Genomic DNA, 133,128 nt, shown 5'->3' with positions numbered 1-133,128 from the left:
GGACTTCGACGCAATCGGATAACACTACGACCACAGTAATCATACGTATGAGACATACACACACAGTAGATATATGTACGCATGCATGCACATGCACACACACAGGCACAGGTTTACCCTGTCCCTGCTGATGTCACCGTCTGTGCCAAGATTGTCACTCATGAAAAGCAGGCTTCATGCATATGGAAACAACATGTTTTTTTCCAAATTTGTATTTGACACATTTGATGAACATGTGTAGGGTATCTAGCTGTGCTCATCAGATGTGTTTTGACATGGGTACGTCAAAAGGTCAGGCGGCTATATTATAAAATTTGCCATCTGGAGGGACAGTGAAAGCCTTCCCGAGAGCAACATCGAAAGCCAAACTAACCAGTATTACCCCTGTTGCATATCTGACCTAGCCTAGAAATCTAGACGCGCCCCTAGCGGGTCTAGATTTCTAGGTTATTACATTTGCTGCCAGGGCTAGTCTAGCAACTCTCCGTTGGCTTGTGAGCTCCAGAAATCGAAACTTAATCAGGCCATTGAAATCGTGTATAGAGTCATTTGGTGGGCTTAACATAATGATTGATGGCAGAGTTGCAACGGTTTGGCTTGAATTCCCTGCTACTTGAAAACAAATATCCTAATGCGTCCTATTGCATGCAGAGGGAATTTGAAAGACAACTGATTATCCCGCCCCTCGGACTGAGCACTGCGAACGGTGAGTGCCCAGACCCTACATTTTAATGTGGGTCTGGCTCGCCAGGCTATATCTGACCTACTGTAGCCTGGAAAATCCAGACCCTGGTAATCTAGAAAAATTAAGGGTCTGGCTACGAACAATGTAATGGCCCAACTCAAGGGGAGGCAACAAGCATGCATTTAAAAATCTCACTGCACACAATTGGATAACACTAGACCATGTTTACTCTGAATGATTTCGGACTTCGATGCAATCGGATAACACTACGACCACAGTAATCATACGTATGAGACATACACACACAGTAGATATATGTACGCATGCATGCACATGCACACACACAGGCACACCCACACACACACACACACACACACACACACACACATAAACACGTACATGCACACATGCACACAATTCAACACATGCATGCACATGCACAAACACAGGCACATATTCAGGAAAACACACAAGCACGCACACACACACACACACACATAAACATAAACATGTACACGCACACATGCACACAATTCAAGAATTTCTCAGAATTATGGACAGGCAAGATGGGGGTGGGGTTGTATAAAATGAATTTTACATGTGAAATCTATGAACTAATCATGTTTTGGTACTTGTTGTCTAGCAGATACCAGTGAGACAGTTAGAATCATATATGCCTTTCAGCGTGATTTATTTTTGTGAAAAAAATGTGCTGGACTGGGCGACGGTCATATTTTGTACCGCTCTGCGGTACATCTAGTTAAGGTCATTTTTGCTAAAATTGTTGCATAGGGCTTCTTTAAAGGCACAACAGTGCTATTCAAACCCACTATATGTTTGGAGTGAGACTACAGACCAGTCTGCATGGTATCTGCATGTCTGACTGGGGAAGGGAATTGACTGAGGAAGTCTTGCAGCAGTTATTAAAGGAACCAACTATCATTTTCCCACATTCAATCATACATTGTTGTTAACTAACCAATAACTAACAATTCTGAGTGATGTGGCTACATGAAAGGGGGGGACCTGAGTGGTAGGGTAGCTATGTCACATGTTATATTGTGTCACCATGGCCTCTTTTGAGTAGGTGTCTTTAAAGTGTGTAATGATGTAAGTGTGGGCCTAATTGCTTTGTGTTCTGTGATGGTTTAGCCTACTTGTAATTAACTTTCAACATTTTGGGTAAAATTTCCCCTTTTTGTATATGTGTTGTTATATTATAATAATAATTATATTTTTGATAGAGCAGTCTCTAGTTCCAGTTTATCGGTGCATCAAGTCCTGCTTGTTTACACTATTGCCGAATACCTCTTGTCTGAAGGTGAAAGCGAAAGGATGGGTAAGAGATGGCATTTCATGTAAGTCACGTTGAGAGCAGAGTGGGACTTCCCTACCACCAAAAGCAGACACGGCAAGGTAAACAATGACAAGTGACTACATTGTTCACTTCCAGAATTGAACATCCACCTCTAACGCTAATCATATCCACCGACTGACTTGAACGATGGATAGAGAAGTAGTCCTAGAGGCTCTTTCTGCAGTCCTTGGAGTCTCAATCAGGCTTCTATCTGATGGTGACTCTGGAAATGCAGATGTTCTGACTGTGGAGAAATTTCTGTCTACGGCTTGGTTTGGATATGATATGTTGAAATCCTTAGACCCCGTCTCAGCCCTGATAATGTACTTGTTAAAATCATTTGTTATTGCTGAATCTCCAGCAACTCCAAAGGGAGAAGAACTGAGCAAAGAGGAAGAGGACAGTGCCAACTCGGCTATCCGAAAAGAGCTCTTCATAGATGAAAAGGAATTCTTTGACCCAGGATATGATTATGACTTCACCAACATATCTGACTCCTGTGTATTCAAGCGGGGTGGTGAGGAATAGAAGCTGGGTGGAACCGGATCGCTCTGAAAGTTTGGGGTAAATACAAAGATGGAAATGCCTGGCTGGGATGCAGTTCAGCACCAGGAGTGTGGCCTGTTTCTTATCATGGAACTGGCATCCATGAAGCAAAGGGCATCATCCAGTCCGGGTTTAAAGGAGAATTCCGGTGTGATATTGACCTAAAGTGTGTTGAAACATGATACCGAGTGTGAACGTATGTCTCATAGCTCACCTCGGCTTGTCCCCTGCACTCAGAAATCTGGCGCTAGTTAGCCAATGCTACCAACAGTGTTTCGTTGTGGTGCCTGTCTTAAGAAAGACTACTGGTTGGTTCCTGTCCCAAAGGGAACATCAGCCGAGAGAAGGAGATTGTGAGCAGTGCTATCCGTCCCTATGGTCTCTTGCTCAAAGAAATTAAGTAAGAGATTTTGTTGCCCCTGACATCAAATCTTTACTGGAGTCAAATCAATGCATCTCACTATGCATTAGTTTCAGTAAATTACTAAGTACCTACTTTTTACAAAAATGGCTGTAAATCTGCCATTTTTATCAATATAAATTCAATCATCAATCATTAACACAAAACTAATGTTATTAGGTTTTGTGTAATCATTTCCATTGATAAAATAACAGTTTTATGTGAGGGTGATTTTATTAAATATGACTGGTTTGTAAAATGCTTGATTTAAACAACTTTGTGCATTAAATTTGACATGGGTTAACTGAATACAGGGAGGCATGCTTGCTTGCGTTCATGCTGTATGTGTCTGTTGGTACTCCTACAGTTAATTACAGTTTTTGCCGATTGCTTACATGCTTTTGCAGAATGTGGCACATTGTGTCAAAACTCTGACACAAGCCAAATAAGATAGCACTTGTGTCTGTCAATACTTGTTCTAGAGGATAGGAGTGCCTACATATTAAGTAGAAGTGTGGAGGAGGAGAAGTAGAAGAGGAGATGGAGAGGAGAGGGAAGTGGAGTGGGAGGAGGGAAGAGAGGGGGTGAGTAAACAACTTACATCTACAGTATGTCGAAGTGAAATGCCTAACTTGAATTGACACTTAATAATTATTTTCCAATATGTAATTCTTTGTAACAAACTGATACACGTATGCATCATTTGAATTACTCTTTCAAGTTAGCAACAACACACTGATCTGCTCTGCTTTTTATAAAACACTGCAGTTTTCTCAGGCAAAAGGTATTTTACTTTCACAGGTATTTGTCTAATTTTTTAACAACATGTTTTTACACATTTCTTCAGTTATTTCAAAAGATACACAATGATTTTTTCTATTATTTAATTTAGTTTACTCTGGTAAAAGACAGATACTTTTCTCTCAATTGGGCTCTATTTTATGGGCTTTATATTGTATTTTTGGTTATGTTTTAAATTATCAACACCAGATGGTTTTCATGGGTTCATGGGTTTTCATGGGTTCACTCATGGGTTTTATCAACAGAGTCTCTGTTGATAAAAGTGTCAATAAATGTATACATTTATTCACTGCCTTTGTCTTTTTGCCTGTTCTGTTAAGATGCTTTTTTTAAGTATAAGTAAGTATACTCTTTTGATCCCGTGAGGGGAAATTTGGTCTCTGCATTTGTGTCCGTGAATTAGTGAAACACACACAACACACAGTGAACACACAGTGAGATAAAGCACACACTAACCCGGAGCAGTGAGCTGCCTGCTACAGCGGTAGTAAGTAATGAGGTATGAGGACTAAACTAAAATTTTTGGTGAAAGCAAGTCATCTGCAAAACACTGCACTGTGTACAGGGCTTACACGAGAGTAGACAATATTTCTTGATTTACCATTCAGATCAGAAATGGCTAGTTGTCCATTTCTGAACAAGAAATGTTTTTGCTGATAACATTTCTAATTGTTGCATTCATAACATTCAATTGTTGCATAATCTGACCACACAAAGGTTAACATGACAGGTGGTACGCAAATTACCTGGAAATGTAAACACTAAACTGTAAACAATCAAAAACTGCATGTTAAAATATGCTACTAGCAAGAATAATTCACTTTCAGAGGCTGCACCATGATTAATTTTTAAATTTAAATGAAGATCTGAATTGAAAAAAATAAGCCATAAGCTATTTTAAGGCAGAATAAAAAAAACTCAGCATGTTAGAATGATAAGAATGGACAAAGTAATGGTAAGTAAGCGTGAAAGCCAAAAATATTTTAGGTGTGCCAGACTGACGATTGGGATTCCCAGGCACACCCGTGGATACGTCACTGGGTGAGGTCCAAGGCCATATGGAAATATGTGTGTGCGGATTATATAAGTATAAGTATATATACTCTTTATAGAGTTATTACAAAGAATTTCAAGAAAGAACAACCCCTGTTTTACCAGTTGTATAACCTTGCATGTACTGTAAATGGAGTGTTAGTATTGGCATGGTGGTACAACAACATTGAACATTGCTCAATGCTCATGCTAAGTCATTCAGTGAGGGGGAAATTGTGATGTGTCTCAGATATTGTTGTTACTACTCACTCAGGAAAATTGTCATTTGTAGCATCTGCCAAGTGTCCCGCTTTAAATGAAAAAGAGAAGAACTAAACTGTAACAGTGTGACTGTAACCATTATAGGCCTACAGTATAAGTCACTGTTGCATAGTGTAGGCATCTTTATTGTTGTGTGACTCTTTTGAGTGTTGTGTCATTTGTTTTGGCTCTTCATGCTGTTTATCCACTCCTGGCCTATGCCTATATCGATGCACGAACACACAGAGTGCAGTCAAGTTGAAAGTGAAAGAGCCAGATGGAATGAATGTGTTAGCCTCTTCATTTAGTTGATTTGAATTTATAATTTCTGAATGAGGTGTGATGTTCAGGTGTAGATATCTCCACAGAGTTGCACAGAGTAGGTCTACTATACAATCTAAGAGAGTGCCTCGCTGTGAATTAGACAAGCATTTTTAACATTTGTAATTTGTATTTAAAAAAAAATCCATATAAAACACATTTTGTTTTTACAAAAAAAGCTTTGTGTCATATGGGCAGCACACATCAAAACAGGTTTGACACAAATTTGTCCCTTGTAGCCAATGCTAAATGGATTTTTCGAATGTGTCGAATCACTGCCACAAAGGAATAAAATGTTGGATACAACACCAGATGCGTAGCCCTTCCAGTATGCAAGATGATCTCTCAAAATAGGGATGGATTACTGCACGGGCCTACCGGGCCCAAGGGGTCAGAGGGCCCTGAGGCCCAAGCCTTTGCATGGAATCATTGCCTCAATATCAACCAATCAGGATGTAGGCTATGAATCTGATTGAATTAAAGTATTGGCCATCCCCAAAATGCACCAGAATACAGGAAATCACATCATCCAAATGTTCTGGGGGAGGACCCCAAACCCCCTTCCCACATATATGACAATTATGAGGGGGCCCTTACAGTTTTTTTCAACTGCTTACACACTAAATCTTTGCTTGTCACACAATTTTCTAAACATGTCCTCCAAACATCATAACCCCACACCAAATCTGCAAAACCATACACTAATTCTCAGTGTTTGACTCAGTTTTCAATTTACTAAAACACATTTTGCACAACGCACAAAAATCTAACAGGAAGTAACTTGATTTTGTTTCTCAAACACAACCCATCAAAATGCCACACTAAATCACCAGTGCTTCATTCTCTCTCTTCACATGTGTAAACACTTTACTCTTCACTTTACTGAACACCATCCAATCATTACCTTAGTATTTGCCTATAATTAGATATACTCTCTACATAGGTATAGACCATAGACACAGACACACACACACACACACACACATTGACATACACATACACACGCACACACTTGTCTTTGAAAAAAGCAAAGCAATTTGATAGTAGTCAGTCATTTTCATGCAAGTCTTATGCAAAGTCAGTGTTTTCAAAACTCCATGTACATCTGGTGGTCGCTGTATTCTTCTTTGCTTTTTTTCTTGTTAGCTGTAAAATACTGTATACGCAACAGCAAATTATTTGGGGAAAAATCACTATTTTTGGTTTCAATATTGCTTGCATTTTTACTGTGTATTTCAACTTCTCTTTGTAGATACCGTAACTTTCACTCTTGTATGGAAATACATATATAAAGCCTAAGACAGAAGATCTTTAGGTTTTGAGCAACAGTGTGTACATGATGTATCCAAAATGTCATATTATGAAAAAAGTGTTTGTAATGTGAGGCGAATGTTTGGTTTAAAGATGTGTTTTTGAATTTTGAATGTTGTGTGTCATTTTGCTGGAGATTTGAGGCATTTTGCATTTGGTGTGAGCAGTTGTGGGTTTTGTGTGTAGAGTTTTGAAAAATAGAGTTTGTGTGTAGAGTTTTGAAAACGTGTGTAAACAGTTGTAAAAAACTGTAGTACAACTGGGCCCAGGGGCCCGAAAGTTCATAATCCGTCCATGTCTCAAAACCGGTTGCCATCCGGAGGATCACTGCAAGAACAGGGAAAGCCTTCCCGAGAGCAACATCGAAAGCCAAACTAACCAGCATCACCCCTGCTTCATACCTGCGTGCCAACTTTTAAAGAAAACAAGTGACTGGAGCCGAATGGTCTTAAAGGCACGGCGCTAGACACACACACATGCACACAGAAACACATACACACACACACACACACACACAGACTCAGCCACCCCAAAGGAAAGGGCCAATAAAATCTCTCTGGCTAACCCTCTGCAGCAGCACAGACTAAACGATCACCAACCATGTATACTACTAACACAGCAACGTCATTTTTATCTCCTTCGATTCATGATCGCGCTTCGCTGGAACTTAATGTTTATTCCACTGACACAACATCAAGGCACACACTGAGAGCAGTACAAGTAAGGCGTGGCATTGCATACCCTCTCCCCGCTGATGTCACCATCTGTGCCAAGATTGTCACTCATGAGAAGCAGACTTCATTTATACAGTTATCGCCAGGAATACCATGAAATATTGTGATATAGTTCTCCAAAGTCCAAAGTCTATATTGCTCATCCCTAGTGGCATCTGGAAGAGGATATCACAGTGTCCAGTTGTTCGTGACGTATTGAGGTTAATGATACCTTAAAGGTGCTCTAAACAATGTTATGCGGTTTCTAAGCCAAAAAAAATTTTGGAGAAAATTTTGGTTTAGGAGAGTTTCCATTGCATGGGAGGGAGGGGGGAGTAGCGAGCTAGCTCTCTGTTTTGTTTGAACATCAACAGAAGTGACTTTACCCGCTTAGAGCGCCTTTAATTGGCAGGTAAAATGTCTTCCTGTCCCTGTCCTCACAGTGGACTGTGCTTTTATATGAGCATCCTCTATGACTCTGTTCACATGTTCTAACCTAAACCTTGGCAAACCTGGCAATGACATTTTGTCAATGAAACATTTGCATTTTTAATTAATCTGGTCGTTGACAGCAGACAGCCAGCAACAAGTAGTGATAGTTTTTAAATCCAAGAGGAAGTTGGTTTACATGGTGGTGACATCATGCTGTCATCATCATTTGAGACATTCCAAATCCGATGATTCATGAACAGGGTGAAAGCAGCCAAAGGTCAATAAGACGATTTGTTAGAGGAAGAGTCTGAGGTCACTGTTGTTTTAAGTCCAGCACAAAGCCATGAAAAAAATACTTTTTTTTTAATGTTATCGATGCTTCCAAACAAAACATTTCATCTGTTGACCGTGCTGCTTTATCATCTGTCATAATTAATCAACTATATGTTGATTTATCAACTGCTGTTGTACAAATGATAAACAATAGAGTTTTGGTTATCTTTGGTCTTGGTCTAAATCTTTGGTGATTTTGGTCTAAAAGGCCCCCTCCCCAAGTTGCAATTTATGAGACCCTGGAAATTTCTCAACTTGAAAATAGATTGTAGCCATGTAGCCGGCTAAGGTGCTCTGAAAATTTGTGTCATTAAATGTTGGATTTTTCCTCATTTTGTTAATTAAGGCATTAAAGTAGGCCTAATGGTCCGGGTTTTTCATAAATCACGACGTACCGGTAGCAGAGAGTAGAAGCCATCAGGCAAGTGTTATTTAAATAAACTCCTGGTGTATGCTACTTACAAACTTTCCAATGCCTCGTTTTATGAGTACAGACACTTTTTGTACTACTGTAGAAGTTTGGTAATATTCTGGACATTATTAGTGGGGTAATTTACGATAGGCCTACACTTGACCAATGTTCGACCAAGGGAAAAAAGCTTCTGGGAGTGTGTTTGGCTCGCGGTCATCGTGCAATAGGGTGAAATTCACTCCAAACCATTGAAGACATTGAAGAATGTATATTTTTTTATTCCTCTTTTTAGTCAACTTTAGCATGGGTGTCTTAACTTATGCACAGCACTGTAGATTATAGCCATGTAGGTATGTGCTCTGTCCTGTCTCTGGAGTGTCTATAGTATGGGAGCTGTAGAGTGGGTCGACTCTGTGGAGGGTGGGTGTGTACTAATAATAAGTAAGTATAAGTATATATACTCTTTTGATCCCGTGAGGGAAATTTGGTCTCTGCATTTATCCCAATCCATGAATTAGTGAAACACACTCAGCACACACTAATCCCGGCGCAGTGAGCTGCCTGCAACAACGGGGTTCGAACCAGCAACCCTCTGGTTACAAGTCCGAAACACTAACCAGCAGGCCACGGCTGCCCCCTAATGCCCTACATAATGTGGTCAGCAGGGGGAGATTCATCATGAACCAAGACCTTGGGGATCTACACTTCCCCAGTATTATGGCATAGTGAGACAGGAATTTAAATCTCTAAACACAGTGGTTCTCAATCCTTTTTTCAGTGATGTACCCCCTGTGAAATATTTTTTCAGCCAAGTACCCCCTAACCAGCACACAAGAATTACGCTTCAACCACGACTCCATCGTTTGAGTTTTGACAGTGATTGACAGGTGATGGCTGGTGGCATGTGACAGGTTGGGTCGAACCATCCTGGTATGGGGGGGACTCTGGGTTTTAGGATAATTAAATTTAAATTTAAATAATTGTTTTTAAAGTATTTTTGCATGGATTTTACTTTTTAAATATATGTATATATATATATACATATATTTTAAAAATATATGCATAATATATATATATATATATATATATATATATATATATATATATTATATGCATTAAATATGTATATATTTTATATATACATTATTGTTATATGTACATATAATATATGCATTAAATTTCATTCTTATGCAGACAATACACAACTATACCTTTCCATAAAACCTGACGAATTAACTCCGTTAGCCAAACTTTTTTTGCATGGATTCTACTTTTTAAATATATGTATATTTTAATTTTTTCATGGATTAGTACTAGCATTGATTTTATTTAGATTTTTAAAGAATTAAAATATAAAAAGCGTATTATAAAAATTCTTATATTTTGACATGTATCTCACCACAGCAAGCACATGAATCTACATGCATTTCATGTGTGTGTAGGGCAGACTGTCCTGAATCTGGCAATATCATTGCCATGGTGGAGGGATTCTCTGGGGCTGAGCAATTTACAGACATATGTGGTGCCTTACAGAAATAAATGCCATTTTTTTATTTTAGTGATTTATTTCTGTGCTCCATATCTGTGACAACTGATCTGACCTGACTTGACCCGAGTTTACGTGTTAGCCTGTGCCTATAGTGTTTGCACCTATGATTCTCTACAACTTTTTACTGCATTGCCATGAACAAAGTAAAGGCAAAAAATGTTTCTTTGTCGAACAAATTGGGATGCAATGTAAGCCTTGAATTGGATGCCATGCAGGAATTTGCTAGGATCTCAAAACCGGATTATGAACATTCTTTGCTATATAGAAACACACAATAGTGTTGGATTATAAACATGCTTTGCCACAAAAACAGACAAAAACGTGAGGTAAGTCGAGCTATATGAAGTTATTATTATGACCGCCGCGCAGCGAAGCACTTTGCGTCAATCGGGTTCTAAGGGTTAAAATCTCACGTACTCCCTGGCATGGGCGGATTATGAACTTTCGGGCCCCTGGGCCCAGATGTATTAAGGGCCCCCCACTAATTGTTATATATGTGGGAGGGGGGGTTTGGGGGTCCTCCCCCAGAATTTTTTTTTTATTTGTTTGATGTGATTTCCTGTATTCTGGTGCATTTTGGGGATGGCCAATACTAAATTCAATCAGATTCATGGCCTACATCCTGATTTGTTGATACTGAGGCAATGATTCCATGCAAAGGCTTGGGCTTCAGGGGCCCCTGACCCCTTGGGCCCCTGGGCCTGGGCCCGGTAGGCCCGTACAGTAATCCATCCCTGCTCCCTGGAGTGCCTTCACGTACCCCCAGGGGTACGCGTACCCCCATTTGAGAACCACTGCTTTAACACACCACACACACACACACACACAGATAGCAAGAGGACAAGATAGGTAAGACATATAAACAGGCCAAAGCATACAAAGCTCCACCACACTTCTGATAAATTGGTTGTTATAGGTCAACAAGGTTAGGTCATAGCTGCACTGTGCGATCAGTTCTAGGCCGATGTAGATGATCATTGAAATTCCTTAGGCATGCAGATGTGGGACAACTTGTTGTAATAGCCTACTATACTGCCATATTAGGCCTTTTGGCCTAGGTGTGTTGTCAGATTTGATTTTCTGCAGACTATGCGTTGACTTGGACTGCCACCTAGCGACAGATTTTTGCTGATCATTTGAGAATCCCCTCCACTATTCAGACTATTAATTTAGCAGACGCTTCTATCCAAAGCGACGTAGGCCTACTTACTACTGTGCGCAAAATATTACAGTTATTTAAGATATTAAATATCTGAGAGCCTGCGATATCTTTCAGAGAATGCATGTCAGGTTTCAGAAAAAGTAGCCTAGCAGCTCGCCAGATAAACTGGTTAATCCCTCTCTTTTCTCCCGAATATGAATTTAAAAACACAATAACCTAAAAATACAATTAGGCTAACTTGTTTATATCGTTCATTTAGACTACATTTCGTTTGTGAGAATTGAGTCGGTGTTATTTTTTCACACAAACATACAGGTTTGTGGGCGTTTAAGGGCATTTTGGGAGAAAACCAGGTACGCCATGCTGTTGGAGGTGCACACAAACGCTGCATTGACATTGAGATCAGAGAAGAAACTGGCTCAAGAGTTATAAAAGTATTTTCTCATGTTTAGTTGTAAAATGAAGTTTTTATAGTCATACATGCGTGTTCACTTCTGCCTCCTTGGCTTTCAATTTGGTAACGATAACGGGCTATTTGACGTCTTTAGAACATATCGGAGGTGTCAAATGTTGAGTTACTCCAGTCTAGATTTGTTGACGTTAATCACTCACTCCTATGATGTAGCCTTGCTATTGTCTATCTAAAGTAAAATGCCTGTTTTGAAGTTAACTGATGGTTAAATAACCAAAAATCCGATACGCTCAGTGTACAAAGTAGCCGATACGCTCAGTGTTACAAAGTAGCCTAACCTAGGAATTTACTAATCTCAAATATAGCTATCACTTTAAGGGACAGTTCAGGTCAGCAGCAGAACAGCACAGACAGACGAGAAAGAGGCTCTAGGCTACTCTAATGGTGTTGTGGTGGTAACTCAAGGGAAAATGTCAGGAAACCAAGAAAGTGGCTGTTTGACTTTCTATGTCAACGGGAAAAAGGTACGTTTTTTAAACACGTTTAACATGTTTCAGTGTAGGCCTAGGCTGCCTATATCTTCTGCGCTAGATACTTACGCTGTTATTTTTGAAAAGGGTTGATACAAATATAATTTGCCCCGTGATCTATTGGGCATTATTCCACTGCTTGGTTGAATTTCCCATTGTCCTACGTAATTTAGAACGACCATTAACCGTATGTTATCTGCACACCTATGAAGTAGATCCATTTTTTTGGCCGTATCACACATGTATATTAATTCGCCGAACTTGTTGTGAAGTTTAAATGAACTGTCACGTTGAAGCTGTAAATTGCAGACGTTCAGAACATTGCAACATTGTAGCATATGGCGGAGGTGGCTTTTTAGATGGATCAGGCTAAGTAAAAGCGGTGTTTCAAAGCTAAAGTTCATCAGAATCTTGGGATACGCCCGCTTGACAACGGGAGAGATATAACTAACGATAGCAACCATCCATTTAGAACTAGTAACGGCAGTTTGTCCTGTGAGTTGAGAAATTAGTTGATATGTGTCGGAAGAAATTAGTTCTACAAAACAAGACAGTTTTAGCTATTAAAACGTTTAAATTGTTTGAACACAACGCAAGTGGCAACAGTGGAATAAGCGGGATAATGGACTCCACGGTGGTCTGTTCACAGAAGTTAATGCACTACGCGTCGGGGCCGTTCAACAACTTCTGTGAACAGACCACCGTGTCGTCCATTATCCCTTACGTAGCCTAGCCTACGGTCTTTACTTAACACCTGCTGGTTTGTTTCGAATTGCTGTCTTTCCAAATACATATGTATCTTGTGGGCTGTCGTATTACATGAATGTGATTTAGGCTACAAACTTGTCTAATGTCTTAAATGTTATCTAGGTTACTGAGCGCGATGTTGACCCTGAAACAATGCTGTTGCCTTACCTACGTAAAAGGAGTATCCTTTAATCCACTTTAATATGACAGTTGCAGCATCGGACTTGTTCAATGAATGCGGACTTGTTCAAGTGTTATAGCTTAGGCTACTTCCCATGGCACAGTGGTCCTGGTCAGAAATCTCACTAGAAGTTCCCCCTTTCCTTTGAAATATGTTGAAAACATATGGATGTAGGCTGTTGCATGCATGCATATATGCATGATGGAGAGCACAGTAGTTATTATTGATCTCTCTCTCTGTGATCTATCTCTGTGAACCCAAAACCTTTGAAAAACAATTCAAATCTTTTTTTTTTTTTTATCAATCTGTTATTTTAATTGTATTGGTCTGTTTCCCAAATTGCCTATTACAGAGCATTCCTGCCAGCTACTCCACTGGAATCATACATTTAAAATCTCACAGCACATAGTTAGTCTACACTTTCAGTGTCAGTCAGTTGTCATGTCCTTGACCAATGTTTCAATTAATCATTTAAAAACATATTGTATTATTAACACTATTATATAAAAAAAACAAGGTGTACTATGTCCTTGACCATTCCTTGTGACAGTGAGGTTGACAGGTGCCAAGTATGGTTGTGGTGGAGGAGGATGTGGAGCCTGCACCGTCATGCTTTCCCGCTACCAGGTCCACTCCAGGAGCGTTGTGTATCTTTTTACAAGTGCTGAATTAAGAGGGCTTTATTTTAACAGAAATAATCTATGGGTAACTAGTCAGCCTCTCAGTGGTAACAAAACTCAACTTGGGTTATCACATTTGAGTGTAAAACAACTTGTTTGATTCAGAATTATTATTTTTATGGAGTAGGTGGCTCATGTAGCTAGCAGTAGGTTTTTATTTTTTTATTTGATTTTTTATATTTTTTTTTTGCGGTGGCTTACCCACTTAAATCAAAACACAGCTAGCGAAACTTTACACTCAAGTAGCAAAACATTAACCCAGACCAGCACAACCATGACAAAGCGCTTTTAGATAATGAGTTATAGTGCTCAACAAATAGTGCTTGAGCACTATATAAAAGAGTTAGAGGAGGGGAGGAGGACAAGGAGATGAGGAAGAAGAGGATGAGAAGGAGGAGGACAAGGAGGTGAAGAAGAGGAGGAGGAGAAAGGCTACAGCCTCTATGTTAGAATATCAAAAGAACCCCTAACAGGTTCTATAGAACCATTTGGTTTGGCTTCAAAGAACCCTCTAGAGTTCTTTCAATGGGCCCTTCAAAAAGGTTTTATAACAACAGTTGGTTCTGCCTGCCATCTATAGACATCAGTGATTGCATGGTGTCTAGCACAAGACCACATTGCATGTGATGTGGATGAAATCTTGCCCAATTTGTTCTGGGTTTTTTGTTTTCTTGCTAAGATTATTTCTGGTTTGTTTCTTGTTTTTTCCACTGTTTTCTTTTTCAAAGTCAAAGTCAAAGTCAAAGTCGGCTTTATTGTCAATTTCTTCACATGTTCCAGACATACAAAGAGATCGAAATTACGTTTCTCACTATCCCACGGTGAAGACAAGACATATTTTACCAATTTAAGTCCACAGTCAAACATAACATTCAAGTAAACAAAAAAGTAAGTAAATAAGTAAATAAGAGGGCACATATAATAATGAAAAAATAAGAGCAGCAAAATTTGGTTGAAATTGTGCATAGACAGTCAATAAAATACTAGTGCAAAGTCAGGCCAATAAAAGGCTTGGGTAGTTCTGTTTGACCTAAGTAATAAAGAAAGTGGCATAGTGGTGCAAGTTATGTAAGAGCAGCAGAAGTGTTGTGTTTTCAGGACAACAACACCAAGTTGTAAAGTGTACAAGTGTGCAAGTGGAGTAGTGCAGGTGCCATTGTGGGTCCAATGTCCAGGATGTTATGTAGCTGAGGGGGGAGAGGAGGGAGAGAGTTCAGCATCCTTACAGCTTGGTGTATGAAGCTGTTGGTGAGTCTGGTAGTGCGGGAGCGCAGGCTTCTGTACCTCTTCCCAGAGGGCAGTAGATCAAACAGATTGTGGCGGGGTGACTTGCATCACTCACAATTTGGGTCGCCTTGCGGGTGAGGTGGGTGGTGTAAATGTCCTTCAGGGAGGGAGTGAAGCACCAATGATCCTTCCAGCTGTGTTCACTATGCTGCAGGGCTTTCCTGTTGTATTCAGTGCAGCTTCCGCCCCACACAGCGAGACAGCTGGAGAGGATGCTCTCAATGGTGCCTCGGTAGAATGTGGTCATGATGGCTGGTGGAGCACTTGCTCGCCTGAGTTTCCCCAGGAAGTACAGGCGGCTGAGCTCTCTTAAGCCAGTGATGCAGTGTTGGTGGTCAGGAGAGGTCTTCACTGATGTGCACCCCCAGGAATTTGGTGCTGCTCGCTCTCTCCACCACAGCACCGTCGATGGTCAGTGGCAGGTGTTGGGTGTGACCTCTCCAGGAAGTCAACAACAATCTCTTTGGTCTTGCTGACGTTCAGCAGGAGGTTGTTGTCCCTGCACCACGTGGTCAGATGGTTGACCTCCAACCTGTATTGAGTCTCGTAAGCCCTTGGTGATGAGACCCACCAGAGTTGTGTCGTCTGCAAATTTCACTATGTGATTGTTGCTGTAGGTTGCAGTGCAGTCATCGTCAGCAGGGTGAAGAGCAGCCGGACTGAGCACGCAGCCTTGGGGGCCCCCTGTGCTCAGTGTGATGCTGCTTGAGGTATTGTTGCCAACCGCATTACTACTTGGGGCCCTCTGACAGAGGAAGTCCAGTAGCCAGTTGCAGAGGTAGGTACTGAGTCCCAGTTTGTCAAGTTTGCAGATGAGTTGTTGTGGTATTATGGTGTTGAATGCAGAACTGAAGTCTATAAACAGCAATCTCACATATGAGTCTCTTTTTCCAGGTGGGTGAGGGCTGGGTGGAGGGCAGAGCAGATTGCATCCTCTGTAGACCAGCTTGGCTCGGTATGCAAACTGGAAGGGGTCAGGGTGGGGGAGAATGGCTTTGATATGTGACATGACAACTGTGCATTTACTGTGCTTTTGTTGTTTGACACTCCTCCCTCCATTTCTATTGAAATAAACATCCATAAATAAGACATTTGAATGCGTGCATGTTTACATGTTTATATTGCAGACTGATAGTCCCAGCACATGGAGAAAGCAAAAGCCATGTGTTTTTATTTATACCATCAGGTGCTGGTTGTGTATGGAATCAATTTTGTGTCAAAAAAATTAAAGAATACTTATAAAATAGCAAGCAAAAAAATACAAATCAAAATACCAAATAGAAAAAATCAAACAAAAAAATAAACTCAATTAAAAAATACAAGATTGCAAAGAAATCATTTGGGTAACTGTGTAAAATATTTGTCTTTGCCTCTTTCTCAGTTTTGTTTGATGCTGTTTTCTTTGATTACGATTCCAGCTTTCTCGTTTGCGCTCCCTGACTTTTTGATTGAGGTTTTGACACAAACGTGTCTGGGGGTTGAGATTTCCTTGGGTGCATTCCCATTGGCTTATTTATTTTTGACGGACAGCTAAGCAAGCGTATTGCGAATGTCGTACTCTGCTTCTGATTGGTTGTAACAACGTCATCACCGGTGCGTCACAGTTTTGAACAAAAGTACAATCCGAGGTACGGCAGGACATAGGCAAGTTTACGATTCAGTTTATTATTAACAATTGTAACTATTACTGATTGTACATTGTTGTTTACAGGAACAAGTACGAACTGAGTTCTTACAAAGAATAGCCTACAACAAGCTCCAGGTTAAATAACACGTAGGTCGTCAGTACAATCCAACTTATCCGAGAGTGTAGTCTGAACAGCCCGTTAAGAGGAATCTTCATCTTGAGCCATGCTCGGTGACTGGCTAACGTTACTGTCCACAAGCACGGTAGCCTCGCCTGGAGCCCAGCTCAGCCACAGGCTAGCCTCTGTCAAACACAAACACGGAGCGGTTTACCTTGAGCCCAGCTCGGTAACCGCTAGTCCCAGTCAAGCACAATCACAACAGCCTTGCCTTGAGCCCCGCTCGGTAACCGGCTAGCTCACGTCAAGACACACCGCCTCGCCTTGAGCCCCGCTCGGTAGGCTAGCTAGTAGCTAACATTCCATTTCTGCTGGGCAACATCTAATAGATAGCCGAGGTCTAGTGCTTCATTTCTCAACATTAAGAGGAATCTTTGTTGTATTCTTTGTAAGAACTCAGTTCGTACTTGCTCCTGTAAACAACAATGTACAATCAGTAATAGTTACAATTGTTAATAATAAACTGAATCGTAAACTTGCTTAGCTGTCCGTCAAACATAAATAAGCCAATGGGAATGCACCCAAGGAAATTCCAACCACCAGACACGTTTGTGTCAAAACCGCAATCAAAAAGTCAGGGAGCGCAAACGAGAAAGCTGGAATCGTAATCAAAGAAAACAGCATCAAACAAAACTGAGAAAGAGGCAAAGACAAATATTTTACACAGTTACCCAAATGATTTCATTGCAATCTTGTATTTTTTAATTGAGTTTATTTTTTTTTGTTAGATTTTTTCTATTTGGTATTTTGATTTGTATTTTTTTGTTTGCTATTTTATAAGTATTCTTTAATTTTTTTGACACAAAATTGATTCCATAGTTGTGTGCACTGTTTTGACACAAAAGCAATTTTTTTTTAGTGTTTCGCAAGAATAGTGTGCTTTTGTAAGAAATGTATAATGTTTTACTGGTTTGGTGTAAGGTTTTGGGTTACACTTTACTTGACAGTATCGACATAAGAGTGACATGACACTGTCATGAACGTGTCATAAACAAGCCATAAATGTTTATGACATAACGCTTCTGTCATTAAGTGTCTTTCGGTTTTTGTCATAACAAGTTAGGGTTGGGGTTAGGGTTCATGTGTCATGACCGTGTCATGTGTTCATGACAGTGTCATGTAATTCTTATTTCGATACTGTCAAGTAAAGTGTTACCAGGTTTTGTAGTTAGTGCGTAGAGGTTTGCAAAAGGTGTTTTGCTACTTGGGTGTGTGGATTGTGTGTTGTGTTTTGACAAAATGAGCTCCGTTTTCAAAATAAATAATCATTTTTCACAGCAGGTAACTAGTGATTTAAGCCTAAAACACTATTTTGTTCAACATTCCCAGTTAAAGTTGCAATGAGAAATGCCCCACAGACAGTGTTGTTAGATAGCCATCAGAGGCATCACTTCTGACCTTATGCAAATGTGTGTGTGTGAGTTGTCCTTCACCCCTCAGCCACTGTGCGGTGAACGCCTGCCTGCTGCCCGTGTGCCAGCTGCATGGGGCAGCGGTGACCACCGTGGAGGGCATCGGCAGCACCAAGACCAAACTGCACCCCGTCCAGGTAAATATGTGCCAACCGCAGGGTGGGCATAGGGGTCCAGGGAAATATGTGCCAACCGCAAAGTGCTGTTACTGGTCCTCTTGTGAAAGCAACACAGTGCAGTTTGTTTTCCAAAAACTCATTTTGATGTCACACTGACTTACTATAAGGACAATACAGCCTCTGGCCTTGCCGATGCACACATGGAATGGCTGGTATTACGCTAGGTAATGCTGTAGTCGTGGGGGGAGCATGACCCTTTTAGTGCTAAATTGGTGCCATGTCAATGGTATGTTCCATTTTAGTTTACAGGATTGCAAGTGTGTTTGTGTGTGTGTTTCCATGCTCAGGAGCGCATAGCAAAGGCTCATGGTTCTCAGTGTGGCTTCTGCACCCCTGGTATGGTGATGTCCATGTACACTCTACTGAGGAACAAGCCCCAGCCCACCATGGAGGACATCACAGAGGCACTGGCTGGTACTTTCTACACACACATACTGTACACACACACACCACCCCTAAAAACACACATGCCCTATGGCTACACCCTATGGGGCAGCCGTGGCCAGCGTGGTTAGCGCTTCGGGCTTGTAACCGGAGGGTTGCTGGTTCGAACCCCGACCAGTAGGCACGGCTGAAGTGCCCTTGAGCAAGGCACCTAACCCCTCACTGCTCCCAGAGCGCCGCTGTTGTAGCAGGCAGCTCACTGCGCCGGGATTAGTGTGTGCTTCACCTCACTGTGTGTTCACTGTGTGCTGAGTGTGTTTCACTAATTCACGGATTGGGATAAATGCAGAGACCAAATTTCCCTCATGGGATCAAAAGAGTATATATACTTATACTTATATATATACTATGAACTGTAACATTGATTTGGGGTGTCTCTTTTTTTCTTCACCTGCTTTCCAGGTAATTTGTGTCGCTGCACTGGATACCGTCCCATTCTGGATGGATACAAGACCTTCTGTGAGGTACTAGTTTGGTTTGGGTAATATACCTTCTGTGAGGTACTAGTTTGGTTTGGGTACAAGACTTTCTGTGAGGTAGTGGTTTGGTTTGGGTACAATACCTTATGTGAGGTACGGGTTCGGTTTGGGTACAAGACTTTCTGTGAGGTAGTGGTTTGGTTTGGGTACAAGACCTTGAATACCTTCTGCGAGGTACTGGTTTGGATACAAGACCTTCTGTGAGGTACTGGTATTGGTTTGGGTACAAGTCTTTCTGTGAATTATTGGTTTGGATACAAGGCCATCTGTGAGGTACTGGTTTACTAGGGCAGCCAGCTTGTTTTCACAAACTGTAAACCTTGTTACCATCACCTCTGTTTTAGTGAGGGTAAAAACTAACAGAGTAATTAGTGTAGCTGTGCAGCCAGATTATATAATCAAGGGTAACTTCCAGGTCTATGCAAAAAAAGAAATATTTATTAGGTTGAGGTAGTGAGTGAGTAGTAGAATGACAGTTTTCTTGTAGACTACTCTTAATAGCAGAAAAAATGTTTCTTTTACTGTCTATGGAAAAATACGAGCCACGACTTAACAACTGGATTGGCCTTGGGACCGTGGGTGCTGTGCCAAGAGAGTGCTTGTTTAGATGCAGTTATCAGAGCCGCTGGTAGCGTGACCTTGTAGATCACAGGGTCAAAGGTCATGCTTTGCTTCTGATGCACATTTTCCATGCTGGCGTGTAGCCCAGCACTCATTTGAGCAGGTGGTCTGAGAGGAGAGTCAGCAGTGGCCATTGCTGACCCATTTGCATGGTACTTAGGGAGAGCACAGTTGGGTTTACTGTGAATGCAGATGCTTTTGCATGGTTTTTAGGGGCAGAACAGCACACACATCATCACATGACTGGAACTCATTGTCCATGATCGAGACAAAATGTCAGATTGACTTTGAGTTATAACATTTCAAAGACAAAGAAATCCTTTATATGTAGACTGGGTCATGTGTCATTTATACAATATGTAGCTATGATTTGATTATATGATGTAGCTATGAGTGTGTATGAGATATAAATATGTAGTACATTCACAAAGATCTGAACTGGAGGTCTTCAAACTGTGACTTAAATATTAATTAATTCTTTGTTGTTTCTTTACAGAGTTCAAACTGTTGCCAAAACAGTGGAGCCAAGTCCTGCTCCAGTGGAAACTCAATTTCAGAGAATGTAAGAGAAAATGAGATTGCATCTCAGTGAAGTCATGTAAAGATCATATGACTAAAACGTGTGATTTCACCCAAGATATAAACAAATATATACATTAACAAATATATACAGGCCCTCAGAAGTTTGGTGCTGTTAAAATGTGGAGTATACTGTAGGAATATCAGTGCGGATCATTCTAGAATGTGAGACATTCTCACATTCTCTCTGTGTTTGGAGCTTGGGAAGAAAGACTCTGTGGCATCACACTTCAGCTCCTGCCTGTGTGATTCTCTAAAGACTTTTTCTGTTCCAGCTCTCTCTTTATGATAAAGGCTTTTTTATGCTTCTGGAGAAGAGTTTGGTGAGGTCCAGCCCAAGTAGCCTTGTAGTGTCCAACTATTCAAACTGCTTTTCAGCTGTTGTTTGTGTCCGTTCGCAGAATTCAAACTGTTGCCAGCAGAATGGCAAAGAGCCTGGTCGAGCAAATGGAAACGAGGTTACAGATGACCTTGAGAATGTGAGTGATGAGGCTACAGATGACCTTGATTATGAGTGACTGTGAATGTTAAACACCTCCACACTGCCTGGTGTTGTACAAGGGAACAGCAGGCCTGTGCAATGCACCACTTACTATGTAACAATTTAAAGAGGTTTATGTTTGATACACTCACTGCCTGATGTTTCTCTCACACTCAGGGACATCTTAAGCTCTTCAACATAGACAATCTACTCCCGCTGGATCCAACCCAGGACCTCATCTTTCCCCCAGAGCTCATCGTAAGACTCTAGAGAAGCTCTAGATCATTAACTGATCATTAACTAACTAACAACAAAAGCACCGCTCCTGTGATCCCCCTGTCCAGGGATTGTACTATATGCAACTCTGGTGTTGGGCTCAACATAGCACTCTTCTTTATTGGTGTAGCCCTCTGGTCTACCTTAACTCAGCAGTTACGCCCCTGTTCTCCTGTGTTCCTGTAGAGGATGACCGAGAGCGGGCTTCAGGCGACCCAGACCTTCCGTGGAGAACGGATCACCTGGGTGTCCCCCGTCTCCCTGGACGAGGTCGTGGACCTGAAGTCTCGCCATCCCGAAGCACCCATTGTCATTGGCAACACCAACATCGGTCAGCCCTCCAGCTGATCACAAATGCAACGCTAGTGTTGTCTATCCTCAGCAGTCCCAAATGACATGGGTCATAGGTCACATTCAGCTAACTCCAGTCTTTAATCTGCTTCCCTCTGCCCCTGCAGGTCTGGACATTAAGTTTAAAGGGATCCTGCATCCATTCATAATTTCGCCGACCAGAGTGCCAGATCTGTTTGTGGTGAAGAACACTCCTCAGGGTAAGCAGATTTTCATGTTTACACTGTTACTAAGGCAAAAGAGACATTATTAAAGGTTAGTTTGTTTGTAATACAAGTGTGATGTTTGTCTGTCCTTGTGCGTGCATGCGTGTGTGTGTCTGTGCGTGTGTGTGTGTCCACCGCACAGGTGTGAGTGTAGGTGCAGGCTGCAGCATGTCTGTGGTGCGTGCAGCTCTGGAGGATCTGGTGCGGACGCTCCCGCTGGGCCAGACGGAGGTCCACCGTGCCTTGCTGCAGCAGCTGGGGAACCTGGCCGGACAGCAGATCCGTAACGTGGCCGTGAGTGGCACCAGCACACACACACGCACGCACACAACACACACACACAAACACACATACATACATACATACATACACACACACACACACATACAAATGCATATACACATACACATGCATAACGTCATAATTCCGCCACAAACAAGAAGAGACGTCTTTATGCTGCGCTTCCTTGGCTAAACAGAGGCGGCAGGATACTGCCCCAGTGCATACATTCAGGGGCGTGTTTCCCAAAACCATAGTTGCTAACGAAGAACTTCGTTGGTTGCAATGCAATTTCCTATTGCCAACCAACTAAGTTGCTAACAGGTTAGCAACTATTGTTTTGGGAAACGCACCCCAGATAACCTGCCGGCATTGCAGAACTGAAGACACATCGCGTTTAGTTTGATAAACAAAAGCACAATACCTTAGCAAGCTAGATACATCGCAATTGTAAGAGACTACAATGTCCAAACATCAGTTAACTGTTAACTAGCAGGGAAGTTTGATTTCAATTCTTGAAGTAGCCACTTCATGAGTTTTGAATGTCAGTTTTAACAACCATCATGCTAGTCACCATTTCAAAGAAACTGTACTTGTGCATTTACTTACAGTACCTTTGCTAGTTTAGCTAGCTTGCAACATGCACAGGCAGACAGCTGTAAGAGGCTGAAATCAGTATTCTCCAAATCACACTACTGACAAGTGAGCAATGTTCCGCAATAAAAAACCACTGTAAAAAGGATGACTGACTGTTGTTATTGTTGGTGTGTGTGTGTGTGTGTGTGGTGTGGTGTGTAGACCCTGGGTGGTAACATTGTCAGTGCCTATCCAAACTCGGATCTGAACCCTGTCCTGGCCGCTGGAAACTGCAGACTCACTGTAGTATCAAAGGGTGAGTGTGTGGGTGTGTGTGTACCCCTTCCACCTTTTCAAGTTCTACCTGCAGAATCTCACTGTGTGTGTGTGTATGTTTATATACTTACTTTTTCAGCTGTAAGTGCATGTTGTGCGGGATGTCTGTATGCTACTGAGACCTTGAATTTCCCCTTAGAGATCAATAAAGTATCTATCTATCTATCTATCTATCTATCTATCTATCTATTTCTACATGATAATAGCGCTAGTGTTTCTCTTGGCCCTAACACTGACTTTCCTCACAGCAGGGGGAAGGCGAGAGATCCCCATGAATAAAGATTTCTTTGTGGGCTTCGGGAAGACTCTCCTAAACCCAGACGAGATTGCTGTGTCTGTTTTCATTCCTATTTCCCGAAAGGTGATGCGTGATTCTTCACACGACCTTTTCTTTTTCTTAATCAGTCTCATCTTGCGCTGGCGAGCTCGAAGGGTGAGAAAGTACTTCACTTCAGTTAGGAGGAGTGATTGGAGCACTTAGTGTGAGAACAGAGTTGTGGAGCTGTGTTCACCTGGCGGAGGCCGACGAGTTCACTTCAGTCTTATTCCTCTTTAGCTCATTACACCTCAGGACCTCATCACAGAAGCATGATTGCATTCCACGCACAACATCCCTTAACCATTTTGGGTTGTGTGTGTGTGTGTGTGTGTGTTTGTGTGGGAGGGTACTTATTTTATTTACCTCATATATCACTTATTTAATTTAAAACATAAATTCTTTATTTAATTAACCACAGAAATTGAAAACTTTGGACACATAACAGTAAATAGCCCTGTATCCCTCCCTCCATATATCCATCCGTCCATCTCTCCATCCCTCCACCCTTCCATCCATCCCTCCATCTTTCTTTCACTCCATCCATCTATCCATCTGTAGGGAGAGTTTGTGCGGGCGTTCCGTCAGGCTCCGCGTAAGGAGAACGCTCTGGCCACTGTGAACGCAGGCATGCGAGTGCGGTTCCATGACGGTTCTAGTGTGGTGGACGAGCTCAGCATCTTTTACGGAGGTGTCGGACCCTGCACTGTCGGCGCCTCCAAGACATGCCAGCAGATCATTGGGAGGTACAAATATAACACACCATCCATATGGTGTCAATATGGTGTGTGTGTGTGTGTGTGTGTTCTGTAACTGTAACTCTTTGATATTTATTTTTAATAAATCATTAGCCATCAGTTTACAGTTACAGTTTACGCTAGATTTGCCAACAGACATCAAAGTAATCCAAAGTAATCAAAGGTCATTCCAATCAAAGGCAAACAAAGGTGTGTGTGTGTGTGTGTGTTTTTGTAGGCCATGGGGAGAGGAGGCATTGACCGCTGCCTACCCCGTACTCCTGGAGGAGATACTCCTGCCTCCATCTGCCCCGGGGGGCAAAGTGGCCTTCCGCCGGGCACTGACTCTCAACTTCCTCTTCAAGTTCTTCCTGCAGATGCAGCAGAAGCTTGCAGAGATGGTGTGTGTGTCTGTGTGTGTGTTTGTGTGTGTGGACAAATGTAAGATTATTGCCTTAATCTTTGGTAGTTGGGGCCGTGTGTATAAAGTGTGTGTGTGTGTGTGTGTTGGGAACGTAAACTCACACGTTTTTGGTCTGCGGTCAGGGCATCATTACAGACGACCTGGAGCAGGACATGAGGAGTAGCCTAGAGGCGTTACCTAATGACTTCTTGCCCAGCTATCAGGAGTTCCAGGTGACATTATATGCTTTTATTTACACTAGAATTATGTTTATATGAGAGGCTGCAGACATCAGTGTATTCAACTTCAATTCATGCATCCTGAGAATGTGTGTGATTATTTCAGGACGTGTTGGAAGGTCAGCCGGGTCAGGACCCCGTCGGCCGTCCCATGATGCATCGATCCGCCCTGAGCCAGGCCACAGGAGAAGCGGTCTACTGCGATGACATGCCCAAGACAGAGGGGGAGCTGTTTCTCTCCCTGGTCACCAGCACCAAGGCTCACGCCAAGATCCTGTAAGACTCCACAACCCTCAGTTTTATACGTATAAAATAATGGAGAAATCATAGACTGGTGTTTTCAGGCTTCACTAAAATGTTTAACTAGTGGGGCCAACAGAACCAAGGTCATGAGTTCAAATCCCAGGAAACGCACATAAGATAATAATGAACATGGAAGCCTGTACTGAAAAATATTTTTGATGAAAACCTCTGCTAAGTAAATACATGGGAATGTACTGATCATTTGTATGAAATAGATCCAACTCCACCTACTATATCTGTCTAATCCAGACCAGGCATTGATTTAATCCAGACTCTCTCTCTACTGGGCATGTGTGTCTTTATCAGATGGGCCCTCATGCTTTTGCTGCCAATGAATAAGTCCTCTAGCTTGTTTACTTATTCACCAACTGAAGCTGAAGTTTCATTTGGATGTCGATTCTCCTTACCCTGATGGGCACTAATTCAGCTCCATGAGAGAGGGTCGAGATCCATGATCTGCACAAATGCACTACGTTAGAGAGAGTGGTTACTAATGCAGACACAGGGTCAGGCAGCAGTCTAATTGGATCTACCAGTACTTGGCTGTTTGTTGCACATGCAGGCCTCTCCAGTACCTTCAGGCAAAGTTCAGCCAAAGTACACTCAGTATACTCTGACCGCTTGAATACACTCAGTACACTCTGACCGCTTGAATGAGCAAAAAGATAGGGTCTAAATGGGGCTCTTGTGTCCAGCCAGACGTGCATTTGGCTCACTACCAGGAAGCCATTTACAGGGAACCCCTCTGTGATTAGTTTGTCCGTCCTATTGACCTGCTGCCTTCCTCGACAGGAACATGGACGTTAGCGCCGCCCTCGCCCTGCCTGGTGTGGTCGATGTCATCACAGCCCGAGACATCCCCGGCAAGAAGTTCCGCATGTTCTGTGGCATGAACGAGGAGCTACTGGCTGAGAAGGAGGTGAAAAACCACTGGGATGCGATTTGATTTGACGGGTGTCGTCATCAGCATGACTTAGGTGGTGGGCAGCTGTTGTTGGTGCTGTGTGGATGGTCAGCATCCTCTTGTTCCTCTACATACTGTACAGTACTGTTTGCTCTCGCTCAACCATAGATCAATCATAGTTATAGGTGTTATATATTGTAGAGTCATAGGTTTCTATATCATAGATATAGGTTTTTCTTAAGCATGTTTTTGTCAAGTTTTCTTTTGTTAAGTGGTAGCCAATGCAAACAGAGAAAAAGCTTAGCCCTAGAGAAAAGTGTAATCTGGTGCAGTGGTAGCATAGTGTTTAAAGCAACACCAAAGAGTTTTTTGTACCTTTAAAATAATGTTTCCAAAATTGTTTCCGTGGTTCATCAACTCTTAACAGGGTGAACGGCATTCTGCAATTCGCTTCGCGGCCCTCTATCGGCTATAACCGCACTATGTAAGTTTGCCATATCGGGTAGCGGATCTGTAGTTCGATGGAATGAGACATAAGAAACTACAAATTTGACTTGCATGATGTCGCAATACATCGTACTTTCATAAAATCATGCAACATATTCTACCTTGTCTGTGGACATCGTTATTTGCAAAGCCGGTGCTGGATAAACAAATAGCGTGCGTGCGACAGAGGAAAAGTTCTTTGGTGTTGCTTTAAGGAGCTAGCATTGCAGTAGCCAGAAAATGTGTGGGTTCAATTCCCGGTTTTCACTGCAAGGCACTTACAGTAACTCTGAGTTGCTCAGGGGACAATGGCCCTTGTAATATAATTGCCATATGTATGTTGCTTGATAAAAATGTCTGCTGAATGTAAAATGTAAACTCATGTTGGAGCTGTGATTTTTACCAGGCTGATTGATGTCCTTCAATTCTTCATCTTTCCTTGGCGGTTTGTAATTTCACGTTTGGATTTTAATGATGTGATGTTTACTCTCTTCTGATCACTAGGTGACGTGCGTGGGACAGATGGTGTGTGCGGTTGTCGCGGACACCAAACCGCACGCCAAACGGGGAGCCGCGGCCGTGAAGATCACTTACGAGGACCAGCCCGAACTAGTGTTCACGGTGGAGGTCAGAACTCACAAACACACACACACACACACACACACACACACACACACACACACACACACACACACACACAGCACATACATTCGAATGAGTTGACGGTTATATTCAAAATTGAGAGACCAAATTATATGTGAATATGACCGTCAACTCATTCGAATGTCACTCAGACCAATCAGAAAAATGTGCAGTAGTCTCTTAATTTCTTCCAGAGCTATATTTATTCAGGTATGTATATATGAATTGTCCGTGGTTAACCAGCCATACCACCTTCTCCTTGTAGCCTGTTGTGATGTGTTGTGATTGAGACGTAGACTGTGAATACGAAATATCTAATATCACGTCTAACATTCATTTGATAATCCGTTGGCTGACAGCCCCCTCTGTTTGCAGGAGGCGATAGAGAAGAAGTCTTTCTTTGAGCCTCTGAGAGAAATAGAGAGAGGCAATGTGTCTGAAGGCTTTAAAATGGCCGACCACATTCATGAAGGTACAGTATGTACTGTGGATACATGTGGGTTAATGTTTCCAAGTTATTTTGTTGTTGTTAACTTGCTTCACCAGTGTGCTTATGTCGATTACTTAAAAACTTTTCAGGAGAGATCCGGATTGGTGGGCAGGAACATTTTTACATGGAGACGCAAAGCATGCTGGTCATCCCAGTGGGGGAGGAGGGGGAGATGAATGTTTATTTGTCCACGCAGCATCCAGCCATGGCTCAGGTGAACACATTAGCTTTCTATGTCAATTGTCCATTTCTTTTTAGTGACATACACATAATACATGCTACTACTACTACTACTACTAGGCCTACTACTAATGCTACTACTACTACTACTACTACTACTACTACTACTACTACTAATAATAATAATAATAATAATAATAATAATAATAATAAAAAAAGGTGGACCTCCTAGACCCTACGGTTCTCGAGATATTCACAGAAAACTGTCTCCGGCCACCTACAGGCCAGTTGGTGTATAGTAACATAAATTAATTTATTGTGTGGCCCCCCATGAGCTGAATTCCACCTAAACTTGGCGTGCATTCAGAGGGTGTCATAATGATCCTACACTTCCAATTTCGTGCAGTTTTGACTATGTTAGGTCACAGATACCTGCGATTACAACACCTCATTTTTACTTTTTTGTGTTTAACTAGGTGGCGCTATACATGAAATGAGTGGTTATGGAATGGGTTGACATGGCCCCTTGAGATCAACATACAAAAAAAATGGTCCTCCTAAACCCTATGGTTCTCGAGATATTCACAGAAACCTGTGTCTGCCCTACCCTCCTTTCGGGGGGTCCAGTCCAGCGGGGGGGGCTACAGATCAAAACGAAAAACGATGGTTCCATGCTATCCATGTGGGGTTACATGCCCACCAAGTTTTGTGTACCCCGGTCTTACAGTGTCCCGGGAATCCTTTTGACAGAAATTTGGACATGCGAAAAAGAAAAAAAAGAAAAAAAATCTGACTAAACCTTAGTCGCTGCGCGGCGGTCATAATAATAAGAATTCGCTGCTTGGCCCCCAATAATAATAATGCTACTACTACTACTACTTCTAGTACTAATGCTAGCCTACTACTACTACTATTGATATTATTACTACTACTACTTCTGCTACTGCTACTACTTCTACTAATGCTAATACTGCTTCTTCTAACAATGTGCTTCTCTTTCTCTTCTCGTAGGACTCTATAGCCGAGACCCTGGATATTCCCTCTAACAGGGTGACATGTCACATAAAACGCATCGGAGGTGCCTTTGGAGGGAAGGTCACCAAAACAACTATTCTGGCCTGCATCACTGCAGTAGCTGCATGGAAGTAGGGCTTTCAGCATGTTATCAATATAATATGACGGATAGCATTTTTATGACGTGTTTTCACCAACACGACCTCCTTTGGCCTCTCCCCTACAGGACAGAGCGGTCAGTGCGCTTGGTGTTGGAGAGGGGGGAGGACATGCTGATCACAGGGGCTCGTCACCCCGTCCTGGGACAGTACAAGGGTGTGTGTGTGTGTGTGTGTGTGTGTGTGTGTGTGTGTGTTGGGAGGGTAGGTGAAAGCTATGTTTGGATCACCCTTGTCTTCCTTCCTTACATTTGTTTTCATAGAGCCGTGTAATGTTTTATTAAACTCAGTTGAATGCAAGTTAATGGAGGTCCGGACCCATGTTCCTGTAGATTGGCTACATGAAAGACGGGCGCATAACTGCAGCCGATGTGAAGTACTACGCCAATGCAGGAAACACTGCAGATGAGTCTCCACTGGTAAGCTTAGCTCCGAGGAAGACCAGTTATCATCATAGACACAGTTCGGGGTCCGACAGCTTCCATGGACACTTTACATCCACTCTTCTTTCAGCCATTTTATTAAAATGTGTGTCTCATGCTAAAATGTGCTTTGGCCTATACACATAAAGGTGATGATGCATGGGACAACCATAACAAGTTCCATTTATTCTGCTCATGACGATTTGCCTACTGATTATTAAAGTTCTCCAGGAAATAAAGTGTTGCCCGATATCAATGGAAACATACCAGAACCACGATAATGTGGAACATTGCCCAGCATACCGGTAATTGCTCAAAAAGTTGCCCCATGTATCATCAGACTAACTTATCAACCAACAGACAATTATCATGTTTGAAGACCTCTAAGGCATCTTAACTCTACACACATACAGTCTCACCATAAATTACTATTACTTACAGATCTGTATAAAAGGTAAAAATATATGTACTATATTTTAGTATCTTTTAGTTTCATTTTAATTTTAACTACTACTTTTAATGAATTTGTTTGACTTCCCCAGATTGTTGCAAAAATCCTGCTCCATTTTGACAATGCCTACAACATTCCCAACATGCGTGGCAGGTCTGCCGCCTGCAAAACCAACCTTCCGTCCAACACGGCCTTCCGTGGCTTTGGGGTTCCGCAGTGCATGCTGGTCACGGAGAGCATCATCAACGACGTCGCCCTCAAACTCGGACGCCCTGCTGAAGAGGTCAGACGCACAAACCAGTCTGATTCCATGACTTCCAAGAAGGATCTCTTTTGGTGTTTCATAGAGAAATGCTGTACAAGTTACTGAATATGACATGAATATGTCAATAACATGTCATTACTGAATACACATATATACTTTTGTGCAAGATCAGTACACCAGCAATGTTAGTTAGTTAGTTTATTAGCTGTCCCCTTAGGGAAATTCTTTTTCACATTTTCTATACCGCTTTTCATCCCACATGGTCACAGGCACAGGCTGGCACATACATGGTCACAGACATAGGGATGACACATACAGACATACACATTTCATACACCATAGACATTTGACACAGACATTTCCATATAATATTGGGGGTTCATGGGAAAAACATCATGTGCATCATGCGCAGTGTGCAGTTTTGGGAGCAGCCAGTGTTTTGGTCCAATCCGAGTTGAGTCCCCCCACCTCCCCCCCCCACTGCCTCCTTCACCTGACCCTTTGACCCCAGCTGTGTCCTGTGTTGCAGATCCGTGAGTTGAACATGTACAGGGGCTCGTCTCTGACCCACTACAAGATGCCGTTCGACCCGGAGAACATGCTGCGCTGCTGGGAGGAGTGCAAGCGCCGGTCCTCCATACAGCGTCGCCGTGGCGACATTGCCCAGTTCAACCAGCACAACCGCTTCAAGAAGAGAGGCCTCGCCCTCGTCCCCATCAAATACGGCATCGGCTTCGACATTGCTTTCCTCAACCAGGTAACTACACCGGAGTAGCTATGGTGAGGGGTATTTACACAGAGGGCTTTCTCAACCAGGGAACCACACTGGGGTAATTATGGTGGGGGGTATTTACACCGAGGGCTTTCTCAAACAGGGGAGTCTTGGATGGCTTGAAGGAACTTAAAAACAAAATATATGAATTGATTGCCGTTGTAAGTTGCAAATGGTTATGAAGTGTGTGTGTGTGTGTGTGTGTGTGTGTGTGTGTGTGAGAAACGCAGGCTGCTGCTCTGGTACATATCTTCCAGGACGGCTCTGTACTGGTTAATCATGGAGGAGCGGAAATGGGCCAAGGCATCCACACAAAAATGCAACAGGTGCAGTGTACACACACACACACACACAGCCACAGCTGCCCCATATCAGATAATTTTAGTTCCATCTGTGACTGACACTGTGCTGATCTCAGACGCACACACACACACACACACACATACACACCACACACACACATACACACCACACATATTGTACACACACACACACACACACACACACACACACACACCACACACATATACACACACACACACATACACACATATACACGCAGTGCTGGTCTCACGTCTGCTCTGTGTGTCCCATCAGGTGGCCAGTCGTGAGCTGCGGATCCCCACCTCTCTGATCCACATCTCCGAGACCAACACCCACATGGTGCCCAACACCTGTCCCTCGGCCGCCTCCTTTGGCACCGATGCCAACGGCATGGCAGTCAAGGTACTAACTGACCCCTGTATTGACAATAGAGTCAATAGAGTGTTTGACTGGAGTATTCCTTCCTGTTGTGTTCTGTGTTTAGTGTTAAATCTCCACATTCTGCATGGTTAATGGTGAATCAGAATCAGAAGTATACATTGAATCACAGCTGAAGTATACGTAAAGTATAAGTAGTGGAGATTTAAGGGCCATTCACTCGCAGGAACACATATAAACACCTTGATCGGAATAAAACTGCCAATCCAAATGAAAGAGGTGGTGTATTCCCTTCTTATTCCGGTTGATTAGCCATGTATACGGTCAATCAGATTGCCCGCTACAGCTTCTCAAGCAAAAGCAAAGCAGCTATTCCGATCAAAGATTCTAAATCTGAAGAGCACATTATCGGAATAGAACGTACCCCATGTAAACAGATGACACGAAATGTGAGTTTGATTGTTTGGTGGTTTTGGCAGGATGCCTGTGAAACCCTTTATAAGAGACTGGAGCCCATCAGGAAGAGGAACCCAGAGGGCCCCTGGCAGAGCTGGGTAACTCACCTCTCAACTGTCACACTGGATAAGAGTTGCTTTAAATGCAGTGTTATAAGTACTGATCTGTCATATTCACTATCCAATCACACTGGATAAGAGTTGCTTTAAATGCAGTGTTATAAGTACTGATCTGTCATATTCACTATCCAATCACACTGGATAAGGGTTGCTTTAAATGTAATGTTTTAAGTAGGCCTACTGATCTATCGTAAATATACAATAGATCAGTAGTTGTAAGAATGATCAATGATTGTGAGTTTGGTGCGAATAGATGTATATGTGACTTTGTGACTTCCAGATCAAAGCTGCTTTTCTGGAGAAAATTAGTCTCTCGGCCACAGGATACTACAGGTAAGAGTAGCGTTACAGATGAAATTAGTTACCCACAGCAGCATTTGATGGACTGCATGCGAAATTATGTAATTTAGTGTGCAGTTAAGGCTTTAAGTGTAGTGTTAGGTTTTTGTAAGGTCAACTAAGGTCAGTGTCTTTGTCAGGGGTCATGACCTGTACATGGACTGGGAGAAGCAGGAGGGTCAGCCCTACGCCTACTTCACCTATGGAGTGTGCTGCTGTGAAGTAGAGCTTGACTGTCTAACTGGAGACTACAGGGTAATCTGTGTGTGTGTGTGTGTGGGTGTGTGTGTGTGTGTGTGCCTTTGTGTGCCTATGGGTGTCTGTGCATCCACATGCATTTGTGTCTGTTTGTGTATATTCATTCCAAATTATTTTACAAGGTGTGTGTGTGTGTGTGTATATGTGTTGTGTTTGCTTTTCAAATTGCTCTTAAAATGTACCCTTAAATGTAACATTTAAAAGTAACTTCATTTTACATTCTGCTTCCTTTCAGACCATAAGGACAGACATGGTGTTTGACATTGGCAGGAGTATTAATCCCTCTATTGACATCGGTCAGGTAATTATAGTCATTATATCCTCAGTGCTGAAGGACCTGTCGGTAAACCATCCGTCCACGCTGGTCCACTAGCAGATGACTAATACAAATACCCCAGTTTATGGTTATGGTTATGGAATTTAGCAAACGCTGTTGTCCAAAGTGAATTACAAAATGAAACAATACAATAGTTAAAAATTAACAGTAAACAGTTTTAAAAAATTGGTAAGTCTACATTAAGGAAAGTAGCCATAATGAACAATAATGTCAATGCAATATCAATAATCAATAATGAAAATAAACAATACCATAAATATGCAAACCATAACTCCTAAGAACCACGATAAGTTTGTCCCCTGAGTGGACAGTGAGGTCTGCATGTTGGTGTGTAGAATGGCGGCGTTCACACTGACACGCTTTTTTCACCTCTAGGTGCTCAAATTCAATTGTTTCCCTATGGAACAGTGCGTCTGACCGTTGCAACGCGCCTCGAGTTTATAAAAGCGGGGGCGCAAGCAGAAAAAAAAGTGTGGCTTCTAAAAACAAGAGGTGCTCAAAGTTAAAAATAGTTAAACTTTTGAGGTCGTGTTTTGGGTTGGGTGGGTTGTTGCTTAATTGCCTGCCTTAGCTAAGTCAGGGAGCTAGCAATTTAGCTAAATATAGCGTATCATAGCAACAACATATAGGCCTACGCAATCAATTTCTACCTCGCAAGTTTTTAACACTCACTACTTTGGAATACCTGCGTTCTGGAGGTGAAAAAAGTGTCAATGTGAACGCCAGCATAGAGGCGTTACAGAGACCAACCCATCATCTGACCAGACTATGTAGCACATTTCACTGCCACGCATGCTGAACATTACTGTAATAGATATGAGCACATAGAAATACAAACATATAAAGGAAAAATATGAATTGCTTGTTGCTTGCAGCATACTGAATTTTTGTATTGATGTTTGTGTGTGTATGTTTGTGTGTCTCTGTGTGTGTGTGTGTTCTATTCTATCAGATTGAGGGCGCGTTTACGCAGGGTGTGGGCCTTTACACCATGGAGGAGCTGAAGTTCTCCCCGTCTGGAGTGCTGTACACGCGTGGACCAGGCCAGTACAAGATCCCGGCCGTGTGTGATGTTCCGCTCCAGTTCAACATCTACCTGCTGCGCGGCACCCAGAACCCCCACGCCATCTACTCCTCCAAGGTGCAACAACACAAACGTTTACACACAACACAAACCTCCAGCGCATGGGTGTTAATGTGTAGGATGTGTTTGGTGCTGTTGCAGGGCTTTGGAGAGCCCGCACTGCACTGTGTGTTAATGGCGGGTGTGTTGTGTGCTGTGTGTTAATGTCTGGTGTGTTGTGTGCTGTTGTGGGCCATTAGAGAGTCCCTGCTGTGTATTAAAGTTGCGATTGGCAAGATTTTTTTGATCATATTCACTGAAACCGATACTATGCTCCGACAGAACAACATAAATCAGCCAGTTTTAGAAAAAAAACCTACCTCCACCTAGAGGCTGTTTGTTTTGCAGAAATCCACAGCTCCTTGTTCTTCTGGTCCAATCAGAGCAGGGCTGTGTGAGATCTGACTGTCAATCACAGTCTGGTGCGCACTGATGAGCACAAACTCGATGAGAGGGTGCTCGGTGGTAGTGGGGGAGGGGCATGAGAGTTGTAAACATTCAACATTTTCGCTAAGTCCCCTCAATCTGTCAGACTTGCCAACTGCAGCTTTAATGTCAGGTTTGTTTGATTCTGTTGCAGGGCATTGGAGAGCCGGCGCTGTTCCTGGGCAGCTCCGTGTTCTTCGCGCTGAAGGACGCGGTGGCGGCAGCGCGGAGCGACGCAGGACTCAGTGGGCCCTTTGAGTTCCACAGCCCGGCGACCCCAGAGACGGCCTGCCTGGCCTGTGCCTCCCACCTCACACAGATGGTACATACACATATAAAATATACATACAGTATATACGTCAAATTGGCTATTATTAAGTTAAAGGTGTACCGAATGTTGGAAAATAAATATTTGTTTTATTATCATTATTCTCACACTGTGAGATCCTGGATTTTGCTGTTTTAGGCACATCTGTTTTTCTCTCACACTTCTAGCAAATGTTGGAAATAAATGATGCACCAAAAAGACAGTTATAGTCTCTCAGGTGTAATGTCTCCTTTGGTTTTCTTTCTTTTCCTTTCTTCTTTCCCTCTTTCTCTCTTTCTTTCTGTCTTTTCCCTCCTATTCTCTTTTCTATTCCAGGTTCCAATCAGCAAGCCCGGGTCCTTCCAGCCATGGGCGATCGAGACTCCTTAAGTTCTCCCTGCACTGCAGCAATTATACTTGATTACACAGCTTGAAAATTATAGTCATATTTACATTACCACCGTCTATGTAAATCCTGCTGAGCTTTTGTATTGAAATAAGACTCAATGTTACACAATCCTTGTATTATATAATGTCAAAACATGTACTTTATCATCAGACAGACTGTTGTAATATGATTATTAAATACAGTATTGATTAAATATGGTACTGATTTTATCACACTTAGTGCTGCTGTCTAGTTTTCTAGTTTGTTCTGCTAACCGTGTGAAAATATATGTTTGCATTGACTGAGGAGAGTGTTATATTTTAATGTTGATGACAAGAATTAAAGGCATAAAAGCTAGAAAGCAAATTGTGCAGGATACAACAAATCTGTGTTTTAGCACAGCTGAGCTGAGTTCCCTGTTGAGTGGGGCCAGTCAGCCTCCTGACCTGTGCAATCTGCTGAGTCACTCACCTCACCCAGGCCAAGTCTAGGTCAGATTTCAGTCTCTATACAGGGCAGGCAGGCAACTCTGCTTATTATTGATCTTAAAGGAGAACTCTTTTTCACATAGATCTGTCTCTTGAGGTCACAGTACTGTCTGTACGAAAAGAAAAAAAGCTCAAAGTTGCTGCAGCCAGGCAGCTACACTACATTGCTACACTCTGGGGGCAACTCTGCTTATTATTGATCTTAAGGACACATCTTAAACACACATGCACACACACACACACACACAGCAGAGTACAGTTGCTGGGCAAATATTTCAAGGAAGAGTTTAATGTATAATCAGAGATGAGGCTAAAGAGCATTAAAACCCTGTTACACCGCATTATGTAACAACAGTGCATTATGTAACAACAGTGCATTATGTAACAACAGTGCATTATGTAACAGTGCATTATATTTAATAATAACACATTTTCTTGTTTTTTTTTTTCTTCTTTTCTTTTCCTTCAGTAATAAGTGAGTTACTTCTGGGGTCCTCATAGGGCCCAGACATGGATTTTCCATGGTCTGCAGGGTCCTTTCTGTGAAGAGGGCGCTTGAAAAGGGAAATTAGTTCCCTTTTTCTGATATTTATTTTAGGCTTAAACTATACTATTTCTGGAGGAGAGGATGTAGGAGCAAGCCTGGGAAGCAATAACACATACCAACTCAGAACTGTTTCAAACGTTTATTAGACGAATCACCCAGAATATAAATCAGAATGCTTGGTGTTTGTGTGTATCAGACTGGACACCACCCATGGACATGGCAAATCAAATCCACATGATCCCCATACCCCCAACCAAAAGAACAGTTAAGTATTGGTCATTCCAAGATCGTTGTATGAAGTTGTATACAATTCTTAGTTGAAGTGAGACATTTAAATGAGATCTTTCATAGCTAAAGAATTCAAGAATCAGGACAGCACATAGTCTCAGAAATGTTTTTGCATCACAGTGGAAGAGAACAACTTGTTAGTCACATGAAATGGAATGCGTACAAAGATGAAGATTTCTGCTAAATATGGAATGTTTGTATGTCAGCACTAGTCGCGATCATCTGAAGAACCCCAGAAATGGCCAATGAGAGGGAGAGAGAGGGAGAGAATGCAGGGACTCAGTGGGAAACGACGTGTCTGCTACAAGCTAGAAACAGAAAATCAGATATGTGTTCCAGTCCTATTGAAGGTGCTGTGGACTTCTATGTGGCTGGCCCTTGTTTTAAAGTTTCTGATACTGAATTGCACTGTGGTTATGCCATTGTCCAGCTCCTAAATGTGGTTTGGGAGGTGGGGTCCCTCGACATTTTCTCTGCACAGGGTGCTAAGGTGGTGGCTTTGACTCGTGTGTGACATTTATTTCTTTAACAACGTACAGACTCCAGGTATGCTTTTGGTGTAGGTCATGATTTTGGGCCTTTGTGGGAACAGAGAGGTTTTAAAAAACTGCTGAAGGTAAACCAATCTCTCATTATGGGTAAGGCAGTGGTGCTTCTCAAACAAATAGCCATTTTGTTGGCCACTCTGCTGGGAATGACAACCACACAGAAAGCAATGCCTTAGCTGATGAGGTTGGCAAACATGCAGCACAACATTTTGGTGTATTGGCTCAGAAGCATGGCTCTGGCTCCAGACCGGTAGGTAGTAAAGTGTTACCAAATGTCATGCAAGGCATGCCAGGCTGTCTTAGCTGTGGCAGATGCACCACAGAGAAGCCACTGAACCTATTAACTACATGACTGAAACCCTCTTCTTTTCTTTCAGTAGTAAGTGAGTTACTTCTGGGGTCCTCATGGGCTCAGACATTGATTTTCCACGGTCTGCGGGGTCCTTTCTGTGCAGAGGGAGCCTGAAAGGAATCCGACCATTTAAGGGTTAAAATATTGTCAAATCCAACACATCTATTATCTGAAAGACTAATGGGTCTACGTGCCCACGACAACCAAGGATTGATTTCGACCTGCGGTCATTTCCAGACCTCACTCCATCTCCCTCTGCCATTCACTTCCTGTCTCTATCTCCTGTAATATACATAAAAGACAAAAGCCCAAAAGAAAGTAACTGTCCGTACCATCTTGGTGAAATGGTCCTCACAGGCCATGCGTATCTTCTCTGCGCTGGCGGGGGAGCTCAGTGGGAAGCGGTCACTCAGGCCTCGCTCTCTACGGGCAGCCGCGATCGCCTCCTTTATGGCAAAGAAGAGGGTGCAGCCAAAGAACACGGGTGGCTCACCAATCCCCTGCAGACACCAGACACAGTGCAGGGACAACACTAGTGTGAAAGGAGAACTTCCGAGACAACATGGATGTAAAAATCAATCAGTCTTTATTTATAGCGCCTCGAACTCCAGTTTATATCAACCTGGGTCCCACTTTTTCCTCAATCATACATTTTACTAAGGACATAAACCAACAAAATTGGACCAGACCAGTTAGAACGATAAAACAGTCAACCTCGATGTTGTAAAAAGTGAGATCAGATAGAGTGGGGGTTCTGAGGAGAGTATGTGTGTGCCTTGGATGAGTAAATGGTGTGGGGGTCATCGTGTGTGTGTGTGTGTGTGTGTGTGTGTGTGTGTGTGTGTGTGTGTGTGTGTGTGTGTGTGTGTGTGTGTGTGTGTGTTGACCCTTGGATGATCATCAGATGGTGTGTGCGATCTCATCTTGGATGAGTAGTGTGTGTCTTGCCTTGGATGAGTAGATGGTGTGGTATGTAATCGTGGTTGTGTGTATGTGTTGTGTGTGTGTGTGTATGTGTTGTGCCTTAGATGGTAGTTGTGTAATCAGGATTGGTGTGTGTGTGTGTGTGTGTGTGTTGCCTTGCCTTGGATGAGTAGATGGTGTGGCAGTAATCAGGATTGTGTGTGTGTGTGTGTGTGTGTGTGTGTGTGTGTTTCCTTGCCTTGGATGAGTAGATGGTGTGGCAGTAATCAGGATTGTGTGTGTGTATGTGTGTGTGTGTGTTTGTGTGTGTGTGTGTGTGTGTGTGTGTGTGTGTGTGTGTGTGTGTGTGTGTGTGTGTGTTGCCTTGCCTTAGATGAGTAGATGGTGTGGCAGTAATCAGGATTGTGTGTGTGTATGTGTGTTTGTGTTTGTGTGTGTGTGTGTGTGTGTGTGTGTGTGTGTGTGTGTGTGTGTTGCCTTGCCTTAGATGAGTAGATGGTGTGGCAGTAATCAGGATTGTGTGTGTGTATGTGTGTATGTGTGTGTGTGTGTGTGTGTGTGTGTGTGTGTGTGTGTGTGTGTGTGTGTTGTCTTGCCTTAGATGAGTAGATGGTGTGGCAGTAATCAGGATTGTGTGAGTGTGTGTGTGTGTGTGTGTGTGTGTGTGTGTGTGTTTCCTTGCCTTGGATGAGTAGATGGCATGGGGGTTGTGAGAGTCGGGAAGCAGGTGGACGTTGAGCTGCGTGGGGACATCAGACAGTGCCGGGACTTTGTACTGCGACGGCCCGCGGGTCATCAGAACCCCCTCCGGGGAGAACTGCAGCTCCTCGATGGTGTAGAGGCCGACGCCCTGCACAAAGCCTCCCTCGGTCTGCTCAGGACACGTAAAACAACCACCACACTGCTGAGAGCCTTCAGGGATCAACTCATCATACACACACATGGCTACATACACTTTGGCATCATGTACTGTTTCTCTGCAGGACTATAGTGTAGTATTTGGTGGAAATAAACATTTTCACAATGCCAATACCTATCAGGAAGAAACTGACGTTGTTCTTTATTCAGATTTATATTTCTTCTAATACATTTCATTCATCACACAACATCCATCTACTTACCTGTCCGATATCTAGAGCTGGGTTCAGGCTCTGTCCAACATCCATTACTATATCAGTCCTGATGTTCTACAATATAAACAAATCATGGTCTTAATGAAACACATAAGGGGTAAGAGTTACAACACACACACACACACACACACACACACACACACACACACACACACACACACACACACACACACACACACAGCTTCATACTTTATGGTCTCCTGTAAGGCAGTCGATCTCCACCTCGGAGCAGCAGGCCCCAAAGGTGAAGTAGTAGTAGGCGTTCCCCTCACCCTTCTCCCAGTCCACATTAGTGTGGGCACCCCTGCACACAACCAGGGCATCATGGGATTTGTATTTCAATAAACAGTTTTATCAACTTTATTGAACAGAGGCCTAAAAACATTCTCTGCAGATGTAAAATTTCTGCATAATTATGCATGTTATATTTGTAATATTTTTCCGTATTTTCTGTAGACATATCTATGAATGTGTGTTGTACATTTATGAAGAATGCACTTTTTATCAGTCAACTACTGTAATGAATTGTTGTAAACAGTTTTGTGTCATCCCCTGTTTATAATAAATACACTTACATGAAGAAGCCAGTGGCAGAGAGACTAATCTTCTGGCAGTATGCTTCAACAATCTGTTAAAGACAAAACAATTGATGTTGTTGTCTTTAATAGAAACAAATTGTCATAATTCTCATTTATCTGTGAGGGTGAATTTATACCAGTTGAGGCCAAGAGTAGTTTGGATGTTTTTGCATCACTGGCTCCAGGCGATTCATTAATGTCTCACAAGCATCCTGTAACAGCATGTAGACAGGAGCATTCAGTTCTAGCACTCTAACCAAAAACACTCTGCTACAGGAATAACACTCTCCGCAGAAACATACACATGCTCCAGGAATAACACTCTCCACAGAAACACACACATGCTCCAGGAATAACACTCTCCACACAAACACACACTAGAGAAACAACACTGAGCATGGAAGCTATGTTGTTATCGTGACAGTATCCTATGACAGGCATGAGAATGAAATATAAATATAAATTATTATAAAATATAAATATTGTCTGATAGTGGTATGGGTGTAGCGGAGCACCTTTACAGCCATGCCCACTGCGTCGGTGCCAAAGGAGGCGGCTGAGGGGGCAGCGTTGGGCACATTGCCCGTACACGTCTCCTTTATGTGGACCAGTGACATGGGCACCTTCAAGATGCGGCTTGCAATCTGCAAGAACAATCATGAAATAGATGGTGGCTAATGTCATTTTCAGTTTTTAGTACTTAGCAAGTATTTTAGCAACAGGACAGCGTGTGTTCTTAAGACTCGGATCAATAGAGGCGTTTGATGTTTGGACTCGTATCGTCTACGTGTGTTCCAGACCTGAATGGCTTTGGTGTTGATGCCCTGCCCCATTTCCGTCCCTCCGTGAGACACCAGCACAGAGCCGTCTTTGTAGATGTTCACCAGGGCCGCGCCCTGAGGCGAAACACATCAGAGACAACCAATGCATAGATAAACAATTCATCCGGAATTGAGCACTCTGTGATGCAGTCTAACAGGTGTATCAGTAGTAGTAACACATCAAACAAAATGGGAACATGTTTTGAATGCTATTCCTAATTTGGATGAAAGCGTCTGCTAGAGGAATTACTGTAAATGTAACACATCAAAGGAAATGTCGACACAACCCTGTAGTCTTACTCCCACATTCATCACCTGGTTGTAGAAGCCCTTGGAGAAGCCGATGCCGAATTTGAGGGGCACAGCACAGATTCCTCTCTTCCTCCAGTAGTTGTGGGCGTTAAAGAGCTGGATGGCCTGCCTCCGGGTGTGGTACTGGGCCTTGTCCAGACACTCCTCCCAGCAGCGGAGCATGGTGCTGGGGCAGAAGAGCTGCCCGTGGTGGGTGAGGGACTCCTCATCTCTGTACATGTTCAGCTGCCGCACCTGGATATCAGAAGCCAATTATTCCTGGACATTAGGGGCCACTTATTTCTGGACATTAGGAGCTGTTTATTTCTGGACATTCTTGTTCTTTTAGTAAATCACATCAGTGTGAAGCCACACAGCACAAGAGTCTCTCTCTCCCTCTCTCTCTCTCTCTCCCCACAGAAGACTGGGAGGGATTACATATTTCATCACAGTACCTTTAAGGTAATTAATTGCATAATATCCAATGTTCAAAGTTGGCAAGTACATTTGTGCAGCACAGTACAAATTTTAAGTTTCATACACAAGGGCAATCCCAAGTATTGTACAGGCACATTAACCCATTTACTCCTGAAATGCCTGCTAAAAACCCTATAGAATCCTATGGCATTCTAGACTAAATAACCTTATTTCCTGAGGGTTTTCTGAAAAAATACTAAGAATTGTCAACGTCTACCAAAACCTTAATATCTAAGCCTCTTTACACCTAGAAACATGAAATAAAAAGCATGCTGCGCTACGCAGCAACCAGCGGGAAATTCAATGTTGCACTCTGCAGCAACCGGCGGGAGATAGAATGTTGCATCGTGCAGCATCCAGCACAAATGGGTTAAAACATAGAAATTCAAGTAATTCAGAAATAAAGTAATTTTAATGGAAAGACACCCAAAATCTCCCAAAATCACCCAAAATCTCTTTGATCTGATGAACAAAAAAACAAAATGGCGGCTTGAATCATTTCTGAGCCGTGTTGTCGTTCCTCACCCTCTCAGCGGGCTGACCACAGTGTGTGGCCACTTCCTGCAGGACGCTCTCGATCATGGTCAGGCCCTGCGGCCCCCCAAAGCCGCGGAAGGCCGTGTAGGAGGGCAGGTAGGTCCTACACACCAGGCCGCGCCCACGCATGTGGGGGATCCGGTAGCCGTTGTCCATGTGAAGGAGAGCTTTCTCCATGATCTGGACGCACGGTGGGGCAGATGCATTAATGTTCACAGATGGACTGACATACACATGCACACATGCTACAGAAAGTATGAAGCCATGTAAATGTAAATCATGTTTCTAGGCCAAGTATACTTGCGTATACAAGGAATTTGGTCTCTGCATTTATCCCATCCATGAATTAGTGAAACACACAGAGCACACAGTGAACACACAGTGAGGTGAAGCACACAATGAGCACAATGAGGTGAAGCAATGATAGATACAAAATACAGGACATATCATAGTCTGATTTTTGTTTGTTTGCTTCACCTTGCTTTTGTTTGGTTCTTTATCTTCATTTAATGAACTTACAAATGAGGACTCGTCCAGTGTACATCCACCGTTACTGTAGTATGTCATGTCCACTGCCAGAACTGTCCCATCTTTCATAAAGCCAACCTAATGAAAAACATCAGTATCAATCGGTTCCCTATGCCATGTTGCTGGAGGACAAAAACAAAATCCTGACGTATCCCAGAAGGCCACTGGATCACACCTTATACTTCCCCAGGAACGGATGTCTTCCACTGGTAATCAGCATGTCATCACTCCGATCTAAAACACATCTAACTGCACGGCCAGTCCTGCATGAACACAAAGCATACAATACAAGACCCAAAATATAAGCAACCATGAATGTGAGTGTGTGTGTGTGTGTGTGTTTGTGGGGGGCACTGAGGTGTGAACTCTTACTTGTGTGCAGCCGTAGCTGCGATGGCTGATAGGGAGGCGATCTTCATGACTTTCCCCCCAAAACCTCCTCCAAGCCTCTTCACATGACAGGTGATTTTATTGGCATCAATACCCAGGGTGGTGCCCACCACTTCCTGTTGGAGATTACGTTGACAGGTCACCGCTTCTGCATAATATTACATTATTACTCTCCTCATGCAAGGCCTGAATCCACATGTTGGATAGCTCTCAGTTTTCCTTACAGTTTTAAATAAAACAAAATTATTTAAGTCTGATCATCAGATAAAAACTAGCAATAGATGGCATTGTTGAAGAGGAGTGTTTTACGTCATGAATCATCTAGATGGTTCTCTGGGTTTTGCGCTTGTTTAGTGAAAAGCGATGGGGCATGAGGTGAGGTGAGGTGAACGCATCATTCACCTGAGTATACGCGGCATGCTGGCTGGCCACAAACAGCTCCATCTCGCCGGCCTCCGGGCGGGGCACAGCAATCACCCCCTGGGTCTCCAGGTAGAAGTGCTCCTGCCCGCCCATGTACATCTCCCCTGTGCAATCACGGTAGACGGTTACCACAGCAACACTCACAAACAAAACAGGACCACAGACACAGCAACACTCACAGAAATAATCAGCATCATACCACAGACACATTCAAAGACATAACAGCACCACAGTACCAACAGTTACGCTACAGTTATTCACAGCGCTGATGAAAATAAAACTGTGATAGAAAAAGCTCTAGAAAGATCTAAAGTGTTCCTCTGTGTCTGGTGTCACCTTCTAAGATGCAGTCCACTTCCTCAAAGGCCTTGTCCACATCGCCTCTCTCCAGTTTCCTCTTGGGGTTGAAGAAAGACTCATGCTCTATGGCCTCCTTTATAAACAACAACAGATGTTGTCTGTTGTTACAATCGTCAGTAACTGTATACAGTCATATTAAACTTGTTTTTGGTACATGGATTGAGACTAGTGCTCGACAAAAATATATTCTCAATGGAGATTTCCATTCAAGTTTTCATTTAGTCTAACAGTGAAGCTACACCAGGTGCGTAACTGAAGCGTTCCGTTCGCGACGCGTAAAATCCATTTTAAATGAATGGTCTATTTTTTGAACGTATGCGCCGCTATCACGTCTGGTGTAGCTACTTCTATTGATTATAGTAGAAGCTAATTGTTGCAGCAGACGCAACGCGAACGGAACGCTTCAGTTACTTGCCTGGTGTAGCTCAGCCCTAAGACTAGACATCATTAATTAATTTAGAGGAAACCAGACATTTCATGTATTGGGTTAATTCAATAACTAGGCAAAATGCATTTACTAATTTAACACCAGGGGGAAACACTGAGTCAACCCAATGCTCCCACATGCCACCTGATAGCTGGAGTTCACGCTTTGCTTGCTGACAGACTTTGCCCTTTGCACAGCATGTAAATCATTGTAAACCATTGTACTTCTATACAGTCTGAATCTTGTCTGATGTGTTTTACCTGTATGGTGAAGAACACAGGGAGCAGGTCCTCATATGTCAGTCTGACCCTTCCTGCTGCCCTCTTGGCCTGCTCGCGGGTCTCGGCCACCACGGCACCAATTATCTGACCCACACACACCACCTACACGACGACAACCATGCCAGGGCTGTAACACATACTGTATCACCTACTACACAACAACACACATGCACCGGTGAACAGCATGTTTGTATTTAAATGCTACGGCCCTGAATGCTGTTTATCTCAGTATCTGAATAGTATTATAATATACAAATCAGGATTAGGTCAATATCATCCCTGTGATTAACTGGAGTCAAATTCCTTGTTTGTGTACACAAACCTGGCCAATAAAGCTGATTCTGATTCTGATTCTGTGTTTAAGGGTGGTGAAAGTTTTATATTCAAAGGCACAGGCGGATAACTTCAACTCATTTAATCAAGCATGGTAGCAAGTAATACTTCACATCTGAACTCATACCTCTCCTTCTCCCCACCCCCTGTCAACCATATTACATAACATTACACCGACACCCAGTGGTGTGGCTAAGTGCTGACACAACAGAATGTATAGACAACTAATGACAACAATTACGTGGATACCTCTTCTTCAGCGAATAATTCTTCAACGTTGTTGAACCACAGCCGTCGGTTCTGACCAGGGACATCGGCGGCGCAGATGAAGGTCACGACCCCTGGAGTAGCAAGAGCATCTGAGGCGTCGATGGAACTGATTTGTGAAGGGAAAACAGTAGTTAACTCGCCAAACTTGAACTACTTTCTGTCAACCAGCATCTCTCTTGAACACATCCTTTATTACTTAAACGCTGCACGACCGCTACAAAAACAGTTTTATATTGTATGCAGTATGTATGGTTACACTAAGGTATCATATTGCACTGTAGCTTGAATATTATCCCTCATTGTAGGTCTCTTTGCAAAAAAGTGTCAGCTAAATGAATAAAATGTGAAATATAACATGTAGATTATCATCTACTATTCAAAACCAAAACTGCCATCATTCTAATGACAAATAAAAAAATATCAGCTTACAGAATCTTGGCATGAGCTTTCGTACTGGTCACCATAGAAACAAAAAGCTCTCCTCTGACAGGTGGTATGTCATCGTAGTACTGTGCTTCGCCCGTAGCCTGCTGGTAAGAAGCCTGGTGCATTCTGGGCCGTCCAACTGGGTCCTTGGAGGACTGGGCCTCAGCAACTAGCTGCATCCAAAATGAGAACTAACTCAATACTACCAGACATAACTAGCATCTGAAAACTGATATACAATGACTCCATGCCAAACCTGGTAAGAGTGCTTTCCCTGTGGAGCTTCATTGCTGAAGGACTTCAGAGCGCTGAGGTGATCCAGTGGTATGTCACTGATGCACACATCCTGCCAAAATAAAGTTTATTTTCATTCCGTTTGCCCTCCATTTGCAGCACATTACAGCCTAAAATGCAACACTCATCGTCGAGTTTGGATCATTTTCATCATTGAAACATTAACTAACATTATTCATTTATGAATTTATTTTCATCATTGGATAACAATAAAACAAATGTTTGGCTTGAAAAACTGGACAGGCAGTCAGGCACACTAATACCTTCTCCCTGAGCTCCTGCAGGACATGCATGTAGAACTTGAAGAAGAAGCTGAGCGCCAGGGTCTCGCGGTACGCCTCCCGCCCTCCATGGGCTCCCTGGGAGAGATCGATCTCCTCCCGCAGAAGCATGAGGGCATCCTCCAGCTGCTCCTCTCTCCAGGGCCTGAGGACAAGAAAACAAATGCCATCAACCCACAAACAAACAGCAGCTAACTGCAGAATGGACAAACAAACAGCAGCTAACTGCAGAATGGACGAACAAACAGCAGCTAACTGCAGAATGGATCTAACAAACAGCAGCTAACTGCAGAATGGATCTAACAAACAGCAGCTAACGGCAGAATGGATGAACAAACAGCAGCTAACTGCAGGATGGACCTAACAAACAGCAGCTACCTGCAGCTCCTATGTTCAGGGCCTGAGGACAACAAAATAACGCCATCAACCCCAAACACTCAGCAGCTAACTGCAGGACGGACCTGAACTGGGCTTGGTCCAGAGTAAGGCCAGAACGGCACAAGATAAGTACATCATGAAGCAGTGAAGCTAAAATGGGTTGGTTATACTGGCTATACTGGAGTTATTAAACATTGTGAAGTACTGTCCCAATCCCATTTATACCTATCTGAGTCCATGTGGTCCCACACACTCACTCACTTAGCACCTGAGACCAATTAAGTCTGTGAGTCTTCAGTCCTTAGTCCTCAGGGCTCACTTTGGGATTGGCCCAGTGAGCCTCACACCTAACGTCCTGTGAGCTCTGTGCAGGCGCGTCTGGCTTTTACCAGCGTGGGTCCCACCCCTCCGTAAAAACACCTGTAAAAACTCCACCTACCGTCCTACGAGCTCTTTGCAGGTGTGTCTGGCTTGGATCAGCGTGGGTCCCACCCCTCCGAAGAACACCCGCAGGGACTCCACCCCATCAGTGCCCTCCTTCAGGGTCACCTTCATGCCAGCGTTCACCATGGAGAAGGCAAACTCTCTCCGCTGCGCCTGACGGAAGGCACACACAAACTCCCACTGCAAGACAAAGACAGTGTATTCAGAGAGAGACAGGTCAGAGAGAGAGAGACAGGCCAGAGAGAGAAAGAGAGACAGTGTGATCATAGACAGAGAGAGAGACAGTGTATTCAGAGAGAGAGAGAGACAGGTCAGAAAGAGAGAGAGACAGTGTGATCATAGACAGAGAGAGAGATAGTGTATTCAGAGAGAGAGATAGTGTATTGAGAGAGAGAGAGAGAGAGAGAGACAGGTCAGAGAGAGAGAAAGACAGTGTGATCATAGACAGAGAGAGAGATAGTGTATTCAGAGAGAGAGATTATGGCTCAAATCTATGAAAAGCACCAGAAATTGATTTGAGGAACTCACAGGTCCAGTGAGGGGAATGTGCACAGACTGAAGAACCTCATTGGGCTTTAGGATTGTCTTGCCAAACCCAGCGAAGAAGTTTTCATCCAGCGGGATCTCTCTTGTCCCATCTAGAAAGGAAAATAAATGACACATAATACATCAAACATAATCTATACATAACAGAATATGTGATATGAAACATGACAGGAAATAATAATAGCAATGATGGTGGTAAAAGTAGTAGGAAGCGAGGAAGATACCTTTTGAGATGACCTGGAGAGTGCACCCTGCTGCAGCCAGGATGCTATTCAGGTCATATTTGGGGTTGGCACTTAGGATGTTTCCGCCAATAGTCTGTGAATACGAATACAATTTCCCATCAACTTTTCAACTTTCTTTGGCTTGGCAGATTGTCAATCCTTGGCAGATTGACGGGGCAGCCGTGGCCTGCTGGTTAGCTCTTCGGACTTGTAACCGGAGGGTTGCCGGTTCGAACCCTGACCAGTAGGCACGGCTGAAGTGCCCTTGAGCAAGGCACCTAACCCCTCACTGCTCCCCGAGCGCCGCCGTTGAAGCAGGCAGCTCGCTGCGCCGGGATTAGTGTGTGCTTTACCTCACTGTGTGTATACTGTGTGCTGTGTGTGTTTCACTAATTCACGGTTTGGGATAAATGCAGAGACCAAATTTCCCTCACGGGATCAAAAGAGTATATATACTTATACTTATACTTATAATTATACTTAAACCCTTAGTAGACTTAGTAGTGCACTATATACAGACAAAAGAGAAAGGGTTGCAAAAAGCTGTTGTAGAAAGGAATGGCTGATCTTTAATGCAATATCTACATTGCCCATGATCAGTAACCATTCATCCAATGTTGCAAAGGCACGTTCTGTTTACTAATCTGATATCATTTTTAAAGGCTCATTGAGAAAACATTGGAGAACCCTTTTGCAATTATGTAAACACATATATGTAATCTGAAAACTGCTGCCCTGAGTAAAAAAACAATGCAAATGATCTCAGCTGGTATTCTGTCTATAATGGAAATGGAGTGGAATGGAAATGTATAAGTGTCTCCAAACTTTTGACTGGTAGTGTATATATTATACATAATATTAAAATATATATGCAATATATAATACAGTATAGACAGTGCACAACATGCAGGATACAGGACATCACTAGATATAGACATAGATAAACATATATATATATATATATATATATATATATATATAAGCAAAGAGCACAGAGAACATCTTGCAAGGGCTGCAAGACAAAGTGGCATAAGAGATGATTCAGGTCCGCTTCTTATGAGGCTAGAGGTGGTGAGGGAAAATGTCCAAACCAGACATCACAGAAAGACTCATGGCCATGTTCGTGTCATGGGAAAATGAGAAAAACTCACAGCCATATTGCGGATCTGCTTGCTTGCCAGGCACCGCAGTGTGGTCACTAAGGCCTGGGTCACTCTGCTCCTCTCTGGCCCCAGCCGCCGTTCAGCCACCTCGAGAGTTTCCTTCAGCATGGAGAGAGTGCAGGCAGCACCTACAGTCACACCTGGGGAGGTCATCCAAAGACAGGCTGTCTTTACATTTACTCTGCTGAGACACAACTGATGCAAAGACAGGCTGTCTGTACATTTCCTCTGCTGAGACACAACTGATGCAAAGACAGGCTGTCTGTACATTTCCTCTGCTGAGACACAACTGATGCAAAGACAGGCTGTCTGTACATTTCCTCTGCTGAGACACAACTGATGCAAAGACAGGCTGTCTGTACATTTCCTCTGCTGAGACACAACTGATGCAAAGACAGGCTGTCTTTACATTTACTCTGTTGAGACACAACTGATCCAAAGACAGGCTAAATTTACATTTCCTCTGCTGAGACACAACTGGTACAAAGATAGGCTAGCTTTACATTTCCTCTGCTGAGACACAACTAGTACAAAGATAGGCTGTCTTTACATTTCCTCTGCTGAGACACAACTGGTCCAAAGACAGGCTGTCTTTACATTTACCGGTACTCTGTTGAGACACTACTGGTCCAAAGACAGGCTGACAGGCTTACATTTTCTCTTCCATGACACAACTGGTGCGGAAATGTCCAACTTCAAACAAAACCAAGCTCAGGTGGGTTCAGATAGCACACATTTATAATATACAAACTGTGTTGTCCCTATCTGGACGTAGAGATGTGTTAAAAACAATGCAAGTTGTGTTGTTTTCAACACATTTCTTTTTAAGAGTGTTGGATTTTATTATAGAAACACAGCTGCAACATGGACACCATACAGTACAAATATATATATACATATACATACTGTGCTTATACTGTACAATGATGGGGAGAGCAAACATGCAAATTATGAAAAGTATATCTGCACTGTACATATCATAACTAGATGTACCGCATAGCGGTACAAAATATGACCGCCGCTCAGTCCTGTACATCCGTTCCGCGAAAATAAATCACACTTCAATTTGTCTCCATATTTTACTCCATCCCCCACTCTTGAAACTTTTGTGTATGCTTGTTTGGCATGCCTGAGTGTGTGTGTGCGGCTGCACAGAAAGTACCCTACTGGTGCTGAAAAGGTGAATAGATTGTAGAATAGCCAAAGAAGATGTAGAATTGTTATAAAACCTTTAAAATCTCTAAACAATCACAAGTAGGGCAGTTCATCACAGTTCATCCATTGCAACTGGATTGATGAAAGGTCACTTACACCTGTAGGCTACATTGTATTTGGGAAAAGCAAAAGGTATCAGCATAATGTTATTTATTTATTTATTTTTTATGTATTTATAAACAAAAACATCTCTGTCAGTTCCATGCCGTTTTCAACAGCTATCAAAAACAAAGGTCATTTTTGGATGGATGGATTTTTTGTGAATGTTTCTTCTTCTACATAAGATTTTAGTCATCTTTAGTTCATGTAATACTTTATTGTCAATGCAAAAATTAAGTAACAGTAGTCTGAAACGTTATTGTTAATGCACAAATTAAGTAACAGTAGCCTAGTCTGAAGCGAAATGCTGTTTTACATCTAACCAGTGGTGCAAATAACTGACATGTCCAAATGGGCCTTGATCAAATGCGTCGCTAGACTGTTCATACACATTTTAACGGGCCAAAGTTGAAAAGCTTTTGTCCGTTATTGTTAGTGCAAATATAGGCTGATTCATGTTCCCTTGCATTGTTTAACTGAGGTCCATGGCTAGTCTGGCTTTCATCAGACCAAGCTCAATCTTTTAAGAAATCAAAAAATAAATAGCGGGCAGATCAGGCTGGGTTCACCCAGCCTAGTCCATAGGCACCCGATATTGTTTAATTTTCCGATTGAGATATACACGCTCTGGCTATTCTAAATGCAAAAATGCATCAGGGAGTTATGACAAAACGGTAACTAACAAACTAGATCCTAATAGAAAGTTGTTAGCTTCCTAAGCTACAGGTAGGATTATAAGGTAGGCCTATTGACAACATAAATTGTCAATAGGCTATGCTGGCTTAATACACAAATAAAATCTCCTTTGGAAACCAATGGCTTCACGCCTTTACAGTATCAAGCGGACTTAAACTGTCATATCGTGGCGAAAAGTTGTAATAACATTCACGCAGCTCCAAGAGTCAAGGAAAGCGCTTGAATGAAGTAGCCACTTCTAAATGGGACCCACTACACAGTAGCTTAAGGTGTTTTGCTAAAGCAGCCATAATGAAATGAAGGTGTCATTGTTTGGATACTTCACACACACGTGCTTTTTAATTTCACAGACTACAACTACCAAGCTGTAATCAAAGCACATCGATTCCCCTCTCACACCCTGCACGCACTTAAAACAAAATAAACAGGCGTCTCAGTCTCACACATGTATAGGCAAAACTGTATCAGACCGTGTAACGTTGGTAAATCTTCCATTGCACAGAATGATTTTGTAGCACGTGCAATAAATGACAGTCGAAAGATACAAACAGTGCTGCTATCAATTTGCTTGGTATAACCGCATTTATAGTTTTCTACAAATGCAATCAATCAAATGCCTCCATCACTCAACCAACGCTTAATGGTAACATTACCTAGGTCCTTATTGATATTACAAGATTAACGTACCTGCAGTAAAAACCAAGCATGTCCGAGAAACATCCTTAGATTTATTTCGGCTTCAAGAAGAAATGGGAATTACACTTCATGTGAACATCGTCCTATCCTTATTAGATGTTCGCTGCGGTAAATTACAGTCCTTGTATGAAGCGTCCATTGTTTTTTTCCAACCCACTTTTAACTTCCAACAAAATTACGTCTCACTGCAACGATGCGCCATCTAGTGGACAAACGACTACTTCTCGACAAGACTGAAAATGCAGCCATGATGATGATGATGAATATTTATTTTGGCTTTCTTTAATCCTACTGATTTTCATTTTTTACCGGGGCAAATCACAAATGAGTGATTATGAGCCAGGTTGATGTGGGCCCTTGAGACCAACATACCATAAAAGATTCACAGAGAACTGTGTCTGCCCTACCCTCCTTTCGGGGGGTCCAGTCCAGCGGGGGGGCTGCAGATGAAACGAAAAATGACGGTTCCATGCTATCCATGTGGGGGTACATGCTCACCAAGTTTTGTGTACCCGGTCTTTCAGTGTCCGGGAATCCTTGTTGGTATGCGTCACTAAATGTACACATAAATTATTTTATTGTAAGGCCCCCATGAACGAAAGTACACAAAACTTGGCATGCATTCAGAGGGTGTCATAATGATCCTACTCTTTTAATTTCGTGCAGTTTTGACCTTGTCAGCCAGAGATATTGAGATGAAAACACCTCATTTTTTGCTTTTTAATTTTTAACTAGGTGGCGCTATACATGAAATAAGTGGTAATGGGATGGGTTGACATGCCCCTTAAGACCAACATACAAAAAAAAGGTGGACCTCCTAGGCCCTACGGTTCTCGAGATATTCACAGAAAACTGTCTCCGGCCACCTACAGGCCAGTTGGTGTATAGTAACATAAATTAATTTATTGTGTGGCCCCCCATGAACGGAATTCCACAAAACTTGGCGTGCATACATAGGGTGTCATAATGATCCTACACTTCCAATTTTGTGCAGTTTTGACTATGTTAGGTCACAGATACCTTCAATTACACCACCTCATTTTTACTTTTTTGTGTTTAACTAGGTGGCGCTATACATGAAATGAGTGGTTATGGAATGGGTTGACATGGCCCCTTGAGATCAACATACAAAAAAAAATGGTCCTCCTAAACCCTACGGTTTTCGAGATATTCACAGAAAACTGTGTCTGCCCTACCCTCCTTTCGGGGGGTCCAATTCAGCGGAGGGGCTACAGATCAAAACGAAAAACGATGGTTCCATGCTATCCATGTGGGGTTACATGTCCACCAAGTTTCGTGTACCCCGGTCTTTCAGTGTCCCGGGAATCATTGACGGAAATTTGGGCATGCGAAAAAAAAAAAAAAAAAAAAAAAAAAAAAAAAAAAAATCTGACTAAACCTATATGACCGCCGCTTCGCTGTGCGGCGGTCATAATAAAGGGTAGAGGATAAAAGCCTCTCCTAAATGAATGGATATGTTTCACTCCTGAGGCAAAGTGAGGCAAGTTTATTTATATAGCACATATATACAGTACATATTGATAAGACGTGAAGAGATAAGACGTGTTGCTGATATGGTCATTATGGTTTTCAGATGCTGAGATTCATTAACTAATTAATTGATTGATTACCTTGGTCAGTCCACCGAATTGTCCTCAGCTCTGAAATCCCTCCAGCATAGATAATCAATGGGTGGTGTGCATCCTTCAGCACCATCTTGGGTCCTGTGGATCGAGGGATGGGATATGCATACTCAGAAACATGAGAATAAATAATCGGGTAGGAGGTGGGCTTTAACAATCTGTGATGACTCTGTCAGATGGAGACGAGCCATAGGCTCTATGCATGACTCCATTTTGGATTCACTGGCATATCAACTTACCGTTTACGTTAAAACATTGGCAAATATGGCTTTTTTCTATAGTCATTGTCTTCAGGACCTCGTCTCATGGTAATATAGACCGACTTAAAATGTTGTGTGCCACTCCCTCCAGCAAACAGAAAAAGGGTTTAATCTTAACCTTAAAGCTGCAGTTGGCAAGTCTGACAGATTGAGGGGACTTAGCCAAAATGTTGAATGTTTACAACTCTCATGCCCCTCCCCCAGTACCACCGAGCACCCTCTCATCAAGTTTGTGCTCGTCAGTGCGCACCAGACTGCACCAGACTGTGATTGACAGTCAGATCTCACACAGCCCTGCTCTGATTGGACCAGAAGAACCTGGAGCTGTGGATTTTTGCAAAACAAATTGGTAGAGGTAGAAGTGCAGTTTTTTTTCTAAAACCGGCTGATTTATGTTGTTCTGTCAGAGCATAGTGTCGGTTTCAGTGAATATGATCAAAAAAATCTTGCCAACTGCAGCTTTAATCAAGCAACTGATGTTACTGAACTGGTTAGATAACTTTAGCTATAATTTTCAATGTTGTAACCTACTATATTAAAACTGACAGGCTAGTAATCTGTAATTTTCTGTCATAGCCTACTGTGTGAAGTTGATTGCCCAATAGGAAGCAAATCCAAAATGGAGTCTTGCATAGAGTCCATTGCTTTGACTCACCCACAGTAGTGTTTCCAACAATCAGTCTGGCATCAGGATGTTCAGCTTTCAGTTCTAGCAGATCATCCAGCTCCTCCACTGAAATCCACTTTACTCTTTCCCCTTTGAAGTATAAGCGGTGGCTCTCATGACTTTTCCCCATTAGCTTCATGTAAGAATGAGAATCACAATCACCAGTTAGATCAGCAAGTAGAGTGAACCGTTTGTGCACAACAGTCAAATAAGTTGATAGTTGGGTACTGACCATAAGTTCAGGTGGAAATATGAGATCCTGAGTTGGGTCCAGTGGTAAGGCATTCTCCATGTCACAGAGCTTCTCAGACATCTATTAAAATGTTTATGAAAATACATATTCATCATTAACCTAACGTTTGACATTCAGACACTTTTTATGACATAGCTCTTGTTGCCCTGGCTGTTTCACACTTTTGAAATGACATACAATTCTGATTTCAAACTTTTAATCGCCAACAATCGCCAACATTAAAAGTTTGAAAGAGAACTGAGAGTGCTGTCCTTGCTTACTTCATACATTATCACTATATGAGGGATTCAGCACCTAGTTAAGTTAAAACCAGCAAGTTAGTAAGTGTGAGTGCGTTGCTTCATATATTATTATACAATTATGATTGAAATAATTATTTCAGGTAAGGTTATAATTATTCAATACAGATTATTACCATGCTGTTACACATTGATTTATTTGTTGTAAGAAAACATTAAATTAGTAACCCAGTGGTGCTAGGTGGGCACATGCCCACCCAGACTTTAGTTAAGTTCCAAAGTAACTCCCCCACAAGTTGAATATGATGTGGAAAAGTGACTCACATCTTTACATCCATTTGTGCTGGAGGGTCCATTACTGCCACAACACTTCTGCTCTCCATCTCCAGTTTGACAGCAGTCAGTGGCCTAGGCAGGAGAGATTAAACCATTATATTCACTCTTAAAATAAATGTGTTGGAAACAACACAAACTGTGTTGTCCATATCTGGACATAGAGATGTGTTAAAAACAACGCAAGTTGTGTTGTTTTCAACACATTTCTTTTTAAGAGTGTTGTTTTATAGAAACACAGCTGCAACATGGACACCATACGATACACATATCTATATATACATACTGTGCTTATACTATACAATGATGGGGAGTGCAAACATGCCAATTATGAAACTTCTACTCACGTCACAGAAGGTCTTGAACCCATCGATGATGGGTCGATAGCCTGTGCACCGGCAGATGTTCCCTAGAGGAATAAACATATAGTGAGGGTCAAATTAAGCACAAGCTGACAACAGCTTTAATTCCTCCCAATACATGAAAGTGATCACACAGAGATCTACTCCTTCCTCCTCCTGTACGTTTTACTCTTTAAGTGCAAAACTAAATACTGGAGAGTACAGACATAATGTCTTGGTTGGTAATGATTGGTAGTGTGTGTGTGTGTACAGTGTGTGTGTGTACAGTATGTGTGTGTAGAAAGTACCAGCCAGTGCCTCTGTGATGTCCTCCATGGTGGGCTGGGGCTTGTTCCTCAGTAGAGTGTACATGGACATCACCATACCAGGGGTGCAGAAGCCACACTGAGAACCATGAGCCTTTGCTATGCGCTCCTGAGAATGGAAACACACACACACACACACACACACACAAACAGTTGTAGCCATCAGGCCTGTGATAAACCTCATCTTAAGTAACTAACAACAAGTTCATGGCTTCACTACTTCATGGTGGGGTGCAGACAATGATACCATACCTGAACTGTACAAGTCTCTTTGACTGAAAGGTAGATATATGATGGAGAACTATAAATAGTATTGGGATTCATGGAGCACGGACACAGGGATGTCAGTAAGGCCAGCTGTACCTGGACAGGGTGAAGTTTGGTCTTGGTGCTGCCGATGCCTTCCACGGTCACCACGGATGTGCCGTGCAGCGCACAGATGGGCTGAAGACAGGCGATCACCGTGTAGTGACTACAACACACTCTAAGGAAAACTGCTGCACACACAGTAAACCACCGATGCTAAAACCTATAATAACTTATTATGATTAAGGTAAGATCACTCTAAGGAAAACCACCACACCATCACTTAATATGATTAAGGCACGTTCAGCTGCAAAAAAGCACTGACTATACCTGTACTGTTAATAAAAAATATTGACATAAACAGTTGCATGTTTGATTACACCAGAACAAACCTCTGGCACAGTTCTTAGGTCAACAGGTGTGTTGATAAGCACTGAACTAGAAATTCCTGCACATTGTCTGTTACACTTGCCATATTCAATTTATTATAAACAATGTTTCAGTCCCCAGACCTGACAAAAGGTCTGCTGACCAAAACGCTGTTTATGACAAATTTAATATTGCAAGTGAACCAGAGTGTGGGAGATTTTTAGTTCAGTGCTTGATTACACAAAACTGACATGACCTTGTCATGACCTTTAGAGTGAAAGATACAGCACACTGTCCAGGAGAGGATCGTATTTGGACAGCATCACTGTGCACGCTCCACACGCTCCTCCTCCACAGCCATACTTTGTCCCTGTGAGACCAACTACAAAAAAAACACGCATATCATTAGCGGTCGTTCACGCATGCTCAGGTACGGTGGTTGTTTTCTCTCACCTGACAGTGCAAGTTTACCTGTATATAGGTACTAACACTGTAGGCTACTCTGTAGCCTATATGTGCTGCTTTAATATTAATGTCTTGATGTCTATCATGCATGTGCATTTAATGACTGCTTTGGCAACACAAGTGCCTATGGGTCATGACTTTTTTTTTACTAGATTGATTTTCAGTAAATCTCATCATGGAGAAATGTGCTCATCAAGACAATTATGAAGCATATTTAACAAAAGATGTGATATATACTGTAAACTACCCAATGGCTAGGTGAGAGGAGCTTACCTTTCCTTCTAAGATAGCCAAGGAGCATCTCCTCAGGGTCTGCATTATTTTCTGTTATCTTAATCATGGAAGAAAAAATAATAGATACTTTATTGATCCCCAAGGGAAGATTAATTCAAGGTCCCATAATAATGCTGATGCAAATGTCAGCAAAGCAAATGGAAATACAAAACCATTTTCCATTTGGCCAAATAAGAATATATGGGTTGTGTGCAGTGCATGGCATGTGTGTAAGTGTGTGTGTGTAGAGAGAGACAGAGAGAGAGTGTGTGTGTGTGTCAAGGAGGTATTTACTTGTGTGATAATGTGCAAATCTGAGGCATGACCATCTCCTGACAGTCATGTGAGTAAGAGATCACAACAGTCCTAGATCATATCCTGATAGCAGTCTTTAGATTACATTTTAAAATCAACTGTAATTAATATGAAGGAAACTTGTCATTGTCATTGTCACACCAGTCATTTTCAGCTATTCATTTATAACAATACAATGCAATGGATTACAACTTGTCATAAACCAGTTATTTTCAGCTATTTATTTGTAACAGCGTGATATAATGCTTGGTTAGATAAAACCGCATCAGTCATGATTGTTCTTCTAAGTCAATGTTGCATGAAATATGTGTTCACTTAATTGTTTTAACAGCAAAATACACAATCAGTATACTCTATGGAATATGGCCAACGCAATGTGTAACTCTGTTTGCAAAAAGTGTGAAAAGGTAAGTTTCTTTAATTAAAAAACAATACAATTAACAATGAAAAGACCTACAACTAAATGAAAGGACTTACTTACCCTTTTCCCATTAACAAAGAAAATTAACTCGCTGCGTTTAGTTGAGGAGAGCATCATGCATCCAGTCTTACCAAAGGTCCAAATTTAGAGTACTTTGAATGGCCACAGTTGATGTCTCTGTTAAATAGCATCTCAAACAACATGTGCTGGACATCACATGATGGGAGCTTTAAAATCAATTTTACAGTTTTCGTGGACCTATTTCCGGAAACCTGCAGAGGTGGAAACCCAGCTTTAGAAAGTTAAAGCCCTACCACATATGTGTTGCAATTATTAACTAAATATATGAAAACATTATGAAGCTATATGAAACAAAAAAGGCAGTCTGCAAATAAAATTCGCAACTAAAAAAGACAAATGCATCGAGCTTACAGGGTAAACCATTCAAATCTCCTACCCGTACCACAACCTCAGATTTCCCCCGTGTATCATATTTCCCCAACACTTACAGCAAATCTAGCACTCCTAAATATCAGATCTCTTTCAAACAAATCATTCTTAATTAATGATCTGATTTGCACACACAACCTTGATTTTTTACTTTTAACTGAGACCTGGTTAGATCAAGCAAACAGTGCTACTCTCATCGAATCAGCTCCCCCAAATTTAAATTTTTTGAGTGCTACCAGAGCAAATAAAGAGGTGGGGGGATAGCTACAATTTTCAAGACGCCTGTTCAGTACAATCAGTCATCATTCGATGACTTTACTTCATTTGAGTATCTGTGTGCATGCATTAAGTCTTCTCCTCAGATTTTATTACTGACAATTTACAGGCCTCCAAAACATTCAGCTAAAGTTTTTCTTGAAGAGCTAGGTGAACTGCTATAAGTCATCTGCATAGATATTGACTGTCTTATTGTATCAGGGGATCTAAACTTGCATGTGGATAATCCTGAAAACAATTATGTGAAGGAATTAATTGCACTAATCGATACTTTCTCCCTAACACAGCATGTACAGGGGCCAACACACTCTTGGCCATACCCTCAACCTTGTTGATTTTACCTTGTGTGTTTTATGTTCTTTGACTTTATTGCCCTTCTATGCTTTTATTTGTTATTACTGTTTGCTTTTGTTTATGTAAAGCACATTGAATGACCTGTGTATGAAATGCTATATAAATAAACTTGACTTGACAAGTTAGCAACATATTCACACTGTATAGTAAAATACCTGTCAGCTGTAGCATGCACAAATATTGTGTTGAAGGAATTATTTGTGATGGTCTCTTTTTTTCTTCATCATAGTAAGTAAGTAAGTAAGTACATTTAATTTATAGAGCACATTTAAAACAGTTTCCACTGACCAAAGTGCTGCACAGAGGATATGGCTAAAAAATAAAAAATAAAAGCAAATCAGAACAAGCAAAATATAAAAGGCAAGCACAGAGAGAAGCAAGACAAATACAGAAATACAAGACAAATAGACAGCCCAAAACAAATAAATAGCAACAGTACAGAAGACACTTGAATATGAAGAAGAGAGGAGAGAGATGGACAGCTAGGAAGCAGGGAAGGCCAAGGAGTAAAGGTGGGTCTTTAGTCTTGATTTAAAAGTGGTGATGGAGGGAGACAGTCTAACATCTGGGGGCAGACAATTCCACAGACGTGGGGCTACTACCGCAAAAGCTCTATCGCCTCTTTGCTTGAGGCGGGTGCGGGCCACAGAGAGAAGACCCTTGTCGGCAGATCTAAGGGACCTGGATGCTGAGAGGGGATGGAGGAGGTCTGAAATATATGAGGGAGCCAACCCATGCAGTGCCTTATAAACAATCAGAAGGACTTTGAAGTGGACCCTAAAGCTAATGGGGAGCCAGTGTAAGGAGGCCAGAACAGGGGTGATGTGTTGGTATTTCTTGGTGCCAGTAAGCATCCTAGCAGCTGCATTTTTGTACCAATTGCAGACGAGACAGTTGGGACTGGGGGAGACCAAGATAAAGGGAGTTGCAATAATCTAACCGGGATGTAACAAATGCATGAATTACTGTTTCTAAGTCTATGGAAGACAGAGAGGGTTTGAGATGGGAAATAATTCTCAGCTGATGGAAGCTACTCTGGATGAGGTGATAAATGGATGGAAATCTGGATGAGGTGATAAATGTCTTACATTTCTTGTACTTTGAGGACCAATGACACACAGCACTTCCTGAAGAGGTTCCCGACATGTAAACCGTCTTTCAGACCTGTGAAAGAATTACATTGGGGCATGTAAACGCATGATACTGTCCATCATCATCATCATCAATTATCCAGCATCCATCATGAACCTCACCATCAGATGTTTCATGACTGATCCAAGCTACCACAGATGTTTGCCAATTTAATTTGCAAACCAACCTATTTCTGTTCTATTACACACGATCATGTATGTGCGCTATGCATGAAATGGAACAACAACATAAAGAATAAACATGTTTTGCTTTTCTGCCAGTGGGAGATTTTTTCAACAGGTTCATGCTAATGGGGTGAAAGGCCAATATTTGCTATTCAAATAACAAATATAAAATCTTTAGAAAATATGTGAAAAACCACCCAATTCTGTTTCAGTTCATTCATACACATGTGCAATGCATGCATATGACCAAAAAAGGCAGAAGCAATTTACCAAGACAGGTAAATAACACAAAAATATTTTATATTTGAAGTATTAATCACACAAAATGTAACAAAATGAATACATGTTATTCATAACATAGGCCATTGTCTGCATGTTAAATATGCACTTAAATGACTAGTTAAAAATGCTCAGGAGATGTACATTACTTTCAACAACATCAATGTGTATAGTTTCAATCATCAAATCATATCTCCTTTTTTAACAAATTACACACTGGCTATAAGGACACAAACAGAGAGAAAGGGAGGGTGAGAGAAAACTTTAGAAAACTATTATACATTTAACATAAAGGAATCATTCAGGCAAAATCGCATAAACAATCATTTTGTATTTACAATCCATACAGTTCATCCTTCAATACATGTCAGATACAGCTAAATTATTCTATTTCTCCTGCATGCAAAACATACAATGGTTCCCAGAGCATGTTAAATACATTTCAGACACTTGCACTGTGTCCAATTCTTCTGTAATGTCCAACATACTTCCTGGCATGGCTTTGGACACAGCACAACTTATATCATAGTGGTAATGGTAGTATTAGACCACTACAGTGTTTCAGCTTTCAGTAGTTCTTTAATATATTACTTGACTTGGCATTACTTTGAGACACAGCCTGTGCCACGCGCGTGACATTTTGAGCACGCACAATAGGTAAACATGTTCAGTACCAGCTCACTCCCTTCTCTGGTCATCAGTGTTAGCAGCTAACAAGCACAGACAAGCAACACTTGTGGGCCAGTCACGTACTGACAGGATGGAAAGTCAATAGAAAAGATTAACCTTGAGATTAGCTTTCCTTCCACCTCAACTGCACCATCTTCATGTTTCTTTCTTCAACTTTTTCCTCTTACTCTTGTTCTTTCTGCTCAAGACTGAAATGTTGCTCTTCAATATTTCCTTGACTGCTTTCCACAGAGTTTGACCGTGCTGCTGCTGCTGCCTCAACTGGTGACACAAGGTCTGGAGAGTTAACAGTCACTTTGCTATTAATGCTGTCCTGTGGGACCCCCTGGTGGTCAACATAAGAGTGTAATTCAGGCTGTGTTGGGGCCTGGTTCTCAGACTGGGAAAATGGTGCACAGGGCCTGGAGCCGGACAGGGCAGAGCCACACTTCAGCTGTTCCATTACTGCGTTCTGCCATGTGACCACTGACTGAAGCTGGAGGGACAAAGGGATTGAAAGGTATGAATTGCAGATGGATGGACAGCTTTATATATACTGTTTATATATGTATATACACTGCCGTTCAAATGTTTGGGGTCACTTTGAAATTTCCATTCCACTCCATTATAGACAGAATACCAGCTGATATCAGTTGCATTGTTTTTTTAATCAGGGCAGCAGTTTTCAGATTACATTATGTGCTTAAGTAATTACAAAAGGGCTCTCCCATGTTTTCACAGTTATATATAAAAGACACAAGAGAGAGAGAGAGAGAGATATGTGTTCAGTAGGAGAGTCATCACTAACCTGCTTCCAAAGACACTTCACGGCTTCCTCCTGAACTAACCTCTGTAACCTCTCTTCTTCCTGTTGCTGGTGAACTCTAAAGCAGAAAACACACATGCATGAGCACATACACACAAACACACTCACACACACAGACACACACAAACACACTCACACACACAGACACACACAAATAAAGCTATAATTTCTAAAATAAAAAACACACATGCATGAACACACACACACAAACACACTCACACACACACAAATAAAGCTATAATTTCTAAAAAAAAAAAACACACACATGCATGAGCACACACACACAAACACATTCACACACACACACACAAATAAAGCTATAATTTCTAAAAAAAAAAAAAAACACACATGCATGAGCACACACACACAAACACACTCACACAGACACAAAACAAAATAAAGCTATAATTTCTAAAAAAAAAAACACACACATGCATGAGCACACACACACAAACACACTCACACAGACACAAAATAAAGCTATAATTTCTAAAAAAAAAAACACACACATGCATGAGCACACACACACAAACACTCACACAGACACAAAATAAAGCTATAATTTCTAAAAAAAAAACACACACACATGCATGAGCACACACACAAACACACTCACACACACACACAAAATAAAGCTATAAAAAAAAAAAAACCACACACATGCATGAGCACACACACACAAACACACTCTCACACACACACAAATAAAGCTATAATTTCTGGGGGGAAAAAACACACATGCATGAGCACACACACACACAATCACACTCACACAAATAAAGCTATAATTTCTGGGGGGGAAAAAAACAAAAACAGTCACCTCTCGAGCTCCGCTGTCAAGTACAGGATGTGTTCCTGCATGCGGCGTAAGCGGATTTCTGACCGCACCTCTTTGGCCTGCGGATGGCAGAGCCGTGTCCAGTGGCCACGCCACCATGCCTGTATCCGCACCGCGGCCGCATCTAGTGAGCACGGTTTTCCTTCGCCATTCTCCGCCGGGGCGGACTCTGCCAAACGACACTGTTCTCCGTTCACCTTCACACAGTTCCTGTTATTGGCCTGTGAACACACCACGTTCCCTTCCACTTCTGAATGCTTCTCTCCAGGCGTTACAGACAGGCTGCAGTTTTCATGTGGCACCATGGGTGAAGATACAACCAGGCTATACGTGGGCGTCTTTTGTCCGACTCTCGTTGCCTTGACGTCCCTTGCAGGTTGGGCTGGGACATGGGACTGCGACGGCGCTTTGGAGAGGATGGTGAAAGGTTCCGTCTCTCGGCCATCGTCGACGGAGCACATGGGTGGGTGTGCAGTGGACGTCACGGGCAGGAAGAAGGACTCGGAAGAGAGCTGGCTGCCGTGGAGCTTCTCCTCATCGGTCTGCACATCCTCCAATCGCAAGGAAGTGGAGTCATCGCCACGTGATGGGGAAACGCCATGGTAGAAGATTGGAGCTTCTGAAGGGTCCGTACCCACCCATGAGTTTATCTGGACGACCGGTTCTGACCACAGAAGGAATAGATGCACACATTTTGATTACAATTCCCCACACCACAAAAGACATAATCACAAACTCTGGGCTACAACAGGTCCGCAACTGAATTGCTCCGTTCGCGAAGCTTAAATATAGTTTTAGAAGACTGGTCTAATTTTTTGAAACGTACGCGCACTACGCGTCTGGTGTAGCCAATTCCATTGATAACAGCAGAACCCAATTGCAGCAGAAGCAACGTGAACAGAACACTTTAGCTGCGGACCCAGTGTAGCCTCCCTGTAAATATACAGTGCGTCCGTTACACATTTATCCACACACCTGCCCTGTAGATAAGCGAGGGAGGCTGTGCAGAAATCCTCTCAGATGATTCATGTGTCTGCTGGTCCAGATTAAAGGGGACAGGGTGAGCTCGGCTCGAGCTACTTCTGTGATCTGACTTCAACAGCTGCCTCTGGTGTTGCCTGAGAGACCCAGGGAACAATTCAATCAGCAATGATGATTCATGTATCAGTCAATACAACTACAAAGACTTCAAAGACAACATGACTTTAAAGGTTAACAATTAGAGCAAGTTATAATGAAGAACATTTCAACTATTTAGACAAGAGATGTATGTATGTAGGATACCTCTGTTTGTTGAGAATCCTCTCCAGCTTGGCATCCTCTGCAGACTGCAGTGCAGTGGTCACCGTCAGGGGGCAGACAGAGGCCAGGTACTGGACCAGCTGGTCATGTTGCCCCGGACGATAGCTGTGACCTTTGCCCTGGCTGTACATCCACTCTGCCTTGAGTCTGTGTCAGAACACAGAAGTTGAATTAAACAGGTTTGAAGTCTAAAGCAACAGCAAACAACAATTAGACACGTTTTAAAGGTGTTTTACAGCTAGCTAGTTTTGGAGTATCATCTTCTAATCTAATTCATTTTGATGGTACGTGGTCATATGAAAGACAAATTAACACACCTGTTCTTCCCAATAGCTCCCAATGCTTCTACACGCAATGTAGTTCTGTAGCGATGGACCACCTCACGGAAATGTGAGAAACATTTGTACAGCAGCAGCACATCACATCACCCAAAAGATATCAGTTAACTTGCTAATAAGCTCTTAGCAGTGCCACCTGTGATGCTGCTGATGCCATCAAGGGCTGAGTCTCAAACTGCCTACTTGCATACTTCAAATACTTAGTTTAAGTATATAGTGCAGATATTGGGACAATACTAACCATCAAAAAGAGGGCACAACGCAAGTAAGCGATCAGCAGTGCACACTACCAGTGGACTGACGGAAGTATGTGGTTTGAGACATAGCCAAGGTGTCAGCATGTCTTTAGGTTGGTACTGTAGCTGACTAGGTTAGACCAGGGGCCTTTTTACAGAAATGTCCCGTGTCTGAATCTTATCTCTGTTTAGGATGACATTTAGATTTTTTTGTTTAAGTTTCCTAACTTTTTTTGTAAAAAAAAATCCAATCTTATTTAGCTATTAATGAACTTACTCTTCCTTCTGAGACACTGCATATCCATCGAGCACTTTCAGCTTCAGGCACCAGCTCACCACATAGGGCCGATAGTCAGAGCCTGCTAGAGTCGAGCTGGCCATGACACACGGATTACCAACGATGGACAGCTGCTCCAGGCTGTGGAGGGAGCCCAGGTACGAGACCTGATAGAGAAGAATAATCGGAAAAGAAATTGGCTGAGTGAAACTGGAAATAGAACAGCAAGATCAAATAAAAAGAGTAATAAGAACAAAGTCACAAAGGAAAGCAGATGAACTGAGGCATTCAAACCATTACCTCATTCAGGTCTTTTATCTCATTTTCCGCCAAAGATAAGACGGTGAGTTTGGGGGGCAGGAAGGCAGGAACAGAGCGCAGGGTAGTGATTGTGTTGCCATTGAGATGCAGTGCCTGGGGAAAAACATACAATAATTTCTCTAAATGTTTATCTCACATTCTCATGCCAACGCGATAATCCAACAACAAAAAATAATAAATATAGATATTACCATATTTATCCCCAAAGGGAAATTATGTTACAGCAGCAATTAACATCGCTCTAAGTGATGCTGGGTAACGTCACTTCTGTTGATGTTCAAACAAAACAGAGAGCAAGCTCGCTACTCCCTTCCCCACCCTCCTGTGCAATTGAAACTCTCCTAAACGTGCATTTCTCGTTGGTGATTTGCTGGAACAGTTTGTTATGTTTTTATGGCCCAGGTTGGCCCAGGTTGTTTTGTTGCTGTTTTTGGAGCCTGGGCTGTCCACAGAGACCGTGTTTTTTACAGTGTATTCAGGGCACAGGCAGGGCACTGGTGAGGTGATGTTTGCTGTACGTGACAAAAAAGGTTTTAGCCTAAAAAACATGTGACATCGCTTAGAGCACCTTTAATATATAACACACACACATACGTACAAGTCAAAATTAATAGAATTTAGGATGTTATGTATCTGTGCAATTCAATGTAAACTGTGTATTTTCTCTAAAATGATTCTGAATAGGAGGAAGATCAAGCTTAGTAAATACTTTTAAATTAGTGAGCTTGGTGAGGTCACCAATTACAGAGACGTTGTTGTCGGAGAGGTCCAGATACTGCAGTCCCACACAGTTGTTCAGCTCGTCCATCACCTACGAGAGACGAAGTAGACTAATCAAACAATAAAATTCAGCTTACACATGCAAGCATTTATAAGACGGTGGTTAGTAGCTTGGGAAAACAACTTTAGACACCAACCTGTCAAAAAACATCATGGGTATCTGAGAAAATGCTATTCCAGTTACCTTGAGATTGTTGCCAGCCAGGTTAAGCCACTCCAGGTGAACCAAGTCCTTCAGGCCTTCGATGTAGCCGATGCTATTGTTGGGCAGATTCAGCAACCTCAGCTCTCTGAGCTTCGACACCCCCATCATCCGTACCAGCCGGTTACTGGCAACTGACAACTTGAAAAGAGAGCTCAATGTCAAAAGTTTCATTCCATAGATATTTCCACAGCACATTTCACATTTTTTGAGTGATATTTGTCTCACATACCAAGTCTGTGCCAGTCCAGTTTACATTAACCATCAATATATTAAAATTATTCTGTTTACTGTGACCGACCTCATTGTGCAATATTAGACAATTGTGCAACATGGAACATACAGTAGTCCTTCTGTGTACCTGCTTAATTTCTGTGCCTTGGTCGAGGTTTTCCAACTTAATGATATTATTATTGTCCAAGATAAGTGTGTGAGTGTCCGCACAGGAAAACAATGTTGAGTCCAGTTTGTTAAGACCTTGATCTGAAAGGTCTACCACCAGACCTAGAGGAAGGAGAAAAAAAAGTTTTTTTTTTTATTTGTCTATTTGGACAAAAGGTCATGCCACTGGTGAAGCGATCTCATAGAATACAGATTTTAGTTTGAATCTTCAGACATAGCCGCAACGCAGTGATGAGGGCATTAGGAAATTAAATGTATTGAATTAGGATTGCATTAAATTGGAACATTGGCCTACTGTAATGATGGCCCTTAACAGGCAGTTCACATGGAATATATCTGCAGGGCAGGCAGGTGTTAATTCAATTAGTGAAGGCCTAGTGCAAACCTTTTTCATCCTCTATAAGAGTTATATTTTTATCTATTGTTAAGTGGGTCAACTGAACCTGTTTAATTGCTATAGCAGCACAGAACTCTGAATATAACTATTGGCGGCAAAAATGACAACAGGCTACAGTCAACGAACAGAGCATGAATAAAAATAATAATAACAATTATATATATATATATATATATATATATATATATATATTATATACACACACAGTACATTTACAAATACTATATATTATTATTCTTTGAGCTAATAGCCCAGCTGTCTGGATGTGCCACCCAAGTCCTCCCATAGCTCCACCCCTAGCTGAATAGCTGATAAGCAACTGAAGTTTACCATTGCCAAGGCAACCAGTCAGCTCACTGGTTGTAAGATGTCACAACAAAGAGAATGAATGATAGATAGCATAAAGTAATTACTTTGTTACTGAGGGTGTTAGGAATTACTACAATAGTTTTAAGCACCACCATTCTGGTTACTCAGAGACTTGATAGTAGTAACAAAAATAAAAATACATCCTAGTCCCTCCCTCTAATTAAAACCAGAGGGAAATGAGGAGGGAATGCAACAAGGAATCAAGGACAGACGTGAAAAATTAGATTACTTTTAAGAGATGTCAATTACTGATGAAACACCACCATCACCTCTTGCTAGTTATACAGCATACCTTCAATAAGGGACAGCCTCAGGACAAAGATCAATCATCGAAACAGCCTAAACTGTGTGTAATTATCAATATAAGAGACAATATATGACCATTATAGTTATTGCCATGATTTGACACAGGCAAGTAATTTCATTATTCAGAATTCATCATGGCTGAGACAGCATGGTGTGCTACTGTAGATGGTCTCTCAAACTAAATTGTGTGCACAGGTCACTCTCTCATGCTAAATTGTGCAGATAGGGCACTCTCTCAAGCTACATTGTGCGGATTGGGCGCTCTCTCAAGCTAAATCCTGCAGACAGGGTGCTTGAGCTCTTGAGCTAAATCCATAAATGTAATAATAAAATGTTATAAATTCTAGCAAACCATAAACAGCTATGACAGCAGCCTACGATAGAAGTTATTGCAAAGGAAAAACACAATAGTGTTCTCTGCCATTTCATTCCATTCTGCAAAAAAAAGTTTAATCTAGTCCTCGGCCAAATTTCTGTCAAACATAAGTTCAGAAATGTAGCTGAGCTGGTTGACGCAGAGGAAATACTTCAGATATGCATCAAACTAAGTAATAGCCTATAGATATATACACAGTCTATATCAACACCATAATAACTGTAATTTTAAAGCTTTACCACTAAGGTTTACATTCAAACAACAACACATTGCATTTATAGGCCTAATGCTTTTTAAGGCACCAAAAGCGTTTTACAGTGAAACAGTGTGTAGCACCCACACATCAGCTTCATGTGTAGAGTGAGTGAAGGAATTCATGAATGAGCCAGTTATACTGGAGGATAGGGGCCAGAATGAGTCAGGTTGGGAATTTAGCCAGGACACTGGGGAACACCCTACTCATTTTGTGATAAGTGCCAAGGGATCTTTTCTGAACCATATGAAGGTGACCTCGGTTTAAAGTCTCATCCGACAGATAGATTTTTAGATCTTCTACAACTTTTAGATCTTCTACTTCTGCTATAACAAGTACAGTATATATGGTTATTTAACCAGTCTTATCTACATTATTTTGACCCAAGTAACGTTAATAAATACTACAGATATTGTGTACACATATTTAACCATAGCCTGATGGTGAAGACCTATTTTTTTCAGATGTCGATTCCAACACACCTATAACGTTGAAAGTACAGGCTACATAGGCTATCTAAGAATTACTTGCCATGATTTTTATTTTATTTTTATCCTTCAACAGATGTAGGTAAACTAGATTAAATAATCAATGACATTTCAACTCATTTGATAGTGAAACAGCTTACCCTGGTTGAGAATCTACCCCTATCATTTCTCTAAATCCATTCAAGCAGATAGTGTGAAGGATGGCATAAATCCTCATTAGCTTAAGGTAAATTAAAATATTTGAATCAAAGACATTTCGTAGGCTACCTAACACACGTTTCGTAGGCTACCTAACCGAACACAACATGCGGGTAAAAGGTGAGCGACAAGGTGAGTCCTAGCTCGCGGGAGACATCTGTAACGTTAATTGACAGGTTTGATTGTTCACCCACGTAACTGACATGGAAATGAACGACAAGTTACTCTGTCTCAATAGCATTGACACAGACCTAACCTAACGAAGCATTCAGAGGCGTAGATAAAACAATAATCTCTCTAGAGCTGTGGAGGCATTTGAATGCCAGGTATTCCAGTATTGCACACAAAACATCAGGAAGATCCGTGCCAGCTAACTTAGTTGCTATCAGGTCGTTATGCCTTCCTAGGCTACCAAATGCACGTTAACATGACAGGTTCTCTCAACATTATGTGTAGCTTCAGGCCCATTGTAATGCACACATGCCACAAAACTATATATATGATATATGTATTAAATATTACCATCCATTTTTCTTGACTGCATGTAAGAAAGGGGTGAAAGCGGTTTCTCCGTTGTAACGTTAGCCATACTTCCCGCTTGAGTCTGGCTGCGTCAAACTAGCGACGAGAAAAACACAAGCCACAGACACCCTTTCTGCAGAACTACAAAATGACGCACGAGTTCACAGTTCAGACGTGGATATAACGCGACTACCCATAATGCTTTCTTTCTTTCTCTCCCCGAGTCGCCGCCATGAAGTGAGTACATAGCTCCGTATCCATCAACATCGTATGTCTTACAGTTCGTTTCACATCAAATAATGGCCATCTGACTGTTTTGTTCATTGAATATCTTATTAAGTATCAAATATTTTTTCAATACAGGGTCGAGCTCTGCAGCTTCAGTGGTTACAAGATCTACCCCGGTCATGGCCGACGGTATGCCAGGATTGACGGGAAGGTAAGCTAACTACAGCATTGCAACGTTACTAAATGAAAGTGTTAATTAATAATATCTACGGGACTGATTCATAATTGGGGTAATACATGCTCTGTTGGTGTGTAATGTCTCTGGTCTCACTTTAACTTTACTCAAGATAACTATGTTGGCTATTGGCTAAAGGTAGCTTCTATTGGCTAAATTCATCCGGCAGCTGCCATTTGGCGTTCTCTCTAGTCATTGAATTGAACAAAATCCTCAGAAATTAATGGCATTTGTCGTGCAGTAGCAACTATTTTCTGCTAAGACTACATATCTAGTGATTTATGTATTTGTGCGTATAGGTCTCGGTTTGCTGGGAAAAACAGGCTAGCTCTGCTATCGGCGTAATGTACTACTGTAGCTTAATTGGAATTCTCAGGTTCATTCAATTAATGTTCTACAAGGCAGTAGGCTATGTTTGGGGGAGAACTGTTGGATAGCGGAGTCCATTGTATCAGGTATGTTTGTTGACATTGTCTGTTCATATTGTCAGGTTTTCCAGTTCCTGAATGCAAAGTGTGAATCTGCTTTCCTGGCCAAGAGGAACCCCAGGCAGATAAACTGGACTGTTCTGTACAGGCGTAAGCACAAGAAAGGCCAGTCTGTAAGTTCTGTGTTTTTGCTTCTTAAATGCCTTTTGTCACATTGTAAATCTTTGTCCAAAACATTGAGAAATACACACCTGGTTGAGGAGTGGAAAAACGAATCAAAGGCTTAAACCAAAGAGAAGTGTTGCCGCACACAAACTTCAGATGCACAAAGTTATTGTATTTGACCAATGTTTTGGTGTTTCTTTACGGCTTCTGTTTTAGTCATTATCCTTAGTCTGATTGTAATATGTAAATGTTGAAAATGGGTCACCACTGAATGTTTACATTAAGAGTCACAGCCACTTCCTACACACTACACCATGTTTAATGGGCACATTTTGTTAGGTCATCCTAAATACGTGTGTGTGTGTGTGTGTGTGTGTGTACATGTATGTATCTTTTTCAATTGATTAAATTGCCCCTTGAGGCGTTGCAGTCCGACGTCTTTTGGTCGATACTGTGTCATAAGGGGCATATAGAAAAGGTCTATGATGTCTACACTTGGCACCTGTAATGCCATGGGTGCCTAGTTTGATCCATAGACGCAACAAGAAATCATCTAAATTTTTAATAGGTAGTGAATTTGATTTTGTTTGACTGTTTGTTGTTATGACTCTGATAAAGGTGGATGTGAGAACTGAGACTTTGGTCAGATAAAATGTTGTGCGTTGAAGTTTTTGAGTGTGCGATGACCCTTTACATAAGTGAGAATCAATTTTTTTCTATCAAAGTAGGTTGATTATAAAATGTTAATATTGTTGAAGATGAGCTATCAATGGATGTTAAACCTTGATCAGGGTTCTCATGCATGAAGCTATTGCTTTTGTAAGCAGCACAACTGTTATCAGCCACACAGACATACTAAACTGGCGCGTTGAGATGACTAATTGGCCTTCTAAACTGGCGGTTAAGGATGATCTAGCCCAGGTGTTCCCAAACTTTTCAACCCGCGACCCCCAAAATAACCGTGCCAGAGACTGGCTCCCCCACTATCCCTGGATGTGACTCAAAAAATAAAATAAAATGTGTGCACCGGCCATACGCACTAGGCTTATCCAAACACGGGCTTGACGACAACACAAAAGAACAGCAGCCTGTTATGATTTTACATATAGAAATTTACTATATGATAAAAGCAGATTACCTTAGTCAAAAAATAATATCCATGTAACATGAGTGCACATTATTGCTGTCGTGCAAACTGAACTTTGAAACATTACTTTAATTTCCATTTTAACAGAAGAATATCTGTCAGGGTAATATCCACAAACTGTTGTAAACATATGTACATTGTTGCTGTGCAAATTTACATTTTGGCAACTATGTTTCAGTGTTAATCACATCTAATGAGATGGATGCGCGCTATGCGTGGAACACAGCAAGTCCATTCTTGGTTTAATTGTGGAGACGGCCACAGATCATCCTTCACATTTAGACGCGATCTGTATTTGTTTTTAAATATGTCAGTGCAGAGAAAGTCTCTTCGCACAGGTATGTGGAGCCAAACGGCGTCAGTACGTCCATCGCGGCCTTGAATAGCTGTGGATATTCCCTCTCGACTGTCCCTCTCGACTGAAATCCAGAACTCGGCAAGCGTCTTGGAATTAAAATCTGTCTTTAAAGTGCGGTCAAGTGACGGCTCTTTTATTTTTCCCAAATTTATTTGATTTATGGAAATCATTTCACGACCCACCCCTCGGCGTCCTGCGACCCCCACTTTGGGAACCCATGATCTAGCCAACTGTGCTCAAAGTGGGTGTGGCTGTGCTGTTTACAAGTAAAAAACTGCTTTATGATTAACATGTTAATGTTGTTAAAAATGGGTTGCTGGATGTTTACATTGACATTAAGGGGGCCACAGCTACTTCCTGACACAAAGCAACACTGCTTGTTGTCGAGATGCTGTTATGAGACAGTCTTGTTGTGTGTTTTTATAGGAAGATGTGGCGAAGAAGCGCACCCGTCGGGCAGTGAAGTTCCAGAGGGCCATCACCGGTGCCTCCCTGGCTGAAATCCTGGCCAAGAGGAATCAGAAGCCTGAAGTTCGCAAGGCCCAGAGGGAACAGGCAATTAGGTGAGCGCTCACATGGGGCTGAAGTCCATGACCGGATTCAAATAGTCTTTTTTGCTCCGGAAGGTTCCTAACTGAGTGAAACCAACTGACGGCTCTCAACTCAATTGTGTGCCGAGGCCCTCTGAGCATGTAGAGATGTATACAAGTGATTGAATGGTCGAATTGCCCCTTGAGGCGTTGCAGTCCGACGTCACTTGGTCGATACTGTGTCATAAGGGGCATAGAGAAAAGCTCTATGATGTCTACACTTCGTACCCATAATGCCATGGGTGCTTAGTTTGATCAGAGACGCAACAAGAAATCTACAATTTAAGTATTTTTTTTTTTTGGGGGCAAGTATCCAACTGTAGGGGGATGGCACTGTTCAGTTTAAGAGTGTACAATGTACTCTGGCACCCCTCCTGCCCACACCAACTTCCTGGCACCCTATTTGAGACCAAGACAGGTTTTTACATCAGGTTCCTGACCTCTAGCATCCAGATAGGCTGAGGTTTGAAGAACGTTTTTCCTACTGTTTAACCTCCACTAGCAGCTTTATGCCTATACAGTGGCATGTGAACCTCATCAGTTTTTGTGATGGGCTGTAGTCTACTCTCACTTGTGGCTTTATTGAGATGGGCAACACATTTTAGTATATTGATATACATTTGTTTTGACAAGGAAAGACAACAGATGGTTACAGAAAACTAAATGATAAGTACATTTTAATGCTCCAAAGCGGCGGTGCAAAACTTTGGCAAAGCATTTGCGCACTCATTCATTTATTCCTCGAGGGATTTCTTTCTGTGGAGCCAGGAAGTGTTGAAATGCTGTAATTTGACTAGGTGTGTTAACCCTGTGTATAAATCTAGTAAACTTGTTCTAAATCTGTCAGAAATTCCGTATCTGGTGTTTTAATGTCTTGGTTTTGTCTCACAGAGCTGCCAAGGAGGCCAAGAAGGCCAAGCAGGCAACAAAGAAGCCTTCAACTGCAAGTGCAAAGGTAGATTATAACTGTGGATTTATATGCATCTGTGTTTAATTGTTTTTACTTGTACTGGAGTTCAATTGCAATTTGAATTTGGTACCATGTACATTCTAGTGGCAGATGACTAAACATGATTGTCTTAATCTTGGCGCTCGCTTTTAATCATGCTACCTAAGTTCATGCTACCTAAGTTTCCCATTGCCAACCAACTAAGCTAACAGGTTAGCAACAATGGTTTTGGGAAACGCACTCCAGAGTGGTACTATTAGTTGTTAGTTCACTGTTAGTTATGAAGACAGTCATCAGAGCATTCAGATAAAGAGGCCGCTCTAAAGCAAATGCACTAGATGGTGATGTGTTTGGATGAGAGGAATGTCTTGAGCACATGGCTGTGGTGTTCAGTTTTGTATTCATGTTGCAATGTTGGCAGTGTGAGCATCTCGATCTTTGGGGTTGTGGTGTTTGTACAGCTTTTGTTTCTACCGGCATTGTCAGAGTGGCCTGCCATAAAGCAAAACTTTAATCACTGTCTTAACTGATGGTGAGGGCCACTGATACGCATGCATGAATGCTCAAGTGATTGAATGCCTTTTTGATTGATCAAACTGCCCCTTGAGGCGTTGCAGTCCGACGTCTCTTGGTCGATACTGTGTCATAAGGGGCATAGAGAAAAGCTCTATGATGTCTACACTTCGTACCCATAATGCCATGGGTGCTTAGTTTGATCAGAGATGCAACAAGAAATATAGAATTTATGTTTTAGTGTGTGGGCAATTTGATTTTTCTTTGTCTGATTTTTAATTCCAATTGTCTGTGTCTTTGTCCCTTTCCTCTTCCTAGGCCCCCACCAAGGCTGCACCCAAGCAGAAGATCGCCAAGCCAATGAAAATCAATGCTCCTCGCGTTGGAGGAAAGCGCTAAGCTGATTATTTGGTCTTCTGTTTATTAATAAAATACTCAAATTAACAGTTCTCTTTGTCTCAGATTTCTAATGTGCAAAGGTGATCCTGTTACCCTAATTAAATGGAAAACGTTACTTGAGGGGTGTTCTATGAAGCAAGCTCCATATGCTTAGGCTTTTTTTTTTTTTTGAGCTGGCTTCAAGAACCTTAAACTCACTCTGTGGAGTAATTGGTATTGCTACGGTGGTTATCCGCTTTCTTTGAACCTAGCCTTTCTGCCTCCAACTCTATGCCCGTTCAATAAAGGGATGGTGTTGGAACCACAAGGCCAATTACGAACATGTAGAGGTTTAACACCACCCGATTATGAAACCAGAACATGAGAAATACTTCTGTGCAGATAAACTCATTGTGTTATACTAATATACGCACACAGTTAGATTGTTCATGGAGTACTCAAGAGGGTACTCTTATGCATCACATGCATGTCATTTGAAACCTACAAGACTTGGACTATCAGTTCTAATTGCTAGTTGCTGTGATGAATGGTTTGTGAGGGGGTAAAACCTGCGTTTGGCCTGAAACGCCCTTTGGGTGAAGACCCCTCACAGCCTTTTCTGCCCCCTGTGAGTGTGTGAGGCCCTGGAGAAGATGTGTTTTCAACCCAAAGTTAAGATGGCACACTGCAATTTTCCTTCCCTCTTTAGATGGGCACTGGGGTTTGTTTGTTTTTTGGACACTTAATTTGCTGCTACCCAAGGAAGTGTAAAAGAAAAATGATCTGTAGAGATGATTAGACTGTCTTGATTTTGTGGGGAAAGTCACTGCATTCATTTCTTTGTGTAGGTTCTCCAAACTACAGTATAACAAATGCAGGAAGACTCAACTCATGAATAAAATGCATTGAACGAGATTTGGTTTTGGTAACTACCATTAATTGCCCTTCCTAGGTTTAAGTTATTTTATCTTACCTAAGTGACCTTTCTGTGATCAACAATCAATGCAAACCCTTTTTCTGAAGCATATGCTCTCCTGTTTTCATCAGCACAGTCAGCTGTTTGGATGTTGGACATATGTTGTGATTATCAACTGTATCTCTACAGTATATTTTATTCACTGTAGAATGCTTGCCGATATCGATAGACTGATCAGTGATCAATGTGCTAAACTATGAGTACACACACTTCAAGCATTGTTTGGTATGTTTTTTACGATATGGGAATACTATGAAAAAAGGGAGAATCTAGTAAAAGTTGCAAAAACGAGTTTACTCAAAGTAGTCTTCTGAATGTATCTAAGACCGTATCAAATATTAAGGCTGATTAGTTATTTGTGAGAGAAACTCTGCTTGCATCAGCTAGGATTTAGTACCCCTCCTTTTTGCTACTAAACTTTGGTCTTCCAAAGATATTCCCACCTCAGCCCAGAAGATGGCGGCAATGCTCCTGGATTGCAAGTTGAGAAGCAAATCAACCCTACGGAAGAGGAAGAAATACAGTGGTGGACATGAGCGAACATGTCTTCAGAGAACTCTGATGTCTTACTGTTTTTTAGACTGATCAGCAAATTGAAATGACTTAGCCTGCGTTTCAAAGGAATCTGTCGAAGCCCCGACCACTACGCAGGACTGGGTGAGATACTTTTTGATACCCTTATTGTAGTCAAGCGTGAGCAACAAATCTCTCACATCTTATTTTCGGATGTGTATTTAGCCGTTTGTTTTGGTAACATCAATGAATTGGATACTCTTTGCTTTCGCCATTATCCAGTTAGCAAAGATATGTCCAAACAATGCATTTTGAATGTTTTAAAAGATGTCCCCTCTTCGTGTTTATGCCATTGGTCATGCTCATCTATTGAAGTCATTTGTGGGGTGTATTTTGTGCCGAGCAAAGACGGGGCAAACGAATATGATCTATTAAGTTGTCAGGTTAGCAACCATTTTGAATTAATGTGTAGTAATATAAAGTAAAAGGGGATGGCATAGGGGGTCGACAACATGGAGACTTCCGTGTTTATTTTCGCACCTGTTCCAAAAATCTTTTGGCATGAATTTTCTCTTGATTAATTTGCTCTATAAAACAGTTGAAAATGGTGAAAAGATCTCCTTGTAGGACTTTTCCGTTTGCCTGAGCAGCAGCTGTTGGCGAACTAAACTAACTATAGGCCTACTTGAATACAATAGCATAATTCTAGTATTTTTCTTATTCATTAATGGTTTACTGGTGTTTAATCTCTTTTATTAACATACAACTACCTTTATTGGGTATCCTTGCAGGTAGTATCCAAATATGGAAGAGAACTCAAGTCCAGTGGATTCTGTGGCGGGCCATGTCCCATTCATTCACCTGTGTTCTACTCTTGAAAAGATCCAGAGAGCAAGAACACGACCAGACAAAGTAAAAATTTTGCAGGACTTCATGGATTCATGGAGAAAATTCCACGCTGCCCTTCATAAAGCAAAAGATGTGACTGGTGACTCATTCTACCCTGCTATGCGGCTCATTGTCCCTTCTTTTGAACGGGAGAGGATGGCTTACGGAATCAAGGAGAATATGTTGGCAAAGCTCTACATCGACGTTTTGGGTCTTCCACAGAATGGGCCAGAGGCAAAAAAACTTCTCAACTACCGTGCTCCGACAACTTCCCAGGAAGAGAGTGGGGATTTTGCGGGCATGGCATACTTTGTCTTAAAGAAACGCTGTGATAGCGAGGGGGAACTAACAATAAAGCAAGTGAATGACTTTCTGGATTCTGTCGCAATACACAATGCCAAAAAGCAGAAAGACCAGGTGAAGAAGAACCTCCTCCATCTGATCACCCAGAGTTCTGCCTTGGAGCAGAAGTGGCTGATCCGTATGATCTTGAAAGACATGAAGCTTGGGGTCAGCAAGGAAACAGTGCTTCAGGCCTTCCATAGAGATGGCCCCGAGCTCTACAATGTAACCACTGACTTGAACAAGGTGTGTAAGCAGCTCCATGACCCAACGGTGTCCTTGAGTGAGGTCTCTATTGGACTCTTCTCTGCCTTTAAGCCAATGCTGGCAGCTGTTACCAACATCAAGCAGGTGGAAAAACAGATTGCAGGCAAAATGCTTTTCATTGAGACAAAGCTTGATGGAGAACGCATCCAGCTGCACAAAGATGGAGACGTTTATAAATATTACACACGGAACTCCTTTGAGTACTCTCAACAGTTTGGTACTTCACCACTTGAGGGCTCCCTCACACCTTTCATTCACAATATTTTTAAGCCTCATGTAGTGCAGTGTATCCTGGATGGTGAGATGATGGCCTACAACCCAACAACTGAGACAATGACGCAAAAAGGTAGCAAATTTGACATCAAGAGGTTAATGGAGGACTCCGAGTTACAAGCTTGCTTCTGTGTCTTTGACATCCTACTCCTCAATGACCAGAAATTTGCAAATGAGCCATTGAAAAAGCGTCAAGAGATTCTTCCGACCGTTGTTACACCGGTGAAAGGTCGGATCCAGCTAGTCTCCAGAGTCGAGGCCAGAACCACACAGGAGGTAGTTAATGCACTCAACGAAGCCATTGACAATCGTGAAGAAGGCATCATGGTCAAAGACCCTTTGTCGATCTACAAACCAGACAAGCGGGGGGAGGGATGGCTGAAAATCAAGCCGGAGTATGTAGATGGCCTGATGGATGAGCTGGACTTGTTAATAGTCGGTGGTTACTGGGGTAAAGGCAGACGAGGAGGAATGATGTCCCATTTCCTGTGTGCTGTAGCAGAAACACCCCCTGCAGGTGAGAAGCCATCAGTCTTCCATACTCTGTGCCGGATTGGCTCTGGCTACACTATGAAGGAGCTGTATGACCTTGGTCTGAAGTTGGCAAAACATTGGAAGGTGTACCGAAAAAATGATCCACCAGCAGCCATCTTGTGTGCCACTGAGAAACCTGAGGTGTACATTGAACCGAGCAAGTCTGTTATCATTCAAGTCAAAGCAGCAGAGATTGTGAGCAGCGATATGTACAAGACTAACTGTACACTTCGCTTCCCTCGTATTGAGAAGATCCGGGAAGATAAGGAGTGGCACCAATGCATGACTTTGGATGAGCTGAGTCAATATCGATGTAAAGCTTCAGGAAAACTGGCCTCCAGGCACTTTCATATTCAGGAAGGACAACCTGATGCAAAAAAACGAAAGAAGATTGTTCCCAAGCCCAAGAAGCAGGTAGGCATTATTGACCATTTTAGATCTCAGGACTTGTCAGCCATTTCGAAAGAAACTGACATGTTTGAAGATGTAGAGTTCTGTGTGATTAATGGGACTGAGGAACACTCCAAGGCCGAGCTGGAGAGGGGTGTGGCGCGCTGTGGTGGAATCATTGTGCAAAATCCAGGGAAGGACACATACTGCATTATTGCAGGGGTGGAGAACATGCGGGTAAAGAACCTCATCTCTTCTGACCAGCATGATGTTGTCTGGGCCAGTTGGCTTCTAGAATGTCTGGACCAGAAACAGGTGGTGCCATGGCAACCAAGGCACATGATTCACATGTCCCCATCCACGCGGGAGCACTTTGCTCAGGAGTATGACGCTTATGGTGACAGCTACTTTGTGGACACAGATACACAGCAACTAAGGGAGGTGTTTAGCAGGATCTCCACCTCAAACCTACAAGAACTTAGTGTAGGTGATGTGCAAGAGAAGTATGGCTGGGAAGATTTACCAACCAGTATGTTTAGGCCTTTTACAGCCTACATTGATCGCTGCACTGACATTAAAGATCCTAAGAGTGTTATCCTTGGATCTTGCTTGGATACATGTGCTCTTGAGTTCCGATTCCATGGGGGCACTGTGGAGCAGAAGCTTCTAGAAGGTGTGTCTCATGTCATTGTTGCCGAAGAGACAAGAATACTGGAATTTAGAGTGCTTCGAAGACTGTTTAAAAAGAAGTTTAAGATTGTTGAACAGACATGGGTGACGGACTCCATCAAAGCGGGACACCTGCAGAATGACAATGACTACCTGAAATGAGATTAAGACTTTTTTTTATAATTGTTACACTGGATTAGGTACAGGGGTGTATAAATCTTTAATAATTCGTTCATTAATATTTCTTACATATGATTATTCACGTCAATTGAGAAACTATTTCAATAACTTTGTAGTGTCATAAAGTGTCAAATAATTCAGGTTATGAACACACATAGTGGGGTGTAAAAGTGTTCATATGTACACCTATTTGCCCAATGAGTGTTATCATTGTGAAGATTTATACCTGTATTCTGATATTTTTCTGCTAAGATTACAAATAAATGAAAATGATGATGAAAAGCTCAAATATATTATTTGCATGAGTATTCAACCCTGAGCTGAATACCTTGAATTCCAGATGACAAATTATTCACGGAGGTGAATTACACAGAGATGCCATTATTGATTATAATTAGGTGTTACCAACTAATAGTTAAAGGAACAGAAGAAAGACTAAAACTGGTACACATGATGGTAAGGAAAGGCAAGGCAAGTTTATTAAGATAATAAAGAACACAAGGTATTTATTTCATGCCAATATATCTTGAGATTTTATATAAAACCAAGAAAAAAGGCTGACGGCATTGTATATAAGCAGCATCAGATTATTTGATATGTACTTTCACGTTTATTTTTATTCACACTTGCATCACATCACATGTGATAAACAGCAATTTACCTCAATTTAAAAACAAATATTTCACACATCCATCCAACTGTGTGATTAAAGGCACAGTTACATCTTCCTTCAGCACATTAGTGTGGAGAAAATGCACCATTGATATACTTGTGTTGTGTTTTTAAAGGGGAACCCAGCGCCATCAGGTGGAGAACTACTCTATGATGTAAAATTACTTCATTCCTCAGACTGTCTTTATAGTATACAACAAAACACCTGTCCAGCTGAACTCAAGTCATTAAATGCAATACTGTTAGTTTGGTGGAGCAGTGATCTGTTTTTAAAAGGTTAATGTTTTATGTTCCATTTCGTATAAGAGAGGGAGGCTGATGGCTGATATACTGTGCTGTCACTTTGTAAACTGAAAGCACAGATCAATGAATCTGATGGTCCTGTACAGATCCTCTTTGTGTTATATAAACAGCATACACCCACAATCTTCATGAAACCGATACGATATTAGGCAACAGTGCCCAATCAAAATAAAGCTTATTCCTCTGTGGAAGTGTGTGTGTGTTTGTACACTATACACCTCTAGCTGTCTTATCCATGCAAATCCCACTGAAAGTGCTGCAGTGTCTGTCTGTGGGTTGTTTGAATAAGGTTAGTCAGCACACACTGCATGCAAAGTGTGCGCAGCAGGAGGCTGCATTAGCATTCACCTCACTGCAGACAGACAGTGGGAGAGCACGAGCCTCATGAGGCCCTTCTCCTTCTCTTGCCGAGCGCTGGCTGACACAGACCCCCCAAGCTTGTGGGTGGGAGATGTTGTCTGGGACAGCTTCTTATGGGGGGGTCTCCCTGGACTTGCCAAGGGCTGCACAGCAGGGGGCTCACGGCTGAAGTCTTCATTTCAAGAAAAGGGATCATGTCAAAAGGGTGGATATATTTATAGGGTCATTTGTTTCATGCAATTCAAAAATACATTTAATTGAAATTACCTGAGTGAACAGACAGTGGTTTTCTGTCTTTAATTTTCCTGTGTGAGATCAATAAATAAAGATCAGTTAATAGCATTTTTTTCACCGTAGGTATATCAGCCCTTGAGCCCCTCTCTCATATATTTATGTAAACGCAAACCCACCTGTGACCCTTCTTTAACCCCCTCTATCTCTTCCAGGAGCATGTGAAGGATGAGTGCCCCCCTGGCTGTAGCTCTTCTGCTAAGATTGCAGAGAATCATCAGAACATACCTTTACACAGTGTCATATTGTCCGTCAGCAACAAATCTGGGTGAGTGCGCAGTGCACCGAGTGGACGCACTACAGCTTTGCTGCATGGATAGAAGCAATACAGGATCATAAGGTTGACGGGCAACACCAAGATGATGATGATGATGATTTGACTGGGACGTGCCTGACCCCAAATGTGTGGGTGATTTCCCCATCTTCGCCACTCTGCCCTAAACCCCCATCCAAACCACATCAGGTACACATCCATTTACTCCTCAGCAGAATTCCAGCTAATAAGTCTCCCAAAAGGACACTTATCACAGACCATAAAGTTTTAGCCATCTTTCTCCATTTATGAAATAGGAAAATTTGACAGATATTATTTTCTAAAAAATATACTTTTTATATATATTTTTCTAAATACCTAGCCATAATTCAATGGTATTTCAGACAGATATCGGACCAAGCCAGGCACAGAGCCACATATTGGCAATGCTAGAAAATTATAGGCTTTTTGGATGTCATTTAATGACAGATTTTGTGCAATCCTTCAACATGGCAACATCTCCAACAATCTTTCTCACTCTACCCCCAACCCCCACCCTTTTCCAAATGCACACACACATACACACTGAGTTGAGGAAACTACTAATTGTAGCACCAATTCCAGAGGGCTAGTGGGGGCTATTCATGGCCTTAAGTAGCCTGTGATTGGATAATCTGCTGAGAAGAGACCACATTTCTTTCATCCTAAAAGGATCTTTTCACATACCAGCCTCTCAGGCTGTGGGGACACACGAGCCGACTCTCAAAGCATCATGTATTTTTTAAAAGGCAAACATCTTGGAGTTTACACAAGAACCACTGGGGTTTCTTATCACCCTAAAGAGCACTTAACTTATTACAAATTATGTTAACACCTCAGAGGAACTTAATGAATTTAAAGAGACAGCCTTAGATACATCTAAGCAACATTTTCCTTCCTTTTTTTCCGTGATAAAATCGCTGTAGCCTTCTTGACTTAAGGTAATATTGTGTAGACAAGGAACTATAATTTTTCTAAATCAACCATGGAATAATACAACCAGTGGAGTCCCTGAAATAAGATTTGTCTAAAACGTGAATATCTCAGCAGCATAGCCACAATAGTCGACCTCTTGATGTGCTTTATAGGTCAGCCTAGAAAGACCAAAGTTTAGTGATAAATGAAATGCCCCCAAAAGGGACTATTCAGAATAACTAGAGCACACATTGTAAGTCACTGTAAATATAAGACCTATTCAAATAAACATACAAGTTTTGCAAGTTATCGACTACTGAGATCTGCAGCTGGCTCTACATGGAAATATAATGTTATCTGATGCATGGAAGTTTACTTCACAGGCTTTAGTGATTATGTTTCGGTTTGTATTCTGTTTTTAAATAATGACAATGCCTTTCACACCTAAGCATTATAAATTGTTATAATTGTTCTATTACAAAAAAGAAAACACTTGACACTAGCAGTTAAAAAATTACAATTACAAAAAGTGTGCTTTCACCCACAATTGTTATTTTTTTTATCATTAACAAGACTAATGTACATTTTTCTACACCTGTGTAATGTTTTCCCAAAGCTTGTAAAAGCAGATAAAATATTCAATATGTATTGTACAAGTCTTTTTTTTTTCCTCCGTTGTTGTCATGGTAATTTTACATACACATTCTGGCAAACAAGGGGTTTCAGTATAACATAAGCATAGATGGATCAGTGCAAATCACCCACAAGAAGCCGTAATTCACCCCGAAAGAAAAGAAATTAAAAGACAAAAAGAGAAGAAAGTAGAGACTGAAGAAGAATCTGTAGAGCTCACTGAAGACCACAAGTACATAGTTCTCAGACATGAAGAACAGGTACATAAGTTATTAAATAATAAAGATCTTTTTTTTGTTGTTGTGGTAGTTTTAAAAGTAAAACCAATGAAGCCTTGTACACAAAATCAATCCAACATGCATGACATTTACCCTTGCTAAAGTAAGAAAGCCTCATAGAAACTGAATGGTGTTTCTGCGCATATGAACTGTATGTAGATATATGCATTTAATTGTGTGCATGTGTGTTTGTAAAGAATGACAAAGGTCTTTCTATTAGGAGTGCACCAATTTTACTCCGCCTGCTCTTTCACAAAAGTGGCATACATCCTCTCTCGCTCTCATCTCATACACTCATTCGTTCTCTCTTTTCCTGATAACCGTTTCACTTGCTTTCTCTTCTCTTTCTTCTTCCTTGTGTTTGTCACTTATACAGTCTGTAGCGTACTGTGTGTGTGTGTGTGTGTGTGTGTGTGTCTGTGTCTGTGTGTGGATGGGGCTGAAGATGCTGAAGCTTGGGTGTTTTCTCCAGGTGTGTGTTTCTTGGGTGCTGGGTGAGGCTGGGCCTCACCGACAGCTGCAGTCTTCATGGTAAGGGGCAACTGGGGTGGGGGAGAGGGGAATAAATCAGTCCTGGGGCTGTTTTTTTTGGGGGAGGTAGGGGTAGGGGGGCAAGATGGGAGGGGTGGCATGGGACACTTGGCGTTAGCCAGATGAGCAGCAACCTCCCGCAGGCGTGGCCGCCTGTGGCTCGTCGTCGACAATCTGGACGCCTCTCCGCACGTTCCCCGACTGACTTGCGCCGTTTCCCTTGGCCCGCTCCTCTGCTTGGGCCATGTCCATCATTCCTGACACACACACACACACACACACATTGGAATGGAGATCTCCACTGAACAATAGTGACTACTATTCAACTGAATTTCAACTGTTGCTTGTCACAGGGTGACCAGATTAAGAGCGACTGTACATCTAAACATTGTATGACTGGCAGAAAAATTAGGAACTTCAAGAAGATTTGTAGTAACTTCAAAGCCCAGACTTCTACTACTGAGACATTGCTAACACAACCATCTGCCTTTGGCAAAGCATTAGCAGGCATTTGTACCTCGTTGACTCAAAAGCAAATTCAAGACATGTAAAGTATTATATTAAAAACAGTAGTGTGAGTGAGGTAGAGCAGACTGAATATGAGGACTAGAGAGAAAAGATAAACTGGGAGTGCTTACTTTTACAAAGGTCGAGAAAGAGTTCTTCAATGCCTTTATTTAACTTGGCTGATGAATGATAGTGTTTGGCTCCAACTGACTCTGCATACCTACAGAAAACAATCGTCAGATCATCAGAACAAGCCCACAGCACGCATGCACGCACACACACACACACACACACACACACACGGTCTGAAACATGAGGAGTCATTTAACCTACCCTTCTGCTTCTTCCAGGGACACGTGCCTCTCTTTTTCCAGGTCTGTTTTGTTACCTACAGAGTGAAAGGGGGCAAAGGAGAAAGAGATTGACAGAGGGAGAGAGTAAAAAAGGAGAAGAGAGCGTAAGAAAGGGTAGAGGAGAAGGAAGGAATTGAGCGTGGGAGTGCATGAGAGAGAGAGAAGAGACACAGCACTTGAGAATATCATCACGTCAATATCAGCTGCCAAAAACAGATTTGTAGATATTATATGAGGTGTATGCAGCAAAATGACCAGGCAACCTGAGGGACAAAAAAGGACCACCATTCAATTCCACTCAGTTATCCAATATCAAATGACATTTAAGTTACTGCATCAACCATTTTTGCCTACTCGTACTTACATATCCACTACAACTAGTAAAATGGTATAGATGTAGTTTAAACTGCATTCAACCAAACAGCAACCAAACCGTGTTGATTAAATCCCTCTAATCATCATGATGCTAGCAGAAACATCTATACCTCCACACACACACAGCTTCAAAAAATGTTACTACAGCTACTTATAAAAAATAAAAGCATGACCAGACAGACATCATGATGTACCATGCAGAAAGGTCTTGTGAAATAAACTCTGCTCAATGGTTCCCATTCATGGAAAATTACCCATACCTCGTTATAACCAGAGACTTTACAACAGAGCTTCGCTGTTAGCATAAGTGTAGAGCTAACCATTTCAAAAAGGGCACAAAACTCAACAGCTAACTGTTAGGCCAAGGGCAGATTCACTTCACAGTCAGTTGAATCTTGTCAGCTTGCTTTATAAAGATGAAACTACACTGATAATGGATGCGACCGGATCAGACTCTCAGACCAATGCTTGAGTTGTATAGAAACACTCAAGTGGTCTGGACCCATCCCCTAAAGGTCAGACGTGCAGATATAGAAAATGAAATCCTGTGAACTCACACACATATTTGCATATGTTGTCACACAGTGTGTGTGTGTGTGTGTGTGTGTGTGTGTGTGTACATGCATATGTGCATGGTATACACACATACACTCTGTGACGACATATGCAAATAAGTGTGTGAATTCATTCACCAGTCTCTTGTCACATGAGAACAAGCAGTGAGATGTTTTTCAAATCAATTGAGAGCTTATGGGTGCAGGCTCATGTGACTGACACACACACACACACACACACACACACACACACACACACACACACACACACACACACACACACACACACCAGTGAGGGGACTGCCTGACTAAGCAGGCCCAAGGTCTCTGAGAGCACACCACTACTGATGGATTGAGCAGAGAGGGTTTATCAGGCATACGCTTCTCCTGGGGGCTCTTTGGCCTGTGTCTACTTCAACATGAGGTGGACAGTGGAATGATGGGACAGGACTTTTGTGCAATTACTCACCGACTATACATAAACAAATTTCATTCCCCAACATTTTCCTTAATTCTTTCACCCAATTCTTCACCTATGAAAAGAAAACATGGAATAAACTTACAAAGTCAATTGCACATGTTCTATGATGGGAAAACAGCAGCATTTCACAATGTTTGATAGTCATAGTAGAAGTAAAAAATATAGTTCAATGAACAATAATCGTGCCTTGTATTCTCGGAATTACCGGTACCTTTTATTTGAACAATTTTAATAAATAGACTAAAAATAACCACAAACTAAATAAATGCATTGTATGCATCTATGCATGTATGTATGTATGTATGTATGTATGTAAGTACATATGTATATATGCGTACACATGCATATATGGCAGTCCTTTGTTTTTTATTGATTTGAAAGCAAAGCTCCCAGTGCTCACCTTCTGGAAAGAGTCCTCGTCTGTGATGTCATATACTAATATGGCCCCATTGGAGTCTCTATAGTAGATGGGTCCTAGTGCGTGAAACCTCTCCTGACCAGCTGTGTCCTGGGAGAACAAGGGGAGAGAGAGGAGTAATGAGAGCTGGAGAAATAGAACCGCAGGGGGACAACAAAAAATGAAAGAATAAAGTGAGCAAAAGAGAGAAGAGTGTGGGAAATAGGGGAAAGAGCAATATAGAGAAGAGGACAACAGGGGGGCAGAAGTGAGGAGAAAAATGAGAATAGAGAGATAGAGATAAAGAGAGGGAGAAAGAGAAGGAAAGAAAGTGTGAAACAGAGAGAGAGAGAGAGAAGGAAAGAGTAAAACAGAGCGAGAGAGAGTAATATGAAAGGGGAAGAGAGTGTGTGAAAGAGCTGAAGTGGTTGAGTGAGAATGTGCACGAGTGTTGGTGAGAGACACTGATTAACAGGTCAAGCAGGGGCCGGAGTGCAGAGGTCAGCACCACAGTTATGCAACCGAAGCTCGCACGAGTCTGACAGGAGCGCATGGGGGGACATCACATGACCCTGGGTGCGCCCTTGGCTGTCTTGTCACATGACCCCAGTCACTGCTGACAGGCAATGAGCGCTTCCTGGCCCAGAGGGGCTGGCAATGACAGTAGTTCTCATCATAACAAACATGCTGGATGCAACAGGATCAGTCTCAGATAACAGTCTCTGAGAACACAGTTTAGGCTGTCTGTCTATGGCTCATTTCATGAAATGAAGCTGGCTGTACCAGCGATAGGGGGGTCAGTGTGTGTGTTGGTCTGTGTTTATGTGATAGCATTACAGTGTGTGAGTGTGAGATTGATATTGAGTGTGTGTGTGTGTGTGTGCTTGCAAAAGAATGGGAGTGTATGAAACACTGAGGGATAGTGTGTATGGTGAGTAGTGTGCATAGCAAGAGAAGGGGCCAGGGTGCAGGCTGGAGCCATATGTTCCTGTGGATGGGCAGGCCAGCAGCCTGGAGGCAACACTGCCCTCTCTCCTACCCAACTCCTCTTCCATCTCTTGCATGCTCGCTCTCTATTTCTCTGCATCTCTCGCTCTCTCTCTCTCTTTCTAACTGCAGTGATTGACACGTGGGTCTCTAGTCCAGTATGTAATAAGCCATTTTTTTAAGACTTAAGTCCGCTGTAATCAGAGATTAGTATGCCTGATATGTTATTACCTGATATGTTATGAACTATTGGAGGGGAAGGAGGGGGGCTTACACATAAGACAGTCACATGAGGCTAACCCACACCAGGAGAGTATGTCAGTGCCAAAGGCAATGACCAGAGAGAGGGAGAGACAGAGAGGGAGTGAAAGAGGGAAAAAGAGAGGGAAACAGAGAGAAAGGAAAGACAGAGACAGAAAGGACGGAGGGATGTTGCCGGGGCATGACATGATGGTGCCTGACATGACGGCAGAGGGCCTTACCCAGATTGCGAGATTGACTCTCTTCCCTGTGATGTTGAGTTTCTTTGTGAGAAAGGACGCCTGGAGAAAGAAATAAAAGAGAAGGAGAAAACACGATTATTTACCACATATGGCCCCATATAGCTCAGAACTGCCCAGCAGCAGGGACTGTCCTAAAACAAAGAGCTAAACTGGCCAGCAATACAGCAACGTTCACAGCTGAGCTGAGTAGACACTATCCACACGATGACACCATATGCACTACACACCTTTCACTACTCTGACTGTTTTTGATTTGTCCTTGTCTGGGTGTCACTGCGCACTTGGCAAGGATTCTGGGCCAGCAGACTAACCCCCAACCTCAGGGTAACATGAGCCAGTTCTCTCTCTCTCTCTCTCTCTCTCTCTCTCTCTCTCTCTCTCTCTCTCTCTCTCTCTCTCTCTCTCTCTCTCTCACACACACACACACACACACACACACACACACACACACACACACACACACACACACACACACACACACACAGAAGTGGATCTGTGTTTGTTTGTCCTCTTCATCTTTCCCATTTTGTTGCACAGTTTCCTTGACTCTTGGTCTTCTTTTCTCGCTCTCATTTTCACTTTCTCTTCCCGACTTTGGGGAGCTGCCACGTCACTCTCTTTCACTCTCACTTTCCTCTTCTCCATCTCTCACTCCCAACACAAAAGAGGCTGAGCGTTTTCCGTTTGCCGACATCATCTGTCTGGAGATCTAATACTCGTCAGAGCGGAGGTGCAGTGGTTCCGATTTGCTTTCCTCTTTTTCAAAAGAGCACTCAGAATTAATGGGACTGCAGGCGAGACAGGAGCACTGACGTCTAGAACCGATCACTCCGTCTGCCCTCTCTGGTTCTACTTGCGTCAGCTGGAACCTTTTGCCATTTCCACCAAGCGGAGCTCTCTGGTTCATAATGCCAAAAGTATTTCCAAATCAATGAAACAGAATTATGAACAGACCATATTGGACGCAGGGGTTTTGTGAAGGGAAGTCCGCCCCTATTAGAAGATTTAGAAGTTTATCATCTCGAATAGAGAGTATGAATATCATCTATATTGTATTTTTATGTTGCCTATATTATAATACCTATAAATTGTGCATTGTCTATATGTTGTAGATTGTATTGTCTACTGCTGTGACATCTTAGACCAGAGCCAAACCTTGAGTGTCCTAACCAAAGATTCTAGAGCGCTCTGTTCTAAGATCTACACATACAAACACCGAGTGCTTGACGGGCTACTGGAGTATTGAGTCACTGCCCTGGGGCATATGACCTATTATGTCCACACAGGACAAATACATGAAATTCAGGGAAAACCACAGGGTCACCACCTTTAACACACACACACACACACACCGTCTACTGCTGACGCCTAAGCTGGCATTAGTATTAAGCCACCATAAGGACTCCATACTGCGCTGGCCAGGAGTCCATGTGTACGTGCAACAGCTCATAAATAGCCAGTCAAGAACACACACACACACTGGGCTGTTCACCTTTGGTGCTTGGGAAAGGAGCTTGGAATGGCTGACCTGGCTATGAGCTAGGTTTATATAGAATGAGATACCACCTGAGGTGCAAATTCACATGGAACGTGACTACAAGTCATAGTCTATATGCATCTAGGTTTAGGCAAATGTAGTGAAGTCCCATGGTTTGGGAGGACTGGCATCTATAGGGCCTATTTACCACCTGGCTCCTGACATGGTCTTCGAAATCACATTTGCATTTACCAGGCCAGGAAACCGTTCTCCATTTGGTTATAATGTGAACACAGGCTCTCCGTCTGTGAATATGATGACACCCCAGAAATATGTCTGCCGCTTCTCGGTGTGAGTATGCGGTGTGGTTTGCGCGGTCTGGTATGAGGCTAGTGTGTGAATGAGTAGCTGGAGAGGTATGCAACTGCACACAAGACTCGCTACCAGAACAGCAAAACAAGGACACTCGGTTGGTCCACAGAAGTAGAAGTAGGACATGGGACATTGGGTCCGGCCTCCTCCCTCTGGCCCGCACGTCTCTCCTCTTCCTCTTTTCACAATGATCCCCTCTAAAGTCCTCAGCATCACACTGCAGTCATAACAGGTCCTAAGAAGATTTGTGTTTTTTTTTTTTTTCATGTGATGCAGTTTCTCTTCTTCCTTGACTTTTCTCTTTGTCTCTTTGTACGTGTTTGAATGTAAGGGGATGTTTACGTTGTCCCTCTCCTTACCAAAGGCGTCAGAGGGTCACAGGACGCAATATCTGTCCTTTCTCATCATCGCAGGAAGCCAGAGGAATCTTGGTCTTCTGTGTGTGTGTGAGCATAGAGAGAGCGCAGTGCAAGTGTGTGAGGCAAGGAGCATGCATGAGTGTTTGCCTCTGTGTGTGAGGTAAAGTGAGCTCCCCAGAGCCAGAGAGGGGTAAAGGCCAGGCTGTCAGTTTGATGGCTTCATCTGCCATCAGCTCATCATTCACACACTCTCTGAGGATAGTCAGCAGTGTATGTGCATGTGTATGATTGAAAAATCAAGCTCCCAAACAGCTGACTGCAAGCAAAGGAACACATCTCTGAATCAAGTGCTGCAGCTACAAACACAACCACACGTCCATAAACATGATTAGGTTGAGTCGACTCAGACAGCTCTGTGCCTGAGCTGAGGCCTGCTTACACACACTCTCAGTCTTTCTCTTGCAGTCTCTCACGTTCTCGAACACTGTCTCTGGCAGACTGCCACAGGCTGAGCCTCTGCTCTCCTCTTGTTTCTCTCCCCCTCCTCTCTCCCAGAGGCAGTCGTTATGGGTCAGTCCAGGTGAGCCACTCAACCACCCCCCCCCCTCCAACCCCTGTCTGCTCCACTGAGTGGCTGCTCCTCTTGCTGAGAGAACCAGTCATATTCAACGCCACTTCAGCAAAAAATCTTCAATATCAGATTTGTTTTTTCCTCAGTGTCAATAGCAATCTTGATACAGTTTATACCGACCATATGAGCCATTCAAGGTTTATCTACGAGACCATTTTTATCACTTCAGAGAGAATCACTCTCTGAGCTTTTAAGAGCAGTGTCCATAAAACAGTCCCTACCCTCTGAGGCATAACTCACTTGGAGTCAGTTAGCTAGCTAGTGTTTAAACTAATTTTTCTAAGTGTTCTAGCTGTTTCACACTAGCTTTTGAGTGGGCTCAAAATAGCAGTTCTGATGGAGGAGCTGTGATCTCACCCGCTCGTCACGGCAGCTGCTGCCACCTGGGAGACCTGGCCGAGGCGTTAATTACATTCACCGAGATCCCCCCCACCACACAGACACCCACACACACACCCCCACACACACACACACACACACACACACACAGCCTGACGTGAAGGTCTGACGTGAATCATGTTTACTTAGATCTTCAGACAGACCAATCTAGGCCACATCCTGCACAAAGTCAGCACAGCTCCTCACCAAGATCTGGGCCCAACCCATTCCACTGTATCAGCAGCTGTTAGCCTGTATGCCTTATTCCTGCCTTGGCTTCTTCCTGGTGTGTGGCTGGCTGCTATGAGAGAGCCAGGATTAGGAGTAGCTTGCTCTGCTCTGCTCTGCTCGGCCAGGGTCTGTGAATGCAATCTCACATCAGCGTGGCAAATAAGGCCCAGATGTCTCTTCTCCGCTGCTCTAACAAGCAGTCAACTAGCAGTCAACAAGCAGTCAACTAACATCGCAGAGCAATACGCCTCTGCATATCCCACAACAGAAGGCAATTACTGTCCACAGAAAAAAAAAAACTTAAACATAACAACTTATTTAATAACCGGTCCCTTGGCTCCTGGGTGGATATACTCCCATTGTGCCATGTTCCAGATAACTTGTAACAATGGTGACACATTCTAGGAACACGACAAGCAGGAGGCTGTTATGGAGAGACTCAGACGAAACACATACTTGAGAAATTGGTGCTAGGAAAATTAGTTGAATACAAATGTAATGCTTTAATGACGATAATGATGCAAAGCTGTGATTCTCCCTCAAATCAAAGAGAGTGAGTGGCCAACATAAATCTAAAAATGAGCAAAAACAGTCTGGAAAATGTGTGTGTGTGTGTGTGTGTGTGTTTGTGTGTGTGTGTGTGTAACCAGCACAAAGGAAAACATGACAGATTAAGGCGAGATTAAGATTCAGACGTGATTTGGGATGTTTGACATTCCAAATTCCACTGTGTGAAATGTTTAGGTTATTTACACCAGAAGTTAAACAGTATTCACGTGCACAAAGATTAACAGTTAATATTCTAAAGTGAGGCCCTGCCATTCTCTGTTATTGCTTGTGTTCTTCACAAGCACACACAACAAAATCAAGCCCCTCCACAGCAGCTGCCAGAAGTAAGAGATCATATGACATACAAGAGCGACGCAACCTGTGCAGACAGGATCATATCCATAACGCAGCGGTCTCAAAGTTCAGTTCCGTTTCCACAAGAATCATCCTGGAACATCAACAACACACTATAAGCTATTCAGAAGAAATCTCATGTGAGTAGCAAATCTGGTCCTAACTGGAAATCATTTGATATGACTGGACGTGCTCGGGCTGTTCCACCAACACATGATCATGTCGTTAGTAGCTATTATTAACCCCAGTTAGAAAGAAGACGTGGGTGGGGCTAGAATGAGACTAGTGTGGAGGTGGAGGTCCACAGGAAGAAAAAATGAGTAGAAGTTCTCAATGAAGTCATATCTAGAATTCCGCAGGTGGAGAGGGCGCCATGGTGATGACAGCATTCGGCAAACATGCCCCCTCTTCTTCCAGCTCCCTGTCACAGAGGGGATGGGCTGTTTGGGTTAAGAGCTAACTGTCACAAGAGAGAGAAAAAAAAGGAGATGGCAACACTCCCAAAACAAGACGTCATTCCATTCAGACAAGCCACAATGCGAACAACTACAACCACTGCTAAACGTTTCCTTTAGCTGGATGAATGTATTGCGAAAAATGCCAGCAGAGCCAAGCTTAATGCTGGCTCACCTCTGTGTGCTGGGTCACTGATTTATCAGGCTAACCCAGGTGGATGGAAGCAACCTCCTGGTGTGAGGAGGGAAGTCATGCTGTGTGATGATCAGTCGTCCTAATGGTAATTCTGAGCAAACAGGCCAACCAGGGGAAAAAATAGGAAAGGCCAACACAAATCACCACATAGGCCTACTCTAAATAATATGACCGTGTGCACTGTGCAATAATAACACACACACACACACACACACACACACACACACACACACACAGATAATACACACAGAGCAGCAGCCTCAGCACCTACTGAGTGACCGAAATTGAAACTGAACATTACAACACCTGGAAATGTTCTTCAATGCTTTATGATTGGTTCACTTAAAATGCATAGTATGCAGTGTGGCAAACTGGGCCTTTACAACAGCATTGTAACGCTAAGACCATCACCAGTGAGGGCCTTCCTAATCACAACAATGCCTTTATTGTTATTTGAGCTTGTTTGTGTTCTGGCAATTTGGTTTTGGCTTCATCCACCAACATTCTAAATTCCGGTATGGAACACTGACATCATCAGGGGAAGAAGCGACTGGCAGGGCAGCCTGAGTCACCGTCTTGTGCACTATGGGTAGTAGAGTTTTACAGAGTAAACCTGCATAAGGACTGCTTAACATTAAGCTCAAATAAGAGACTATAAGCCTGAGCTGACATCGAAACACAGGCGACAGAGCACGTTATATGGTGCAACAATACAACTGAAAGCGCTTCCAGTGTTTCTCAAAAGACTGGCCGCCTAACCCTCTCGGTCACCAAGGTAGTTGCACAATTATATTTTTTGGAAACAGGCCCACACACTTGTTCGGTAATTTGCGGTTAGTAAATCAGTGTCCTTGTTGAGACAGGTTTGCCATCCGGAGCATGATACATTACAGAGTTTAATCTGACTGAGATAAGGCGCTGCCTGCAAACCTCAGTAGCAGCAGACATGAACATGATTTGACGTTACCACGAATAACCATTTTCTTCCTGTCTAAAAAGGCATGACTGGGTCCCCCCGCCCCCCTCATGCCTGCCCAGCCAGCTTCCTCTCGGCATTTGGAGAAGCTTGCATGCAATTACAGGAAAAAGCAGACCACTCTCACACCTCGCAATCAGACATGACGGTTTAAAAAAAAAAAAATTTGCACCATGCCACTACATAAAAACCAAAGACCAGAGTCAGGTGTGGCTGAGAAAATTGGAGAGACTCACTAGTCTAATTCAATCAAAGTACTCCCTGGTCTAAAGCAAATAATGGCAGTATATTTGCCCACGTAAGACAATGGAGCCTTTTTCTGCACAATGTTTACTCGCCGGCCCTCAGGGTTAACTTGCCATGAGTTCTGGAGGTGAGAAAGTCACTCAAGGGCATCCTGGAATGCTACCAGTCCAAGCGATTTGACTCCTGCCATGTGTGTGTGTGTGTGTGTGTGTGTGTGTGTGTGTGTGTGTGTGTGTGTGTGTGTGTGTGTCATACAGTGTACCTTCTATGAAATCCTCAACAGAATAGCCTACCCTAAAACAGGCCTGAGAGCAAATCCAATTCAACACAGACAAGTTTTTACCACTAACAAATATGCCTAATTTACTTCAATAGCCACCATATGCTCAGGATCTGTGTAATAAAGTGACTCTATAAAGGCAGGTTTAGTCTGAACCTTAAACAACATCCAGTGCTCCCTCTCGATCAATAAATCATCAAATCAATCAATAAACCACTCTAATATATGTACAAAAGAGGTCTAATTATTCTCAACACCAGTCTATTTTAGACCCAAGCACTGTTCTGATGTCAGTGATGCAAAACCTGTGTTGAATATTCTCAAGTTCATGAGAACCTGTTCTAAGTTGCAACAGTAGGCTACCACATGAACCACCATCATGCAAGGGAACAATATGAGGTCAAGTTAATGGAGGTTTGGGCAACAGTGAGTTTCATGCACCCACTCTTCCCACCTGTACACAGCCCAGAAATGCCCTACTGGGAATTTCCAGGTTTAAAACGAAAACGATACAACCTGTAGCCTACATGTCAAAAGGGAGTTTTAAGACGTCATTGAAAAAAAGGGGGGTGGGTGGGCACACTGTCTTAAACCACTCAGATGATATCGCAGTGGCATTAGGCCCATAGGCTCCTCCCAGATGAAGAAATGAAACTTGTGTGGCCTTGCAGCGTGGCTGGCAGACCATGAGGAGTGTTTGGGCTTGGCTGCATGAATCAGTCTATGAAATATGAATGAAAATCACGTTGGTGCGACTGGGTCATGTTACAATATGTTCGGTCTGAGAAGTACTTTTACTACAGTGCAGTTTCAATGGATTTGTGACAGGACACTAGGGCTGCAACTGACGTTTATTTTGATGGTCGATTAATCTATCAAGTATCTAATCGTGTAGTTGTTACATCAATAAAATGCTTGAAAATACAGAAAGAATGCTGATGTGTATAATTCCTCATCGGCATATAGTTAGTCTATAATCCCTAATGACGTATAAGAGTAATAGAAGTAGTAGAAAGACCTAAATACATATTTTTACAGCTTGTCTTAAGAGCTTGTTGTACATTAAAGAACATCTACAGTGGTAACATACAAATCTGGTGTGCATAGTATTTAATTTCACCTCATTTCACAAACTTGATAAATATCAGGCCTATTTCACAATAGTACTAGTACACTACATTCACAAGAATACCACACTAAATGCACAATACATACATGATACACAATACATCTATAGGCTAGTTTGTTACCTGACAAAACTGCATGCTAAAAAAACATGTGTACATTCACAGACATCAGTCGGTAAGACTGGAAGAAACCATGGAGTACATCAAGAGATCTCTCAGACCATGTCTTGATTGGGATAAATTGACCTATATTAACACTACTTGGGTTAGAATATACTACAAAACAATGCACCACAGACAGACAAAAAGACTACCCAGGAAAAAACATAGGCCCAAATATCTTTACTACAGCCCAAGATACACTCCCACTCACAGTACTGAGAGACCCGATAGTCTGATCTCTAGGCCTGGACATTACAATTTTGCAATTATCTTATTTTGTACTTTCTGAATAATTTTGGAGCAGAGATTATCCCTTTGACTTGAATAGTCCTCTTGATTTGCTTGTGAGACAAAATTGTTTGTCCTGCCTGACTTTAAGAAAACAAACCTTTGGGAATGATTGTGCAACTGCTCCTGGGAACCTGAGATGACAAGCTGGTCTCGCGCGGTGGCTAGTCTCCTCTAAAAAGTCTCTAGTCTTCACATCAGGCAGAGGCCAGAAACTTGACCTTCCATTCCTTCAAATGCTGTGTCATAGTACCATAAGGTCCACGCTCCACCAATGGGAACAGGAGCCAGGCTTCCTGGTTTTGTTGTGATTTCTCCATATGAATTGAAGTTAGGCCATTTGGATATCGGTTAGACAACATATATTAAATGACTCACTATTTCCACAGCTTGTATCTTTAAACCAGGTAACCAGATATACCTGGGAAAATATGGGCTGATTGTGGAGGTAAAGAAACTGATTTGGCAAACCAGGTTAGCATACTAGCTAGACAGACTTGATATGCCTGACAGTCTCGACATCTGACCAGGCAGTGACTACAACAGCTAGCTAGCTAACGAGCTAACGTTAAATGAGATGAGTAAGTGAAGGGCTAACGTTAACGTTATTTCACAAACAGTTGTCAACCAAGATATGTTGTGATGACATGACACCAATAGACTGGTGCTACAGATAGCAGCAATAACTCAGTTTCAACACCAGACAAACAATGGGTTTGCTGATGAATACTGAGTGGTTATGTGACTAGCTTCTAAACTGAAAATGCGACACAAGACAGGCGACGAGTTAGAAGGTAAACAATATTTTTAAGTCAATGATCAGCTACCGTTAGCAAGCTACAACCAGAACGTGAACCGTGACACACTTGAAAAAAATTGCTCAAACATTATCCAAGGTAGCTGGCTGCTGTTTGGACTTAAACACTTCCAGTTAGCACCATAATGCATGGTTAGTAAAAGCCAAGTAATACAAAAGCAGATGAAAAGAGGTTCGCCAGTAAACCTAGCTAACGTTACGTACCTGGAGAGTGGTGATGTGTTTGTCGTTGAATTTATTTTCACAATATCGTAATACCAGTGACGTCTTGCCAACACAACCCTCTCCTAACAAAACCACCTTGAAAGAATATGTTTTATTATTGCCTCCCGCTCCGCCAGCCGCCATGGTGAAGAAATCCTACAGTAAGTAACCAAATTAGCCCAATGTAAGCGCCTTGGTCCAGTCACATTAGAGACAGTTGGGGGTATATTAATAGAGAGTAAAATGTGGACACTGTTCCCCTCGTTAGAAGAAAAAAACGACGGTCTTTCACACTGAACCTGATTGACTTCCTCCACCCTCTCTGTAACCTAGCCTCTCGCACTCGCACCCTGTCTAATGGCGTCTCCTTCCTCTACGTCATGGACCGGGGATCATATGATGAGCAAGGCAGGCAGTCACTCTTCAATGCTGTCTAGCGGGCAGCTGAGAGGCTGTGCCTAGAAATAATAGACAAGAAAAAAGGTTGCAGTGGTTTGTCATTTTAGCCAAATGACAAAATCTCTGTTTCAAGTAATAGCACTGCAAATCAGAAAAATCTCCAATGTGTGGCTGTTGAAACAACTTCACAGTTATGGGTTTTAAAATATGAATGTGGTAGGCTACATTTGTGAATGTATCAAATCGAAGGGATACTTTACATCTATGCGTTATGTTTTGTCATTTAACACACAGACAATTTATTGTCAATAATGGACTATTTACACTTACATTAGGCCAATTCCTTATGTTCATAATTGTTATCATGCACTTATCACTTATAACAACAATATTGTATAAAGAAAAGACACAATGAAATCAGTATTTCAAACCATAGGCTACCTATCATCCTGTGATCACCACCACATGACCCCAAAGCGTGAACATACAAGGGGGCATAGTTGAAAACTATGTTTCTGTATGTGAAGATACTATGGTGCGGCACCGATACTGCATGCCAGGCCAAACTGGGGTGACGATGACAGTACATACCTTGACAGCTCAACATTTATTCTATATCTATTCTATTCTATTAACTGCTCCATTTTTCTTATGCTGCATGTGCACCCAACCTAGGCTCTGAATGTTTACCAACATTGAAGAGATCTATTACCAGCAAAGAAAAGTTCTGAAAGCGTTTGTAATGCCACACACAAAGAATGGGTTTTGAGTAGGCATTACCTCAGTAGTGTAGTCTAGTTAAGCTGTAGTGGGTGTAGTGTGATAGTTAGCTGTAGTGGGTATACTGTGATCAACCCCAAATCATATCCTTGCCTATTTTAAGTGGGTATGCTGAGATGGTGATGCTTTGTAAGTGGGTATAGTCCTGTGTATTACGTAGACTACACCACTGCATTACCTGATTGTTAACCTCTTCATTTACTATAAATAAAGCCATATGATAACCAGGTGAACCCAAGTTCAACTTCATTAGTAAGGCATCTTTTTCAACAAAGTAATGAGATGAGTTTAAAGCTTAATTATGGTGCAACATTATTATCTTTATTAAATAATGTATAAGGTACCAGTAAAAAGATTCAGAACACTGTACAACATTCACAGCAATTTGCCATGAAGAACGCACATATACACACATGCCCAACATTCATTGTGTTTGACAGATAGCATCCCTTCACATACCAGTGCAACACATTCCAGTATATCTGCAGCATACTAGCAATAAAGTGCAAAACGGTACATTCACTTGAAAAGGAAAGAAACAGTGCAGAGAACAAAGGTTAAGCCTTTTGCGGTGTAGAGCACTTGATCATTTGATTGTCTTGTCTCGGCTATTAAATATATGTTATGGCCTGATGACCACTTCATTAGTGAATATAAGCTACATATCATTATATAGCTTGCAAAGAATTTTAAAAAGTTATTGACTACAAGACAGAGAAATACAGAGGGTTTGTTGGAGGAGGGCAGCATATACCACCTCCAAATGTGAGAAGGTCCAAAAAGGTCAGTACATTTCCCAGAGCTCCCCCGTAACAAAAATCCATCAGAATCCTGCCACCTGCCGTATGAGACTGCTGTAAAAGAGTCTGTAATCTAGGCTGTTTTAGAACTTCACAGCTCAGCATCCCATAACACACTTTGTACATATGCCCATTGTATGTACTCACTGTCTAGCTTCATTCTAGACAAATACCGCCAACTAAAAATAACAACTTTGATCCTTTTGAGAACAAAAAGAACAAAGGTCATCACTACGACTGAGAACAATATAAGCTAAGTTGGTTAAAGGGGGTTAGGAAGGCGATTGAGGCCTTCTTGCAAAAGTTAGTTTATTCACAAGGAATGTTTTCTTTGTCCAGACTCCTGGACCTGGATGCATGTGGGGTTGTGTGTCTGTGAAAAACAAAGGAAAATATCAGTGAATGCCAAGTTAATGGTGGGATCCTAGCCGGCTGTGAGGCTGCAAACAGGATTAGTGAAGTGTGTTGAGATTTGCAGTGCAGTGCAATACCCAGTAGGGGTGAGAATTGCCACAGAGGTGAAGATACAATACCATGACAATATTTGGGCCACAATACAATATTATTGTGATTCTATATGTTTTATGATACAGCCCGATACAATACAGCAGTGTACCCAGATTAAATAACCAGAATGTTAGAAAATAATCTATACTTAAATTACAGATAAACTACTATAATTTTAAAATATTTTAATATTGATCAAAATGAATATGAGAATGACTGGTTGGTCTGAACAACATCATCGTTTATTTAGAGTGAACATCATTTGCGCAACCCAGCAACCCTGTCGTCACTAAAGTTAAGGAAATTGGTCAGGGTTTTGATCCATTGAAACTGAGTTAGACAGACCAGATTGAATGACCAAATTATGGATTTCATTATGGGGTATGTTTCAACCTAGCCTGGAGGCCAGCCTGAATTTACCCCACACACAAAATTTGAGGATTTCAAATGCCTTAATTGCTGTTTTCTGTTCTTTTTTTTTTTTTTTTTTTAAGTTTTGTGGTTATTAGAGATCCCTATTTCATTTATTATAGATCACCATTTCCCCAGATCCCCATTTCAGACCCCTCTCTAGATCCCCATTTCATTAGAACCAATACTTTAAGAATGTCTGAATCAGATTTTATTGTTTAACCCTTTAAGGTGTACAGTAACACCGCTGTGGCAGGAATGTTGGAAAATGAAAGTTCTAAAGAAGGCTCTGGAATGATCTACTTGCAGAAATCAGGTTATCCAAGTCAGCGTCCTCCTTTACGTCACTCCTCACACACATCTTTATAGGAAAGCCTAGTTGTGTTTACGTTTGATTTTATTACATAATTGTATTGTTTTATGTGTTTTCTTTAAATCTGCATGGCCTTACGGCTTTATATTATTGCTTTTTATTTTATTTTATTTTGAAAATGCATTAATATTTTTACTGTCTATTTTTGTTGCCTTTGTACAATAAGATTATTATTATTATATTACTTAAAGACTTAAAGACTAAAGATAATTTAAAGACTTCAACACATTTCCTGTTGTCTGGACCTTTTCTATTACTAGTATGTACTTACTGATGTGTAAGGTTTTGGCTGTGGTAGCCTATCATATCAGTAGGCTATTCGTATAGAGATAGCCTACTAAGGCATGGTATCATATCTCTGTTATAATTTTGGTATCGTGACACTACAGTGCAGTGACTTACATATCTTTGGTAGGTTTCCCATTGAGTTTGCGTGAGCATGGAGACATCATGTTGTCCGTTGGGCTCCTAATGTCAGTCCTATAGCGAGAGCACATAATGCAACTTTACATATTATGTGAAGCATGTATAAATTTTAAAGATTCTTTTAAAAATGTAGCTCATGACTATACAATGTATGTTGTACTTACGTCTCTTGTATTCTCTTTCTCCTGGCTAGGCTTGGGGTCGGTGGCTGTTGGTTGTGATGACTGCCATGCAACTCCACCTTTCTTGCATTTCTTGAATCCATTTTCTGTCTTTCTGCAAGCTATTCTTAAACAAAATTATTGTTACACCCTTTGCCTAAACTGTAAATTCAGGTTTGTCACTGTATGGTTTGCTCCCAGTAGCAATAAATATGAATAAACATGTAGGCTATCTGAAAAATGAGTCTTACAAGAATAACAGACCTACCCTTGGTTCGTTTGCTGTCAGATTGGCGTTTGAAGCGAAGAGATTGTTGTATCAGCTGTTTAGCCTCATATTCGAAGGTGGCGCTGTGTGACGTATTTTAAATAAGAGCATGCAATTGGTTGTCGTCAAGCAACACAAGTCACATTTTTTTAGACGCCCAAAGTAAACTTGTTTTTCTCGTAGGCTGGCTGGGGAAAAGGTTACATTTACATATTTTTAAAAGTAAACCAGTTCATGAGATTTCCCATAAAACCAAAGATTTATAGAGTTCAGCCTAGTGTTGTAGGCTGATTAAAATGAGTCAAAAATAACACCCTTAAATAGTTGAATGCTATTTGTTTCAAATTTGGAAACGTTTTACGATGCCTTTTGACTTGTTTTAGACATGTCGAACCAGCCGACTCAGAACTGTACCAATTTTCTTTCCGACTTTTCTAATGGCAGGATGGCGGTCACAAGTTTTTGTACGAGTCATCACAAGGAGCGCTTCGCAGAAAAGATTTGCGCCCAACGTGGGGCTCGAACCCACGACCCTGAGATTAAGAGTCTCATGCTCTACCGACTGAGCTAGCCGGGCTACATGTTTAGCAGAGATGCTAAATACAACATAACAGAGTATTTTATAGCTTATATTTAGAAACGTTAGCTTCTAGTCTATTGCGAGTCATCATCCCAAGTGGTAATGTATTACAATTATTTGTCGGTTTAGGCACTAAATTACCAGATTCGCGTTCACAGCACAGAAGCAGTGAACTTTCGCTAATTAGCCTAACCCCCTTCTGTTCATTTTTCACTTTATCAAATTAACCGATGAAGACTAGGTTGACAATGCCATGCACACCAGCACTCGCCAGTCACCTACACAATTAAGAATGTAGGCTAGTCTACGGATCTTCCTATTAGACATTCTCTGACAGAACTCACCAATAACTTCTGCTACTGATTCTATGTAGCATGATGCTGTATAACAGACATCGCACAACTGCAACACCCCCTGTCAATCTGTCAATGGGAATAAATTAGCCTAGATTTTTAGAGGAGAAACTGGTGGTTTAGGTTATATCGGAGAGCAGTAGATTTCAGTACATTACAGCAAAAATTGAAACCTACTAACTGAAAATGACATTTTCGCCTTCTGTAAGCGACATTATTGCACAATAACACCTGGCAATCTTGTCTAGTTATCCGTTGTGCCCACTCCTTTAGCCTACTTTCCAAAGGAAGAAATGTTGACATGAAAACTCACGTAGGACAATAAGATTGAAATAGCAAATATTAGTTATGTTTTTTTTAATGTATATGTTAGTTTATGTTTTTTTGCATAGCTGCCAACTCTCACGCATTGGCCGTGAGACACACGCATTTGATTAGTTTCACACACTCACACGCCACACCCACGATTTCTCACGCTGAAGTGTCAACCCGGTCGGTCAGATGCCTGAAAAATGAGTTTAGCCTATAGATCTACCTGTTGAGCCACGGTTATGCTTTCAGGGACGGTGAGAGGGTTCAAGAGCACCCCCTGTCTGTGGAATTTTCTAAATTTTCTCTCATTTGCGATGCTACTTCAAAAGCCACCCCAGGCGCATTCCCCCGGCTTCAGGTAGGCCTATGCTTTGAGTATTTTTCACGCTGAAGTGTCAACGTGGTAGGTCAAATACCTGGCAGATGAGGTTCAACTAAACTAAACCTATACATGATATCACACATCATGTGAACGAGCGGAATCTAAGCTTTCCAATGATATTAGCGCCAAGTTGCTGTGATAAATGGTTCGCGAGAAAATTATCATTGAACCGACGTGCAATTTAGGCTAATCATATTTGCATTTTGCACACAGTGCACACCCATTACTCTCGGTTGTAATATCTCACTAACCCTTCACACAACATGTGGCAAACCTAATATCACAATAAACAGCAAACCTTACCGAATACGAGGATATAAAGCATGCCTCTGTTTTTGAAATTGCAACACATTTCTACATAGCCTCATTGGGGCGAAATTATAATGTATTCTAATGTAAACTATTTGTCAGTAGGCCTACATACATTTTTGTAAATTGCTCAGTAGATTATCCCACTATCATGGTTCTTTTATTGTCAGGTTCCAGCCAATCCCACTTACACAGATAAATGAATATATTTATATTGCCATGCTTTCTAGTGACATTAATGCAAAATATAAAGAAAATCAAATAAGGAGACACAAATATTGATATAAAGCCTGACATAAGCCATATGCAAACATTCACATCATGCAGATATGGGAACATCCTGAAAAAGTAATAGCCTGTAGGCTATGGCCATTACAATGACCAATATATTATCTTAAATGAACTAGCTGAAAAACACAGGTGACCACTTCTGCATAATTTCATGGAGTGCTGAACATTTCTGAACTGTGAAATGGACCATATGTTTTTGTGGTTGTGAACTTATTGCAATATCACCATAACTATTCCACCTGTGTATGCATGGTTATAATTCTGAAGTGCAAAATAGCTTAGGCTACAGCACAAATATTTCCATAAAAATAAGCAAGTCTGACCTCTGAATTTATTTTTAAAAGTGCACCAGATTGATGCATTTAAAAGTTAAAATATACAAACATTTCTTAAATTCTTACAAAACACCCACCCACTTTTTAAAATTGTTAGTTTGGACCCCCCACTATTGCCGTGCGAAATACCAGTGCTGTTTTGTGCGCCAAATAAATAATAACCTATAGGTTTATGTAAAACTCCCCATTAACAGCATCCGTCACTAACCACAGCTAGACTGCACAATGGTAGGCCTTCAAAAGCATGACATTTTGGCTTTAGTTTGATATTTCATTTACTTTATCGGCTTTCATGCGTTCATTGAGCGTCCGCAGTGCTGTAATGGAAACCTTATTGCGTAACCAAGTAGCCTATATATTGAGTTATTTTTAAATTATGCATGATTTACTTTTTATTAATTTCGTAGGCTGGCTTTATTTTGTTATATAGAAGTATCTAAATAACCTGGTAAAATGTACCAGAATTCAGGAAATTGCATCTAGTCCAAAAAAAAATTTCTGGGGGAGGACCCCCATACCCCCCACTGAAATGTCCCACCCACTTTCAGAATGCCTCCATCGCCCATGGTCCTAGCATTAGGCTAGATCCCTTTGATACCAATGTTAATTTAACTCTGGGACCCTGGTCCCTACACCTGAGAACCAATGTACTTTTTTTTTACTGTACGGTATAATGCTGAACGAGCCAAACAAAAATTTCCGCAGCAAAATTTTGGTTGGCCCCACCAAATCTCACTCCAAGGTTTTTTGAAAAGTTGGCAGCCCTGTTTTTTGTTTGTTATTTTATCATACTGTTTATGTTGTAAGTGTATGTCTTTAAGCTACTGGGACCTTGAATTTTCCCTTGGGGATCAATAAAGTAGGCTAACTATCTATCTATCTATCTAAAACAGTTTGCCAGATGTGAAGATGGCGCCTGCTCTACTGGCTTTCTCCTCTCTGATCAAGGCTATTTTGATTAGTTGCACTCTGTATTTTATTCATTTTATTTATGTATTTTATTATCACACTTTTTACTTTGTATTATATTTTATGAACTTCAATACAATAGCCTGGGCAAGTTAGTACCCCTGGGCTAGGGCCTCTCCTCCAAACTGACATGTGCATGGTTCTAGGCAGTGGTGCTTACCTTGAAATATAGCCTTAATGCTACAGCCCCTGTTCAAGTTCCTTCCGGCCTTGTCTACTTGGTAGGTAAATCCAGACGTGGGGCCTGGGAATCATCTCTGAAGGCAACAGAATGTTCTCTGAATTAACCTCTTTGTTAGTTATTCTGTCAAATGTGATGTATTTATCAAAAAGTAAGCAATTGTTAGGAAAATCTGAGTTAAACTGCCCCACAACTTGGGAGCAATTGAAGGATATAGTTCTAGATCAGGAACACAACGGTGCAGCTGGGAATCGAACCCACGGTTTTCGAGAAGGATTTTCTGGCAACTGCAATGCTCGGCCAATTTTGTAATTTCATTAACATCCAGCAGATGGCATATGTCCTCCATGGAAAAAAATAAATCTACCGCCTTTAAATCAAAAGATGCCCATGCTGCACATGGCTGATGCTTTATAAACTTTTTATAATGTGTTTTATGACCTTCAATAGCCAGGGCTATTCCTATAGGGTCTTGGTCAAATTTGACCAAGCATGTGTCTTGGTCAGATGCATCTCCGTGGGCTGTTTACGTTATCCATATGATGTGCATAGGTGTCTCTTGCCTGGTTAGGACAGGGCGTGCATAGACTTACTTTGAAATATTGCTTTTTTAGCATTGGAATATAATTTTACTTTGCCGTAATGCAGCCTCTGCTTAAGTTCCTTCCACCCCTCTCTTTTATGGCCTCCTTACACCAAACAACTTTGACAAGATTTGGGAAAGATTATTGAAAGATTGGAGTCTTTTGAGTTTGAATGGGGGTCATTAAAAGACTACAATCTATCAAAAGTAACCGAATGTTGTCAAAGTGGTTTTGGTGTAAGGGGACCATTACTTGATTGATTACGGGTCCATGGAAATTATCTCTGAAGGTAACATAATGTTCTCTGTTTCAGTTTACAGGGGCGTAACTATCGACGGTGCAGTCGGAGCGGTAAGGTGCGAGGGGTATATCTACATCACCGATTTGGACCTCATCATCGCGCAATATCGTACACAAGGGGCGATTATGCCGACAATTGTCAGAATATTCTTTTCTTAATGTACAGTTATTTTTATTTGCGAGAAAGATTGACAGCAATTTATACCGCCCTATAACTATTAGTCATGGTGACCTTATTTTTTGCATTGTGTTCACATTCAAAGGTTACAACATAGGCTACAAGGCTGTCCATTTTTACAAAGGAACAAGGCCTGCTGGGAATTCCTGTCATTCGTGACATTACGTTGTGAGGCTACTTCTGGATGTGTTGTACCTTAGTTATAAGCAATGCAATCAGCAAGTAGTAAGCATAAAAGTGGCACACAGAAGTGAAAAGAAAGGCGAGAACTGGAGAAGGCTAAATGCAAATTAATTAAACTGAATAGTTTGTTGCTGCTGGCGTGATGCTAGCAATGCTGACGTTAAGTCCTACCTAACAAGAACGATTGATTGGCCATATAGGCCTACTCTCAGATACAACAGCAGAGCCAGGCAGTTGGGTTTCAACGACATATCATCAATGACTTTGCTGAACAGAAGGCCCAGAATTAACTTCTAATGGGTGAGTTACAGGTTGCTTTCTTATGGAGTATGCGAGGTGCACTTTCTGTGGCCTTTTTATGGAAGGCTATCTGACCGCTGCCCCACACTGTTAGGCTAAATTAAGCAATCGTGTGGTCAGGAGCCACGCGTATGAGTTGCTGTGTTTTCCTTGATGGCTTTTAATTGTTCTATGGCTGTACGTTATCTGCGTTTCGGAAGTTAGGGGAATTCCGTTTAACAGGTGGTAGCGATGATAGTCAGGTAGCCGCTGTCCATGGCTCTTTCTGATCATTTGGGGGCAATGGAAATGCTTGCACCGGGGCCCAGCACAGCTACGCTACGCCACTGAGCCCTTTTTCTGCCAATATTCACTTTTATCAAAAAGTGATCAATTGTTAAGAGAAATCCGAGTTAAACTGCACCACAACTTTTGGTTATATCTTGCTCACAACGTGCAGCTGGGAATCGAACTCACGATTTTCTGGCTACTGTATGCTTGTCCAATAACGTAGCCTGAATTAACATTCAGCAGATGGCATTAAGGAAAACAATAAGCGCCTTAAAATCAAAGCGTTGATGCCCATGTTGCACATAGTGTTGCCCCCCCAAAAAAAGACTGGTCTCCCCGTCGGGGAATCGAACCCCGGTCTCCCGCGTGACAGGCGGGGATACTCACCACTATACTAACGAGGACGACGAGCATACGAGAAGATCATTCGTAAAAATAATTTCGTTTCACACGCATTCTTCTCTGTTTAAAATTGTGTCGGAATCGGTCATTTGAAAACGTTTAACAGGCACAAATATACATATCATGTATTGTTTTTGTTTAGTTTCGTTGTCCATTGACCAAAATCCCCATAGCAAATCTCACTTTATCAACGCAACAAAAGCACAGCGTCTTGTGTCGCCCCATATTGATAAATGTGCACAATAGCCTTTTCAAATTGAAGTTTCTATGCATTGGTGGTTCAGTGGTAGAATTCTCGCCTGCCACGCGGGAGGCCCGGGTTCGATTCCCGGCCAATGCAACTTTATTTTTTGAAAACGTATGTTATTCCAATACTTTTCTTTCATTTTCTTGTCTTTCAACTTGGCTTAATCGATTACCACCAATATTAGAGCAGTATGATCATTTTACTGGGACACTGTCAAGCCTGCTCGATGTTGCGCATGGGTGACAGAGCCCTCATGCACTAGCGCCAGCGACACCGCACCACAAAACAACAATATAGATGAATGAACAATAAATACGAATCAATGGCAAGCTGTCGTCTCCGCTGGAGTGAACTTTTTAGAGACTGCCGCCGATATTTAAACAAAACTGTGCAACAGCGCCAAAACGCGTAGCGGCCAAAAGTATATTGCATCCGTAGTGGTTTAGCACTACCATTGGAAATGAATGGGAAATCGTTTAGGGCCGTTTAGCTGAATTATTATCGGCTCCCTAGCATTGGCCGCAGGAGACACGGGTTCGATTCCGGCCAATGCAACTTTATTTTTTGAAAATGTATGTTATTCCAATACTTGTCTTTCATATAGGCTTCATCGATTACCACCAATATTAGAGCTGTATGATCATTTCACAGGGACACTGTCAAGCCTGCACGATGTTGCGCATGGGTGACAGAGCCCTCATGCACTAGCGCCAGCGACACCGCACCACAAAACAACAATATAGATGAATGAACAATAAATACGAATCAATGGCAAGCTGTCGTCTCCGCTGGAGTTCGCCTAAATAGAATAAACTTTTTAGAGACTGCCGCCGATATTTAAACAAAACTGTGCAACAGCGCCAAAACGAGTAGCGGCCAAAAGTATATTGCATCCGTAGTGGTTTAGCACTACCATTGGAAATTAAAGGTAAACTATGCAGTATTGGCATATTCCTTACTGTTTTCTCGGTTTTTGCTTCTTTTTCGCTGGCTCTGTCATGACGAGTGTCTGAGAAACTCCATCCCTACCTTTTTCTAGCCGGTGCCTGGCGTGTATGTGTCTTTGAATGCAGTAAAGCAATTTGTTACACTCGTTATACTTCCTGACACTGAGGCCGTCGGCCCGCCGGCCCACAGTTGCAAGGGTGGTTTTTCCACTCACAGGCGGTAGGTGGAAGCGAGACGGCCACCATTCAACCCGAAAAAAGTCATATAGCCATTCCAATGACTCTGAAGCTGTTAAATTAAGGTAAATTAAGCTAAAAAACGTGCACATTAAGCTAAAAAACTGCATAGTGTGCCTTTAATGGGAAATCGTTTAGGGCCGTTTAGCTGAATAATTATCGGCTCCCTAGCATTGGCCGCAGGAGGCACGGGTTCGATTCCGGCCAACGCAACTTTATTTTTTTTTAAATGTATGTTATTCCAATACTTGTCTTTCATATAGGCTTCATCGATTACCACCAATATTAGATCTGTATGATCATTTCACTGGGACACTGTCAAGCCTGCACGATGTTGCGCATGGGTGACATGCACTAGCGCCAGCGACACCACACCACAAAACAACAATAGATGAATGAACAATAAATACAATCGATGGCAAGCTGTCGCCTCCGTTGGAGTTCGCCTAGATAGAATAAACTTTTATAGACTGCCGCCGACATTTAAACAAAACTGCGCAACAGCGCCAAAACGCGTAGCGGCCAAAAGTATATTGCATCCGTAGTGGTTTAGCACTACCATTGGAAATGAATGGGAAAGCGTTTAGCCCCGTTTAGCTGAATTGTGCGAGCATGGGCCGCAGGAGGCCCCGGTTCGATTCCCAGGCAATGCAACTTTATTTTTTGAAAATGTATGTTATTCCAATACTTGTCTTTCATGTAGGCTTCAAGATGAATTATTCTCTGCTCCCGAGCATGTTTAGTCTATGTAGATGTTGTTACTACAGCGTGGAGTCGAAATTCGTGGTCTAAATATGCTTTAGATATGTAAACAGAACACCTGGTTCTTTAGTGTGTGTTAATGAGTAAACTACACCACTATCAAACTAGTACAGTGATAGGCTATTATACCATAGCAGAATACAGAATGCATTATATGTGATTTAGATTATTTATGTGTTCTTCTTGTAGAAAATGGCACCTGTGCCCCCCTTTAGGTTTGAGCCCTGTCCTCCAAACTGACCCTGTGGCCCTTCACTGCGGCGACACTGGCTCTTGAGTACCACCAGAAGGGGACCACTGCCTGGAAGATCAAGAGGGCCAACAGGGTGCACATAGAGGCAAGGGATACAGTGGCACTGAAAGGACGCAACCCCAGAGCAGTTGAGTGTGAGGTGCGCAGGCTAATGAGTCGGGCACTGATACAGCTGTGTGAGCTAAATCCAAGGATACTCTCCCAATGTTAAGTCAAATGTTTTAGCACAATGGCGTGTTCATATTCATTTACCTGCTTCAAGGATTGTGCATAAATGGTGACATTGAATTATTTGTACAGGTCCGTCAGGACACAGACGGAGAGGACTGTGTGGGCACCTTGACCAGGCGCTACAGACGGGCAGCATAGCGGTGTATCATCTTGCAGCAGCGGACCCAGGGCCCAGCAGCAGTGGCTGTGTATCGCCTGGGAACAGTGGACCCAGGACCCAGCAGCAGTGGTGGTGGATCATCTGGCATATGCAACAGGCCCGGCAGCACACACCAGTGGGCACAGCGGCGGCAGTAGCAGCAGACCCAAGCGGCAGTGTATCATCCAGCAGTGGTGGCAGTGTGTACAGCGGTATCAGCAATGGACCAAACTGTAGTAGCACCACCACCTGCACCACCTTTTCCCACACAGATTCTCGTGAATCGGCCCCAGCACAGACTGCGACCCCAGCAAAGGGCGGGGGCGCTCCTCGTACCTCTCCCTCTCTTAATCCTCTCTCGGACAATGCCATGTCTTTATAGAGATGATTTTATCACACACACACACACACACACACACACACAGTCTTTATAGAGATGATTTTATCACACACACACACACAGAGACACACACAGACACACATGCTGTCACGCACACAGGCGCACACACAGACACAGACACACACACACACATGCTTTCACTCACACACTCACATGCACACACACACACAGGCTTAGACATGCATGTGCACACACACCGCCTGTCACGCACACGGCTACACGCACAGACACACATGCGCATAGACACACACACACACGCACACACTTTGCCTTCTTCAGCTTGTGTGCACAGACATACACTCACACACACACACACACACACACACACGCACACACACAGGCTTAGACATCTATGTGCACACACACTGCCTGTCACGCACACAGGCACACACACACTCACACACACGCACAGACACACACACACACACACACACACGCGCGCTGTCACGCACACAGACGCACGCACAGACACACACTCACACTCACGCACAGACACACACTCACACTCAAGCAGAACACGGTCAGTCCTTCTGGAAGACATTACTTTAATGATAATTAAACAAAAATTAAGAGAATAACTGGAGAACTACTTTTCCTCTACACTGTTGCATTATATTATTATTATTATTATTATTATTATCATTATTATTATTATTGCAGTATTTTACTGTGCTAAATTGAGCAACATTTTCTACCATCGAAAAAAAACGTGTTATATAAAATATTAAATTATATTTTACATTTACAGTGGGAAATTTGTTTAAAGAATAAATATTTCCAATGCCTTCCACTATTTTTTTTCTTTTCATATTTCTTAATGTTCCTGACGGGATTCGAACCATACCTTTCAAGTAAATAATTAAATAATACTGTAAAATAGATAATGATATGCACAGGGCAGAACAAAGCTTCAATCTGATTGGCTGATTGTCCGTTACTATTCGCAACTGGCCCCCGGGCCCGGGTTCGATTCCTGGCCAATGCATCTTTATTTTTTGAAAATGTATATGTTATTCCAATACTTGTCTTTACTATAGGCTTCATCGATTACCACCAATATTAGAGCCAGTATGATCATTTTATCGTGGACACTGTCAAGCCTGCACGTTGCGCGTGGGTAATGGTCTGACGGAGCCCCCATGCACTAGCGCCAGCTACACCGTGTTGAAAGTGTTAGTAGAAAATGGATAGAAAATGGGATTGACATGCTGAAAGTAGGCTACAGATATTTAAATGACCCTTTTCACCTGGTAACGTTGGAGAAAATGGAACTTGAGCATGGATGACAATAAATCGCCATGGGAGGATGCGATATAGCCTATCTTCATAAAAAGGCCTATGAGTCAACGACTCAATGTAGGCTAGGCATATGTTTACATCATAGGTTCTCAAAGTGCGGCCCGGGGGCCAATGGCGGCCCGCGGAAACATTTCTGGCGGCCCGCGATAACATCTGATAACATCTGTAAAACTGTTAAAAGTGTACAACTGTACCGTGTGCTTTGAAAAGAATGAATCTCTGTTTAGTGGCCGTCAGGTTTTCCTGTGGTGCTTTGGTATCTGGAATTGGCCCTGAATAAGGCCTGTTTGTTCTAAATAAGTTTGTACTTGAAATGGACTGCAACCAGAACAGTTATATCCCAAATATGTCTGTTGAGGGTAGAGAACCCCAGGGATTGTGTGTGCATTGCAATTTTTCTAAAGATTTTCACAGGTTTTGCCAGGTTTAGCCTCAGTTATGAATTAAAATGTGTTTAAAGCAATAAATATAAACTGTAGAGATGCAACCTGCTCATTAAAATGATTTCAAATGGGATTCCAGGTTTTTTCTTCTTTTTCTCCCCCCGCCCCTTTGGGGGCCCCCAGTTCAATGTCGGGTTCCTGAATTGGCCCTCACCAATCAAAACTTTGAGAACCCCTGGTTTACATGGACAATAATATTCAGATATTAACCGAGTTAAGACCATATTCAGAAAACGCTGCCATGTGACTACGAAACATGATGTAGCCTACACTCAAATCACCCCAGAAAACCAGAGCCGGACAGTAATGGAGAACATTTACTTGAGTACAATTCTTGAGTACAATTTTGAGGGATCTGTACTTAGTATCATTTTTGGGGAGTACTCATGACTTTACTCAAGTACATTTGAGAGGCAAATATTGTACTCCACTACATTTCTATCCATAACCGTGAGTACCTAGCCTGACGAGCCAGACCCACATTAAAATGTAGGGTCTGGGCACTCACCGTTCGCAGTACTCAGTCCGAGGGGCGGGATAATCGGTTGTCTTTCAAATTCCCTCTGCACTTAATAGGACAAGCGCTGGAGTCCCATGCGGTATCCCACCAGCCGGAGCTAGTTGGCTAGTTCAAACTTTTGCCAACTTAAAACAAGCTTAACTTTCGTGTCACACTGTTGGCCAACAGCAACATCCATCTTCTTTGTTTTCAAGTAGCAGGGAATTCAAAGCCAAACCGTTGCAACTCTGCCATCAATCATTATGTTAAGCCAAAAGCCCTAACGACTCTATATTAACGATTTGATTGGCCTGATAGAAGTTTAATTTTTTCGAGCTCACAAGCCAACGGAGAGTTGCTAGACTAGCCCTGGAAGCAAATGTAATTTGCTGCCGCTAGGGGTGCGTCTAGATTTCTAGGCTAGTGAGTACCGTTACTTCTTCTAAAAAAAAGGAAAAAAGAAAAATCTCGGAAACCCTCAATTTGTTGTTTTCCTCTCAAAGCGTGATTGCATTGTGCAGGCACCACTGATTGGGACACCCTATCAGCAATCACCTTCAGCTTTAAAGGGCCAAAGTCAACTCCATGGTCAGATTTAGATAGGAGACAAAACCATGGATGAAACAATGGATGAAGGCTTAAAGCAGGTCCATCCCGGGAATGTGCCAACCTGTGGCCCCACCTCGCCAGACTATTTCAATTTTCTGAACAAGTTAATTATAGTTTTTGCTTCAAGTGTTTCAATTACAAAATAGTATAGTATTTGATATACGTATTTTATAATATACTATAAATACTGCCCATCCCTGGCAACATGGTAAAAAGATGAAAATGACTTGATTTTACTTTCAATTCCTTTTACATTCTCCAAGGTATTAACATTAACATTTTTCATAACTCCATGTAGGACGTTTCTGTACATGAATGTAAGCACTGTGGCAGTAGTAATGCAATATTTAGAAAATGTAGGCTACTCTTGTACTCTTGATACTCAAGTACTTTTAAAACAAAGTACTTCAGTACTTTTTACTTAAGTAGACATCTGACTGTTGTACTTTTACTTGTACTTGAGTAAAATTTAGCAAAGGGTATCTGTACTTTTACTCAAGTAATGAAGCTGTGTACTCTGTCCGCCTCTGCTGAAAACATACCAAAACCACTTACAGTTTTTCTCGATTGTTTTGATGCTTGTGTCAACTCTGACATCACGTTCTCAAAACAGTAAACACTTAAACACTGGCCAAACACTTAAAACATGCTGCAAAAGCAAATCTTGCCTTCCAACAACACATCCTGTCGTCAAATTAGTGTGTGATTTCAATTAATCATTACACACTTGACAACAGAGGCGATTCTAGACCTAGAGCTTTGCTGGGGCACAGGCCCCCAACTCCCAATACATTAAAAAAAAAAAAATAATAATAATAATAACTGTGCGCGCAATATGAAATAAATGGCTAGCCTGATTTGGACCATCACATATCTCCCCTAGGTCACAGATATCCTCCTCCATACTCTGAATAGTTTTACGTCTAGCCCCCATCATGTCCTCATCCGTTTCTTGCCTGTCTCTCTCCTCCTCCTCCTCCCCCTGCCTGGTACTGGACTGCCCAACCTGTGCTCTTTCTCCCCTCTCTTCTCCCTCTCTTCGACCTTCTTCTCCTCCTCCTCCTCCAGCACTCTCTCCCTCAATTGTTGTAGCAGCCACTATCCAGCAACATCCAGCAGCCACTATCCAGCAATATCCTTATTTAAGTTTGCCATTAAACCATTGTTCAAATCACAGCACTGGCTATTACCAGCATAAATGTTAATGTTACCGTTAATGTGGGCAAAATTATCATACCTCCCTCATCCTCCTCACTGTTCCTCTCCCTCTGCCTCTATTCAGAAAGAATTTTCTGATGTCCATCTCTGAATAGTTTATCAGAAGGCTATGTTTAGTTTTACAGTAGGACAGCTTCACAAACAGTATAGGCTACTTTTACAGGACTCTCTCTACAGTATACGTATAAATTACTTATAGGCCTACTTATTAATTGTCCGCATGTGTGCATGCAGCCTACGCATGATGTGAGTGTGTGTGTGAGTGAGAGCACAAGCTGGTAAACTGTTGCTAAATTTAGGCTACAATGAGCTAAGCATTGAAAAACAGATGCTAGTAATGTGGGTAACAGCGATCAACTTGTCATTTTTTCTGTCAAACAAGTTGTGAATTTGTTGTAACATTAAACAGGGGACAACTTACTTACAAAGTGATGTAACGAGCTCCAGCGGATTCCACAGCATATTTGTGTGCAGTACAACGAAACACTCGGAAGAATCATGTGAACGATTTTCATTAGTTGTTGCGTTCAATCTTACCCAGCTACAGAGGTGCTATTTCCTGATTGGCTATTATGGCCCCTTTCTTTATTCCTTTTTTTTTTATTGGCTGGTAAGTGATTATGATTAAAGCAGGCACGGAGATGCGCTCATGAATGCCGTTTCCAGCTAGAGCCGCGCTAGAATTTTCCTGGGCACTGGAGACTTTTACTAAGGCACGTGCCCCAGTGAATAAGGTCTAGTGACGCCCCTGCTTGACAACAAAATGCAAAATATAGTTCTCAAAATGAGCATTTTTGTCTGTTCCATTTCTTTCTCATTTTTCTGGTATCAGAGACTAAATGTACTGAAAAAAAAATACTTGTAGGCCTATTCACTCCTGCCAAGATGTTACTGTATTGACATGTAAGACTTACAGTAAGCACAAGACAAATTTCATTGAACTACATTGAACTTGTCATTTTTCATCAAAATAGACCTAAACACCTTTTGTACTGTTATTTTCACCAAATAGGCTATATAATTTCTCTAAATGTGGCTTATATCCATAGCATACTTGCAAATAGCAACACAACAGACATGCCATCTCTTATGGATAATGAATGATTGCTGCTGATTGAAGAATGCAAAGGAGTTTCACACAAATGTATCAAAGATTCAGACTTATGCAAGGAATCTACCAACTGTGAAAATATGTTTTCCTTTTGGTTAGCACGGGGAAACCAGTTTGGGGACTATGAATGACAATTGTGTTAACTGTTTTGCAAAAATGTGTGAGAAAAACTGTAAACCCAATGAAAATGTGTGAACACATTCGCAAGAGATAACTTATGCTGCAAAGAAAGTGTTCATGAAGACCAGTGTTGTAATATAACGGAGTTCTAACTTAAGTAGAAATTTCACGTATCTGTAGGCCTACTTTACTTCGCTATTTAAATTTATGTCAACTTTCACTTTTACTCCACTACATTTCCTAGATAAAATGTATACTTTTACTCCGTTATATTTCCACTAAGCAACTTCGTTACTCGTTACTGAAACATAAAATTAGAAGAAATGTGTGCGACTGCAATAAGGGAGGTTTGGCGAATCACTGCTCCTAGATTGCATTACGCACGCTCCGCACTCTATTTCAGCGCTTGTTTGTTGCTAAAGGAGGAAGACGCACAACTGAAACCGCCATGGAAGCAGCAGCACCTACTGGAGGACCTCCCATTATCATAGACGACCACCCAGATGATAGTGGTGAACTCAGTGAACAGGGTAGTGGTGAAGATAACGTCATACACGCGTGGCCATATTTGCAAGAAATGTTTCTGTACATTGGCAGCTTTCTGTGAATCTGAACACTCCGCTACGTTTGTCTATGTTTTCTTAAAGTAGGACACATTCCACATTCTGTGCATGACACCAATGCAATGCCTCTGCATGGGTTGTAGCCTACGTGAGGGAGTTCTCCCCTTCCAAAAAGAGTTGGTTGGGTCCATATAGCCCGTCTTTTCCAAAAAGTTTTCTCAGATATGGATAGCCAAGCCGGCCCTAAAGTAGACACAAGCGTCAGGAAGGATGGATGGTAGAAAGAGGCCAGGAGAGACTGAGCAGCAGATCAACCAGTCGACCACTGAAAATGATGAGCCCGAAATTAGTGATGAGGCCATGACTACAGGGACAAGTAGAGATGATAAATTAAAGTTATTTAATGTGAGAAAGAGCAATTACCCTACATGATAAACCTACCGTAAAACTCCAAATAATAGCCCGGGCTTTTATTTTCCCAAATCGCCAAACTGCACCGGCTAGTATTAGAGACAGGCGTCTATATGAGACAGGCCTTTAATTCCCTTTACACAAAACTTTTCCTCTGCAAAGGCTATCTGTTGACAATTACGGATCATCATTCATTTAGTGTTGAGATGTTGTTCATTGAGTGAGATACAGTAAGATCCAAATAGCGTGGATAGCCAGAACAGATGGAACAAGTTTTAATTAAACATAATCTACAAAGAGATCGTATCACACTGAAAGTTCATATTTTGTCACTAGCAAATGATCCTTTGTCAAATACAGTTGCATTATCAGCCCTGACCAAAACCATTCAGGAATTATTTATGCAAAAGTGGAACATGCTTAATGTTTCATTCTCCCTCCTTTTCAGCACGAATGAAACAGCATGAGAGAGCATGAACCATTTTGTTTCTCCCGTTTTGTATTTGCCAAATTTGACAACGGTCTACATTCAAATCATAGCCTTCTTCCAGGCACGCGGTAACATATTTTTGACCAGGGCCGGGTGCTGAATAACAAAATAATCATGGATGTCCAACGATTTCTTCCCCAGCATATGATTCGAATTTAGACAGCTAAATACGCCATTTCACCGCCGTGTATGAGTAGGTCTAAGAGTGAGAAGTTGTATAATGCCCTGGGCAGCCACATTCCACTGCAACTATGCGCAGCACTTGCCACTCTGACTCATCAATAAAAACTGTGCGCGCACACACCAGTCCCATAGAAGCGCACTTGACTTTACATCATTAACCTATTTCAGTAGGCTAGGTTATATAGCCAGAGAATGTCCGTAGTAGACGGGCTCTGATATAACCTAAGGTAAATTCCTTTTCTGACTTCTTTCTCTTTATCGCCATGGCATTTAGAATAAAGACGTTCGCGAACTGTTCTGGTTTTGTTGCCAGCATAAAAACAAGCTTACCATCGGCCTATCCGCAAATTTTAAACACAATGGATGAATTGAACGATTACGAAGTCGGACATATAGGCATAGTTCATATTGGAAAAAAAGTTATACAATTTGGAACTCTAGCTTCTCCCCACCGCGGTCTTTTAATGGCATCTAATCATAACGTGCGCAGTCTGCGCCATACTTAAGCCCAAATCACACCCAAGATTCGCAATGAGGTGAGCAGCAACTTGATGCAACATTCTAAAATCTTGCAACTGTGACCAGACATGTGAATGCTTTGCGACGGCTTGTAACGACGTGCAACATCTAATTCGCACTGCTGTAACCTCCTTTCTGTAACGGTTTGTGTCATTGTGAATCTTTAAACAGACGATCTGACGGGTTTTAGAAGATTAAATACAACCCGAAACTAAAAATCAGACCAGGCCTCTACTGGAGACCGGCCTTTAACCCAAACCTGTAGCTGCACACCAGGCGTTTAAAAGAGACAGCGTCTACTCCTTTCGCTAGACGCTGAAAAAGCGTTTAACCGAATTGAATGGGATTTTCTTTTTTCTGTGTTAGACAGATTTGGATTCGACAGGAAGTACATGTCTTGGGTCAGTTTCCCCATTGGTCCAGACTAATGCCTATAGGTCAAAATATTTTCCCTTACGACGTGGCACGAGGCAGGGGTGTCCTCTCTCTCCTCTATTATTTGCACTTTCCATTGAGCCCTTGGCTGTTGCTCTACGGTCACTCAGTGACTATCAGGGAATGGTCAGAGGAGGGAGGGAACATAAAGTCTCCTTGTATGCAGATGATCTGCTCTTATATATTCAGGACCCTCTCAAATCCATTCCTAATATTATGTCTGTTTTGAAAGCGTTTGGCAGGATCTCTGGTTACAAGCTGAATTTGTCTAAGAGTATACTGTTCCCCATAAACAACGCTGCCCGGGTTGTATCATATTCTTAGTTCCCATTCCAATTGGTCGATAGATCTTTCAAATATCTGGGTGTAGTTGTAACAAGGTCTGTCGAGTTGTTGTTTAAATTTAACTTTAAACCTTTATTTGAACGTGTCATTAAGGATTTTGGTAGATGGTCCCATCTTCCTCTATCCCTGGCAGGGAGAGTTAATGTCTTGAAGATGAACATTCTACCCAAATTTCTGTTTCTTTTTCAAAATATTCCCATCATGATTAAGTCTTTTTTTAAACAACTGGACAGTGAAATATCCCGTTTTATTTGGAATAAGAAAACCCCTAGAATTAGAAAAGACTTCCTGTTAGACCTAAACATTCTGGAGGCATGGGCCTCCCCAACTTCCAGTGCTACTACTGGGCTTGCAACATACGTGCTCTCTCTTTCTGGGGTCAGTCCCCTGGCTCAGATGAGCAACCTGCCTGGTTACAGATTGAACAGGCCTCATGTCGTCCCACCTCCTTGAGTGCATTGTTATTCTCTTCCCTTCCAATAGCATATGAATATGCCAAATCCAATCCTGTTGTGAAGGAATCATTGAAAATTTGGACTAAAATAAGATGACTCTTTGGATGGCATGGGATCTTTATATTGATGCCATTTTCCCTTCTTTTGAATCACTGCGTAGTAAGCTTAAATTGCCTCAGACTCATTTCTTTCGTTTTTTACAAATTCGTGACTATATAAGATCTAATACAACTTCTTTTCCTAATGCTCCTGCCCCTACACAGATGGATTCTTTGTTTTCAGTTGATCCCTCATCTAGAGGGGTGATATCATATATGTATAACCATATGTCTAGCCAATTAGATGTATCCCTTGACTTTTTGAAATCTGCATGGGAGGAAGATTTGGGCATTGACTTGACAGAGGAACAGTGGGTGGGGGCACAGGAGGGAGTGCATTCAGCATCCATTTGCACCAGACATGGGCTCATACAGTTCAAGGTGTTGCATCGCTTGCATCTTTCTAAGGTCAAGCTTGCTAAAATGTATCCTAACATTGATCCTCTATGTGACCGTTGTGGGGCATTTCCCGCCTCGTTGGGTCACATGTTCTGGTTGTGTCCAGAGTTATCTGATTTTTGGAATTCCATATTTAAAACCTTGTCTGATGTTTTTGGCCGCAGAGTGGAACCTGATCCAGTGTTAGCTCTATTTGGGGTACTGAGTGAGGACAGTCCTTTAAAAGGACCTGCCTCCACGGCAATAAGGTTTATAGTTCTCTTAGCACGCAGATTAATTCTGCTGAACTGGAAACAGACACGGCCTCCCACTCATACTGCATTGATAAATGATATTATGCAACATCTCAGACTGGAAAAACTGAAATATACTCTTAGAGGTTCGATTGGGAAATTTTATAAGACTTGGCAACCCTTCATGGATTACATAGAGTCCAGGCATTCCTCTTAACATTTGCTACCCTTATTAGGTTATACTTTTTTAATTTTAATTTTAATTGATTATGATATGTAGCGGCTCCCTGTTGATATTAATGTTGATTACTGTTTACTGTTTTGTGTGTCTTTATGATTTTGTTGCATGGGTGTAAATGTGCATTGTCAGTATGCTTTATAACATGTATGTGTGTATAGATATGTACATGTGTGCAGACATTTGTGACGGCATGCACTCAGACCACACTGTTTGTTTGTTAACTTGGAAAATCAATAAACAGAAGTATATATATATAAAAAAAAAATCCAAACATTAAAGCGTAACTTTCGGCCAAAAAAAAAAAAAAAAAAAAAAAAAAAAGAGACAGGCGTCTATAGGGACTCGGTGATTATTTGAAGTTTTACGGTATATGCCTTGTTTGCTCAGAAGAGGGTGTAGTAAAGGAGTAGGCTAAATCACCAAACAACAATATAGCCTACCCATGCAAAAAACATGTAGCCTAAACATTAGTTCAATATGCCTCTTTGTGGAAGCGTGGGAGAGGCTACATTTCAAAGGCTTTCCTTCTTTCTTTCTTTCTTTCTTTCTTTCTTTCTGTTTTTGTTAACTTGTGGAATATTTTTTGTTAACTTCTCAGTTGAAGTGAATTATTATATAACATTTACACATTTGTTGAACCATGGTACTAATAAAAAACTACAGGATAGTAAGAGCTGAAATGTTGCTTCATTTATCCAATTTCCACCACTATGGAAAACGTGGGCCGGTCTTGGGCCTGAAACTCCCGGGCACTGAATTCTGGCAACTTTGAAAACCAGCTTCTTTTGAAGATGAACAGACACCTTTTCAGTTTCAACTAATGACTGGCATATTAGTAGCTGCTTGACATAGGTGGCCTGTGTGTGTGTGTGTGAGAGAGTGAGATGGTGGTCTGGGGAGTGAGCCCTAGAAATGCTCATACCAAATGACCAAAATGTTCTCCCTACCAGCAGGTCATTTTTTAAAAAAAAAAAGAAATAAGTTATTTATTTTTCATGTTTACCTAAAGTTCATACAAAAGTGAAAATTCTGTTTCTCTTTTTTTCTTTGATATCAGCTCTAAAAATATGCTGTTTGTTCTTTGAACTTAAGAGAATTGTGCCTGAAAAGTCGTAGAAAATAATGTGATTTTGATTCGATGAGTGAGATTAAGAAGATATGGGAACCCTGAATATGTTTTATGCTTTACTATAAGAAAGCCAAAATAAAGTTCACAATAAAAGTTCAAAATAAAACCGCTTGCTTTTTACTTTTACTTCAAATAAGTACATTAATTATCAGAAAATTACTTTTCATACTTAAGTACAGTATATATCAGATACTTTAAGACTTTTACTTAAGTAATATTCTAAAAGGTAACTTTCACTTCTACCAAAGTCTTTTTCTAGTATGATACTTGTACTTTTACTCATTGCTTTCTAGTACTGCAACACTGATGAAGACCAAGTGGGTCAAAGCAATCGAGAAAAACTGTATTGCTTTATTCTGAATAAGGTCATAGCCTACTCGGAATATGAATGTCCATGTAAACTAGATGCTCCAGAGATGGAAGTCCTTTGTTCCCGCAATCAGACTTTAACAAGAACGGCTGACTAATGCTAGTATAATGGATTATAAGATAATATACTAAAGGTAACACATGAAATAATGAATTCATGACGTAGTTCTGAAATTACGTCCTATCGTGAGGAAGGGCAGGTTCCATGGTGTAATGGTTAGCACTCTGGACTCTGAATCCAGCGATCCGAGTTCAAATCTCGGTGGAACCTACGAGTAGATTTTTACCGTTAGTAGCTACCCCTACTCGCAGGTCTTGTCAGTTTATAGGCTACCTCTGCTGTTCACATAGGAATTGTCTGTAGTAAGACTGCTGTATACATTAAAGGTGTGACGACACCACATATCCAAAGGGTTACAAAGCCATTGCAACATAAATAGGGTAATGGCAAAAATGATAGCAAAACTAACATCCTACAAACGTAAGGCTGAAGTACGCATGAACTAGCTGCATTTCTTTCTTTTTCCACTACTCAGTCATCAGACCCCAGAAAGAAGTAGGAGGTATTAGTAAAGTGCCCCTGCAGATGTTTTATCCATAAAACTAAAAAGAAAAAAACTGGCCAGCTCAAATTTAATTTCAGTGCATATGCATATAGGATGGACAGCTAGAGGAAAACAGCTGAATTTGACTCAGAGTGCCATGGACCTTGATCAAGTAGGCTACTGAACCTTCCACAGCGGAATTTATCATATTGCAAAAGTGATGTTAATTACACATGACCATAAAACGTAAAAAAGACATATGTAGAAGTCAGCCATCCAAAGCTGCTCCGTTCATTTATCAATCCATCATTTACAGTTCAGCCCTAGTTTGAGGGGTCCTTATGTCTACCTCAATAAAGCCCTTTGTAAAGCAGCCCTGAGAAGAGACTATCAGAGTTGCCAACTTTCAAGGCTGATATACAGTAAGGGGCGTGAGTGACAAAGATTGACCACTTGACCGATTTCTTTCAGGCCAGCTTGGAACGGAACATAAAAGCAAGCCCCACCCTGAAACACATGAGAGTTGGCAACCATGGACAGTGACTGAAGACACTAAGAGACACTAAAAAGCCATCAGTTAGCAAGCACGGAGCTGACCTGTTCTAAAACAGTTTTAAAACTACTTAAACGTAAGTGTGACTTCTTTTTGTAGTAAGAATTTTGACTTTAATTGTGTTCCATTTGGGGAAAAAAACATGAAAATGTACAAAAAGTAACATTCAAATTTTACACATATTCAAAAAAGTAATTAAAATAAAAGTAGCTTTGATACAACAGAATTGCTTTAACTATTTAGATGACTGTAAATAGCATCTCACTCAGAAAAGGAAACAGAGAGAGATGGGATATACATATAAAATCATGAGACACAGGCATATGGTGGACTTACAGAGAGAGAAAATAACCATACAAAAAATATGTAATTACATGATTGTTTTGCCACATGGGGAAATTTCTTCAAGTTACTCTTTAAGGTATGACAAGAGAATACTTTTTTAAAAAAGAAGTAAAAACTCTTTACGCCACATTTGGGTTATCATTCCATGTGAAGTAATAAACTTAAAAAAAACCCCAAAAAAACAATAATAATAATAATAAAAAAAAGAGTGGGTGCCGAAGCGGAACCACAAGACACATTCTGTTGACGGAGGCCCGTAGTGACAAACAGAACCTTCTTTCTTCAAAGACAACCCACTTCACTCCCTGAATCCCCTTCTATGATAAGACACATACACTCACTCCCCACGTCACTGATGTGTACCATAATGTTCATCAGATGCATACACACAGATTCGTGCACACAATCACACAGACTCACACACCGACCCAGCCACCTGCACACACAAACATTTAGTCTCACACACCATCACACTCATTTCATCTTTACACTATTACAGATTGAACAAAAGCCAAAGAAAAAAAATACATGCAATTCCAGCATTATATACTACAGATTACGGTACAAAATAAGGCATTTCGTTGAGTTTTGCGTATATATATATATACGTGTGTATAAATGTCTGTGGGCCTGCTTATGTTTCTTTTCATGAGTACAAGGAATGGAACATTATAATGTCACTGTTTTTGCACTGCTTGTAAAAAAGACTGCTATTGAACATAGACGGATAATAATTCTTTTTTAAAATATATATTTATATATATTTATTATATATATATAAAAATCGATAGTGAAAAGCCGGTGAGCTGTGAAAGGGGAGGGGGTGTCAGAGTCAAGGTCACTCCATGACTTCACTGGCAGATACTGTGACGAGTTGGAGGGGAAGGTCGCCACTGGATAGGAGGTCTGGGGTCGCACCCTGCTGCAGATTGGTCAAAATGAGCGTGGTCCCGGCCCCTGTGATGATGCTGTCCCCAGGGGCGTCGGTGTCCGCTGAGCCCATCCCGGTTCCTGCACCTGATAGGCTCTTTTTGTTCTGGTGAGTTTTAATGTGTTTAGCCAGGTGGTCGCTCCGCATGAACCTCTTCGAGCATTCCGGACACACAAATTTCTTCTCCCCTGTCACAGAAGCAGAGCACAGAAACACACATGATAAGAAAACAACGATACATCTGTTGTGTTTATGTTTACAGTGCTTAGCAGACACTTTTATCCAAAGCAACTAACAAAAACAACATTACATTAACATTAAAATGAACAATTTAAAGTAGTCAAATCTAAAAAAATAACAATATTAGTATTAAACTAAATACAATAACAGTATACAGTAACCATAAACCAACTAGAGCCCGACCAATATGGGATTTTGAAGGCCAATACCAATATCGAAGAGATTCAAAAGCCGACAACCAATACATCGGCCGGTAGTCATTTTTAACCAAAACAATTTAAAAACATCTCCCATAACATTTTGATCAAGGTGTGACATCACATTATCTGTTTAAATAGGCCTATATAAACTATCTGGTTTCCTAGAAAGGCTCTTATACAGTATTTTTTAAAAATGAAATAAGTAGTGTATGGTCTTTTCACCTTTGATAGGGTAAAATGAACAGTGGACTAATTATGGATAACTGTGGATAACTTGTAGACCATAAAGGTAAGAGTTCATTGTCCTTACATTTAGCTGTGTTTGCTTGTTTGGCTGTATAGCATGCTAGTTTGCTTATTAAACAGTGAAATTAAGCCATGTTCACTAATGTCCAGCCTCTAAATGTTATGTAACAGTAGTTATAATGTGATAATGTAACCAGATTCCCCTATTCCGCCTCACTGCATTTACACTGGTGCCGGAATGAATCATTTTCGCCAAAATGTCTACCCTGCCTGGTGGTAAAATTGGCGAGACGCTTCGTCCTGCCGTTCCGCCTGGGTGTGTGTAAAAAGGAAAAGTGTTCCGCGATAAAGGCACATACACGGAAAATTCAGCAGTGTAAAATGGGCTAATGAAGCATTTCTGCTTTGGATCTACGGTTGACCAATCACAGCCTCTGTAGCCAAATTCAAACAGAATTATTTTATGGGCGTCACTCGAAGGAACCAATCCTGAGTACTTGAGGGTGAGACGTTTCTTCTTCATAAAGACGCTTCTGGATGTTTAGCTGAGAACAAATTCTGTTGAGCATTAGCATCACATTATTAGCATCTTTATCTTTATAGTGTCAGAGCCGAGAACAAAGTTCATCTGACTTCTAGCATCATAATCCGTTGTTTGATAATGTCAAGACGAGGGCTCATATGATTTAGTACCGTAATTTTTTTGTAGTTTTCCTGAAAGGGACAGAAAGGGAACATTACCCTACAATTTTCATGCTACAACTTGTAGCAAGTTAGGAATTTTTTTAGATTTGTTTTTTGAGCTACTTTTGCCTTCCCCTTGACAAAACTTTTGTTTTGTGTTACCACGCAATACTTTTGCGTTTTAAGCCATGCCGCCCAGCCCTAAGGCGTGAAAAACAGTGTGTGGGTTTGTGTACAAACCCCTTCATATGTTTACAAGTACATGTTATGTGATTAATACCGTGTAAAAATATATAATCATGTCATAGAAACGTGGTGAAGTTGTTTAATAAGACAGAAAATAATGAATTTTAAACAATGGTCTATTAGAACCGTTGATTTTCTGCCTCCAGACGACCAATGTGACCGTCTGTGTGAGGTGTGTAACAAGAGCACGTCAAAGAGTTGTGTGTACCCGTACGTGTAAGAGTGTGTGTGTGTGTGTTCTCTCCCATGTGTAAAAGAATGCGTCTGAGAGGTGCGTGTGTACCCGTATGTGTTCTCCGGTGTCTCTGCAGCTCGTCGCTGCGTGTGAACCTTTTGCCGCAGAACATCCAGTTGCAGACAAAAGGCCTCTCTCCCGAGTGCCACCTCAGGTGCGCTCGCAGATGAGACGTCTTCCCGTACACCTTCCCACAGCCCGGAATGTGACAGATGTGCTGCTTCTTCTTGCCCATGTTCGACCCTCTGACACACACGCAAACATATACAGTTAAGTATTACTGACAATTCAGATCAAACAAAGAATTCAAGCCAGTGTCTTCTGCTGAAGAATGCAGAAATTGTTGTTGCTGTTGAGGCTCAGAGTGGGAATGAATAATGAACACTTTATCAAGTTTCTCCATCCTCATCTCTCTCTCTCCTACTCACTTCCTCTCAGCCTTTTCACTGTTCTATCATAACAAAGGCAAAAAGCCCTCCAAATAAAAGAGAACTGTCATGCAGTCCAAGAGAACTCTCTAGGCTAATGTTAGAAGAGCAAGTAAAAACTCTTGGGAGCCACAGACTCTGAAACAGATTGGATCTGTTCCCCACTCACTGATTGCCTCATTCAGTCCAAAGTCAGTCAGAAGTGAATACATCATTCAAAGAATAAATATGAATGGTTTTTACTCTGACTAATCAGACTAATCTGGCATTGATAACTCCAGATAAGTTAAATGAATAAGGCCTTGAGTTTGAGCCTTAGAAGGATATTCCAAATTTGTAGTTTAGTGACTAGCCCTATGGATTCATTTGTCTCACAACACAAAGCCTGAGCCAGAGTGTAACAAGGAGGCTACACGGGGCACGTAACTGAAGCATTCCGTTCATGTAGCATCTGCTGCAATAATCAGCTTCCACTATAATCAATGGAACTGGCTACACTAAACAGAACAGCGGCACGTACATTCGAAAAAGTCGTCGAAAACAATTTTCACACTCCTTGAACAGAGTGCTTCAGTTGAGCACTTGGTGTAACCCGGGTGTAAGGCACTAAATCACATATTTGGAACTCCCCTGATGTGCACCCCCCTGGAACACACAGGGCACCGATTTGGGGAGTTGATCAGATCCTATCCTATTCCCTCTGCTCCTGACTAGGGAGCTGTGCATCTAAAGTAGAAGCGAGTGGGATTTAGCAGACACTTGTATCCAACACAACAGGGACTTGCAACGCCGGGTTCAGGGTTCGAACCCAGGGTGACCCATTTCTCCACTATGCCAATGGCCATCTGTGTGTGACTGTGTGAATGAGGGCTTCACCTTCCTCCCGCCTCCTTGCAGTTGGGGCACGTACAGGCTACCCTGCGCAGCCTTTTGCCCTCCTGCCCCACGCCCTCCGAGTCCTCGTCCACCAAGCGCACACGGAGATTGGACAGGTCGTTGGTGTTGAGGGTGGAGTCTCCACTGAGCTGCCATTCTTCGGAGTCAGGCTCCTCCTTTATGTGTATATCTGATGGAGGCAGTAATACAGACAGAGATAGATAGATAGATAGATAGATAGATAGATAGATAGATAGATAGATAGATAGATAGATAGATAGATAGATAGATAGATAGATAGATAGATAGATAGATAGATAGATAGAGAGAGAGAGAGAGAGAGAACAGACAGGCAGAATTAGACACATTAGAAAGTGGCAAAAACAGAGAAAATTGACAAGCGAAAGTGTAATAAATTAGGAACACAAAAGCTGACTGTGTGCGAGTGTTTTACCCTGTACTAGTGCAACCCCCCCACACACACACACACTTCAGTGCTAAATTTATACTGGCCCTGGAATGTAGGTCCTCTGTGGATATTTTTAAACAGAGCTATGGCTAAGGCAGAACATTAACAGTATGCTAACAAAGACCAGATGGTACCAGTATTAACAATGCCAGCGTGGGAGTGTTTCTTTGTGTGGACTTGCACAACATACTGTAATCTAAGGCTGTGCATTGGAAGTCATTGGAATCGAATTTCAATTCCAATGACTATGAAAACAACATAATCAAGTTATAAATCCTGTGCACTCCTTTACAGTATACAGTGTAACTGTTGTATTAATGCTTCTAACATTATTTACATTAATTTAATCTTTTAGGGATGGCGTGTCCTCCTTAATCATTTTAAATCATGTTAAAGAATTGTGTCATCAATATTGATAATGACGTTTGCCATAAAATCGAGCATCCCTAATGAAATCCTCATATAAATGTAGAAAGACTGTCTACACAGGACATACAAATAAGTGAAACGACTTCATAGTACAGCCCATGTCAATTTATATGAAAATATGAGGATGCATTGTGTGTCTACATTCATGTAAGATTTTGAGGCCCCCACTCAGGAAGATGATTATGAGTGCTAAAAGCAACTCTAAGCATGTAAGTATGCACACTTTAGTTTCTTCAGAAATATCACACATACAAACTCCATTGTGTGGTGTGGGTAGCAGTCAGCTGAGGTAGGTATGGATTCGTCAATGTGGATACTCACATGCATGCACCATTAAGTCCCAATTTAGCCAATAACTCAATAGTCTCAAATATATAGCCAATAACTCAATATATCTCAAACTAGACAAAACTACCCCATTCACACACATAAATAAAAAACAAAAAACAGCAGCAAATTTTAATGATTTCCATAAGTCCATAATGTGTCTCCCTGAGTGTGTGTGTTGTTGATACCTGAAGGGCTATCTGTATCTTCCTGCTGGAACTGGGATATGGAGTTGACGGTGACTGTCTGCAGGTTGGGTATCTGTCCGGCGTTGGCTGCTCCCTGGCCCAGCGAGAGGGTCTGCACGGGAGCCAGTGTGATCTGGGAGGTCCCCGTGGCCCCCATGCCGTTTCCGGCGGCGCCCGCAGGCAGCTGGAGGTTCTGCAGACCCTGCATGCCCTGCACCTGGAACGTCTGCCACTGGATCTGCCCCGTGGGGCTGACCGTCTGAGCCTGGATGAGGAACGTTCCGGGGTTGATGAGCTGGACGCTCTGGAGGGTCTGAGGCGCCGTGGTAACGCCGTCTGCTGTCTGGACCTGGATGAGCTGCGGCTGCTGTGTGGACGCAGTGGTGACTTGCAGCTGGTCCTGACCAGGCGTCAGGTCGCTGCTGGAGATGGCGATGTGGTTTTGCTGGAGGTAGGCCTCGGCCGTGATGGCTCCCGACGGGTCCTGCTGTCCGGCGGAAACGGCGGTGGCCTGCGTGAGCACGCCCGTGCCGTCTATCGTTTCGGGCAGCGAGGAAGACACGGAGGTCACTGAGGAAGACGAGGTGGAGGAGGAGGAGGGGAGGGAAGTGTTTGGCACAAACATGTCCACGCCACTGTTGCTACCGTCGGCCAACACCACGTCCCCGCCCCCAACCTTCTCCGCACCGTCACCGGGCGCCTCGGCCCCTGGGGCAGTCATGATGAGCTGGCCGTCGGCCGTGACGCTGGCTGAGATGGCCTGTGCACCGGCCAGCCCCAACGACTCCAGGTCCAAGCTGCTGATGGGCACGAAGGTGATGTTCCCCGGCAGCCCCATGGGCATGTTGGCCAGCACCTGAGCAGCGCCTGCCTGCCCGCCAAAGGTCGTGCCCGTCAGCGACACGCCCTGGATCTGCTGCGCCAGGCCTCCCTGGCTGCCGTCCGCCGGAAGGATGTGGAGGTCTTCGAGCTGCTGGCCCGCGCCCGTCCCGTCCCCAACGGTCACTGCCGCCGTCGTGGTGTAGCTGAGCTGGCCATCGGCCGACTGGAGCTGGGGGATCACTTGGTACTGGAGCCCGTTGGTGCCGCAACCGTCGCCCGTGCCCGCCGTCACGAAGATGGGCTGGCTCTGCATGCTCTGCAGGGGGAGCATGTACTGGCCATTGGAGGACACGACGCCAGTGGGGATATGCACCACGCCGGGCTCCTCCTTCACTGTGGTGACAGGGGTCAGGACCTCCCAGCGGTCTGAACCTGTGAGCTGGATGGATGTCAAGTCTGTCGTCTGGGGCAACACACACACGCAACAAAAGATTATGGACTGACAAGGAGCTGTGTCCCCTGGTCATCAATTTACAATGCACTGAATATCCATGTTGATAACTGTGACCAAAAGAGTTATGTTCCTGTACGGAACACCCAATCCATATTGTGCAATGACAGGTGTTGCAGGCATGCATCAGCAATACCAGAGATGCCATTCTTTGTTTATAGGTCAGTGCATCATCAAAATGAGTCTGAAGCCATCATTATAAGGAAAATAGAGCTGCATAATGATGCTTAAACTAGCCAAGCAAGGTGTTAATAACTCTCAAATTGTGAAATGAACTATACACTAATAAAAAAACTCTCCTCCAAAGAACAACCAACAGATGCTTTGGGCACAGTTTAGCTAGTGATCCTTTTTTATCAATGTCAATGTTTCTATAATCATTTCAAAGCAGTCATGTAAAATGATTCATGCACCAGTATGTCAACAAAGCTTCATTTCACATGTGAATCTGCATAAAAGCGTGGATTAATTAGACACTCCATATCGATTCGTGTGAAAACATTACTACATACATGCAGCGCCAAGTATTTACAGAAAATCCATTAACCCATCATTATGCTTATGCATCATTGCGGCTTTCAATTACAGTATCAAGGAGACTATAAACAATTAGTTAGAAAAAACTTTGAAAATCATTGTAATGCACCCAAAGTGCCCATATGTTCAGCTCAAACAGTAGTAGCTAGGTACTTTGCACAGTGCAGTACATAGAGACTACAATTTAAAGCTCCAGGGCCTCCCTCATAGGGGTGGTGACACTACCAACGGGGTCCTCCCCTAACGAGGGGGTGACCCGGTCTGACCGCAGGTACCACGGGCAGAGGCAGCAGTGGCGGTAGCGTCCTACCCACTATGGGCGGGTTTAAATTGAAGAAAGTGGGTGGCCGTTAGTCCGGAGGCTCACAGGAAGTGTTCGACTTTTCCCCCCTACATCATATTTTAAAACGTGTGAACTTCACAAAAACACCACGCATTTGTGGGACATCCGACCGAAGAACAGGAGAAGAGAAACGGAATGAGAGATACCTGCTCCTGCCCGCCACTGGCGTTCTGCAGAAAGTCGCTTTGACTGCTGTCCACGTCCAAGGCAGCCATTTCCTCCTGCTTAACTGGCTGTTCGGGGGCTAAAGACAAACAGGGAGAGGGAAACTGAACAGAACAAACAATTTTTCGCTAATTGCATCCAGCAAGCTGGCGAGTAGAAGGAAAGTGAGGAGAAATATGTTGAAACTGTTCTTGTAAACATGCAATCAAAAATTAGAAAGGATTGCTCAACGGTTTCAATATTTCACTTTGTTAAAGTGTTGCTAGCTAGCTGGCTAACCAACTGCTAGTTGAGCTGCTGAAAAAGATTAAAGACTTAGCTTGCTTGCTAATGGTAGTGCAAACTCACCGGTGATGGTACGCTTCGATCGGGTTAAATGTTACGTACCAGTCATCGCGTGCAAGGTAAAAATCGGTAGAATAAATGTTCATTTAAACTCCAAACATGATTGCTTTAATCAAAGGCGGGCTCCGAAGGGGTATTCGAGTTGATTTTTTCTATTTTGATTGACGGTGCGGGAAACACAATAGGTGGGGCTTCCAAGCTTGACCGTGAAATTTGCGTCACGTACAGGAAGTCCCGCCCTTCTTCTTTGCTACAATTGGATACATGTTTTGATTGCACAAGTCCTCATTCGTGTGAAGACGTGTCAATCCTTTTTACGGCACCGACATTTCCTGTTTGTTGTTCACTCGAGAAGATACAAAATAGCTGGGAAACTAGTGTTCCTACACTGGAATTGTTCTCATATGCCAGGAAGTTACATCCACCAGCCCACGATCCATAGCCATTAGCACTGCGGCCATTATAACTCAGAGTCAGTGTTGCAATCCCACTCTCTTATTGTTGTGCAATATCAACAGACAAATGACTTATGAGAAATGACTCCCAAAAGTTGGTCAAAGGTTTTAGAGTTAAAATTCGCTTGGCCAAATTGAAGCCAGTTTAGTTTTATGGCCACAATTTACTCTTTTGCTTTTGAAAAGACAAGTCGCATTCCACCACTTTCACAGTTCAAACGTGGCACTTTTAAGGCCATTAGCCAGCCTTCACGCTAGATCAGTGACCTGAAAGCAGTCTGTGATTTTGATTCCGCTAAATGTTTTTTGCTTTAGTCCTCTTTAGTTCTTAGTTCAGCTTGAAATTATTAAAGTTATTCAAAGTAGAACATAGAGCTTGATATGGAATATTAATGTATGTACCCCATCTTTTGTGTTTGTAGCCACAATTCGTTTACAACCTTAATAGGTGGTCATTTTTGTCATCAGTATCATTTAATTAGAAACTAACGCAAATAAACCATAGAAGACAGCTCACGTCGGCCTCCAGCAGGCCTAGCCTACCCATTTTACTGAAAAGCTTGAAAAGACAAAATAAACACATTGTTGCAAACAATTTATAATTTAGAAATACACGTTTTGAGCATAGTGGATCATGCGAATGATTATACAAAATGGAGAATAACAGTTATAGTGTCCATGCATGCATCTGTCGATGCAGCTTCCTAAGAATGTTCTTATGAAAAATATTTCCTGACTCATTCTGATCAGTTGCAATCTGTCTTAAATTCTGATTAAATATCCAATTGCAGCGATTGTCTTGAGGTGAAAGTCTGATGGAAAACCTCTTATGGGTGGCTAAAGTTCAGTGGAAAAGGGTAGAACGTTTTTGAAGTGGAAAAATGAATGTAACGTTTGCTATTGATATCGCTGTTCTTGTCAATTAAATTGCAGACTTATGTGGTTAAAATTACGTTTCCCTCACTAATGTGTTCAAACTGTAGCCCCAATGTATGCAATTCACAATCCAAAGTAAAGACGAAATCGCACCATCAGGCCTACAAACCCGTTGTTTTTCATGATTGACACTACATCCACATTAACTTAAATTAGGGCAGCATGAGTACAGCTATTCAGAGGTTTTGTCATGTACTCATAAGTCATGACATTCTTGTG

General features: G+C 42.0%; 7 protein-coding genes and 7 non-coding genes across 21 annotated transcripts; 8 read left to right on the top strand and 6 right to left on the bottom strand.

Annotated features, from left to right (window-relative positions):
* The first annotated feature begins 12,096 nt into the window (after positions 1-12,096).
* On the top strand, positions 12,097-35,652 carry aox6 (aldehyde oxidase 6). Of its 2 annotated transcripts, none has more exons than XM_048234732.1 (36): positions 12,097-12,251; positions 13,128-13,185; positions 13,736-13,832; positions 18,398-18,506; positions 18,836-18,962; positions 19,395-19,456; positions 20,589-20,654; positions 21,073-21,150; positions 21,330-21,410; positions 21,615-21,759; positions 21,887-21,979; positions 22,128-22,279; positions 23,063-23,156; positions 23,428-23,537; positions 24,054-24,238; positions 24,468-24,630; positions 24,776-24,865; positions 24,978-25,147; positions 25,967-26,093; positions 27,069-27,191; positions 27,582-27,678; positions 27,786-27,910; positions 28,888-29,021; positions 29,117-29,204; positions 29,381-29,467; positions 30,013-30,204; positions 30,716-30,943; positions 31,189-31,284; positions 31,556-31,684; positions 32,140-32,214; positions 32,516-32,568; positions 32,715-32,829; positions 33,068-33,133; positions 34,122-34,310; positions 34,873-35,040; positions 35,362-35,652. In XM_048234732.1, the coding sequence occupies exons 1-36, from the start codon at positions 12,198-12,200 to the stop codon at positions 35,413-35,415; spliced, it is 4,080 nt and encodes a 1,359-aa protein (XP_048090689.1). In that variant the 5' UTR covers positions 12,097-12,197; the 3' UTR covers positions 35,416-35,652. The 2 variants fall into 2 exon arrangements, with proteins under 2 accessions (XP_048090689.1, XP_048090688.1); XM_048234731.1 differs by having other exon boundaries at positions 12,098-12,251; positions 23,425-23,537.
* Positions 35,653-36,608: 956 nt separating this feature from the next.
* On the bottom strand, positions 36,609-61,596 carry aox5 (aldehyde oxidase 5). 2 transcript variants are annotated; one of them, XM_048234887.1, is made up of 37 exons: positions 61,544-61,596; positions 60,251-60,326; positions 57,641-58,354; positions 57,347-57,404; positions 56,894-56,990; positions 56,297-56,405; positions 55,916-56,042; positions 55,614-55,675; positions 55,258-55,341; positions 54,674-54,754; positions 54,430-54,574; positions 53,503-53,595; positions 49,154-49,305; positions 48,003-48,096; positions 47,761-47,870; positions 47,228-47,412; positions 46,393-46,555; positions 46,092-46,181; positions 45,839-46,008; positions 45,389-45,515; positions 44,786-44,908; positions 44,075-44,171; positions 43,718-43,842; positions 43,298-43,431; positions 43,101-43,188; positions 42,917-43,003; positions 42,386-42,577; positions 41,408-41,638; positions 41,072-41,167; positions 40,787-40,915; positions 40,409-40,483; positions 40,269-40,321; positions 39,883-39,997; positions 39,682-39,747; positions 39,243-39,431; positions 37,969-38,136; positions 36,609-37,746 (listed from the first exon to the last, which is right to left on the bottom strand). In XM_048234887.1, the coding sequence occupies exons 4-37, from the start codon at positions 57,372-57,374 to the stop codon at positions 37,696-37,698; spliced, it is 3,936 nt and encodes a 1,311-aa protein (XP_048090844.1). In that variant the 5' UTR covers positions 57,375-57,404; positions 57,641-58,354; positions 60,251-60,326; positions 61,544-61,596; the 3' UTR covers positions 36,609-37,695. The 2 variants fall into 2 exon arrangements, with proteins under 2 accessions (XP_048090844.1, XP_048090843.1); XM_048234886.1 differs by having other exon boundaries at positions 58,143-58,354.
* cep97 (centrosomal protein 97) lies at positions 60,758-69,968 on the bottom strand. Its single transcript, XM_048234889.1, has 12 exons — positions 69,858-69,968; positions 66,908-67,050; positions 66,529-66,687; positions 66,274-66,375; positions 65,544-65,657; positions 65,244-65,410; positions 64,710-64,754; positions 64,375-64,539; positions 64,066-64,208; positions 63,073-63,754; positions 62,235-62,310; positions 60,758-61,922 (listed from the first exon to the last, which is right to left on the bottom strand). The coding sequence occupies exons 1-12, from the start codon at positions 69,922-69,924 to the stop codon at positions 61,611-61,613; spliced, it is 2,175 nt and encodes a 724-aa protein (XP_048090846.1). The 5' UTR covers positions 69,925-69,968; the 3' UTR covers positions 60,758-61,610.
* Positions 69,969-70,035: 67 nt separating this feature from the next.
* Positions 70,036-74,919, top strand: LOC125288862 (60S ribosomal protein L24). Its single transcript, XM_048235539.1, has 6 exons — positions 70,036-70,094; positions 70,221-70,296; positions 70,811-70,921; positions 72,845-72,981; positions 73,900-73,963; positions 74,789-74,919. The coding sequence occupies exons 1-6, from the start codon at positions 70,090-70,092 to the stop codon at positions 74,867-74,869; spliced, it is 474 nt and encodes a 157-aa protein (XP_048091496.1). The 5' UTR covers positions 70,036-70,089; the 3' UTR covers positions 74,870-74,919.
* On the top strand, positions 71,322-71,457 carry LOC125289011. Its single transcript, XR_007192562.1, has one exon. It is a non-coding gene; the product is annotated as a small nucleolar RNA SNORA17 (small nucleolar RNA).
* LOC125289013 lies at positions 73,143-73,276 on the top strand. The gene has a single exon (XR_007192564.1). It is a non-coding gene; the product is annotated as a small nucleolar RNA SNORA17 (small nucleolar RNA).
* Positions 74,553-74,689, top strand: LOC125289012. The gene has a single exon (XR_007192563.1). It is a non-coding gene; the product is annotated as a small nucleolar RNA SNORA17 (small nucleolar RNA).
* Positions 74,920-76,321: 1,402 nt separating the features above from the next.
* On the top strand, positions 76,322-80,162 carry lig4 (ligase IV, DNA, ATP-dependent). The gene is made up of 2 exons (XM_048234490.1): positions 76,322-76,481; positions 77,129-80,162. The coding sequence occupies exon 2, from the start codon at positions 77,142-77,144 to the stop codon at positions 79,860-79,862; it is 2,721 nt and encodes a 906-aa protein (XP_048090447.1). The 5' UTR covers positions 76,322-76,481; positions 77,129-77,141; the 3' UTR covers positions 79,863-80,162.
* A 4,057-nt stretch (positions 80,163-84,219) lies between these two features.
* rab21 (RAB21, member RAS oncogene family) lies at positions 84,220-101,628 on the bottom strand. 3 transcript variants are annotated; one of them, XM_048234491.1, is made up of 10 exons: positions 101,540-101,628; positions 101,275-101,393; positions 101,087-101,164; positions 97,415-97,872; positions 88,292-88,351; positions 86,826-86,933; positions 86,414-86,477; positions 84,996-85,050; positions 84,794-84,882; positions 84,220-84,412 (listed from the first exon to the last, which is right to left on the bottom strand). In XM_048234491.1, exons 4-10 carry the CDS (start codon positions 97,556-97,558, stop codon positions 84,270-84,272), a joined length of 663 nt encoding a protein of 220 aa, XP_048090448.1. In that variant the 5' UTR covers positions 97,559-97,872; positions 101,087-101,164; positions 101,275-101,393; positions 101,540-101,628; the 3' UTR covers positions 84,220-84,269. The 3 variants fall into 3 exon arrangements, with proteins under 3 accessions (XP_048090448.1, XP_048090450.1, XP_048090449.1); XM_048234493.1 differs by having other exon boundaries at positions 101,275-101,398; positions 101,540-101,622; XM_048234492.1 differs by lacking the exon at positions 101,540-101,628 and having other exon boundaries at positions 101,275-101,529.
* A 415-nt stretch (positions 101,629-102,043) lies between these two features.
* On the bottom strand, positions 102,044-102,116 carry trnak-cuu. The gene has a single exon. It is a non-coding gene; the product is annotated as a tRNA-Lys (tRNA).
* A 5,282-nt stretch (positions 102,117-107,398) lies between these two features.
* On the bottom strand, positions 107,399-107,470 carry trnad-guc. The gene has a single exon. It is a non-coding gene; the product is annotated as a tRNA-Asp (tRNA).
* Positions 107,471-107,737: 267 nt separating this feature from the next.
* Positions 107,738-107,808, top strand: trnag-gcc. The gene has a single exon. It is a non-coding gene; the product is annotated as a tRNA-Gly (tRNA).
* A 14,244-nt stretch (positions 107,809-122,052) lies between these two features.
* trnaq-cug lies at positions 122,053-122,124 on the top strand. Its single transcript has one exon. It is a non-coding gene; the product is annotated as a tRNA-Gln (tRNA).
* Positions 122,125-123,041: 917 nt separating this feature from the next.
* sp3b (Sp3b transcription factor) lies at positions 123,042-131,725 on the bottom strand. 4 transcript variants are annotated; one of them, XM_048235041.1, is made up of 6 exons: positions 131,522-131,725; positions 131,155-131,277; positions 128,796-130,080; positions 127,383-127,572; positions 126,127-126,323; positions 123,042-124,415 (listed from the first exon to the last, which is right to left on the bottom strand). In XM_048235041.1, the coding sequence occupies exons 2-6, from the start codon at positions 131,221-131,223 to the stop codon at positions 124,135-124,137; spliced, it is 2,022 nt and encodes a 673-aa protein (XP_048090998.1). In that variant the 5' UTR covers positions 131,224-131,277; positions 131,522-131,725; the 3' UTR covers positions 123,042-124,134. The 4 variants fall into 4 exon arrangements, with proteins under 4 accessions (XP_048090998.1, XP_048090997.1, XP_048090999.1 ...); XM_048235040.1 differs by having other exon boundaries at positions 131,155-131,252; XM_048235042.1 differs by having other exon boundaries at positions 131,561-131,725.
* Between the last annotated feature and the right edge of the window lie 1,403 nt (positions 131,726-133,128).

Source organism: Alosa alosa, chromosome 23 (genome assembly GCF_017589495.1).
Source record: "Alosa alosa isolate M-15738 ecotype Scorff River chromosome 23, AALO_Geno_1.1, whole genome shotgun sequence".
Taxonomy (NCBI): domain Eukaryota; kingdom Metazoa; phylum Chordata; class Actinopteri; order Clupeiformes; family Clupeidae; genus Alosa; species Alosa alosa.
This window is presented reverse-complemented; position numbering and strand designations above follow the sequence as displayed.

What these genes read in the sequence shown, in the direction of transcription:
- LOC125288862 (XM_048235539.1), top strand. An exon ending in AGCACAAGAAAGGCCAGTCT is followed by an intron (nt 70,922 to 72,844) that starts GTAAGTTCTGTG and finishes GTGTTTTTATAG; the next exon opens with GAAGATGTGGCGAAGAAGCG. An exon ending in CAGAGGGAACAGGCAATTAG is followed by an intron (nt 72,982 to 73,899) that starts GTGAGCGCTCAC and finishes TTTGTCTCACAG; the next exon opens with AGCTGCCAAGGAGGCCAAGA.
- sp3b (XM_048235039.1), bottom strand. An exon ending in TGCAAGGAGGCGGGAGGAAG is followed by an intron (nt 126,324 to 127,382) that starts GTGAAGCCCTCA and finishes CGTGTGTGTCAG; the next exon opens with AGGGTCGAACATGGGCAAGA. An exon ending in ACACCGGAGAACACATACGG is followed by an intron (nt 124,416 to 126,126) that starts GTACACACGCAC and finishes CTTCTGTGACAG; the next exon opens with GGGAGAAGAAATTTGTGTGT.
- lig4 (XM_048234490.1), top strand. Translation starts at nt 77,142, where the DNA reads ATGGAAGAGAACTCAAGTCCAGTGGATTCTGTGGCGGGCCATGTCCCA.
- aox6 (XM_048234731.1), top strand. Translation starts at nt 12,198, where the DNA reads ATGTCAGGAAACCAAGAAAGTGGCTGTTTGACTTTCTATGTCAACGGG. An exon ending in TCTTTCCCCCAGAGCTCATC is followed by an intron (nt 21,411 to 21,614) that starts GTAAGACTCTAG and finishes GTGTTCCTGTAG; the next exon opens with AGGATGACCGAGAGCGGGCT. An exon ending in ACTGCAGTAGCTGCATGGAA is followed by an intron (nt 29,022 to 29,116) that starts GTAGGGCTTTCA and finishes TCTCCCCTACAG; the next exon opens with GACAGAGCGGTCAGTGCGCT.
- aox5 (XM_048234886.1), bottom strand. Translation starts at nt 58,199, where the DNA reads ATGATGCTCTCCTCAACTAAACGCAGCGAGTTAATTTTCTTTGTTAAT. An exon ending in AGCAGATCCGCAATATGGCT is followed by an intron (nt 48,097 to 49,153) that starts GTGAGTTTTTCT and finishes TCGTATTCACAG; the next exon opens with ACTATTGGCGGAAACATCCT. An exon ending in CCAAGGGCTTCTACAACCAG is followed by an intron (nt 41,168 to 41,407) that starts GTGATGAATGTG and finishes GTTTCGCCTCAG; the next exon opens with GGCGCGGCCCTGGTGAACAT.
- rab21 (XM_048234491.1), bottom strand. Translation starts at nt 97,558, where the DNA reads ATGGCGGCTGGCGGAGCGGGAGGCAATAATAAAACATATTCTTTCAAG. An exon ending in GAGTCAATCTCGCAATCTGG is followed by an intron (nt 86,934 to 88,291) that starts GTAAGGCCCTCT and finishes TTGTTCTCCCAG; the next exon opens with GACACAGCTGGTCAGGAGAG. An exon ending in ACGAGGACTCTTTCCAGAAG is followed by an intron (nt 86,478 to 86,825) that starts GTGAGCACTGGG and finishes TTCTTTTCATAG; the next exon opens with GTGAAGAATTGGGTGAAAGA.
- cep97 (XM_048234889.1), bottom strand. Translation starts at nt 69,924, where the DNA reads ATGGCTAACGTTACAACGGAGAAACCGCTTTCACCCCTTTCTTACATG. An exon ending in CCAAGCTCACTAATTTAAAA is followed by an intron (nt 65,658 to 66,273) that starts GTATTTACTAAG and finishes GTTTTTCCCCAG; the next exon opens with GCACTGCATCTCAATGGCAA. An exon ending in TGAAGTGTCTTTGGAAGCAG is followed by an intron (nt 61,923 to 62,234) that starts GTTAGTGATGAC and finishes TTGTCCCTCCAG; the next exon opens with CTTCAGTCAGTGGTCACATG.